At 47.4% G+C, this 131,602-nt stretch overlaps 4 protein-coding genes across 6 annotated transcripts; 3 read left to right on the top strand and 1 right to left on the bottom strand.

Annotated features, from left to right (window-relative positions):
• Nucleotides 1–8,085: 8,085 nt before the first annotated feature.
• On the bottom strand, nucleotides 8,086–23,027 carry ARL16 (ADP ribosylation factor like GTPase 16). Its single transcript, XM_044300219.1, has 5 exons — nucleotides 22,895–23,027; nucleotides 19,824–19,879; nucleotides 14,899–15,015; nucleotides 14,657–14,772; nucleotides 8,086–8,577 (listed from the first exon to the last, which is right to left on the bottom strand). The coding sequence occupies exons 1-5, from the start codon at nucleotides 22,953–22,955 to the stop codon at nucleotides 8,412–8,414; spliced, it is 516 nt and encodes a 171-aa protein (XP_044156154.1). The 5' UTR covers nucleotides 22,956–23,027; the 3' UTR covers nucleotides 8,086–8,411.
• Nucleotides 23,028–23,055: 28 nt separating this feature from the next.
• Nucleotides 23,056–42,046, top strand: HGS (hepatocyte growth factor-regulated tyrosine kinase substrate). Of its 3 annotated transcripts, none has more exons than XM_044300218.1 (21): nucleotides 23,056–23,174; nucleotides 25,086–25,170; nucleotides 26,093–26,168; nucleotides 26,490–26,582; nucleotides 28,452–28,569; nucleotides 30,441–30,493; nucleotides 30,588–30,656; nucleotides 30,763–30,887; nucleotides 30,979–31,057; nucleotides 31,342–31,440; nucleotides 31,840–31,935; nucleotides 32,007–32,045; nucleotides 32,126–32,272; nucleotides 33,864–34,077; nucleotides 34,196–34,368; nucleotides 35,414–35,554; nucleotides 35,642–35,819; nucleotides 35,900–36,027; nucleotides 37,688–37,798; nucleotides 37,899–37,994; nucleotides 39,038–42,046. In XM_044300218.1, exons 1-21 carry the CDS (start codon nucleotides 23,138–23,140, stop codon nucleotides 39,137–39,139), a joined length of 2,259 nt encoding a protein of 752 aa, XP_044156153.1. In that variant the 5' UTR covers nucleotides 23,056–23,137; the 3' UTR covers nucleotides 39,140–42,046. The 3 variants fall into 3 exon arrangements, with proteins under 3 accessions (XP_044156153.1, XP_044156152.1, XP_044156150.1); XM_044300217.1 differs by having other exon boundaries at nucleotides 28,446–28,569; nucleotides 33,867–34,077; XM_044300215.1 differs by having other exon boundaries at nucleotides 28,446–28,569.
• Nucleotides 42,047–50,479: 8,433 nt separating this feature from the next.
• MRPL12 (mitochondrial ribosomal protein L12) lies at nucleotides 50,480–60,849 on the top strand. Its single transcript, XM_044297793.1, has 5 exons — nucleotides 50,480–50,651; nucleotides 55,086–55,263; nucleotides 57,258–57,341; nucleotides 57,433–57,570; nucleotides 60,409–60,849. The coding sequence occupies exons 1-5, from the start codon at nucleotides 50,599–50,601 to the stop codon at nucleotides 60,523–60,525; spliced, it is 570 nt and encodes a 189-aa protein (XP_044153728.1). The 5' UTR covers nucleotides 50,480–50,598; the 3' UTR covers nucleotides 60,526–60,849.
• An 11,219-nt stretch (nucleotides 60,850–72,068) lies between these two features.
• SLC25A10 (solute carrier family 25 member 10) lies at nucleotides 72,069–106,827 on the top strand. Its single transcript, XM_044298657.1, has 11 exons — nucleotides 72,069–72,208; nucleotides 91,176–91,295; nucleotides 92,604–92,718; nucleotides 97,453–97,501; nucleotides 98,793–98,834; nucleotides 99,785–99,828; nucleotides 99,914–99,984; nucleotides 104,506–104,598; nucleotides 105,684–105,761; nucleotides 105,842–105,898; nucleotides 106,001–106,827. The coding sequence occupies exons 1-11, from the start codon at nucleotides 72,119–72,121 to the stop codon at nucleotides 106,100–106,102; spliced, it is 861 nt and encodes a 286-aa protein (XP_044154592.1). The 5' UTR covers nucleotides 72,069–72,118; the 3' UTR covers nucleotides 106,103–106,827.
• The last annotated feature ends 24,775 nt before the right edge of the window (nucleotides 106,828–131,602 follow it).

Below are 131,602 nucleotides of genomic sequence, written 5' to 3'. Positions count from 1 at the left end.
AATCACACCATGCCACGAAGATTCTCATGATCCTAGAGTAGGCCTTCTTTGTAGACTCTGCTCGGGAATGCGACAAAGTTCTCAGGACCGACTCGGAAAGCCCTTCTATGTTGGGAAGGGACTGATCAACCTCCAGGCTGTCAGGTTGAACCTGTGCAGATCTGGGCAGAGGTGAGTGTCCCACGACACCAGGGTCTGCTCCGGGGGGAGTCTCCAATATTGTCCCCGACTCATCTGAATGAGCTGGGTAAACCAGGATCTTCTGGGCCAAAATGGTATGATGGCTTTTACCGAGGCCTGATCCTGACGGATTTTCATCAATACCCTCGGTATCATGGAAAACGGAGGGAAGATGTAAGCCAGCCTGAACCTCCACGGTATCGACAGAGCATCTATCGCCAGGGGGTTGTCTTCCCTGTACAGAGAACAGAACCTCAGCACCTTGGCGTTGAACCTGGTTGCCATGAGGTCCACCTCTGGCATACCCCAACTGTGAACTAGCTGCCTGAAGACCTCCGGATGCAGAGACCACTCCATGGTCGGTAATCCTCGACTTAAGCGGTCCGCTATCATATTGAGGGAACCTCGAATATGAACGGCAGATAAATGGGAAAGGTTCAACTCTGCCCACCGAAGGATCACCCCGATCTCTGATAGAAGGGGTAATGACCTTGTGCCTCCCTGCTTGTTTATATAAAGAACCGCAGTCATATTGTCTGACTGGACTTTCACCGCTTTGCCCCGAATCTGAGGGGCGAAGTGAAGGAGGGCTAGCCGGATAGCTCGCATCTCGCGAAGATTGGAGGAAAGATGCCGCTCCAGGGGGGACCAGGATCCCTGCACTGGGGATCCGTCCAGGTGAGCGCCCCAGCCTACAAGGGACGCGTCTGTAGTCAATATGACCCAACTTGGTTGGGTCATAGACTTCCCTGCTGGCAGTCGAAACCACCATCTGAGGGAATTCCGGGTTTGACCGGACAGGGAGCATAGAGCGTAAATAGGTGGCTACTTCAGTGGCCGCAATTGAAGTTGATGCGGAGGCAGCGGCCGCCGCATAACTCCTCCTAAGGGTGCACTCTGCCCTCCGATCTAGAGGGTCCTGCAGACTAGACCCATCGTCTGCGGGGACTAGAGTGCGCCGGGACAACTTGGCTATAGCCATGTCCACCTTGGGAACGGAACCCCACGATTCCACCAAGGGTTTAGCCATCGGGTACATGAGTTTAAACTTTCTGGTGAGAACTGGACCTTTCTCAGGCTTGCGCCATTCTGTGCGCATCACAGAGAGAAGGGTCTCATCCGCTCTGAAGACACGCTGTGTCCGTACGGCGGGATCGGAGGACTCCCCAATGTCAACATCCTGGTCCCCCAACCTGATGGACTTAAGTAACTTCTGCGTCTTTTCTGGAGGGAAAAAGCAAGAAGTAATTTCTTCTTCCTCAGAAGAAGACCCCACCGAACAGGGGGTAGGTCTTTCGACTGGTGCGACTGGAGCGACCACATCCATGGGAGTCTGAGAGGGTGCTGGTAACCTCTCATTAAGTAAACGCACCACTCCCTTAATGGAATCATCCACGTATGTCTTCGTCCACTGAAACATTTCCTGCATCGTGGGTTCCGTGGATGCCGTGCGACAACTCTCACACCTAGAATAGGGACAGCCGTCGTCTAAGGGCGTGTTGCAATCAAAACACGCCAAATGCTTCCTCTTGGCCCCAGCCTTTCGCTGATCCGGATCCCTGGGGGAAGCCATAGTCTGTAATTGGAAAGAAAAGACAGGTCATAACACCTACAAAAATTGGAGGTGGAGAAACAAGACCTTAAGGGGGCCCACCAGCACTAGAAGAAAAATAGAGCTGCAGAAGAGGAACACACAAACCCACGTCAAGCAATACTACTAAGGATATCACAAGGCACAGGGAACTTTGGAGCTAGCTTGTCAAAGCGATGCAACCAGAGCACTGAATGACAGGCTCTGGGCGCTTAAAAGGAGAAAGCCCCGCCCCCTGGGCGGGTCCCAGATCGTAAATAGCCCAGACATATAAGAGAGCCAATACTGGCTCAGCGTGCTGTAGGTAGCTCCCCTGGTTCATCCCGGATCCCAGGATGTATATAGGGGAGCAACTTTAATCAAGGAGGTGAGGATAGAACCTCAGATCGCGCTGCGAAGAAACCGGAAGTGACGTAGCGCACCAAGTGCACGTCACTTCCGGAAGATGGCGGCGCCCATAGCGCCGCATGCATGTGGCGATGGGAAGGAACGGGACACCAGAAAAGACTGAAAGGAGAGGGGAGGGGGACACCCCACTCCCCGACGGTCCCCAGGTACAAAAAATCGCCACAATCAGCCTAAAATAAAGGCAAAAGAGAGCCAAAAAACGGGGCGATCCTATATAGAAAGAAAGGAGCCCTTGACACTCTCAGCTCCCTGAAAGGGAGCGATACGCCAGTCCAACCTGTCCAGAGGACAGAAAAAAACACGGTGGGCTGGGGGGGTGATCTCCTCCCTTTCAGGGAGCTGAAGATCGTTTATTGGTTCTTGGGCTCATTAAAATTCTGCCGGTCCTACCAGTCCACAGGGGCAGTTAACCCCCATCTGTGCTGCTGGTAGGACGTAAGGGAATGGCCACTATAGTGCAGTCAGCAGTAATAAGGCTCTCTATAGTATTTATATTGTATCGACTGATCAACCATTTTCTCCTCTCATACTGGAAATAGTAAAGCCTCCTGGAGACTACAGAACCAACCTGAAAGGGCATGATTTATATTTAAAAAAAATAAAAAATCTGACATCATATAGTGCAGGACAATCTCCTTCTAACAAAGCTAGAACCAGCCCTGCACCTCACATGAGTCCAGAGATCTCCACATCCACTGCTCCAATGACTCTGCTAGAGCCTGGCAGCTCAAGGGGCATGTCCTTTCTGATACAGCTCTCTTCCTGTAACTGCCACAGCTTCCAACAAAACAAATGACTGGTGGCAGTTAAAGATTTAGGGCTTGTACATGACCAGATCCACAAATCACAGATCCATTCACTTCAGTGGTCTCAGTGCTGTAGTAACCAGCTCCGTTAACTACACAATGGGTTCTCAGGGGAACACCTGATCGGCGGGGGTGCAGGGTGTCAGACTCCCCACTGATCAGATAATAAGAAGAGCCAGAATACCTCTTATTGAATATAGCTGGTTTCTAGTCCTAAATATGTTTTGCTCCAATTTATTTCTTTTTTTACGCCTATAGGTGGCAGCCAGGTCCTTTTTTTATATATATAACGTTTGATCTGATAATCATTGTTTACAGCCGATATTACTTAGAGAGCATCTGGAATAGTCTTATACTAGGACTTTATATTGTTTCTATTAGTTATAATTTGAGATTGGTTGTAATAAAGTGGCAAAAAAAAAAAAAGAAAAGATATTAAAGGGATTCTGTCACCTCCCCTAAGGCAAAAAACGATTTAAAACCAGCCATGCAGCACAGCTTACCTGGATTAGGCTGTGCTGTTCAATCTTGAAATCCGTCCAGCAGTTAGTTCAAAAAACGAGTTTGATCAATGAGGAAATGCGTCCTGAAGGTGCCCAGAGGGGCGTTTTTTTCTTCTGAGAGAGCCCAGTCCCGCCCCTTTTTCAGTGCCCAGCCCGCCTTCCTTTTACTTCCTAACTGCCGCCTCCAGCCTGCCACAGCCTCCCCTTCCTCTCCTCCCCCTCCCTCTTGCCGAACGAAGTCTCGCACAGGCGCAGTACCCACTGAGGGCTGCGCCTGTGCGATCATCAGGAGACTGAGGGCGGCAGCTTCATCTTCGTCACTGGGCATGCGCCGAGCCCAGTGACGTCCGATGCTCGCTCTTCCCTGCTGAGGGAAGAGCGAGCATCGGACGTCACTGGGCTCGGCGCATGCCCAGTGACGAAGATGAAGCTGCCGCCCTCAGTCTCCTGATGATCGCACAGGCGCAGCCCTCAGTGGGTACTGCGCCTGTGCGAGACTTCGTTCGGCAAGAGGGAGGGGGAGGAGAGGAAGGGGAGGCTGTGGCAGGCTGGAGGCGGCAGTTAGGAAGTAAAAGGAAGGCGGGCTGGGCACTGAAAAAGGGGCGGGACTGGGCTCTCTCAGAAGAAAAAAACGCCCCTCTGGGCACCTTCAGGACGCATTTCCTCATTGATCAAACTCGTTTTTTGAACTAACTGCTGGACGGATTTCAAGATTGAACAGCACAGCCTAATCCAGGTAAGCTGTGCTGCATGGCTGGTTTTAAATCGTTTTTTGCCTTAGGGGAGGTGACAGAATCCCTTTAAATTCGGTTGTACCCCCAAAAGAGGACCATAGCTAAAGAGGAGATGAGGAAAAAGAAGAGGCGTCACTTAAGATATTTCTTTACATATATATAAATGGATACCCTCCTTATGAGAAATGATCTGTGCCAAATAGGATAATGGTAAAGTGAAATGGAACAGAGAGTGAGAGAAGGACGCCCAGAATACCATGATCGAAGATGGTAAGGAAATGCAATATAATTGTGGTGGTCGACCACCATCTGGGGCAGATCCGTAGTAGACCCATGTAATTGAATTGTAGGGAATTACCTATTTAGGAATTGCGCTTCTACAGCCAGGCTGGTCAGCAGAATCTTTATCCTTTAACCCCTATACAAGGATCTGGTCTCCATGACTGAGAGCTCCCTGGTTTTATCCGTAGAGTAGTCACTGACTGGTGGAGCGGAATCAGAGAAGCCAGGGGTTGTGCCAGATAATCAGAATACGTCAGAGTAAATCCAAAAGTCACAGCCTGGTCAAATAACCAGGAAGGACCTCAAACGTCAGGCAAGTGGGAAGTCAAATCCAAGGCAGGGGGCAGAGGAGTAGTAAGGGGAGGGGTTTCAGGTAATCAGACGTAAAGAAAGAAAAAGGAATTGGTCTGCTCACTGGACGGAGTACTGTGATTGACCAGGTGGCTTGGACTTATGAGCAGTCGCTGCCTGGCCACAGTGCCAGTGTCATCGGGGCGTCTTAAGCAGTGGGGGGGGGGGGGGGACAGAGACAGCCATTGCTGGAAATTCGATAGGTAGGCTTGTTCCAGTCCAGATATGCTAGGAGTTTGAAGGTCATCTGCAGGAATTCAGAACCTGTCATGCTCCCATTACCATCAAAATTCTGTAAGTCTGCTTTGGTAAGAATGGTGCAGCTCTCAAGTCATTGGAAGAGCTACTAGCTAAAGTAAACCAAAAAGTATTAAAAAAAAACACAGATGGTTCACAGGCATAGGTCGACTGTGCTTCTCTCCTACTCCTAATAATGGCTGACTATCCAACATGCCAAAACAGGGTCAAACTTACATTCCTCCAAGTCGGTTAGCACCGCTCCTGCACTGCTCAACAAGAAGAAAGTGCAAAGAAGAATTCTTGAGAATTCACAGTATTTTTGCCTAAGAACACTGCCATGAATAAGGAATGGGATCAAAACATCCTCCAAGAACAACTTCTCTCAACCATCCAGGAGCAATGTGGTGATGACTAATGCTTTTTCCAGCCTGGAGCACCATGTCACAGATCAAAAGTGATAGCTAAGTGGCTATAAGTAAACAAAACATTAAAATTTTGGGTCCACAGCCAGGAAACTCCCAAGATCACTATGCCATTGAGAACCTGTAGTCAGTCCTCAAAAAGCCAGTGGACAAAACAAAAAAAAAAAAAAAATAAAATTGTGATAAGCTCCAAGTACTGGGTTACCATCAGTCAGGATTCATTTCATAAACTTGATTGATTTGTTATTAAAAGTAAAAAAAAAAAACGTATAAAATGCTTATAATAATACTTCAGTATACCACAGAAACATCTGACTGAGGCCTCATGCACACGACCGTTCCATTTTTTTGCGGTCCGCAAACCGCGGATCCGCAGAAAACGGAAGCCGCCCAAGTGCCTTGCGCAATTTGCGGAACGGGCGGCCCATTGAAGAAATGCCTATTCTTGTCTGCAAAACGGACAAGAATAGGACATGCTATATTTTTTTTGCGGGGCCACGGAACGGAGCAACGTATACGGCTCGGATGCGGACCACAACGGTCGTGAGGCTTAAAACAGACTATAGCAGCAAACTTTGTGAAAACAAAAACTTGTGTCAGACTCAAAACGTTTGGTGACGAATGTATATACACACCCAACTCTGCAGCACACACATTATACTCATAAAACAGCACTGCTGCATGCACAGCTGATACACACACAGCACTGCTGGATGCAAAGCACAATTATACTCATCATCCTACACACCATCATCATTAAAGGGCTTATCCTGTGATTAATGGAAAAAATACATTACAATCTCTTTCTAACAAAGCTACAACCAGCCCTGGACCCATGGATCCAGAGATCTCCCCATTCATTGCTCTGCTAGATTTATATCAAGCTGTCAGCTCAAGGGGAGTGCCTTTTCTTCTACAGCTCTCTCCCAATTGCAGGGGGCAGTTGAAGGATGAAACTGAGCATGTGCGGCATTCTAAGTGAGTCGGACAAAGAAACAAGAAAAAAAAAACAGCAGGTGGCGCTATACAAATACATTTTATTGAACAACTCAGTGGCTATACTAAGTTTTTAATTACATCCAACTACAAAAGTATTCAGATCCAGGTGCTGGTTTGAAAACTGTAGAATATTTGTGGGACAAACCCTTTAATGAAAAGTTTTTTTGTTTTGTTTTTTAAATGTATATATTACATTTCTGTACACTAGCACCCACTGTATAGTTTTCCTTGTCCGGCTCCTCCCGCTGGTGACATCATCAAAGGTCCTCAAGCTGTAGTTAGCCAGCACTTCATCACCTTCCCTGCTACTTGGAGACCTTCAGCATGAAGAGGGCTGTGTTTCTCATAGTGCTCTCCGTGGTAGTTCACCCTCCTCTCCTGTCTGCACCCATCATACAGATTGGTGTCGGGCAGAGACAGACGCACGCACAGCTCTCTCATTGATCAGGCAATGTGCTGTATGAGCACGCTGCCGGATCATTAAGGAAGCAGTCACGGGGGTCTGGCACTGCTGAACCAGCCTGACTGCGGACTATAAGACTCAGACACTGTTGAGCAAGATCTTTTAAGGTAAATGAGCAGCAGCTGTCCTGAAGGAGATTTGTGAAGCAATGGGTATAGGATGGGTACACAAAATTCACTTATACGAGCAGTTAGGTAACATTTAGAAACATACTTATATTTAAAAATATATATAAAATTTATGACAGAATGAGAAAAAAGCAACATTATATATATATAAAAACTATACAGTACATCTGTACACAGCATCTCTTCATACTTATCTCCCTTGGACTTTTTTATTTATTTTATGTTTCAGTCTATGGTCAGCTTTAAATGCATTTTTTAAGTTCATTTGCTTTCTAAAGGCAAAATTAGGCAAATACTTTCATTTCAAAGAGTGTGTGTAGGTCCTTCACCTAGCTGCTGGTGCAGAATCGAACATAAATCCATCAGAGCACTGCTCCTGTTTCTGACAGGTCTCTCTGCTCTTGCCCTCCCTTCTCTCAGTATTAGAGATAACAGCAGGGAGGAGCTTGTAAACGACAGATCAGAGTTTGGAGAATAGGGAAAGCATCAAAGCTCATACAGGCTGCAGACAGGGAGGAAAACACATACAAGGCAGTTTGCGGGGGGAAGGGGGGTTAGGGGGAGACAGCAGCATCCTGGACACACAGACCTCACATCCAGTATGTATTACTAGGCAGGACACGTCCACATGAGAAACCTAGTCAACTGAAAATCTGGGGGTCTCAAAATAAATAAAGACTGTAGACATGGTAACCACTTACATATGTTAAATAATTTTTCCATGTCAAAGGAGTCCATTGTCTAAGTGGCAAGATTAAAGGGCATTTGTCATCAGATTTGTTCCTATGGCTGACATGTTACATGTGCGCTTGGCGGCTGAAGGCATCTGTGTTGGTCCCATGTTCATATGTGTCCGCATTACTGAGAAAACTGAAGTTTTAATATATTCAAATTAGCCTCTAGGAGCAACGGGGGCGTTGTTGTTACTCCTAGAGGCTCTCTGCAACTGCTGCGCCCTCTGCACTTTGATTGACAAACATCATCACACCTGGCCCTGTCAATCAAAGTGGAGAGGGTGCGGCAGGTGCAGAGAAAGCAGAGCCTCTAGGTTTAACAGCAACGCCCCCGTTGCTCTTAGAGGCTCATTTGCATGTATGGAAACTTCCGCAAATGCTGCAGGTCAGCCAGTATCATAGGTACAAATCTGCTGACGAATGCCCTTTAATGAAAAGTACCAGTCAGGGGATGGGTACAAGAAAAGTTCCAGGTCAGTGACTATCCTTCACAATACAAGAATGGATAGAGTCTGATTAGACAAAGGCTGCGTCTAATGTAAAAATGTAAAAATATATTATATCTTCTACTTAGTGACTGGCCGATGAATGCAGCCACTGCAAAACCTCCTGAAGTCCTGTGCCCTCCAGGGCGCTAGTTTCCATGACAGTGATTGGCTGCTTGGCGCAGGCTATGATGTCATCCAACCGGAACAGCGATTTCATCTCCGCCAATGACATACAGCATGGCAGATCCCTACAAGTGAACAGAATATACGCATTAGTCTCCGGCATGCCTTGCTGGTGAAGGTGCACCTCTAGGCTGGGGGCAGCGTTCTCTTTATAAGTGGTTCCCATCATTGCAAAATAGACAAAAGTAATTGCTGTGATTTCCATTAAAGGGATATTTTCATCTAAGGCAATTAGGGCACATTGCTAGGATATGCCCCCATTGTCTGATACATTGAGAACGGACCCCTGAAGGTTGTGAAGGGCACACTGCCTAGTTGCTAAAGGGGTATTCTCACCCAAAAAATTGGTGGCATATCGCTAAAGTATGCCACCAATGTCAGATAGGTAGCTCTGGACAGATACACACCTATCTACAACGGGGCCGCCGAGAGAACAGAGACAGCTGTGTGTGCGCATCCACCCTCCATTCATTTCTACAGAAGTAGTGCAAAATAGCTGAGCGCTGGCTTGGCTATCTCCGGCAGTGCCATAGAGGTGAATGGAGCGGTGACTGTTTGCGCCATGCACTCTCCATTCGTTTCTATGGGACTTCCGAAAAAAGCCGCACATGCTTGGTCAGCTATTTTGGGAACTCCCATAGAAGTGAATAGAGAGCATACCTCGCACTCTCGCTCACTTTGGGGACCCTGTTCTAAATAGAGACAGGTCACAGAGTTGGGACCTGCACCTATCCTAGCGATATGCCACCAGTGTTGGAGGTGACACAACCCCTTTAATTGTTGTTTATGGACGGACTGAACAGTTTATGGACACATGGATTACTGCTACTAGAATAAGTAGTAAACCTTGTGTGGTTACTGAGGCTTGACCGCTTTAGGGCTTAAAGGGGTATTCCACCTGCCATATTTATCATCTACAGATGTAGCAATTATTATCTTAAGGGCTCATTCACACGTCTGTATGGTCGCCATGCCTATGTTGTGGACTGCAAATAGCGGTCTGCAATGCATGGGCACCGGCTGTGTGAATCCCATACTGCGGAGCAGACCCACTGACTTGAATGGGTCTACAATCCGCAAAATACGGCAAAAAGATAGGACATGTCCTACCTTTTGCAGTGCGGAAGAACGGACCCTAAAGCACACTGGAGTGCTTCCAAGTGTTTCCGTGGGCTTCGGATCCGTGCCTCTGCTCCGCAAAAGATAGGACATGTCAATGGATCTGCATCCACAGCACGGAGTTCACGTGGCCAGTGCACGTCTATTGCGGACCACTATTTGTGGTCCGCAATACGGGCACCACGCCCAGTCGTGGGAATGAGCCTTTACAACCAGTGTTCTATGCTATTAATGCAGAGCGCCACAACACACCTTGCCATTACTGTACTGCACCATTCTACGTAGCATGCAACGTTAATAGCGGCGTGCGCTAGCTAGAAGGATGATTAGAGTAGAGATAGTAGTCCAGTGCTCTTAGATCTTCAATATAAAATACAATGAAAAGATGCCTTTACACCACCCTACTAGAATGTTCATTAACGTGTTTCGGATGTCTATATCCCTACTCATAGCCGGTATGATATCTGAAACGTGTAAGTGAACATGCCAGTAGGGCGGTGTAAAGACTTCTTTTCATTGTATTTGTAACGGAACACCTAGCACCCCGACCGGGTACCTCCGTCAATAGATGCTCCTAGTGCTTTCCGAGGACTCCAAGCACTCCACTTGACACCGTACGCACTGCAGACCCCACGAACCGCCGTAGCTTGGTTGGGGTCTCACCGTCCTCCACCCACGCTGGACCTACGACAAGGCTCCAGGCTCCAGTGGGTGAACCTCTCCTACAGCCAGAGAGCAGGAACAGCTCTTACAAGAGCTAGTAGTTATGCCAGGGGAGTATAGCAAATCTTCAGCGTATAGCAATCCCCCAGTTTGATCAGTTATCCAAACACCAGTCTCAGCATGATGAAGGATAAAACAGGAACACTTTATTGAGGGCTACCCGCCCGTATTTATGCAGGTCCCCATCTGGTGGCCACGCCCTTAGGGGACCAGAATGGAGACTGCGACACAGTACAGATATGCAGAAATTCAGGATACACAGACACAACACATCCCCACAATGCATCATGGTTTCCTCCTCTCTGCCTGGCGACACCCGAGGAGCAATCCAATTATGTCTCAGGACAAAGGGGAGATCACCAATACACATGTGGAGACAACAGGACAGACATCACCACCCAAATACACAATGGCACACCCCCACAGCAAACACAGACATTTAACATATCCCCAGATAGCTCAAGTCTGAGTGCATATCATTAGGTGAATGGCACTCAGAATACACGAATACAATAATATTAGCTATCTGGGTGCCCTCACATAACATACAATTTAACTGAACGCATAATAACATAAAACACAATTCCAAAGACAGATTTAAGCTGTGCGGCCGGCCTGTTTTCTTTAAAGTTAGTATGGGCCATAATCCTGAGGCAGGAGGCTAGCAACCAGCCCCCTCCAAAACACCGTGGCGAGGTTGGTTTCGTCACACATCTCCCCCTTCCAGGGAAGACTAACCAGATACCTGACCTCACGGTCAGTACCTGAGTTAGTCTGGCAGTCCAACCACAACCCCATACTGGACCTGTTGAATTTTGGGGCCTGGCTCTGTTCCGTATGTCCCCAGCTGTTGAGTGGGCATCTGCGACTCCTTGCTGCCTTGTGGTTCTCGAGCTTGGAGCTGTAGGTACTTGGTGGGCAGAGGCCGACTGCGCTCTGCCCAGATGCCAGCTCTTCCGCTGGGGTCGCTTGTGGGGAGTCCGGCTCTGAAGAAGAGGATAGGGGAGGGCAGAGGCCGACTGCGCTCTGCCCAGAGGCCAGCTCTTCCGCTGGGGTAGCCTGTGGGAAGTCCGGCTCTGGAGTAGAGGATAGGGGAGGGCAGAGGCCGACTGCGCTCTGCCCAGATGCCAGCACTTCCGCTGGGGTAGCCTGTGGGATGTCCGGCTCTGGAGAAGAGGATAGAGGAGGGCAGAGGCCGACGGCGCTCTGCCCTGATGCCAGCTCTTCCGCTGGGAAGAAATCAGTGGGTAGCACAGGCTCATCCCCTGCCCCCAGAACTCTGTTGGGAAGTAGCTGGGAAGGGGAGGGGTCGCTTACCTCCTCCTCCTGGTATCCCTGCGGAGATGGATGGGGATCTGGACCGACTGTCCAGCATCCCTGTAGGACTGGCACCGAGCCCGCGGTCTCATCTGCGCCCATGCAGAGGGGCTTGTGTTCCCCTTTTCCCGGTATCTCCGGCTGCTGGTGGAAGGTGAGGCCGGTTGCCTCTCCTCCCCAGGACTCTGGTTGCTGTAAGGCAGAGGGACCCCGCATCTCCTCCCCCTGGAACTCAGGTTGCCGCTGGGGAGAGAGACCGGTTGTCTCCTCTCCCTGTGATATGCACTGCCGCTGGAGATCTGGGCAGGCGGCCCAGCATCCCTGTAGGGCCAGTAGAGAGACCTCGGTCCCATCTCCACCTGCCATCTGTGGGTTTTCCCAGGACCAGTCTGTGAGGTCCCTCAACATTTGCGAGTCAGGATCACCTGCGTCCACACCTGGCAACTCCGGCTGCTGCTGAGGGTCTGGGCCAGCATCCCAGCATCCCGGTGGAGAGCCCTCGGTCCCTTCTCCACCTGCCTTTTGTGGTTCCTCACAGGACCAGTCTATGAGGACCCCTACCTCTGTAGCTGGTACTGAAGCAGGGGATACTTCAGTCGGGTCTTCCCAGCTGTAGGGTTGTAGGTCTGGGACTGCCACCCAGCTCTCTGGCAGTGTATATTGGGACCGAATTGAGCTGAAGAAGTATTGGTAGTCCTGCTCCAGCTCCCACTCCTTTGTGACTAGAGATGCCAGGTCTTGTCTCACCTCTCTCGCTGTAGCCCAATCATGCATAGCCTCTCTGTAGTCATAGATATCCCAGAACCGGGACTCTCCAGCATCTCCGAACTCCGGTTCTGCGAAGGCCTCAAACAACAGGCCAGGGCCATCATAATCCTCACCCTCGGGTCTGTCGTGCTCAGCCATCCAGGGAGAGTGCCGAATCACATACCACCAGAGTGCCTGGTAGGCGTCATCTAGCCAAAGCTCCTTCCATACCAGGCTCTCCAGTTCTGTCACCCACTCATTCAGGGGCTCCTCTCCCAGAAGGGGCATTCGCAGGGCCACTCGCATCCGCAACTGCTGCTCCTCACTGGGGAGACACTCGCCCCGCCGACGCTGTACATCTTCCAGGGCCTCGTGCCAGACGCTTTTCCGGACTGCATCCCTCCAGTCCGGGTCATCATCCTCCTCGTAGTGGAACGCTGTTCGAAGACTAGCAGATTCCATCCTGCTGTAGCCAGGGGCGCTGTACGGATACTAGCGTTGCCCTCAATATACTCCACGAACGGTGTCTCCGAGCTGCTTCTCCTCACACTAGGACGCCATCCCACTGCTGCCACCAATGTAACGGAACACCTAGCACCCCGACCGGGTACCTCCGTCAATAGATGCTCCTAGTGCTTTCCGAGGACTCCAAGCACTCCACTTGACACCGTACGCACTGCAGACCCCACGAACCGCCGTAGCTTGGTTGGGGTCTCACCGTCCTCCACCCACGCTGGACCTACGACAAGGCTCCAGGCTCCAGTGGGTGAACCTCTCCTACAGCCAGAGAGCAGGAACAGCTCTTACAAGAGCTAGTAATTATGCCAGGGGAGTATAGCAAATCTTCAGCGTATAGCAATCCCCCAGTTTGATCAGTTATCCAAACACCAGTCTCAGCATGATGAAGGATAAAACAGGAACACTTTATTGAGGGCTACCCGCCCGTATTTATGCAGGTCCCCATCTGGTGGCCACGCCCTTAGGGGACCAGAATGGAGACTGCGACACAGTACAGATATGCAGAAATTCAGGATACACAGACACAACACATCCCCACAATGCATCATGGTTTCCTCCTCTCTGCCTGGCGACACCCGAGGAGCAATCCAATTATGTCTCAGGACAAAGGGGAGATCACCAATACACATGTGGAGACAACAGGACAGACATCACCACCCAAATACACAATGGCACACCCCCACAGCAAACACAGACATTTAACATATCCCCAGATAGCTCAAGTCTGAGTGCATATCATTAGGTGAATGGCACTCAGAATACACGAATACAATAATATTAGCTATCTGGGTGCCCTCACATAACATACAATTTAACTGAACGCATAATAACATAAAACACAATTCCAAAGACAGATTTAAGCTGTGCGGCCGGCCTGTTTTCTTTAAAGTTAGTATGGGCCATAATCCTGAGGCAGGAGGCTAGCAACCAGCCCCCTCCAAAACACCGTGGCGAGGTTGGTTTCGTCACAGTATTTAATAAAGTTGGATTTTATATTGAAGATCCAAGAGCTCTGGGCCACGTCTCTCCTCTGAATCGTCCACTAAAACCCGATCCCCTATCCCTTCGATCAATATGACCAGTATAAAGAGAGGCTTCAATGGAGTCCTGATGCTCCATATAGGCACAATGCTAGTTAAGGAAAGAGCCGAGTGAATGGGTAAAAAATAAAGTGCAACGCAGAGTAAAAACAACAGCAACTTTCTGGTATTCCTTCATTTCATCACCATTTTCAAGAATTTTGCTTGCCGTCAGTAAATGGAAAAATTTTTTTTTACATTTTCTCACAGCTAAAAGGTGACTGCAATGTACTTCGTAATCCTCTGTAAGATCATACGTAGAGACAACATACACGTCCGGGGTGGGGTCTGGGTACTAAAAATGGAAACCGCCTTTAAGGCTTCAGTCACACGTCCACAATTCTGTTCCGCATTTTGCGGAACGGAATTGCGGACCCATTCATTTCTATGGGGCCGCACGATGTGCTGCCCGGATCTGGAAATGCGGACCCGCACTTCCGGGTCCGCAATTCCGATCCCGAAAAAAATAGAACATGTCAACTGCAGACAAGATTAGGCATTTTCTATTAAGTGCCGGTGATGTGCGGTCCGCAAAATGCGGAATGCACATTGCCGGTGTCTATGTTTTGCGCAAAACACACACGGATGTGTGAATGGACCCTAACTCTGGGGCCATGCGCAAAAGGTGAGTGTTCCTTACGTTTTGTTGAAGACGAGGAGAACCGACACTGTGGAGAGAGCCGGGGCAGACAGCAAGGACAGGAGCTGGATACAAGATGCAGATACCTGATACGGGTTAGCAGCGTCCACAATGAACTAGAATTCAGGAAACAAATCAGAAATGTACATTAAATATACAGTGAGCAGATTCAGCAGAAAGTCACCAACGAAGCCAATGACATTGCCAGCCGGCGAGGAGGCGCCACATCAATGCAGTCTTACCACTACGGTCCGACAGTCCTCGTAATAACTGGGCCAGATAGGCACCATGGAGCCCCCCACCTCTCGCACAGTCACACGCGTTCTCTGTATTGTCAGATCTGTCAAGTTGGTGCCAACCTTCAGAACATCGCCCATTATTGAGAAGGTGATAAAAAAATAATAATAATAATATTAAGATGATGTATATTCATTATGTTCAGTGAAAACCTTTGTATCAAACCCAGGTTCGGTACCAAGGTTTTTTACAGTAATAATTAATTCCCGAAGTTATCACACGAAGTCTCAAACGACTTTGCAGTAATAACTTCGGCTCATTGGAGCCAATACATTCTAATACTGTAGCTAGTTGGGGGATTGGGGCAGTTTTTAAGTAGTCTTGCGGGTTGGGTTGCACGGTTAGGAGGAGCAGGGTCGTCCGTGTTACCGGCTTGGGGGGTAGGTGCGGGTTTCAGTGGGGCCGTGGAGGGCTCGCAGCCTTGGGTGGGGTGTGGGGGGGGGGAATCAGTGTCGGTGCAGACCCAGGTTGGGGGTGAAAAGGACAGGCCTAGGGTGGATGATGTGGCAGGTTTACGTGTATTTTGAGGGTCCGTTAGGGGAGCACTTAAAGCAGGAAGTATGTGAGCGTATATGGAAGGGGGGGGGGGGGTACGTTGATATTTTGTCGTTTCTCCCCCTGGAGCTTTTTAACTTAGATAGGTCAAGGATAGTTGAAGGAAAAAAGAAAGAAGATGAAAAGCGCCGGTATAGACTCATCTCGCGCACTTTCGCCAATTGGTTACAGGCGTTTGCTATATTTGCGAGTGTCATTGGGGAAAATACACGAGAGTGTTGCTCGGCTCTTTTTTGTTACCTGGACGCGATTGGGGTGGCGTACAGGGTATACGGGGGTTCAGGGTGGCTCAGGTATGATGAGCAATTCCGGCAGAGAAAGGCGGTTTGCCCTAATATTAGGTGGGGCCATAAAGATATTAGTTTATGGTTAAGGGCGCTGGGGCGGCAGGGGCTGTCCTTTCGGGGGGCAGTTCATTCTTTAAGTGGCGTCCGCCAGAGGATTGTGCTTTCTTTTTAACGAAGGAAGCTGCAAGTTCAGGGCAAAATACAAGTTTAAGCATGAGTGTACAGCTTGCGGGGGTAATCACAGAGCCAATCGTTGCTTCAAAAGGTAACAGACAAAGAGGGTCGGACACCGCTGCAAAAGAGTCTGACTCCAGTACAGGTGGAAAGGATGGAGTGGTACTTAAATAGGTATCCCAATCAGGAGGAGGTGGAATTGTGAAGGAAATTTTTTTTGGGGGGGGTTTAGTATTCTGTCGAACCCATTGCCGGTGGTTTTATCGCGAAAACATTTGCGCTTAGCTATAGTGTATTGGCAAAAGAGGTTTCTTTGGGCAGGATGGATGGGCCTTTTGAGGAACCACCATATGTCAACTTGAGGGTGTCGCCGCTGGGGTTAGTGCCCAAAAAGGAGCAGAACAAGTTTTGGCTTATACACCATCTGTCTTTTCCAAAGGGAGATTCAGTCAATGACGTTATCAATCCTGAACTTGGTTTGGTGGTCTATACGTCATTTGATGCAGCTGTGGCATGGGTTAAGAAATTGGGCCCAGGGACCCTGTTGGATAAGACCGATATTGAGACGGCTTTTCGGTTACTCCCGGTTAACCCTGATAGTTTACATCAGTTGGGTTGTATTGTGGATAGATGTTTACCGATGGGTTGTTCCGTGTCGTGTGCGTATTTTGAAGCGTTTAGTTCTGTCTTGGAATGGGTAGTGGCTGACGTGGCGGGGTGTTCATCCATTATCCATTACTTGGATGATTTTCTGTGTTTAGGACCGGCGGGTTCGAGGGTTTGTTCTCTCTTGTTGTCTACGTTACAGTAAATTTTTGCGTATTTTGGGGTGCCGTTTGCTACAGATAAGACTGTGGGTCCAATGACTGAATTGAGTTTTTTAGGTATAGTGATAAATACGGAAAAAATTGAGTGTCTGCTTCCTGAGGAGAAGGTTTATGATTTGCGAGAGGGTGTCGACAAGGCGAGGAGGTCGTAAAGAATTTGTCTGCGGGACCTACAGTCTCTTTTAGGGAAGTTAAACTTTGCTTGTAGAATTATGCCGATGGGTCGGATTTTTTGTCGACAGTTGGCGGCAGCTACGGCTGTTGCTTCCCATCACTTCATCAGGTTGGGTCGGGAATTGAAGAAAGATTTGGAGGTTTGGGCAGTTTAAAAAAATAATAATTTAATGGTAGAGCGTTGGTGATGGGGAATGTGGTAGTTTTGATTTCGAGTTATTTACGGATGCAGCTGGGGGGGTTGGTTTTGGGGCATATTGTCATGGCCAGTGGTGTGCGGATCGGTGTCCAGAATCCTGGGTTTTAAGGGGGGGGGTCAGGAATTTGGCTCTCTTGGAGCTCTTTCCATTCGTTCTTGCAATGGTGCAGTGGGGCGATAGATTCAGGAACAGGAAGGTGCGTTTTTATTGCAATAACCTGGGAATGGTGCAGGCAATCAATGGTTTGACCGCCTCGTCTCCCCCAGTGGTTCGTTTATTGCAGCACCTGGTGTTGCTTTGTTTATCATTTAATGCATGAGTGGTGGTGGTTCATGTGCCTGGGGTTTCTAATTGCATTGCGGATGCTCTTTCTTGTTTGTAGTGGGAGCGGTTTTGACAGTTGGCTCCGGAAGCGGAATCCGAAGGGCTGGAATGTCCGGGGTCATTGTGGGAGCTCTTGGAGGTACCGTAGAATGGCTTTTGCAGGCTTCTTTGAGTGCAGGCAAGGGTGAAATACCATTGTTGTTATTCCTGGGTCATGGCAAGGAGCAGGGTTAGACAGTGGCACAATTAAATGTGTTGTAGGCTTGGCATTCAGGTTTAAGTTAAGGGGCATGGCTGATGTTACTAAAGCTTTTCTGGTGAGACAGGTTTTGAAGGGTTGGAGGAAGGGTAAGCGAACATGTTGTTCACTTTGCTGTTAAGAATTGGTCGACAGGCCGAATTATTATGTTTTTTGTTAGGGGAAGTTCGGTTGTTTCAGTTGGCTTTTTCTCTGGCCTTTTTTGGGGCGTTTCGTTTGGGCGAGTTGGTGTCCAAGAGTGTTAGCAATGCTGAAGGGGAGGATGTGGACCTGTTCTGTGATGGGGTGGTTATTAGGCTTCGGGCGTCTAAGACTGATACAGAGGGCAGTATGTTACCTTATTTTCGGTGCCGGAGTGTTCGTTGTGTCCCGTGAGGTGTCTGCAGGTTTATAGGGAAGGTGTGAGTTTCGATTGTGGTCTGCTTCTGAGACATGGCAATTGGTTGTTTCTTTCAAGGTTCCAATTTATTTTAAGAAATGTTTATTAGGGGTGGGCCCAATGGACTTTAGGGGTCACTCTTTCAGAATTGGGGCAACAACTGAGGCAGCTAGGTTAGGGATGAGCGACGATTTTATAAAAAGAATTGGAAGATGAGAATCCATCAGGTTTCGTTCCTACGTGCGGCTAGGTAGTTTATAAGGGGTAGTTATGGCAGGATTTATAGTAACGTGTTCTTTTTGTGGTTAAATTGCAGGTTCTTCCCCGGCGTTAGTCTGGATCCTTGGGCACGCTTGTTTTCTGGGGGGCGCTGAGGGAAGATGTTCGGCCGAACGGACGCCAATTGGGTTTTAAGAGAGAAGTCGCGGTTGTGAAGTGGCTGGGGTTGCAAGGTATGTTTTGGGGGAGTGTGTTGAAGGAGGTTCATCGTTTTGTGAGGTTATATAGGTCTCTGGACATTTTAGTGCTTCACGTTGGAGGCAATGATTTGGGAGTTAGACCGGTAAGGGAACTGATCAGAGATATCAAATTTGATCTCTTGAGGCTTTGGTCATTGTTTCCGCAGTTGGTAACAGTGTGGTCTGACATTGTTCTTAGGAAAACCTGGCAGGAGGCAAGGTCAGTACAAGGGGTTAACAGGGCCCGTATAAAGGTGAACAGGGCAATTGGGCGGTTTATGGCCAAGAGCGGTGGCAGTTAGGCATGTGAAACTTGAGTCGGGTGTGGGCGAATTTTGAAGGGCAGACAGTGTTCACCATAATGCGGTGGGGATTGATCTGTGGTTGCTGGGTCTCCAGGGAGGGATCAAGAGGGCCTTAGGGGTTTGGAGGAATGCGCAAGCTTAAGGATTATAGAGTGGTCATGTTGAGCGTTGTTGGCGGCGGGAGGTCCTCGGAGCTGGTGGAATGGGTTGGTGCTCGAGAATGGGAGGGCCTCAATGGTGGGTCTGAACTCTCAGGATTGGGCACTTGGTTAGTCGGTGAGGTGTCTATCAGTTGGTGGCTCTGGGCTGGTGTTCTACGGCTGGAGGCAAGGTGGATTGTCCAGTTTTTGGTTTGTGGATTTATACATGTTGGGGCTTCTAGGACCTCCTTCGTCTGGTTTAAATTATTGTTAAAATAAAATTATTATGTAATTTTGGTTAATAAAATGGCTGCTGTGGCCGATTAAATCCGACTCAAGTCTATGTGTTATTATTGCTGGGGGGGGGGGTAACAAACAAAAAAATAAAAATGGTAAAAAAAGTACAGAACAGGGGTTTAGTTTAATAGGGCCCGAGGATGTCACCAATAATCTCCATCTTGCTTGAAGAGCTCAGCCGAAATCCCATGCGGCGCGAATGGAGGCGGTAAGCTTGATGTAATTATTTTTTTATTGTTAATTTTACACTGTTTTTAAACTCAGATGCCGTGATCATGTATTGTCACGAAGCAAATAAAAAAAAAAAATTATTCGGAGAAGCAGCCAAATCGAATTTTCAAGAAATTTGCTCATCTCTAATCACAACTGATTTCCGCAAGACTGATATTTTAATCAGCAGGATCAGGGTGCCTGGTTTAATGGTGCTGATCCTGCTCTTTAAGTCCATGTCCCTCCCCCCATAATAAATCTGGATGATGCTGGTAACTTACAGTGGGCTGGGTGGGAGGCGCATCTCCTAGATCGGCTGACTCTTTAGCACATAGCTGTACAGGATAAGGTTAAGAAAAGCTCAAAGATAGAAACACATCTAATGCCGCATATTGTGACGGAGGTCAGGTAGTTCTCCTGCTAATTCAGGCATTACCCTTTCACTGCTGGTAGATATGGAAAACATCATGGCTTTCCACCCTACAATATAAAGACTAGAGCTTAGCTCCTGGCATCACATCAAAGCACAGAGACTTAGAGTCTTCAAGCTACACTACAATCTAGGTACAACATTCAGGGGGCAGACGAGGGGGAGGTGGAGGATACGTTTACTTTGTGGTTCTGTGTAAGGGGGGAACCTGCAAGTGACATCAAGAAGAAAAATCACAGCCTGATACTGTCATCTCTCCTCCAGTACAGTCTCCAGTGATCCCAGGAAACATAGAAACATAGAATGTGTCGGCAGATAAGAACCATTTGGCCCATCTAGTCTGCCCAATATACTGAATACTATGGATAGCCCCTGGCCCTATCTTATATGAAGGATAGCCTTATGCCTATCCCATGCATGCTTAAACTCCTTCACTGTATTTGCAGCTACCACTTCTGCAGGAAGGCTATTCCATGCATCCACTACTCTCTCAGTAAAGTAATACTTCCTTATATTACTTTTAAACCTTTGCCCCTCTAATTTAAAACTATGTCCTTTTGTAGTAGTTTTTCTTCTTTTAAATATTTTCTCCTCTCTTACCTTGTTGATTCCCTTTATGCATTTAAACGTTTCTATCATATCCCCTCTGTCTCATCTTTCTTGCAAGCTATACATGTTAAGGTCCTTTAATCTTTCCTGGTAATTTTATCCTGCAATCCATGTACCAGTTTAGTAGCTCTTTTCTGAACTCTCTCCAAGGTATCAATATCCTTCTGGAGATATGGTCTCCAGTACTGAGCACAATACTCCAAATGAGGTCTCACTAGTGCTCTGTAGAGCGGCATGAGCGCCTCCCTCTTTCTACTGGTAATGCCTCTCCCTATACACCCAAGCATTCTGCTAGCATTTCCTGCTGCTCTGTGACATGGTCTGCCTACCTTTATGTCTTCTGAAATAATGACCCCTAAATCCCTTTCCTCAGATACTGAGGTTAGGACTGTATCACTGATTTTATATTCTGCTCTTTGGTTTTTACGTCCCAGGTGCATTATTTTGCACTTATCAACATTAAATTTTAGTTGCCAGATTTTTGACCATTCCTCTAGTTTTCCTAAGTCCTTTTCCATTTGGTGTATCCCTCCAGGAACATCAACCCTGTTACAAATCTTTGTGTCATCAGCAAAAAGACACACCTTACCATCGAGGCCTTCTACAATTTCGCTGATAAAGATATTAAACAATATGGGTCCCAGAACAGATCCCTGGGGTACCCTACTGGTAACAAGATATACAGGAGCTTTTCTTCATGTCATCTCCTCCCGTACAGCCTCCAGTGAGCCCCTCGTCATGTCATCTCCAGCTATACAGCCTCTAGTGATCACACAGAGACACACAGGGGCTTTTCTTCATGTCATCTCCTCCAGTACACCCTTCAGTAACCTCAGGAAGATATACAGCTTTTCTAAATGCTACCTCCTCTCATACAGCCTCCAGTGATCACAGGTAGATATACAGGAGCTTTTCTTAATGTCATCTCATCCAGTGACCCCCACTGAGCTATACAAGAGCTTTTCTTCATGTCATTGCCTCCCATACAGCCCATGCAGTTATAAAGGAGCTTTTCTTCATGTCATCTCATCCAGTGACCCCATGGAGATATGCAGGAGCTTTTCTTCATGTCATCTCATCCAGTGACCCCAGGCAGTTATACAGGAGCTTTTCTTCATGTCATCTCACCCAGCGACCCCAGGCAGTTATACAGGAGCTTTTCTTCATGTCATCTAATTCAGCGACCCCAGGGAGTTATACAGGAGCTTTTCTTCATGTTATCTCATCCAGTGACCCCAGGGAGATATACAGGAGCTTTTCTTCATGTCTTCTCCTCCCGTACAGCCTCCAGTGATCACACAGAGACAAACAGGGGCTTTTCTTCATGTCATCTCCTCCAGTACACCCTCTCTGAGCTATACAGGAGCTTTTCTTCATGTCATCTCATCTAGTGACCCCCACTGAGCTATACAGGAGCTTTTCTTCATGTCATCTCATCTAGTGACCCCCACTGAGCTATACAGGAGCTTTTCTTCATGTCATCGCCTTCTGTACAGCCAGTGATCACAGGACATACAGCTTTTCTAAATGTCGTCTCCTCCCGTACAGCCTTCAGTGACCCCCACAAAAAAAATGAGCCCTCACACATCTCCATACACATAACTACAAAAAAGTTAGAGTGGTCAAAATATGGCGATGAAAAGAAAAAAACAATTTTCAAATTATTATTTTTTTTCAGTATAAAAAATGCAAGAAAAAAAAAATATACATATGTGGTATTGCTGTAATCATACTGAGCTGGAGAATAAATGTAACAGGTCGATTTTACGCATAGAAAATGGTGTGAACCCCCCCCCCCCCAAAAAAAAAAACAATAGAACTGGCGGAATGATTTTTTTTTTATATAATTCCATCCTATTTGGAATTTCCCACAACATTTTAGGCAACTGTATATGGTGCCATTAGAAAGTGCATCTTGTCGCACTTCATACGGCTATGTGAATGGAAAAATAAAATAGTCATGGCTCTGTGAGGGCTGGGAGTAAAAAGGAAAATGAAAAATGGGAAGTTTTCCTGGTTACCAATAAATGTATTTATGGGTCACAGGATTTCGTTGCGACTTCCTATTTGCTTAGAAACGATAGCAGGGGGTATATACAATTTCACAAAATGCACACCTCAGCTGCTGCAGAACCTCTTTTAAAAGCATGGTGCATCCCAGCTCACCAATGATATGAAAGCTACCAAGGGGCATGTTACAAGGCCACTGTATATGCAATGGAACTGCCCTGGACAGACAACACTGAGGATAGTAGTCATGTATGACTGGGGGTAGTAGTCCTCACTACAACCAAGCCATTCTCTGAAGGATATTCTGCAGCCTCTTCATCAGCAGAGTCTTCCCGACGCCGGAGGGCCCGAGAACCAAACACATGACCCAGCAGCTGAGAAATCAGCCTGCCGCCCGCCTCTCCTAGGTAACCATGGAATCGCTCGCCTGCCTCCCGTGACGTCACTTCCGCCCTCCGCCTCTCTCCAAGCTCCGCCCAGTTGTTTCCGGAAGCGGAAGAGTATTTGCTTCTTCGGTGTCAGGCTCTCGTTCTCTCCGGTGTCACGATGGGAAAAGGCGGCGGCACGTTCGAGAGGCTTTTGGGTAAGGAGTCCCCGGGGAGTCAGGAGGAAGCTGGGGGCTCATCTCCGGGTGCGGTGACATTCCGGAGGCCGCCATTGCCTCACCCCTGGCTGTGTATTGTGTATGGACTCTCCGCCTTATGGTCAGTGGGGCTGATCCTGTCAGACATCCTGCGACCTTTGTACATCATGCGACGTCCACAGAAGTGTGATCAGACCATAGTGCATAGCGGATATAAGGGGAAAAAGAGCTTAAAGGGGGTTTCCATTTACCAGGGGGGTCTGATGGCTGAGACCCCCATATCATATTAATGAGGGTCTCCAAGTGCCCTGGGTAGATGAGGGAGCGCACACGTGACCGCTGCTCCAGTCACATAGACGGTGTTGTGACCCTCATATCCACAGGAAATAACTTGGGCAGAATATGGCTTTTGGGAGGGCTGCAGTGTAGAGCATAGGGGTGAAGCAGAGACACCTGGTAGCTGCTCCCTAAGGCGGTACGGATTGTGCCAGGATTAGGCTTGAGCGAACTATGTGTTTCAAGTTTGGCGTACACGGTTATCTAAGAATTCCGTTATGGATTCCGCCATCAGTTATGGAACGTGGTAGCGGAATTCTTAGATAACCCGAAACTTGTACGCCAAACTTGAAACACAAATTTCGCTCAGCCCTAGTCAGGATCTGTTTAGGAAAAAACGGATAGTTTTACCTAAAAAGTTCAGTCCGTTTTCTCTTTCGTTGCGATCAGTGTTCATTCATTGCAGGTGTTTTTCACGCGATTGAAGAACAACAATCTGTATCGCCTGACAACTGTCAGAAAAAACGCATTGCGTCCAGTTGTCTTCCGTTTTTCACACCAGCCCCATTCACTTCTATGGAGCCAGAGCTGCAGGGAAAAACGTACAGTATAGAAAATGCTGCGATTTTATTAAAAAAAATTCTGACCGCGGAGCTGATTTGTGAAAAACAACGCTCGCGTGCACGGACCCATTGTAATGAATGAGTCAGGATTAGTGTTGAGCGAACTTGTGTTTTAAGTTCGGTGTCTAAAGTTCAGGTCATCGAAGAATCGCATTATGGATTCCGCTACCACGGACCATAACGGAATTTAGAATCCATAACGCGATTCTTCAATAACCCGAACTTTAGACGCCGAACTTAAAACACAAGTTCGCTCAACACTAGTCAGGATTCAGCGCGGATGCAATGCGTTTACTACACACTTCGCATCCGGACAGAAAATTTGCTTTAGTGAAAGAGGCCTGTGTGTGAGCCTTTGCCTCATAGAAGCGAATGGGGCTGGCGTGAAAAACGGACGGCATCCGGACGCAACGTGTTTTCGCTGACGGTGGCTAGGAGATGCAGATTGTTATTCTTCTGTTTTTTTTATTTTTATTCACAAACGCTGAGCGCCATCGTAGAAAGAGCGGAACGTGCACAAAACCAATCCGTTTTTTTATGAACAGATCCTGACACAATCCGTATCGCCCGTGTAGAAGAGGCCTCAGGGTTTCTTGCCAAAGCTGAAGAACAGAAAGCCCCGCTGACACATTGGCGCCTGCTTTTATAAGGGTACACTGCGCCTCACCTGCCAAAGGACAGGACCTGAGAGGCACCATTTTGCACCACCATTCTGGCCTAAAATTCTGTCTCAAAATATGCCAACCAATAGTTGGCACAGAGTCGGAGAACAGTGTCTGCCCCTGTGATAGATCTGGTGGAGGTCCAGGCACCGGTCCTTTAGATGAGTAAATGTGGGCCCTTGCTTCTCTCCTCAGTCTGGGGTTCTTCCTTGGGGAGTATTCTCCCATTATACCGTTGGCACACGGTGGGATAGGTCGCCCATTGACCCATGTGAGCAGAAACCCAATGGCGCTCTGAAGACACAATTTCTGGCCCTTTTGTTCTCTGCTGAATTCTTCTTTCTTTCTAGATAAAGCCACCAGCCAGCTTCTCCTGGAGACGGACTGGGAGTCCATTCTGCAGATCTGTGACATGATCCGCCAGGGAGACACTCAGTAAGTCTCATTCACTCTTCACATTTGTGGCGGTGACGCCTATTTTTGACAGTGCCCCCCTTTGCTGACAGCCCCATAGCCTAGACGCAGTTTGAGCTGGATGTCACCCAGTGATGGTCCAGCATGACAAGAATATCCTAAGGTGTGCCACCGGGTTGTCACCTGTCTGTGGTTACTTTGCCCAAAAATGAGCTTATGCCACAGCCAGGACACCTGACAGCATTGCTGGATGACACATCCATTGAAATCCATGGGCTGTCCATGTAAGTAAGTGACAGGTGGGGTTCTTCAGTGCTAGACCTGGAAGAGCGGAGCCCCGAGCAGAGGGGCCCCCTCTATTATTTTCATATCAAAAGTGGTTGTCCAGGATTTAAAAATTGATGGGTCCTCAACTGTTGTCATTGGGGGCATATCGCTATTGTCTGATAGGTGCGGGTCCCACCTCTAGGACCCGAACCTATACTTAGAGCGAAGCCAGCAAAGTCCAGGAGGGCGCACAGCGCCTGCGCGGCCGCTCTCCATTCAGTCCTATAGGAGCGCTGAGAATGGCAAAGCACTGGCTCGGCTATTTCCATCAGCCCCATAGAAGTCAATGGAGCAGTGGCCGCGCTTGTGCGGTGCGCTTCCCATTAATTTCAATTAGACTATTTTCAGCGCTCCCTAGGAATGAATGGAGAGCGGCGGTGCAGCCCTCCGGGACTTTTCAGGCTCCATTCTAAATATAGGTGCGCGTCCTAGAGGTGGGACCAGCACCTGTCTGACATATATGCCCCCAATGTCTGAGATGGGACAACCCCTTTAATTCAGGAAAAACCCCTTTAAACATAAGCTCTGCACGGAGACGGATGCATTTAATGACATTTTCTTATAGTTTAGTTTTACTTTGAATGTGACTGATTCCACGGTTATTTTTCACGTTTAGGGCCAAGTACGCTGTGGGTGCCATCAAGAAGAAAGTCAATGACAAGAACCCACATGTCGCTCTGTTTGCTCTGGAGGTGAGTCGTGGGGCTACGGGTTCTTCCGCCCGTGCGGGTAGAGCGGTCTAAGAACCAGGGCCACCACTGTTGGGTAATACTGGGGTTCTCTGTAGGTGGGATGAAATCGCTAGAAGCTGATGTGGTTCTGCACCCTGGGAATTGTGTGGTTGTTTTTTTATTTTTTTTAACCACTTGAAAACTGCCCGTTGGATTTTGCTGTAAACTTGATAGATTCACTGAGAAAGTAAGAAACCTCCGAGAAAAATGTAGTGTAAAATCTACAGTGGTAGGAAAAGGGTCTGGTTGCATGTTCTCATGGCGTCTGCGTTTTTTCTGCAGGTTTTGGAGTCTGTGATGAAGAACTGTGGCTCCACCGTACACGACGAGGTTGCCAATAAACAGACGATGGAGGAGCTAAAGGAGCTGCAGAAGGTGGTAGCGAATGCCTTGCTTTTATATGGGGTCTATGAGATCAGATGGGTAGGGATGGCGTCATGTTGCTGTGTCTGGGATATTGTAGCTGAGCTCCAGTCCCTTCAATGGAAACAGGATGGAATACCGGACATGGGCGATTAGGGGAAAAACCTGGTATTGGAGAAAAAAGTAAAATGGAGCCTGCTGAACTCACCGGCGCCACCATCTACATGTGGCCCTGCCTGGTAGTGTTCTCTGTGTCACAGGGACAGCTGGAAAGTGTGTGCAATTACACATACTGTATATCCCCGATCAACCTCCTACGCCTTCCATTCCAGTATCTGCTACATTCCTACCCAGAGCTAGCACCTATCCGCATGCACGCTTGCCACGGGTCCCATGATTTCCCATACTTAAGAGGACATCCCTTTTTTTTTTTTTTTTTTCGAAGACTGCCTTTTCATAAACCAACATAGTGTTATCTTTAATCTTAAATTCCTCGATCATTGGGGAAGCCACTTGGATCCGATGTAGAGCAATTAATTTCCTGGTCGCTTATAGTAGTCGACCTATGGCCACCTGAGCCTTGGCTTCAGCCCCTATCATATCCCATAGATGCACGCCTTGGGATCCTGCGGTATCCAAACTGAAAAAGCATTCTGTATCCCTTTCCAGAAGGAATCTAACGCCGCACAGCGCCATAACATATGTAATATATGATACCTATCCAGTGTAAGGATACCGGTGCCTTGTATACTCTATGAGCGATATACAACTGCGAAAGCTTCCCACGTTCACTCACAGAGGATAAAGGCGCCGCTTCCAAAGTATTAGACCATCGCTCCTTGGAGATGTCACCTAAATCTTGTTCCCATTTACGCATCTGGGTCCAGAAATTTGTTAAGCAGCATCTGATATACCATAGATATCCTGAAACTATGAAATGCAAAGTAGCATCCCTCTGGGACGCCACTTCTTAACCCCTTGTCGACTGCCCGCTGGCTATATATGTCCTATCTGCACATACCCCGTGCAGATGGCACGTATGTAAATGGTCAGGTAGGTCAGTCGGTTAGAAAAAAAAAACATGCTACTAAAAAGTCCTGAGTGTCAAGTAACAAACATCGCAAAAATTATTTTGGTGGTCAAACAAATAAAGTTGGGGTCACTAAACCACCACGTGCACAAAATCACGAAAAATTCCCTGGGCATTCTGGCCTTTTTTAGGCCCTGTCATGAAAGGGTTAACCATGGTATTGTAGGCATTTTTTTGGGGGGATCAGTGAAGGCTTCTTTTCATATTTGATATCATTGATTTGCTTTTGTCATTTATTTTTTATATGCTACATGTCCAGTTTCATATAACTTGGTTTTGGCTGTCGTTACAGTGAACAATTTTTATGGCAGAATAGTTTTTTTTTTTTTCCCTTATTTTATACTCTGTCCCTCAGAGGTAAGAAAAGAGGCCCCGACCCTAGTGATCGGGCAGCCGACTAAACCCTGCACTGATGATATACTGGTATCTGGGCTTTAGGGACTTACACTGCGTGCGGTAAATGACAATTGTTCCTTAATCGGTTCCACGCAGTTGATTTTAAACGCGTCACCTATGTACTGTGCTCTCTCTGCCCACTGCGGGCTGTGTACAATGGAGCAGAGTTCCCTATCAGCGCAGTCCTCTATGAAACGCGCCCATGTCATTCACATGACCATGTGTCCCAACTTCCTGCCTGTCAGGTGAGCAGTGACATTGAGCACATGACTCACTCTTACACTTCTCTCTTGTGCTGTACAGACGTATCCACTGCCTCTTTCTGTCCCTGGTGCTTTCTTCTAACCCAGGGTCACATCTACTGTTCCACTAATGGAGCTTTTGTTCAGCGTCAGGTGGAACCAAATGTGCGGAACAAGATTCTGTACCTGATCCAGGCCTGGTCCCACGCGTTCCGTAACGAACCCAAGTATAAAGTTGTGCAGGACACCTACCAGATCATGAAAGTGGAAGGTAAGGTTATATCTGCGATCATCCGTTTTAGTTATGCAGCATTTGCTATTGAATTAATTGTTAGTGATTATTGAAATATGTGCTTCTGTTTTACAGGTTCAGGGTATTTTAGGCCTTTACGACCACAGACTTTTTAAATTAATTTTAGCGCATTAGTTACAGCTGTAAAACTATTAACTTGATCTTTTAATATTTTAAAAAAATATTCAGCTTTATAATTGGAGATATATATGTTTAGCAATTTATTTATTTTTGTAATATAGCTACAATAAAATGTATATTTTTATTTGCCACTATTTAATTTTTATTTTGATATGGGATATGTATAGTTTTAGAGCAGGGATCAGCAACCTCCGGCACTCCAGCTGTTCTCAAACTACAACTCCAAGAATTCTCCATTCACTTCTATGGGAGTTACAAGAGCATGAATGCTGGGAGTTGTAGTTTCACAGCAGCTGGAGTGCCGAAGGTTGCTGATCCCTGGTTTAGAGTCACTGGGCCGGTGCTAGCACCGAGCACTTTATAGGAGCGGCTGTGTTAATTTTATTTACTTCACAAGAGCGGTTTTCCATGACCCATAGGGTCCCACAAAGCCAGAACACACCAGTAGAAGAAGATATGTAATATACTTATGATCTGTATTCCAGGAAGCTGGTCATGTCACGCTCCTTTTCTGAAAATCTTCTGCTAGTGTCACGTCCTTTACCAGGTTTCCAGCTTCCTGACGTATGGGCAGATGAGGTGGATTTAGGAGTCTGCCCATGTGCCAGGGAGGGGGATAGTTCTGGTCCCGTCCATAGCTCAGGCAAGGATGTGACATGGGTGGAAACTGAGGGATCTGGTGTCTATATACTATTTTCGGGGACAAACTGTTATTTCACGTGATTGACTTTGCTGTTTGTTGTCTTACCTGACGTGCATTGAGCAAGTAAAGGGGTTTTCTGGCCTTGTGCCCAGTACATGTGCCCCATGAAAAAGAAAACACAGTTCATCTGTTCCATCATTCAAATTGTTCCAGCACTTCTTACTCCGTCCCTGCCAGACGGCAAGTGGCGAGGTCCAGTCACATGTGCTAGAATAGCATGTTAAAGTAGCCCTAAATTAGAGCATTTGAGATGCACTCTGGTGCTCCAAATCAATGTACCCCCAGGGGGTTAATATCCACGCGTGGTTGAGAGACTGGACACTGACACAGAAGCTGGTCAAAGCAATCTCTAATTTATTACAGAAAGTAAGCGGTATATGTATCTTCAGAAAAGGGCAGTACTTTCTGAGGCCCAGGCATTATTTCATTGGCTCAAAAGGAAGAAGAGATAAGAGAAAGAGAGAGAACATCTGCGCACTGTATCACTTTGGAATGTGAACTAATGTAAACATCTAAGTGTCCGCCATCTTGTAATGGCGTCTATTCTAACAATAATACTGCATACGTCATATGTGACACTTCAAGGAGGTGCTTCTCTATAGGCAGTGAATAATATATATATATCATCGTCATATGATTGGCTTATGCATTCCTCCACAATCTATATACCTCCCTTGGGACACCTGTACAAAGATGAGAAAACAGACCCTTCCCACAGCACAGCTCTTTGCCCCCCCCCCTCTCTTCTCCAGTCTTGAAACAAAGAGGGGGGTGGGAGGCACTTGAAGAAAAAAAAGTTAACTCATTACAGTCCTAGAGATACAAAATATAGAATAAAATTCACACATCTTTAACAAGCACGTTACAGCTAGTGTCTGACATGAGCCCCTGACTGCTCCTGCTGGGGCCTGACTCCAGTCTTAGATGCTACAATGTATTGTTTCTCAATATTTCTAGTCCCTTTTATGCCTATTTTATTTATTTATTTATTTATTTTACATTTCAGGACACAATTTCCCTGAGTTCAAGGAGAGCGATGCCATGTTTGCAGCAGAGCGGGTAAGTATGGTTACGAGTCAGAACCCGAGGGGAAGGAGTGAAGTAAATTGTCGCTTTGGCCCTTGAGGAGTAAATGTGTTTCCTTATTTCATAGGCTCCTGACTGGGTGGATGCTGAGGAGTGTCACCGCTGCCGCGTTCAGTTTGGTGTGGTTACTCGCAAGGTTAGAGGCTGTCCGTTCTCCACTAATTCTTTGTACTTGCACTCTAGTTGGGATAGAACACCAAAGGTAGAGTTTCCCTTTGAAACATGTCTCCCCTCCTTTGCAGCATCACTGCCGAGCCTGTGGACAAATTTTCTGTGGAAAATGCTCCTCTAAATATTCCACCATCCCTAAGTTCGGGATTGAGAAGGAAGTGCGTGTTTGTGAGCCCTGCTTTGAGCAGCTGAACAAGTAAGACTCGGTGCAGGAGACCACCAGGGTCATCAGCCGTACCTGTCCATTTCACTGCCTCTGCTTCTAACGGACGTATTCTCCTTTTCAGGAAAGGCGAAGGTAAACCTGCTGCTACTGGTGAACTGCCTTCCGAGTACCTGACCAGTCCCCTGTCCCAGCAGTCCCAGGTGAGGTGAAAAGGCGTTTGTCCTTGTTTTGTGGTTACTAACGCTGCTTTAGCGGACGTCCCTAAAACGTCCATGAGATTTTTCTGAAACGCTCCACTTTTGACTGAAAACTGTGTTGAGCGTTGCAGCAGACACCCTTTACAGTCTTTTTTCCTTTTATATATCATTGACGGATGTGTACGCAGCATGCGGAAAACTTGTGGGACCTACGGAGCTTGAATCGAAGACATATGGCTCTTGCGCTCTCTGCTCGTCTGTGCTCTGACCTGTGTATTTTCTGCTAGGTGCCTCCTAAGAGAGATGAAGCCGCGCTGCAAGAGGAAGAGGAGCTGCAGCTTGCTATAGCCCTATCACAGTCTGAGGCTGAAGAAAAGGAAAGGATGGTAAGTGAGCCTGTGTCCATGCTTTACATCACACCCTAATAAATGGGGAAGAAAACCTCCTGCCATTGCACATGCGGGATGGTCACCTTGCAGTAAGCAGTCTTGCATTATATTGTCAGGAATCATTAGTTTCTCTCCACCTGGCTGTCCAGGTAACTGCATCAGGCCCATTAGACATTAATGGATCCATTCTGCAGTTGGCTGTTCATCTAGGTGTCCGAAAGCACAGCTGAGCAGGGAAAACACAGAGGGGGTTGTAGTTCTCAGCTAGCACGATGTTCCTTTGATTATACAGATCGTGACCCCCTTTCCCAATCCTATCATGATGGTATATCCTAGTTCATTTGAGTTACCTATTTGGCTAGGTTTAGTGTCTGTAAAATGTATTTTTCTCTTCAGAGGCAGAAAAACACCTATGGCATATATCCAAAAACTGAGCCCACCCCTGTCACCTCCTCCGCTCCACCAGCCAGTACCCTGTACTCTTCTGCTGTGGTGAGTTACGTCCTGAATGCAGATGCAATTCCACAAATACAATTCTCAAGTGTTTGCTTTTTCATTCCCAGAATTCATCTGCTCCGTTTGCTGAAGAAGTAGACCCCGAGGTAGATATGCTGGAAAATGACCGGACGCAGCAGTCCTTGAGGTTTCTGCTTACCACTGACCTCCATTCTTTTCTGTGCAGCTGGCCCGGTATCTGAACCGAAATTACTGGGAGAAGAAACAGGAAGAAGTCAGGAAAAGTCCAACCCCTTCTGCTCCTGTGCCAGTGAGCGAACCTGTAGTGCAGGTGGCTGAGGTGCCTCCTGTCAGCATGGTGAGCGTCATGGAGGTAAGAACCTGATCACTGATCTGTATCCATTTATGCTCTGTCGCTGCATTTAAGGAAAGAGCATTCACGTTCAGGACTGCAGCCCAGCCATAAGACCTCACAGTGTATATTATGGGTGGACTGTATTGTTCCTCATGGTCCTGACAGAGAAGTTACCTCAATGCTGCACCATCCGTCTCAATGAAGGACCTGTTGATATCACATTAGTGAAGTACACTTGGTGTATACAATGGGAAAAGCTCCGTGCGTATCCGCTAGGCCAGGGATGCTCAAACTGCGGCCCTCCAGCTGTTGTAAAACTACAAATCCCACAATGCCCTGCTGTAGGCTGTTCGGGCATGCAGGGAGTTGTAGTTTTGCAACAGCTGGAGGGCCGTAGGTTGACCATGCCTGCGCAAGGCATATCCATGGGGTTCCATTCACCCAGAAAATGCCTGTATCCTCCTAGCTTGTTACATTGTGATGCATGCTGGCTGCAGCCCTTCTGGCAGGGGGATTCGGGACCCCCACACCCTCGCTAATCAGCTTTTCTTCACAAGCTTTGGTGCTAGAACTACACAGCTTCATCCATAGTGTAGTGGACGGAGATGCTTATTTAAGCGCTGCTCCCATTGAATTCAATGGAACTGGGGGTGAGGCAATAACCATCTTTGTCCACTACACTATGGATGGATCTGTTTAATTCTAGCTCCATTGCATAATAGCTGATCAATGTGGCTGTTGGATGTCAGGGCTGGTCAGATCTGGATGGCCTATTCGGAGGATAGCCCATAACTTGTAAAATCCTGAACAACTTCTTAAAGTATTAATGCTGCTTTTTCATGTACCATAACTGAACAGTGTGGCGCTTGAAATAAATTGCTATTGGTTCTCCTGACACTTCAGTCTCCTATTTCTGAAACTTTATCTAATTCTCTGAAGACCTCCGTGCCTCTGTTGCCAGTTTCTTCGCAATTTAGATTTTTCACAATTTTGTCCTGCTTGTAGAGGTATGAGAAGCAAGCTGACTAAAACAATGGGACTGCTAGGTCCGGGAGAGAATCCTTTAGGCAATGCTGGACCCTGAAGCACCTCACATATAGGCATTGAGGCTTCACGGGCTCTGCTCCCATGTTTTAATGCAGAGAAGAAGGGGGTCTGTTTGCTTGCAGGTCTCAAAGGAAAGTGTGGAGCCCACTCTAAGGGGTCATGCACACGAACGTATATTCTTTCCATGTCCATTCCGTCGTTTTTTTTTGAACCATTCATTTCAATGGGTCCGCAAAAAAAAGTTACTCCGTGTGCATTCCATTTCTGTATGTCCGTATTTCCGTTCCGCAAAAAAATAGAACATGTCCTATTATTGTCTGCATTACGGACAAGGATAGGACTGTTCTGTCAGGGGCCAGCTGTTCCGTTCCACAAAATACGGAATCCACACGGACGTCATCTGTATTTTTTGCGGACCGCAAAATACATACGGTCGTGTCCATGAGCCCTAAGTAGAATTTTAGGGTTGGGAGAATAATAATGTTTTGTGTGCAAATGGGTTAAGGGCTGGCACCATGCAGATATGCAATGAGTTCTGGACTGAACTATTACTTTCTTCCAGCAGCAATACCAGAATGGGGAATCGGAGGAGAATCACGAGCAGTTCTTGAAGGCTTTGCAGAACGCAGTCACCACTTTTGTAAACCGGATGAAGAGCAACCACATGCGCGGCAGAAGTATCACAAATGATTCCGCCGTACTGTCGCTCTTCCAGTCTATCAACAACATGCACCCACAGCTCCTGGAGCTGCTCAACCAGCTGGATGAGAGGCGACGTATGTATTACAGAGCATTTATAATTAATGTGTGCGGGGTAGCACAGAGACCGGCTCGAGGTCTCTGTGTGTCACAGACAAAGAATTCGGCCGTGCGTAATGAAACTGTTCTCCGCAGTGTACTATGAAGGTCTGCAGGACAAGCTGGCCCAGATCAGAGATGCTCGCGGGGCGCTGAATGCACTGAGGGAGGAGCACAGAGAAAAGCTGCGGCGAGCAGCAGAGGACGCAGAGCGACAGCGACAGATTCAACTGGCACAGAAGCTAGAGATTATGAGACAGAAGAAACAGGTGCGTGGACAGTGCATTGTAAATCTTCACCTTTATTCTGGCATCCGTTTATCCAGTCGTCCTCTGCTGGATTACCAGTAAAATGACCTGTTTGTCTGGATCCTCTGCAGTGACCACTGTATAAAGAGCTTGGCCACTGTTAACCAGTGTGTACATATATTGACTATATGATTCTTCCAAATATGGCCTTTGTTAAAAGGGTTGCCTCACTTCAGCAAATAGTATTTATTATTTAGAGGAAGTAAATACCAAGGAAGTTACTAATGTATTGTGATTATCGCTATTGCTTCCTTTGCTGGTTGGATTCATTTTTTTCATCACATTATACACTATTTGTTTCCATGGTTACGACCACCCTGCAGTCTATCAGCGGTGGTCGTGCTTGCTCACTATATGAAAAAGCACCAGCCTATGTGCGGTCCCGGCCACGGGAGAGGCCAGCGCTTCTTCCTATAGTGTGCAAGCACGACCACCACTGATGGATTGCAGGGTAGTCGTAACCATGGTAACGAACAATGTATAATGTGATGGAAAAATGAATCCAGCCAGCAAAGAAACCAATATGGATAATCACAATACATTAGTAAGTGCCTTGTATTAACCTCCTCTACATAATAAATGCCATTTGCTGAAGTGAGACAACACTTTAATATTCTATGGCATTTACTTCATGAGCGTTGTCCCATGGCTGGACGAATCTTCTATGATCCTCGTAGAAGTCCTGTCCATAAGATGGTTGCTGCTGGAGGGTTGTGTAACCGGCAAATCAGTCTCCTCTATTCAAATACACTGCACCTACCATCTGAACTTGCCCTATTGGGCATTTAGTGCAGATACAGTGTGTTTAAATGGAAGAGGCTGAGAGATGTCTGGTCTCATGACCCTCCATCAGTGGCCATCTTATGGACAGGACCTCTGCAGACAGCACAGAAAATTTGCCCCAAAAAAGGGACGTGGCTTGTGAAATATGGCAAACTGCACAGAATATCAGCAAAGGCTATATAATCCTCTGAGAGATAACAAATAAGAAAACCTAATCTTGTAGGAATACTTGGAGATGCAGCGTCAACTTGCCATCCAGCGCCTGCAAGAACAAGAAAAGGAGCGACAAATGAGGTTGGAGCAGCAGAAACAGACGATCCAGATGAGAGCCCAGATGCCAGCGTTTCAGCTTCCCTATGCACAGGTTTGCCACCCTTCCCAAAACAGATTTGTGTTTGTCTGAGATGTGATTTCCATAAAGCTTTAACTCCAACTGTCTCTTATCCTGCAGCTGCAGTCCCTGCCATCATCCGGTGGTGTCATGTACCCACCCTCGGGCCCTAATGCTTATACCGGCACATTCAGTCCTTCTGGGTCAGTGGAGGGGTCCCCTATGCATGGGGTATACATGAACCAAGCTGGACAGCCGACATCTGCTCCATACCCTGGCATGCCGGTGCCTGGTACCGGTGAGTACAGTTAATATTCAGTAGGAGTTGTGCATTCATATAGTCCAGCTATCTACAGTGTCTGCATTGTCTTACTACAGATCCCAGCATGGTAAATGCATACATGTATCCAGCAGGATCTGCTCCAGCAGCTCAACAGGGCCAGCCTGTGCCAACCACCAACCCAGCATATACGTCTTACCAGCCCACCCCTACACAGCCCTACCAAGTAAGTAGTTACACCTGTTGAAAGCTTTCCTAAGGCCCCTTCACACAATTCTTTGGAGAGTGCTTGCTCGGCTATTTTTGGAACTCCCATAGCAATGAATGAAGAGCGCGCCACATATGTGCGGTGTGCTCTCCTTCCCTTCAGGGGCCCCGTTCTGGAAATAGGTGTGGACTCCACCTGTGGGACCTGCTTATGGCGTATCCTAATGATGTGCCATCAATGTCTGAGATAAGCCGACCCCTTTAAGAAGTCTTGTGTTTTTGGAGTGACTTTCTTTCTGCACTTTCTATGAGCAGCCGTACGTGTGAAGATTAGGTAAACTAATACATTGGGCTGCTGTAAGCATTGCAGTTCAGAAACAGATTTTTATTAAAGTGTTTTTTTTATTTTTAACCAAGATTGAAAGTACTCAACTATTCATAGGTTAGGGGGATAAGCATCTGGTTAGGGTCTGACCATTTGGGTCACCGATACCAAGAATGGGGATCCCAATTTCCCTAAATGAATGGAGCGCCTGTCGAGTATGCACGTTGCCACACCATTCATTTGATATGAGACTGCTGGAGATAGTGGAGGGCTCTGCTCTTATCACTAGAAGTCCGGGAGTCTTGACCAGCGCTTCATTCATTTTGGAGAATCTGTGGGGGTTCCAACGATCACAGGCTTACCCCGTGGGTAGACAATAAGTTGTAATCTTGGTACAAGGGAGACCCGCTGAGGCGGCTGTGGAGCAATGAAGCCAGAAACCAGTGGTGGGACCAGGTAAGTATAATCTCCACTGCACGAGAAGTCTGCAAAAAAAAAATTATGTTGCACTCCTTTAAAAGGGTTGTCTCATTTCAGCAAATATCATTTATTATTATTTATTATTAAAGCTCCATTCATTCCATAGCGCTGTACATATGATAAGGGGTGCACATACATAATACAGACAATTGCACTAATCCTAAACAAGACGGGTTACAAACTGGTACAGAAGGAGAGAGGGCCCTGCCCGTGAGGGCCCACAATCTACATAATCATGTAGAGAAAGTTAATGCAAGCCACTTACTAATGTATTGTGATTGTCCATATTGCTTCCTTTGGTGGCTGGATTCATTTTTCTATCTCCCTTTCCACTACCTGTTTCCATGGTTACGACCACTCTGCAGTCCAGCAGCAGTAGCCGTGCTCGCACACTATAGGAAAAAGCACTAGCCCATTTGTGCTCCCACAGTCCGTGCCACCCGGGAGGCTGGGACTTTTTCCTATAATATGCAAGCAAGACCACCATTGATGGATTGCAGGGTGTTTGTAACCATGGAAACAAGCAGTGAAGGAAAAATGAATCCAGCCAGCAAAGGAAGCAATATGGTTAATAACAATACATTAGTAAGTGCCTTGTATTAACTTTCTCTACATGATAAATGTCACTTGCTGAAGTGAGACATCTAAAACCCTTCCAAATGAATAATTAAAAAAGTAGACTATGTATGAAAGCCCAGTTAATGTTTTTATAAATGAATGGAAAACTGGGGAATGAAGCCGTAGTGCTGAGAATCCTGGTGTTATCACTGCTCCTAGACCTACAGGCTCAGTCTTATTGGAACTGGATTGCTTCACAGGAGCAGGCTGATGTGCCTTATAATTATACAATTTCTTTTTTCCCTTCCTTTTAAAGAGCGTTACCTCCCAGAGCCACCCTTCCATGTCCCAGAATCCTCCAGCCAGCGGGATGACTTACATGGGTGGACAGTCCGTACCCATGGGTTATCAGCCTTACAATATGCAGGTCAGTTCAAATTATATGTAACATATATATTTCTTACAATTAAAAAAAAATGGCCTTTCCATGGTAGACAAAACCACGTTTGTTTTTTGTTTCTTTGCAGAACCTCATGACGAATCTCCCCGGACAAGACCCAGCGATGAGCAGCATGCCCTCCCAGCAGCCTTTCCACCCTGGACAGCAACCTATGTACCAGCCTGTAAGTACCAGCCTGTCCCACATATATAGTAGAGCAAACGGGATGTCCAGCCTCCGAGGGGCATGAAGAATTACTATTGCTCTCATCCACCAATTTTCTTCCCTTTTTATGGTGTTTGCTTTCACTCAACAGACATGAAATGCCAAAATGGCCGAGTAGGAACAGCAGGGGGCCCCAATCACAGCTAATGGGCACAATATCTTAGAACCCATATATTTTTTTTTAAAGGGTTTCTACCACTTCGGTTTCACATATTTAGCTGTCAGACACTAGCGATCCGCTAGTGTCTGCTCTGCCCAACCATCCTAATATAATTGCTTTTGGGGCGGTGGTTTAAAAAAACTACTTTTATTAATATGCTAATGAGCCTCTAGGTGCTATGGGGGCGTCATTAGCACCTAGAGGCTCCGTCTACCTTCAGAAACTGCCGCCGCCCAGCGCGTCCCTCCAGCTCGCCCATCTCCTCCTGAATGCGATCCTCCTTGTGAGCGCCTGTATTCGGCGCATGCGCAGTGAATGTCTGACAGCTTCCCTGCTCAGACATCTCCACTGCGCCTGTTCCTCGGAGCACTATGGCGTCATCGCGCAGGCGCAGTGGAGATGTCTGAGCAAGGAAGCGGTCAGACATTCACTGCGCATGCGCAGAATACATAAGCTCACAAGGAGGATCGCATTCAGGAGGAGATGGGCGAGCTGGAGGGACGCGCTCGGCGGCGGCAGTTTCTGAAGGTAGACGGAGCCTCTAGGTGCTAATGACGCCCCCATAGCACCTAGAGGGTCATTAGCATATTAATAAAAGTTCTTTTTTTAGCAAAACGGCTGCCCCAAAAGCAATTATATTAGGATGGTTGGGCAGAGCAGACACTAGCGGATCGCTAGTGTCTGACAGCTAAATATGTGAAACCGAAGTGGTAGAAACCCTTTAAGTAGCAGTGCCACTTTGGCTCATGGGACAAGAGGATGCTTCAGGAGGCAGCATGATTCCTCTGTCACCATGTGTCCGCTGGTATATTCCAAGCCGCTGAATGCTGTTTCTCTTGTAGATGCCAGTAGGTGCCGGCCAGCAGCAACCTCCACAGCAGCAGGCAGCGCACGGTCAGCAGGTGCAAGGCGGAAGCGAGGCCCAGTTGATCTGCTTCGATTGATTCCAGAAGACACGCTATTTGTTCACGTAACCTGTCTGTGCCGGCGATTCCTACCGACCTGTGTAGCATGCATACTCTGCCAGTACTGCTGCAGTAAAACACTACATTTCTGTAACTGCCATTCTCCGTATCTGCCTGCCATCCATGATGCCGGAAAACCACCGCTCTCCACTAACATTGCAAAAACTGCTTGTAGCTTATCCGTGTCTTAGAATTGCTTTATGTGGAGGCCAAGTCTTTTACCCTGCACTTGTACCAGTGGCTGCTGATGGGAAAAGGATCTAAACTGTGTCGCTGTTTGATTCAAGGAATTGTCACAATCCCTTTAATATGATGTATAGGGACAAAGAAGGGGGGGGGAGACCTCATTCTGGAGGACCGCTGGCATCCTTGAATTGAACAGATGGCTGCTGATCCGTCAGTGACCGTTCTGTTAGGAATCCTAGGAGAAGGGGTGCCAGGGATCAGCTAGTTGGCAGCCCCTAAAGATCAAGGCTAATAATTCTCTTCTTAAACAGATGCATCTCCCATGTAGAGACAGAAGACATGCCATTTTGTCTTACATCTCATGCTGTTCTTGTACTATAGGACCACTGGAAATGAGGAATACCTACTGGTAAATGTAAAAAGCCTGTGCTCCCGCTCCCTAGGGGTTCTATGAGTTTTAGTATTGATGACCTATCCTCCAGATCGGTCATCAGTATGTGATCTGTGTGTTTCCAACACCTGTCACTCCTGCTGATCAGCTGCCTGAAGGGGCTGTAGTACTAGGACCCCAACACTGAGTGCACAGAGCCTAAGGCGAGATTATCAATATTAAAATCCCAGACAGCCCCTTCCAAGGGAACCTGATACTAGACTTCAGGGCATTGGCTTGTCCCTACACTGCTGGGGTTTAACGTTCTAGACCGATCCCGCTCAGTGCGGTGTCTAAAAATAAGCCATAATCCAACATCCGCTATGTAAATTACAGGAGAGGAGTCCTGGGGTGAGTCCAGCACACTGCACTTTGCCGCGCATGCGCCAGATCCATCTGGACTCTTCTCTGGTAACTTAACAGAGCCCTGAAATGGACACGTATGCCGGCAGTGTAATGACATGCCTTAGAGCCCTGTAGTGGCCTTGTCTTAGCAGTAGGAGAAGGGACCTTCACCGGCGTGTGTGAATCCGTCTCCTCGGCATTTTGTGCTGAACTTTCATTAGAATGAGGCAAGATCAGGAATTAAGAAATAACTAGAAAGGCCGAAGTGTGTTACACCGTTACTTATTAAAGGCCTTGTGTTTGAGGGTCCATTTTTGTTCTTTTCTAACACAGCAGAAGGTTCGGGGCACATTGCATCGGAGCCTTTTGCGGCAGTGTATGTCGGGAAGATTAGCTGGGCACAGACTCAAATAAAAAAAATATAACGATATAAGATATATATTGGCCCAATGAAGGCCAGAAGGAGTGGATATGTGGGGCATATATTATCAAGTTATTGCACTTGGATGGGGCTAGGCTGCAATGTCGGACACAGCCCAATGGAGAGGGCTGCTGTTTCCTGCAAACAATAAAAATACATTTGAAGCTCTGATTAGAGAACATTTTTCATCTCAAGTTTCACTTTTACTATAGAAGATTGTGGCTCATTTTGCTGCTTTTAATATGTTTTAAATAAAAATGTTGCTGCTTGGAAAAAAAAATCGCCAAATAATAGAATGTCCTCAAAGGATTATTCCTGTTAGATTTAAGTTCTCCCCTATCCACAGGATGGGTAACTATTAGAGAGGCGGTGGCCCTTCCGTTGGGACCCCCACCAATCACAAGAACAGGGGCCACATACACTATGCAGCATCTCGACACCCCCCCCCCCCCCCCCATTCATTTCTATGGGAATTGCAGTGATAGCCGAGCGCTGTACTCGCCTATCTCCAGAACTTTCATAGAAATGGATGGAGGGCTCCATTTTTGTGATCGATGGGGTTCCCAGCTGTAGTACCCCTGCCAATATAAAAGCTATCCCCATATCCACAATACTTAATCTAACCAGAACACCCCTTTAACGTGTGAACCTAAAGACTTGAGTGTGTGCAGTAATCAGTGTGGTCCAGTGGAGACGAGAAAGGGTTCGGTGGGGTCATTACACTCTAGGTTCCAGTGGTTTTCACCCAATAACGATCAAAAATTAAGATCACTTAAAGGGGTTGTCCGCAGGATAGGTGACAAGTGTCTGATCACATGAATGGGAGTCCTGTGTCATCCATTTGGAGTGGCAGTACAGCGCTCAGCAATCCCATAGAATTGGAAAGGATGCTTACCTGCTGCTCCATGCAAACGGGGGACACAGGACCCCCAACAATCAGACACGTATTACATATCCTGTAAGTAGATAATTAGAAATCTTGATACGACCACTTTACACCCCCCCCCCCCGCAGAACTTCGACCACCGTATCTCCCCGGTCACAGTCTGCACAGCAGTTTGAGGACCCCATCAAATACCTCTCTCTGCTTCCTGGGGAATATGGGAAGTAATGATCGTTGAGCAGACATCCTACTGGATTTCTTGTCCGTTGTCTCACAGAGGAACACTACGGCCAGAGAAGACTACATGATACATTCACATTAAATGGAGACACCTGCACCTTAGGTTTAGTGTCCCTTTAGGCCGGTGGCTTTTATTGCTCCTGTTGGTTGAGAGTTTAGGCTATCTAAATTTATACGACAAATGTGTGTCCCCTACGTGTTGATTTTGGGCACAGGTATGTTCTCGGGGTGACCTACCATTCCAGGTTTCCCTGTGTGTTTTGCTGCTTTTCATGCTTGTGATCTGTGAAGGTCTGGGCCAGCTGTCGTAGGCCTCGCACCGCCATATTCTCGCTTGATGTAATCTGTTGGATTAGTGACAATAAACATGTATGAAACTTGGCTCATTCTCGCTGGTCGTAGTTAATCACATTTTATATTCACCTGCAAATCAATTTCCATATGAGATGATGGTGCCACCCACACACCGCACTGCAGAACATGAAGGTGGGCAGCTGCCCAGAGAGCCACACCACAGACTGGCCTACGTAGCAGGCAATAGTCTGCAGAACCAAATATCACAGGCCAACACAAAATGCCGCCCAAGCAGAACCAAATACCACAGGGCAACACAAAATACCGCCCAAGCAGAACCAAATACCACAGGGTAACACAAAATACCGCCCCAGCAGAACCAAATACCACAGGGCAGCACAAAATACCGCCCCAGCAGAACCAAATACCACAGGGCAGCACAATATACCGCCCCAGCAGAACCAAATACCACAGGACAGCACAAAATACCGCCCCAGCAGAACCAAATACCACAGTGCAACACAAAATACTGCCTCAGCAGCAGCAAATACCACAGGGCAGGACAAAATACTGCCCCAGCAGAACCAAATACCTCAGGGCAGGACAAAATACTGCCCCAGCAGAACCAAATACCACAGTGCAGCACAAAATACTGCCGCAGCAGCAAATACCACAGGGCAACACTATAGTGCCCCAGCAGAACCAAATACTACAGGGCAGCACAAAATAAGAGCGAAATATCACAGGGCAGCACAAAATACAGCCCCAGCAGAACCAAATACCATACAGTAGGGCAGCACAAAATACTGCCCCAGCAGACCCAAATACCACAGGGCAGCACAAAATACTGCCCCAGCAGACCCAAATACCACAGGGCAGCACAGAATACCACCCCAGCAGAACCAAATACCATAGGGCAGCATAAAATACTGCCCCAGCAGAACCAAATACCACAGTGCAGCACAAATATACTGCCCCAGCAGAACCAAATACAACAGGGCAGCACAAAATACTGCCCCAGCAGAACCAAATACCACAGTGCAGCACAGAATACTGCCCCAGCAGAACCAAATACCATAGGGCAGCATAAAATACAGCTCCAGCAGAACCAAATATCTTGCATTGGACGACTCAGCTACTGCCAGTTCAACAGAATTATTGCCATTGCCAAGGAGCAATTTCCAACAACCAGACAAAATACCAGCCATGGGTGTCCAAGTTTTATTGAAGACAAACAAGAAAGTAAAAACACAACATGCATGCTAACATTGCTAAAAATGCAGATTTCACAAGACTTCTCTTTCAATCTTTCTCAAATTGCACAAAGTTTTGAATTTCCTGTCAATGTTCACCAAAACATCTTGTGAGAAGACATATTGCCTGCCAGATGATGTTGTGGGTGCATCAAGGGAAGCAATGACATGCTCTGGGACCCAGCAAGTGTCTCTTCGGGAAGGCCAGTAAAATGACCTTGTAGGACCATGGGGATGCGAGAAATTGATCAAACCATCACGCTCCTCAATTGAAACTATTGCCAATCCACCAGGAGTTATCATAGGTACGTACTGACCAGGTTAAAGACAGGATACTTTGAGGACAGATTGACATTCAGGTTCCAGAACACTTGCAATAAATGAGGTTGCATCATTCCAAATTTTGCTAACACAAATATTAGTTGTCTCCATGGGTTTCTTCTGGAATTGGTCTGTTTACATCAACATCTTCCTTTGGGACAAAGAAACATTTAAGACCAGGAACATTTTTGCTGCAGAAGTCATACAGATCTTTTGGTGTCAAAATTTGGTTATTGACTGGACGCTGTAAACTAGCCCTGGCGGCCAAACGTTTGGCAGTTCCTCCAATTCCATGACAAGGTGATTTTCCATGTTCCACTCAGCAGTGATGCAAAAGTCATTATTCTGACTGCATAGATTAATCACATTTTTTAAGTTTTTGTACTGAGCAGCAGATCCATCACTAAAATAGAGAATATGCTATTGTGTCATGACGCAGGCAGTCACTGATGATGCAAATGCTGAAGCATCGGAAGTCAGAGTTGCAACAGTAACCCACGACAGGATGAAGTGCTGCCTGGCTACTTTCCCACTGGGACCCCTGCGCTGCATCCTGGACAACAAAGGAGTCGTTTTCAGCACAGTCCGTCAGGACAATTACATGTCCCCCCTCCAGATTTTGTTTCAGCTCATTTAGATAAGCACTTTGGTGCTTAGGCTACTTTCACACTAGCGTTAAAGTTTTCCGGTATTGAGTTCCGTCATAGGGGCTCAATACCGGAAAAAAAACGCTTCAGTTTTGTCCCCTTCATTGTCAACTGAACTGAACAGAATGCTCCAAAATGCATCCCGTTCTGTTTAGTTGGTTCCCAGACCGGAGAGCAAACCGCAACATGTTGTATTTTGCTTTCCGTCCTGGGAAAAACGGATCCCTCATGACCCCCAATGCAAGTCAATGGGGACAGATCCTCTGCCACAATAGAAAACGGATCCATCCTCCATTGACTTTCAATGGAGTTCAAAACGGATCCGTCTTGGCTATGTTACAGATAATGCAACCGGATCCAGTCATAACGGATGCAGACGGTTGTATTATCAGTAACGGGAAGTGTTTTTGCTGAACCCTGCTGGATCCAGCAAAATCACCAGTGTGAAAGTAGCCTTAGAAATAAAATGGTGTCTGGTCAAGTTACACATTTTGTCAATTAGCTCTGAGGTGAAATCCTCTAAGGATAACTGCTGGGTTTCTAAGGTATCCCGATCTGTGTGAATTCACTTCTTAAATTCAACAGTGTCATCAGGGTCACTTTCCTTAAAATAATCAGCAAGATATTCTTCCAGAGCAGCCCTATGGGCACTATTCACATCGTTGCAACATGCGATCTTTTGATTTAATATCACAGACAGCTTTACTTAGAGTGTAACTGTCATTTTATTTTTGCTAGTTTATACATGGTGATGGATCATGTGACGGACCATGTGATGAGCGCAGTGACGTCACCACAGGTCCTTTTCCTCCTGGGCATCAAAGAAGAAGACAGAAGAGAAGCCGGGCTGCGCGAACAAGAGGGTGAGGTGAGTTTAATTAAAAAAATGTATCCCCTCCAGCCCTATTGTACTAAGCATTCTGTATTAGGAACAATGCTATCCGGGCATGCTGGGAGTTGTAGTTTTGCAACAGCTGGAGGCACACTGGTTGGGAAACACTTATCTACACAACACCTAACCGAAACCCGAACTTCTGTGAAGAAATCCGGGTTCGGGTTTGGGTACTAAACATGACGATTTTTCTGACACGCATTCAAAACGCATTAAAATGCTTTGCACTGGCGCGGAAAAATCGTGCTTTTTCCCGCATCTTATCCGGCCGTCTAACGTGACGCCCGTGTGAAAGAGGCCTACGTTTAACATGTTGATGGATTGTGCAGACAGACTGAATGAGTTCCTGATGAGCCAACAGTAAAGCCTCATTCACACGTCAGTGTTTGGTCAGTGATTTCCATCAGTGATTGTGCGCCAAAACCAGGACTGGATCCTCCACAAACATAAGGTATAATGGAAAGATCTGCTCCTGTTCTGTGTTTAGATCTGCACCTGGCTTTGGCTCAAAATCACTGACCACTGACGTGTGAATGAGGCCTCATGCACACAACAGTATTTTTTCACTGTCCTCAAAACGGGGTTCCGCGATCCGTGTCCGTTTTTTCTTCCGTGTGTCTTCCTTGATTTTTGGAGGATCACCAGACCAGAAAAGTGAAAAAAAAATCTAAGTCAAGTTTGCCTTGAAAATGATGGGAAAAAAACGGACGCGGATCACAATCTTGTGTGCCTCCGTGTTTTTTCACGGACCCATTGACTTGAATGGGTCCGCGAACAGTTGTCCGTCAAAAAATTAGGACAGGTCGTATTTTTTTGACGGACAGGAAACACGGATCACGGACACGGATGACAAACGGTGCATTTTCCGAGTTTTCAACTGACCCATTGAAAGTCAATGGGTCCGCAGAAAATCACGGAAAACGGAACAGCGGTCACGGATGCACACAACGGTCGTGTGCATGAGGCCTGAGGCATAACACACCATTTTGGCCGAAACTCACAGAATTTGGAGAACCCAATTTCAGGCCCATGCTTGTCCCGATGGATGTTGTACAATTCCTTCAAGTTGCACAAGATCAACCTTTTCTGCTTCAATAGCTTTTCACCATTTCTCCTCACAGACACACAATCCTTTCTGCCTGGACATACTCTAGAAAAGTCATCATTTTCATAAAAATCCAGAACATTCTGCTTTATGGTCAGACAGCATTTTTCCTTGCTTGGGTTTAAGAACAGCAAGGATGTAAAATGTGTAGCTTGTAGGTCATTTATTCAAGTACATTGAAGTAATATATAGGCCATAGGTGGGAACCAATTAAATTCAAATTAAATTAAATCCAATTAAAAATGGCAACCCACAATTAATTAGAATATGTGTATGGAAATATATGTAAAAGTTCTACTAGGATAACAAGCTCGGCAGCCCTACATGATCTCATGTGTCTGGCTCACCGGCCTGTCAGACAGGAGGCCACCGAGAAAGTTAATGCACACATGCAAAATGGGTACATTCTTGTGAGCTTAGTTCTGGCCAACATAAGGCCGCGTCAAAGATAAAACAGGGTGACTTTTGTGGCAAAAAAAACATGCTCTTTTAGATGAGATTAATAAAAAAAAAAGATAAAAAAATTACACATTTGAGATATTTCCACCCCAATAGTAGCAAAAATTGGCAAAAATATGAAATCTAATTTATTTGTCTAATCATATCTTGTCTTCAAGTTGGTTGGAAAGCTTGTGTATGTGACCTTCAATGCGGCGTGGCATGGAGGCAATCAGCCTGTGGCACTGCTGAGGTGTTATGGAGGCCCAGGATGCTTCGATAGCGGCCTTAAGCTCATCCAGAGTGTTGGGTCTTGCGTCTCTCAACTTTCTCTTCCCAATATCTCACAGATTCTCTATGGGGTTCAGGTCAGGAGAGTTGGCAGGCCAATTGAGCACAGTAATACCATGGTCAGTAAACCATTTACCAGTGGTTTTGGCACTGTGAGCAGGTGCCAGGTCGTGCTGAAAAATGACATCTTCATCTCCATAAAGCTTTTCAGCAGATGGAAGCATGAAGTGCTCCAAAATCTCCTGATAGCTAGCTGCATTGACCCTGCCCTTGATAAAACACAGTGGACCAACACCAGCAGCTGACATGGCACCCCAGACCATCACTGACTGTGGGGACTTGACACTGGACTTCAGGCATTTTGGCATTTCCCTCTCCCCAGTCTTCCTCCAGACTCTGGCACCTTGATTTCCGAATGACATGCAACAGTCCAGTGCTGCTTCTCTGTAGCCCAGGTCAGGCGCTTCTGCCGCTGTTTCTGGTTCAAAAGTGGCTTGACCTGGGTAATGCGGCACCTGTAGCCCATTTCCTGCACACGCCTGTACACGGTGGCTCTGGATGTTTCTACTCCAGACTCAGTCCACTGCTTCCGCAGGTCCCCCAAGGTCTGGAATCGGTCCTTCTCCACAATCTTCCTCAGGGTCCGGTCACCTCTTCTCGTTGTGCAGCGTTTTCTGCCACACTTTTTCCTTCCCACAGACTTCCCACTGAGGTGTCTTGATACAGCACTCTGGGAACAGCCTAATCGTTCAGAAATTTCTTTCTGTGTCTTATCCTCTTGCTTGAGGGTGTCAATGATGGCCTTCTGGACAGCAGTCAGGTCGGCAGTCTTACCCATGATTGCGGTTTTGAGTAATGAACCAGGCTGGGAGTTTTTAAAAGCCTCAGGAATCTTTTGCAGGTGTTTAGAGTTAATTAGTTGATTCAGATGATTAGGTTAATAGTTCGTTTAGAGAACCTTTTCATGATATGCTAATTTTTTTAGATAGGAAATTTGGGTTTTCATGAGCTGTATGCCAAAATCATCAATATTAAATCAATAAAAGGCTTGAACTACTTCAGTTGGTGTGTAATGAATCTACAATATATGAAAGTCTAATGTTTATCAGTACATTACAGAAAATAATGAACTTTATCACAATATGCTAACCTTTTTAGAAGGACCTGTATATCGCATGGGCCATAACTCCTGGCAAAGTTACAGCCTGATGGGACTGCATGTCAAGAGCAGTGGGCAGTCAAAGTAGGCCCTTAACGGTCATTTGTCAATTTTTTGGCGTATTTTGATGGCATGTAAAAACTCAGTCAAGCCTTCATGAGGCACCAAACTTTGCAAGGAGACCTAGGGCTCATGCACACAAACGTTTTTTGCGTTCAGTATACTGGTGTTTTTTTTAGTTCAGTATGCGTTACTTATACTGAACCATTTATTTCAATGGGTCAGCAAAAAAAAAACTGAAGTGTCTCCGGGTGCATTCCGTTTCTGTATTTCAGTTTTTCCGTTCGGTTCAAAGATAGAACATGTACAATTATTGCCCGCAAATCACGTTCCGTGGCTTCATTCAAGGCAATGGGTCAGCAAAAAAAAAACGGAACACATACAGAATGTATTCCGTATGTCTTCCGTATCCGTTCAATTTTTGCGGAAGCATATTTTGGAAATGTTATGCCCAGCCCAATTTTTTCTATGTAATTGCTGTATACTGTATATGCCATACGAAAAAACAAAACAGAACTGAACCGGAAACACTACTGAAACAAAAAAATTGAAAAACTGATCCGTTAAAAACGGCCCGCAAAACACTGAAAAAGCCATACGGTCGTGTACATGAGTCCTTAGACTAAGTAGTTTTACTAACCTGCAAAATATCAGCCTCCTGGCTTAACTACTTAAACTGATGATCTATCCTCTGGATAGATCATCAGCATCTGATCGGCGGGGGTCCGACACCCGGGACCCCCGCCGATCAGCTGTTAGAGAAGGCAGTGGCGCTCCAGCAGCGCCGCGGCCTTCGCACTGTTTACCACCGGCCCAGTGTCGTCACGACTAGTATCAACTGCCTTCTCTAACAGCCGATCAGCGGGGGTCCCAGGTGTCGGACCCCCGCCGATCAGATGCTGACAATCTATCCAGAGGATAGATCATCAGTTAACACAAACTGTAGAACCCCTTTAAGATACTGTGCCTTGACAAAGTTGCCACTTTGGGTCACACAGCAAGCAGCACATTACAGCCGGTCCATCATCAGCTGCCTGAAACTCTGGATCCAACGTAAGATTTCATTTAGGACCCTAGGGAACATCTGTGCAAAATTGTATTCAATTTGGAGAGGGTTGGATTTTTAGGTTGGTCCACTTGACATGGAATGACCCCTTTATAAAAAGAAGCCCATGTTTCTCACCCCAGGGACCAGATGTTTTCTGCTGGGGGAAGCCACGGCTAGTCACAAAGGGGGAAATTCACGATTCTCCCCACACCTGTTTTGGGCATAGAAAACGGTGACTTTCCAATGCATTTGCAGCTTTTGTAGTTGCAATACGCCGCCCTCGCTAGGTCTACGAAAAGGAGGTGGGGTGAGATGTGGGCAGAAACTGGCATAAATAATGACGGAAATCTACAGAAGCTCCGAGCTCGGGGGAGCGGAGAGACAGAGGAGGCTGGTGACCTATGACGAGGCATAACTCTGGGCCATATTTTCCATGTAGTAAGTACAATAAAGGAATTCAAGAGGGGCCTGGATGTATTTCTGGAGCGTAATAATATTACAGGATATAGCTACTAGAGAGAGGTCATTGATCCAGGGATTTATTCTGATTGCCTGATTGGAGTCGGGAAGGAATTCTTTTTTTGCCTTCCTCTGGATCAACTTGCAGGATGACAGGCCGAACTGGATAGACAGATGTCTTTTTTCGGCCTTAATACAAAAAAAAATCATATATTGGAAGGAAATGGCACAAAATTACAAAAGTATAATTGATAGGGGAAAAATGCTGCTGCAGAGGCCAGTACTTGGTTGCAGTGGTTACATTTGTATACAGGAACGCTCTTTCAGCAGCCAAGTGAACAAACACCTGCAGGGACTACCCGAGCGGGATCAGATTTATCAGGTCAATCATTGTTCATGGGTTATTTTATGCCATTTGCCCCCGATTATCTCATAATAATTCCCTTTAATCAAGAAAAAAGTTTAAAAAAAAACATAGAACAGGCAGATTTATGAAGACTGTGTAGAATAAAAATATGTTTGTTTTAGAACCTCCCTCCTCTCTCTGCGGGGAGATTTATTAAAACTGGTGTAAAGGAAAACTGGCTTAGTTGCCCCCAGCAACCAACCAGATTCCACTTTTCATTTTCCAAAAGGGCTCTGAACAATGAAAGGTGGAATCTGGTTGCTAGGGGCAACTAAGCCAGTTTTCATTTGCACCATGCGACTCTAGCATGTCACGTGACCCAGTAACGCCACAAAGTCCTTGCGGCGCATGGGATTTGGACGCTGCCTCACACTATAGACCCGTGACGTCAAATGTTCGCGACACGGAGAACAATAAAGTTTTTGCATGCCGGGCCGCAGGGCGCGGTGCACTTTGGGTAGGTCATAGTGTGGAGGACTCCATGTGTTACAGGCGGTGACAGCAGCGCGGAGCTCGTGTAACCGTGGTGTCCCCGTAGTCAGCCGCCCAGACCTGTAGTCATGTTTCCCGCCGCCCGCTGCTGCTGGAGACTGCGGAGCGCCTCCCTGTGCAGGTAATGGAGGGGAGGTCACGTCACCCACTGTAATCTGATGTGGGGAATGAATGGGAGCGCAAGGAAGGGGGCAGGTCTGCAGCATGTCCACCCAGTGACAGTGGTGCTCTGCGCCCCCAGGCTGCTGCCTCTGAGGCTTGTGTTTATCATTGCACCATGGCCGCTGTTCACACCAGGAGCCTGACCCCCAGCCAAACATCTAAACCGCTCCTGACCGGCCCTATTGGTCCTACCCGACCAGCGCTATAGAACCTGTAGCGTAGATCGGGACGAACAGGCGGCGCGAGGTAGGGGCCCCTTCTCAGGCCTTGGCAGTGCGCCAAAAAAGACCAAATCTGTAGGGTTCTAGTCACTGACAGCAAGCAGAGATTTTGAAAACGGTGATAAACTAAAATGAGAAGTGTTTCGACTTCTAGTCCCTAAAACCGTTTGATGTGTAATGTTTTTTAACCCCTTCTCACCTTGTTCTGGAAATATATGGCGCAGGGGGGGAGTGGCTTACATTTACAGCCCGGCGATCGCTTTAGCGCAGCAGGTACCTGCCTTACCACCCACGGAGGGACTCTACAGCTGCCGTGCTGCCCCCACGGCAATAGCTGGCGCCAGAGAATCATTTTTAAGGGCTTTTATCACTTTGAGGGACTAGTGACAAAGGTCTTCCTCGGCCCCATCACTAGAAGGGAGGTCCTGTCCCCCCCCCCCCCCCCCGCCCATTGCTCCTCGTTTGTATGGAGCTGTGGTCATACAGGCGCTCTGCCGCTCCATTCAATGTCAGTGGGGGATAACAAATACGACGCTCGTTTTTTCGTCAGGTACCTAGTCGTTGAATGTAGTGACAGGGCGCATGTGTTACCACCGCTCCATTCCAATGGAGGGCCCAAAATGGCTCAGTCCTTAAAGGAGCTTTCCAGGATTATCATATTGCTGGCCTATCCTCAGGATAGGACATCAATATGAGATCTGTGGGGGTCCAACTCTCTGCACCCCCTGCCGATCAGTTTGAGGAAGCCTCTCTCGCTGGTGCTCTGATGACTGGCGCGTGGCCTCCTCGCAGCTTACCAAGCACCACCACAGGAGCATCATGAGCCGTACACTGCACAGAGGAGGTGGAAGCCTCTGTCCACAGGAGCACTGTGAGCTGTAAACTGCACAGGGGAGATGGAAGCCTCTGTCCACAGGAGCACTATGAGCCGTACGCTGCACAGAGGAGGAGGAAGCCTCTGTCCACAGGAGCACTATGAGCCGTACGCTGCACAGAGGAGGTGGAAGCCTCTGTCCACAGGAGCACTATGAGCCGTACGCTGCACAGAGGAGGTGGAAGCCTCTGTCCACAGGAGCACTATGAGCCGTACGCTGCACAGAGGAGGTGGAAGCCTCTGTCCACAGGAGCACTATGAGCCGTACACTGCACAGAGGAGGTGGAAGCCTCTGTCCACAGGAGCACTATGAGCCGTACACTGCACAGAGGAGGTGGAAGCCTCTGTCCACAGGAGCACTATGAGCCGTACACTGCACAGAGGAGGTGGAAGCCTCTGTCCACAGGAGCACTATGAGCCGTACACTGCACAGAGGAGGTGGAAGCCTCTGTCCACAGGAGCACTATGAGCCGTACGCTGCACAGAGGAGGTGGAAGCCTCTGTCCACAGGAGCACTATGAGCCGTACACTGCACAGAGGAGGTGGAAGCCTCTGTCCACAGGAGCACTATGAGCCGTACACTGCACAGAGGAGGTGGAAGCCTCTGTCCACAGGAGCACTATGAGCCGTACACTGCACAGAGGAGGTGGAAGCCTCTGTCCACAGGAGCACTGTGAGCCGTACACTGCACAGAGGAGGTGGAAGCCTCTGTCCACAGGAGCACTATGAGCCGTACACTGCACAGAGGAGGTGGAAGCCTCTGTCCACAGGAGCACTATGAGCCGTACACTGCACAGAGGAGGTGGAAGCCTCTGTCCACAGGAGCACTATGAGCCGTACACTGCACAGAGGAGGTGGAAGCCTCTGTCCACAGGAGCACTATGAGCCGTACACTGCACAGAGGAGGTGGAAGCCTCTGTCCACAGGAGCACTATGAGCCGTACACTGCACAGAGGAGGTGGAAGCCTCTGTCCACAGGAGCACTATGAGCCGTACACTGCACAGAGGAGGTGGAAGCCTCTGTCCACAGGAGCACTATGAGCCGTACGCTGCACAGAGGAGGTGGAAGCCTCTGTCCACAGGAGCACTATGAGCCGTACGCTGCACAGAGGAGGTGGAAGCCTCTGTCCACAGGAGCACTATGAGCCGTACACTGCACAGAGGAGGTGGAAGCCTCTGTCCACAGGAGCACTATGAGCCGTACACTGCACAGAGGAGGTGGAAGCCTCTGTCCACAGGAGCACTATGAGCCGTACACTGCACAGAGGAGGTGGAAGCCTCTGTCCACAGGAGCACTGTGAGCCGTACACTGCACAGAGGAGGTGGAAGCCTCTGTCCACAGGAGCACTATGAGCCGTACACTGCACAGAGGAGGTGGAAGCCTCTGTCCACAGGAGCACTATGAGCCGTACGCTGCACAGAGGAGGTGGAAGCCTCTGTCCACAGGAGCACTATGAGCCGTACGCTGCACAGAGGAGGTGGAAGCCTCTGTCCACAGGAGCACTATGAGCCGTACGCTGCACAGAGGAGGTGGAAGCCTCTGTCCACAGGAGCACTATGAGCCGTACGCTGCACAGAGGAGGTGGAAGCCTCTGTCCACAGGAGCACTATGAGCCGTACGCTGCACAGAGGAGGTGGAAGCCTCTGTCCACAGGAGCACTATGAGCCGTACACTGCACAGAGGAGGTGGAAGCCTCTGTCCACAGGAGCACTATGAGCCGTACACTGCACAGAGGAGGTGGAAGCCTCTGTCCACAGGAGCACTATGAGCCGTACACTGCACAGAGGAGGTGGAAGCCTCTGTCCACAGGAGCACTGTGAGCCGTATGCTGCACAGAGGAGGTGGAAGCCTCTGTCCACAGGAGCACTGTGAGCTTTACACTGCACAGAGGAGGTGGAAGCCTCTGTCCACAGGAGCACTATGAGCCGTACACTGCACAGAGTGGTTCTTTATGGAAGAGTGGCCATTCCTACAGTGAAGCATGGTGGTGGTGTCTTCATGGTGCGGAAAAGCTGGTCAGGACTGATGGAAAGCTGGGTGGCAGTAAATACAGGGCGGTTCTTGAGGAACCCCCATTTCAGTCTACCAGCGATTTCAGACTGGGGTGGAGGTTCACCTTCCAACAGGGAAATGACCCTAAACATATGGCTAATGCTACACTGAAGGGGTTTTAAAGGGTTAGCCGAGATGGCCGATCCTCAGGATAGGTCATTAATATCAGATTGGCGGGGGTCTTGTGAGCGCAGCAGTCTCTTCACAGCTTAATCCACCAAAATTCATTTTTATTATTGCTATGCAATGAAACCGGACAAAGGGGAGTTGTATTTAGATGATGCTCTCAATCCCAAAAGTGATGGGCTGAAGTAAAAGTAATTCCTCAGTGTTGTCTCGGTCATGCTGCCATGTGCAGGTTTGGGGGCCCGACTGCAGGAGCCACAGTGTGAAGATCCCGCCCTGAAAAGATGGATTCATAGATTTAAAGGGGTTCTCCAGGCTTTTACTATTGATGACCTATCCTGAGGATAGGTCATCAGTATCAGATCGGCGGGGGTCTGATACCCGGCACCCCCTCGGATCAGCTGTACGAGGAGACGGCGTGTGCACCTGCTGTCTCTCTTCTCTCTTCCTGTCCGCTGCTATGGTCATCAATAGTAAAAGCCCGGACAACCCCCCTTTAAAGCCTGATTGTTGCATGGTCAGCTTTCTTAAAGGGGCTGTGCTAAGTATTTGTTATCCCCTTCCCACAGGATGGGGGATAACTAGGGGTGCGACCGCTGGGACCTCTACCAGTCCCGAGAACGGCGGTCCTATTCTGATGGAGCGGTAGGTGGTATATATGCACCGCTGCCATTCACTCTTCATGAGAGCGCTGTACTCTGCTCTTTCTGGCGCTCACAAATAGAATGAATGGAGCAGTGTTCTTGCTGGTCGCACCCCAAGAAATCAGCTAATTATCCCCAACTTAAAAATTAGCACAAGCCCTGGAGGTCATTCATCACCACTGCACCATGGCCTCAATGATGTGAACATAGCCTTAGCGTATATGGACATCTCTGAGCAGTTCAGTCAAAAATGCAGGAAAAGAGCAAAGGCTGCTGAACTATCCTGTCTGGTAAGATGAGACCCCATTCTAGACACTGTCCTATTACGGATCAAGCACGGCCTCTCTTTACTTTTACTGACAGCGCCAATGTGAACGCAGCCTTGCAGGCAGCTGTGTGGAGAACACGTTTACTAGAACACGGTTGTCACCATTTTAATAACCACTGCTGATAACTGGTTCTCCTGCTTGTACAGGTTAGAGTGGTCTTCGGTGAGGTATCTACGGACGTCCAGCGTGGTTCACACCGAACTCTTGCCCAGCCCGGCCTTGGACAATGCACCCAAAGTATATCCCCCAAAAATCCAGCAACTGGTAGACCAAATAGCAAGCCTCACTCTGCTGGAAGTCTGCGACCTCAATGAACTGCTGAAGGTGGGTACAACCTCTTACCCAGTGATTTATGTAATGCCAACCTAATCCACAGCACAAAGGGTAGATTCTATCCGATTTTAGGGCGTGATATGGGTTTTCATAGACCTTAAAGGAGACATTTTCCAGGGGCCAATGCCCAGGGGGGCATCCAAGCCCTCCTCTCTGCCACTGGCTGGGTACATAATGAGCTCAGCGGTAATTCATGCTGTGAGAATCAGGTACTCATGTACCCGGCCAGCGACCACACATGCCCTCCTGAATTCAACAGCTGTGGCCCGCATTTCACCTCCTAAGCCCCCGTCTCCTTATGTTTATCAGCGATAACTGGAAGAGGACAGGAAATGGCAGCCATTGGTGGCCACCACAGAGGGACAGCTTTTCGTGCTGTATATTGTGCTGCACTGCGGTATATGGTTCTGCGGGGACGGTATTTTGCACTGTGGTATTGCAGGCCCCACCTACTTGTGTCCCCCTTCCTTCTGTCAGTTTGGACCCGCCACTTTGTTTCCAGTCAGTCCCTGATGTCAGCCGAACCCGCTGATTGTCTAATCTGTATGAGGTCCTCCTACCTCTCCTCTAATGTCTGGGGAGATGAGGATTGGGGATGTAGGCATTCCGCTGCCTGACCCTTTTCTTCTTGGGCAGATAAGCCAGGCAGGCATGTGTTTTTAGCAGACGCAAGGGGAAGTAGCTGCTGCCTTAAGCAGATCAGAATGCGATTGTCGGGGCGGAAGTGTTCCCTTCCGGCACTAGCGGAGGAGACCACTGCTACATTACATTACATGCAGCGATTTTCCTCCACAGCATGGGGAGGAGTGATCATTATGCCATCGCTCACCCCCATACTGTCTAGTGATTTGCTGGCAGCAGATGGCTGTTAGAGCGCACGCTCTGCCGCCGGCAAGCACTGATTTGTCAGCATGTCTAAAAATCTGAGTTGCCCAATAGTTTGCTCGTTTATCGGGCAATCGGTGGCAGTATTACATTGCCAGATCATCGTTACTGAGCGTTCACCGCTAATTTGCGAATATCAGCCAGTGTAATGCAGCCTGTACACCTCTGACAGTGGCTTCTTCCCACTTAGAACAAGTGCTGCTCAGCTGAGTGTATGCGGGGCTCAGGGGGGTGGCTGTCTTATGTGTATGGCCAGCCCTACCTTTAGAATTCCTTCAAGTAGCGTAGTATTCTAAATGTCCTGTAGAGGTCACTGTGACTCCTTCTATGGGAGTTCTGAAAAATAGCCAAGCACTGGCTCAGCTATTCCCAGTAGTCCCATAGAGGTGAATGGATAGGTGACCCATACCCATCTGACATCGGTGGCATATCCTAGTGATGACACAACCCCTTTAATACGGAGTTCATTCCCACAAACTAAAATGACTGTTTCCAAGAATTAAAGCAGGATCCCTCCCTGTAGCCATATTTAAAGTTGAAGTAAAACTCGACATTTGTAAATTTCTCAACTCTGCAAATACCTTATTTTTTATATATATATATATATATATATATATATATATATATATATATATATATATATATTTTTTGCAGTCTGCATCATCGCAATAATGCATCTACCTGGTTAATCAGTGTCTAATCTCTGCCAATCAGTCTCTATGCACTGGCAGTGATCGCTGAGATATAGCTGGATTAGCAGGGGCTATGCTTGACCTCCACCCCGTTCAGATACCTCCTCATTGTGCAGGGGCAGGGCTTGGGACCCCCGCTTCCAGTGACTGGTGGCACATCCAGCGATTAGGCATTTATCACCTATCCTGTGTATAGGTGATATTTTTCTGGGATCACCCCTTTAAGAGCTGTCTGCCATTCAGCGCCCTACTCTCTCGCCCAGTAGTGATTTCTTGCATTCAGTGGGTTCTTCAGGTTTCATTTGCTTTCTGTATATTCTTGCCCGCTTACTTCTTCGCACACCTGTGAACCGTAGACACCATTATAACCGTAGACAGCATGATGACATTGCATCCTTTGTCCTCCAGAAAACGCTGAAGATACAGGATGTTGGTATGATGCCAATGGGCGCAATGATGCCAGGTGCAGTTGGTGGCCCAGCGCCCACAGAGGTAATTATGGATGAATAATAGATCACGTCCTGATCATTTTCACGCTGGTAAAGATATAAATATTCTGATTAATCCCTTGGCGTTCACTCAGTCCGCAGAAGAGGAGGCAGCGCCAGTGAAGAAGGAGAAGACGCATTTCACTATAAAACTCACAGAGGTGAACCCGGCGGATAAAGTCAAGGTCATCAAGGAAGTGAAGAACTGCATGCAGGGAGTGAACTTGGTGCAGGTAACATGACGCCCCCATATACAAGGGCATGTGGCCAGAGTTTATTTACGCTCTATTTCATACCTGGAAATGCATGATATCCCCCACCGTCCTGCAGCCAGCCTCATTAGCACATGAATACCCTTTACGTGGATTGCGTGCACATATAGTAGTCATATTAAATGCATGTGCTAATTAGTGTCACATTTTCATGTTATGAAGTGAAGCTGCTTAGAAAATTCCCAGTAGCCTTGTAAGATCAGTGTAGGATCAGTCAACAGCAGTTAGCCTCCAGTCCACAACTGAACTGAAAAGTCTAGGTTACTGTTTATCACTGCGATATTTCATGTCTGTGGATTATACCGCGGAGGTCGTTCAGTGGGTGTTTTTTTTTTTTTTTTTTTTTTTTTTTTTTTTAATGCTCTCCCAAATTTGCATTTTTTTTTGGGGGAATGATGAGCCCTCAATGGGACAACTACCAACGTACAGCACTGCAGAATATGCTGGCACTATAGAGTACTAATAGTGAAGGGGTTTTGCACGTGCACTCTCTGACCCAGTCTGACGTTGGCTGTGGGTATATGCACATGCTGGGTGGTCTGGCTGCTGAGGCCCACCAAGCGTTGTGCATGCATCTTATTATAACACAGTGGGCATGTGCCACGTATGGAGTTGGCTCAGCTCAGGAGCCCGCTCCATATACTCCTTGTGCACCTTGAATGTACAGTTATGTTCAGATATGCAACTGGGTTAGAGTAGGGCACATTCTTAATACTCAGTGGGCATCTTACATTTTTTTAGGCAACTCATACGCCCAGCTTGTAGTAGCGTCTCTCAATGTTTGATGTCAGATTGGTGGGAGCGCCCATACCCTAGGATTGCGTGGGACTTATTCATGGTAAGTCATTAAAGGGATTGTCTCACTTCCGACATTGGTGGCATATCGCTAGGATATGTCACTAATGCCAGATAGGAGCAGGTCCCACAGTTGAGCCCCTTACCTGTCTCCAGAATGGGCCCCAGAAAGTGTACGGAGGGCAGCCGTGTATGTGTGGCCACCCTCCATTCATTTCTAGGGCTCTGCTTTATTTGCAGTAGGTAAGAAATTAATGGAGAGCACGCCAATCATGTATGGTGTGCTCTCCTTCACTTTCGGAGGCCCATTCTGGAAATTGGAGTGGGTACTAGAGGTGGAACCCACAGCTATCTGACTTTGATGGCATATCCTAGAGATATGCCACCAATGTCTGAGATGATAAAATCCCTTTAAAACGTATGACACTGGCTGACCTGTTGCATGTGCTTTTGGCAGCTGAAGACATCTGTGTTGGTCCCATGTTCCTATGTGCCCACATTGCTGATAAAAATGTGTTAATGTATGCAAATGAGCCTCTAGGAGCAATCGGGGTGTTGCCGTTACACCTAGAGGCTCAGCTCTCTCTGCAATTGCCATGCCCTCTGCACTTTGACAGGGCACGACATTAAAAACGCCGTCGTGTGTGGCACTATCAAAGTGTGGAGGGCCTGGCAGTTGCAGAGAGAGCTGAGCTTCTAGGTGGAACGGTAACGCCCCCGTTGCTCCTAGAGGCTCATTTGCATATATGAAAACCTAATTTCTCTCAATGTGGGCACATATGAACATGGCACCAACACAGATGTCTTCAGCTGCCAAGCGCACATGTAGGAAGGAATTTTTTATTCCCCTAAAGTGGGGAAAATTGGCTTCTACCTCCCAGGTTTTTTTTTTTTTTCCGTTTTTTTCCTTTTTCCTTCCTCTGGATCAACTTGCAGGATAACAGGCCGAACTGGATGGACAGATGTCTTTTTTCGGCCTTATGTACTATGTTACTATGTAACAGGTCAGCCAGTGTCATAGGTACAAATCTGCTGACGGATGCCCTTTAATGGGGTCGACTCCTGGGACCACCACCTATCAGCTGTTTGGAGGCCCCTAGCGCTCAGAGGAGCTCTACATCCTCTTTCTTGGCCACTGACATCACTTCCATCAGCCACCTAAAACTACATTAAAAAAAGAGGGGCAGAAGCGCTGCTCTGAGTGCTCTTCGCCTTTGGTTGTCCAAGTGTATAGATCAGGCATCCTCAAACAGCGGCCCTCCAGCTGTTGCAAAACTACAACTACCAGCATGCCTGAACAGCCTACAGGTATCAGCCTACAGCAGGGCACTGTGGGAGTTGTAGTTTTACAACAGCTGGAGGGCCGCAGTTTGCGGATGCCTGGTATAGATAGTATTTGGGATCCATGAGCCGCACGTTCGGACAGCTGAGCAGAGGTGATGAAAGACGAGGCTGCTCAGGGCAGGGCCTCTACCCTTTTGTGTTTTTACAAAGGTCCCCTTTAACTGGTTGAGGGTACTGGATGAGTATGCTGGTCTTTAAGGGGTTAAGATCGACAGGTAGTAATGCAAGTGCTGAGTCACTACTGGTATGCAATTATTACTGGTGCAGAAGTCGTTGAGCAGCTACAAGACTCATAAACTGGCCATATAACCATAATGGCAATTCCCAAAATCAATATATTCAATGTCAGAGTGGGGCAGAGGGCCTGCTGCGATTATTGAGGGGCCAACTTCCTGGGAGAAGCAGGACCTTGTACCCCTGCAGAGGAGGGCGTGCAAGGGCACACTTAGTGTTGAATTTAATGGTGAATCACACACGTGCAGTCCCCTCTCAGACCCAGACCTCCCCAGATGCCCCAGCTACGCAGTCGGTGGTTGGATGCTGCTAGGTTTGTCGGTCGCGTATGAGCAGCAGAGTGTGACGTGTACACGGTACATTGTGTGCACATACCTTGGCGGCCTGGGAAAGTCTCATCCATCTCTTATTTGATTGTCCACACAGGCCAAGAAGCTGGTGGAGTCACTGCCGCAAGAGATCAAGGCGAATGTGGCCAAAGAGGAAGCGGAGAAGATGAAGGCGGCCCTGGAGGCTGCAGGAGGAAAGGTTGTGCTGGAGTGAAGCACTAAGGACTCTTTAAGACAGTTACTATGGGTCATTATATGGGGTTCTACCTCCTCAAGCCTCAGACTCCACAGACCCTCATGCGGCTGGCCAAGGACATCGACGGAATGTGTGTTCTTGTCACCCGAAACAGGAGTGCTGCCTTAAGGTCCTCGGTGATGAAAGTGGGGGCAGTGCCGCGGAGTGCGGTCTGGGTGGGGTTCAGTTTCTGTTTCTTCACCTCCCTCCAAGTACAGTGACCTTTCAAGCACTTCCCCGTTAATCAGCTGTTTGCTCATTATCTAATCTTGTTTTATACATTAAACTCTTACCTTCAGGCTGCTCCCTTTTTCCCCTCCTTCCATTGCGTCTTTCATCAATCAACTACGCAATAAATTGGACTGAGCACTTAAAGGGGAACGCGCAGCTCTCCCAACATGTCTGTTTTAGTAACTGCTTGTATTCTACAGAATATAGCCATTCTAGGGATCCTTTTCTTAGAAATCTGTGTCGTCCCTCTATTATTCCACCTAGACATTTAGGCTAAATGCACACGATCAGGATTGTGTGTGGAATTTCTGTGCAGATTAGCATGTGGAAAATCCGTACCGTAGGTCATGTACATTGTATTCTATGATCATTTTAAATTCTCATGTACACGATGCTGATTTTTTTTTCATTTTTTTTTTTTTTTTCACCCGGATTTTGACCTACGGTGCGGATTTTAAAATCCCCAGCACGTCAATTTATTTTTATTTTTCCTGACCGGATGTTCTCCATTCACTTCAATTGATGCGGGCTGACCGCACAGATTTCCCTGAGAACACCTGCGGATTCCAGTGCTGATTGTCCACACCTAAATCCTGGCATTTACCCTTATGGATAAGTTGACAGCTGGGTGTTAGCAGTTGGGGGGCTCTCCCCACATACCCGTGCACTATCCAATCAGTGCCTTATTATTGTGCTAGGACACACCGCTTGGATAAGAGGAATAGTAACACCCAGTTGTCAATGCAGTCATGCATTTCTGGGAGGAAAAACAGGAATACCATAGTATAAGGCTATAAGAAAATATGTAGCTGTAGTGATCGGTCCTCAAGAAAAGGATCTGCTATGTCCTCCATAAGGTAACATCATCCCTTTGTGCTCCCCTGATTGTTATTACTTCGCCCACAAACTACATTTATCACGTAGATGAAATGCACGATCACCGTCCAGTGTGTGAATGGAGTGGTAGTCCACATTCATGTCAGACTGCTGCAGCGGACAGTCCCATAGACCGTGCAAGGAGTGATGGTCTCACATGTGCACACAGATTGGTGCGGGGCCCTGCGATCATACATTGTACCCCCGCCGATCACTAGAAGGGGCCTTGTTCTCTGAATGGAGCGGCAGAGATGTTTGTCACGCCCATTCAATTGGGGAACATGCCAAGCGCTATCAGGACTCATTGGCATGTGCTGGAGCTGTTGGAAGCTATCTGGCAGTTGCCAGGCCGTTCTGTGCATTGGGGACCACAATTTGCGATCCCCAATGCACAGGCACCATCCGTGCAGCTGCCGTAGACTGATCTAGACCCATTTGACTTGAATGGGTCTGTGATCCGGCTCTGGTGGCACGGAGAGAAACCCCACAGAAGCACTTTGTAGTGCACCGTGCCTCTGTTCCACACAACCTTCTGGATTGCAGAGCCATTCAAGTGAATGGATCCGCATCTGTGATGCGGTGCACAAATGGCCGGGGCCCCTATATTGCGGAACCGCTGTTTGCGGGCCACAATACGACAACGGTCGTGTGCATGAGGCCTAAAACTGTTGACGGATTCCCTTTAAGGAGCGGAGCTGCCAGGCAGCCAGAGGAGATCTGAGGTAGAGCAGAAGCTCCAGGCGTGTGGGGCCGCAGCTTGTGCCCTTTCCTTGGCTGTGTCTGGATCTCCTCTCCTGTCCGGCTGCAGTTGCTACTTGAAAAGTCACTTCAAATTTCCCCTGCATCAGCGCTGCAAAGTGTCCGAAATTTTAACTGATGAGCTATTCTCTAGATATGTCATCAGTATCTGACCGGTGGGGGTCCGACACCCAGGACCACCGACGATCAGCTGTTAGAGAAGGCAGCTGTGCTTGTAGTAACACCGCGGTCTTTTCACATCCTCAGTGAATGGACCTGACAGTGATACCAGGCACAGCCGCTATACAATGCTCACAGGGGTGCCTTCTCAAAACAGCGGATCGGCGCGGGTGTCAGACCCCCACTGATCAAAAATCCTGGAAAACCCTTTTAAAGGTACCTGCACACAAGTGCGGCTTTAAAACAGAAAATCTTCACGGCTTTCTCTGCACCAGATCTGCCCAAAAAAACGCACTTGTTACTTGTGATTTTTAATGAGAATTTAATGCAGTTTTGCCACAGATCTCAGCCCTTCACTGAAAAGGGTGAAATCCGCACCAAAAATCACAAACAATTGACGCGCTATAGATTTCTAAATCTGCACGGCAGGTGAATTTCCGCAGAAAAAAAGCAAAGTGCACATTAAAAACCGCATGTAATCCTCATCGTGCACAGACAGCCTTAGGCCTAATGCACACGACCGTGCCGTTTTTTTGCGGTCCGCAAACCCGCAAAAAACAGAAGCCGTCTGTGTGCCTTCCGCAATTTGCGGAACGGAACGGGTGGCCCATTGTAGAAATGCCTATTCTTGTCTGCAAAACAGATAAGAATAGGACATGTTATATTTTTTTTTGCAATGCTGTCCTCATCTTTTGCGGCCCCATTGAAGTAAATAGGTCCGCACCCGAGCCGCAAAAAATGCGGCTCGGATGCGGACGACAAAAACGGTCGTGTGCATTAGGCCTAAAGGTAACTGCACGTTGTTGAATCTGCATGTTTTTTCTGCGCACATTCCCGCGCGAAAAAACCGCAGTGTAGTACAGCACCAGCAAACTTCTCGGCAGCCTGTCAATTATGTTTGCAGCTTTAGCTGCGGATTTCGCCCTTTTCTAATGAAAGTGAGATCTGCCGCAAAACCGCATCAATTTTGCACCAAAAAGCAATGTTAGAAATTGCAGATTTTGGTGTGGTTTGGGTGAAGAAATGCACGGAAATCTGCGCGGATCTTCTGCACGCTGACCTGCACGGATGTTTTCACTCTATCCTGTTCATCTGAATGGCGCTTGCAGAAATCCATGTACAAAACAACCTCACAGAAATTCCTGCAACAAAATCTGCAATGTGTGAAGGCACCCTAAGGCCTCTTGCACACGAACGTGTGCGCCCCGTGGTCGTGCTGCAGCCCTCAATGCACGAGCACAGTCCGTGGGGCAGCCGCAGCGGATCGCGGACCCATTCGCTTTAATGGGTCCGCGATCCGGCCGTTCCGCAAAAAGATTGGACATGTTCTATCTTTTTGCGTAACGGAAGTACGGGACGATACCCCACGGAAGCACTCCGTAGTGCTTCCGTAGGGTTCCGTTCCGCATCTCCGGATTTGCAGACCCATTGAAGTGAATGGGTCCGCATCCGTGATGCGGAATGCCCATGGAACGGCACCTGTGTATTACGGTCCGCAATACGGCAACAGGGCGCACACGTTCGTTTGCAAGAGGCCTAAAGAAGCATTTTTTTTGTCTTAAAGGGGTATTCCAGGATTTCACTATTGGACCCCCTCTGATCAACAACTTATCAACATGCTATCCGCTGTTCCCAAATAGCCCCAGCGGCGTAGCTAAAGGCTCATGGGCCCTGGTGCAAGAGTTCAGCATGGGCCCCCCTTCTGTTTTTTGGGGGCCAGGGGCAGGGAAACGCACAGCCTTAGTGTTGCCTGAGGCAAAAATTGAAACCATGCCAAATTCTTGACCTAACCCCTTCTCAGAGGTGTAACTTGACCAGCATGCACTTTCTATAATACCGGTGTAACTAGCGACTGCTACCTCTGCACCAACTATAGCTATGCTCCTGGTTGGCTCCAGAGATAGACAGCGCCCCCAGTTATATAATGGGTGGAGCTGGTAACTGCAGCACTCTTCCAGTTGAGGTGAACCATGTACCGCTATGGCACTGCTGAAAAGAGCCGAACCAGCCATACCAGCACTTGGCTATTTTTGGAAATGCCATATAAGTGAATGGAGAGCATGCCGTGTATGTGCGGTGAGGTCCTGTCCTGGGGATAGAAGCGGGTCCCAGAGGTGGGAACGCACCTATCTGACATTGATAGCATATGCCACCAAGGTCTGAGATGACACAACCCCTTTAAGAGAGGTAGCAATAAACAGCTGACCTTACATTCTTAAGCCTCAACTGTGGTTTTTGGCATTTTTGCAGATCGTATGCGGACCCTTCCCTTCAATGGGGCCGCAAAATATGCGGATTACGCACTGTGTCCTGTCCGCAACCTTATGTCTGTTTCCCGTGTCCTATTATTGTCCATTTTGCAGACAATACAGAGTTTTACAGAGGAAAATGTGGAGTGCACATGGCGGGTATCTGCATTTTGCAGACCACAAAAATGGCTACAGCAGTGTACTTACACCCTTAGGGCTCATGCACACCACAGTATTGCTTTTTCAGTGTTTTGCGGTCCGTTTTTAACGGATCCGTTGTTCCGTTTTTTGTTTCCGTTTCCTTTCCGTTTTTCCGTATGCCATATACAGTATACAGCAATTACATAGAAAAAATTGGGCTGGGCATAACATTTTCAATAGATGGTTCAGCAAAAACGGAACGGATACGGAAGACATACGGATGCATTTCTGTATGTGTTCTGTTTTTTTTGCGGACCCATTGACTTGAATGGAGCCAAGCACCGTGATTTGCGGGCAAGAATAGGACATGTTCTATCTTTTTACGGCACGGAAATACTGAAACGGAATGCACACAGAGACACTTCAGTATTTTTTGCTGAACCATTGAAATGAATGGTTCAGTATATGTTCCGCATACTGAACTCAAAAAACGTCCAGTATACTGAACGCAAAATACTGTCGTGTGCATGAGCCCTTACTCTGAGGACATTGTGTAAGTGTCTGTTGGGATGTCTCCGCGTGTGAGAAGCCTTGTGGTGTTCCTCCTTTACAGAACAATTCCCGAAAGCGAAGAAGACAATGTGGCGGCAATAAACACTTGGGTGGCATTTCAGCTCTGCCCACTCCTACATGGCAAGCGGGCACAGTCACAGTGGCTATGTCCAGGACCGCAGCTGACGTGTAGCATACAACTTCCAGATACATTTACATCCATGTGTCTGAATGATAAGAGCAGCTGGCACTTGAAACTAGGGCATTGTTAAGATACCTATACAGGGTTAAAGCGGATCTGTCAACAGCAGAGGCTGCCCTATCTAAAGGCAGCACATTAGGGAGGCAGCTCTGCTCTCCTGTTAGCCAAAATGTTAATATATTGGTCAACGCACCCTCAGCCGTGATGAACGAACTAACAGGGACTCTCATCACATCCATTCAGGCTGGAGCCTATGGTCGATACACTGCCCCCCATACTCCTGGGAACCGTAGAGGGTGCTCTGGGAGTCCACTTGTTTAACTCTTCATAGGCACCTGAAGACAAAAATTCCTTCAATCTCATCAGCGCAGTTTGTCCGCTAGTGCGACTTTTTGTCCGATTATTTACAGAAATTAAAAAAAAGGAATGAATAATTACAGGTTACCTGTGTATCATAAACCTTTTCACACCTTATGGTGCAACGTCTGGAGTTTGGATCGGAGTGGTCTGGGCGCTTAGACCCCCAGCGATGGCTGAAGTTAAAGGGGTTTCCAAGAGTTTTTATTATTTTTTTTTATCCCCCTGCCTCCCCCCATTCCGTTTCACTCTATGGCTTCCGGGCGGTCTACACTGCACCTCCGGTTCCTGCCTGTCAACATCTACAACGACAGGGTCATGTGCGCCGCGGCAGCCAGACCTCCTAAGTGTCCCTCTTTTGGAGGGACAGTCCCTAATTTTGACCCAAGTCCCTCTTTGCTCCTTAATATAGACGTGCATAGATATGCAGGACGAATGGATCTTTCACACCATTAACCATAAGTGTCCCTCTTTGACCATCCCAAAAGTTGGGAGGTATGGCTGCAGCCAATGACTGCAGTATTTGTTTTTCATGGACCTTTGGGGCCCACTATGGTATGGATCCTCTGGTGGGCCAGTCCGGCACTGGACAAGTCGATAAACAGGCAGCTAATATTCATTGATGTTTTTGGACTTAACCGGCTGATAACAGGGAATAATAGATGAAACGCAAAAAATAGATATAGGCACAGCAAAGAGATCAGGGGATTACTTTCTGCATCCCTGACCACAGCAATTCCAGAAACTTCTACCCATGAATTACGGTAAGACTAATTAGGTGAACCGGACGGTAAAAATACCACTGACGGGAGGGGCGGAGAGCGCACATGATGTAGGGATCGTCTTGGGAAATCTGTGACCTTGGCCGAGGTATTCTATACACGTGTACAGAGAAGCCAAGAGACTGAGGAGTCTAGATTGTCAGTCTGGGATCTGAGTGATAATCCAAGACACGAGAATCAGGCCGGAAAATCTCTAGAAATAACCATAAATGAGCAGAGACTTGGGTGATGATGAAGGCACTCCGACTGTGACATTAGTGTGCATTCAGCACTTCTCTTTCTGTCCCCATGTCAAATGATTAGTCGTTCATAGGACACTTTGATTGGCTCTGTTATGAGGAGTACGGGTGGTCATAGGACACTTGGATTGGCTGTATTATGGGGACACTGTGTCTGGACTTGATACAGGTGGCCATGGGACACTTTAGTTGGCTTTGCTGTGGGGACACTGTTCCCAGATCTGATTCAGAAGGTCATAGGACACTTTGATTGGCTCTGTTGTGAGGACACGGTGCCTGGATCTGATATAGAAGATCATAGGACACTTTGGTTGGATCTGATACAGGTGGCCATGGGACACTTTGGTTGGCTTTGCTGTGGGGACACTATTACCACATCTGATACAGAAGGTCATAGGACACTTTGGTTGGCTCTGTTATGGGGATACTGTGTCTGGATCTGATACAGGTGGCCATGGGACACTTTGGTGTTGTCTGGCATGGGCACTGTTCCTGCCATCCTCATTGTGGTCCTGTAGGTTCTGGTATGGGGGGGGGGGGCACTTTTATGGGGCAGTTATAGGGACAATGGAACAGATTTATTAAGATGGTCTCAAATACAGACAGTATGGACCTAGAGAGACAGGCAGAAGATGCCCCAAATTTATCAGCACTCTGTGTAACATCTTCCCAGACGCATGAACCTCTTTTCCACCTCCTACCTCGCGTCATAAATAAACTTAGTTCATTTTAGGCCTCGACCTAACCAGCAAGTGAGGCGCAAAGAACATACAACAAATCTCTCACAAGGCAGGTACACTATTTTTTGGTCACAGTTTGCACCAGAATTGTCTCATTTGCCCTAGTAAATCTACTCCAATATTGTTACGTCATTTATATAGCGCTGACACATATGGCGGCGCTGAACAGAGGATGCATTTTTTTCGTCCACCCTTATGGTGACCATATTGTGGTTTCGGCATGTTCCCCTCCCTTCAAAGGGGTATGATGTCAGTATCAGGCAGGTGAGCATATAGCCGGCTCTACTGGAAAATATCTATAAGTAAAAAACACGAGCTGGGAGGACAGCATGTTCTGTGACCTCCAGGTCAGGCACGTAGGTAGTAAACAAGCCTCAGTATAATGTAGGCCAGAGGTAGGTGGCTGTAGAACAAACCCAGCTTACACAGCAGATGACATGCGTGATGTGCCCCACTGACGCCGTTCGCTTACATGTAAGGTTACTTTCACACTTGCGTTGTTAATTCCGGCATTGAGATCCGGTAGAGGATCTCAATACCGGAATTAAACGGATCCGTTTCGATTTTGCACATCAGGATGAATTATTTTTGTTAGGGCTCATGCACACAACTGTAGGTATTTTGCGGTCCGCATAAAATAGGGATGACATTCGTGTGCATTCCGTAATTTGCTGAACAGAACAACTGGCCCCTAATAGAACAGTCCTATCCTTGTCCGTAATGCGGACAATAATAGGATATGTTCTATTTTTTTTGCAGAACAGAAATACAGACATGCGGAAACGGAATGCACACTTCAGTTTTTTTTTGCAGACCCATTAAAGTGAGTGGTTCTGTATACGGTCCGCAAAAAAAAAAACTGAACGGACACGGAAAGAAAATACGTTCGTGTGCATGAGACCTTAGGATGCGGTTGTGTGAAATCAAAAGGGAAAAAATGGATTGTAAAAAAACAAATCCGTCCCTATTGACTTACATTGTTCTCATGACGGATCTGTTTTTTCTGTTTCTATGACCGGACACAAAACCGCAGCAAAACGGAAAGCTGCCGGAACGGAAGACATCCTAAACATATCTCTTTCCATGAGGACCAAACGGAAACGTTTTTTTTCCGTTACTGAGTTCCTCTGCCGGATCTCAATACCGGAAAAACAACAACGCAACGGTGAAAGTAGCCTAAGTCTTGGGGCTGCACGGGCACACGCGTCGCGCAACATTTTGTGACATCACATCTAATTATTGTCATGTGGGGAGTGATTGTCAATAGGGGAATCTTACCTACCTGCTTTCCGCTTCTCCTCCTCCCGGCCTGCGATGCTCTGCAGGGCTCACTCGCTGTAAACATCCAGTTTGATGCCAATCGTTGGCCGCGGCCAAATCCCCTTACGTCATGACAAACGGTCACATGATGCAAGGGGATCGGCTGAGGCAATGTCAAACCGGATGTTTACACCAAGGGGGCCCAACGGAGATTCACAAGCCTGGAGGAGAAGGAGCGGGGAGCCGGCGCGGGGAGGTAGGTGAGTGAGCTTCCCATTACAGGTCCAGCCAAGTGGAGGGCTTTGCCAAACCTCGCCAATCTTGCACAACCCCTTTAAGCGAGGGGCTGCACCGTGACACGTGTCCATACATGTGCTCCATAGATTTCTTTAAGACACATTCAGATGAAGGGGAGAGTTGCAAAAATCTAAAAAAAATACACATCCCGTTCATACTTGCCAACATTTCAGTTGGTAAAATCGCGCCATATAAGCCCCGCCCAGAAACAACCGCTTATGGGTGGAGTTTTGTTAGCCTCGCCCATTTTTCAGACACAAATTTGCCAGGACTGTCTCTATAAAATCAGGGACAGTTCCAACAAATTCGAGACAGTTGACGAGTACTGTACGCCATGTTACAGCCCATATGAGCCGGACACAGGGCGAGATGAATGAAAATGGGAGACAAACTGTCGTTGTTGCCCCTAGCAACCAATCACAGAGCAGCTTTCATATCGTAGTCTCTGTGATTGGCTGTGAATCCAGCGGGGCTAGTATTCAATACTCTTATAGTACTGACAGGGGGAACCACGCGGAGAGCGCCAGTGCTGCGAGAGAGATGGGTCAGAAGAGACTCGTGGCCCCCATGGTCTCCTCCTGCCCATGACTGACCGCTTTCCTATGCGTAACATGAAAGAAACCTGCCAGTCGTGGGAGGAGAGCGGGGCCACAAGTCTCATCGGTTTGGGTGTAACTATAATTCATAGGGTCCCATTGCAAAATAAGATTGGGCCCCCAACACCTAGTGTAAGAAAATGGAAACAGCAGCATAAGTAAAGGCAAGTATAAAGGCGCCATATACCAGAAAACTAACATTAGAGCAAAGAGCCGCCATAAGCTACAATATTCCTGCACCTGACTGGGCCCCATAGCGAATGCTATGGACGACACGCACTGACACGCACTGACACGCACTGACACGCACTGACACGCACTGACACGCACTGACACGCACTACTAGGCCGCCCTCCATGGAGGCAGCACAGTATAGGTGACAGGTTCCTTTTAAAGTGGTGGTGAGTTTGAACCGTGCACCACCGCCCATTTACCATGTGCTTTTAATCAGATAGATTGTACAGCTGTATCCTACCTTGCCCATATTGCAGGCTGACAGCCTGGGAGAGGCATGTGTAGGATATAGCTGGGTGCTACCTTGCCCATATTGCAGGCTGACAGCCTGGGAGAGGCATGTATAGGATATAGCTGGGTGCTACTTTGCCCAGATTGTAGGCTGTAAGCCTAGGAGAGGCATGTTAGAGTAGGCCCCATCTGATTAGAAGCCACCTTGTCGTCTGGTAGATGGGCTCGACATATGTATGTTCAATTATATGCGCAAAGAGCTTCTAGCTGCCCTTGCAGTAAGTATGGCCACCAAGCAGTTATTTTCTTATATCTTGCAATTGACTAGCAGTGTGCTGTTACCTAGTGGACCACTTTGGGGACATTTTTTTTTTATTATGTATTCTACTTGTTTTGGGCTAAAAATGATTTTTCTGATTGCACTTTATAAAAATGTAGTCTTCCACAGACTTCAGTTTCACTGCATATGCGGACTGTTCCTTCTGCTTCCCTGTGAAATCCATCAGAGAGCTGCTCTGAGGGCCCCATCCGTGGCCCTTGCTCCTGACAGCTCATAAACACTCATTTCAGGTAAATCATGATGACACCTCTAAGGATGGCACGTGGGACAAGGGCTACAGATCGAGCTGTCTGCGTGGACGGGGTGATGTGCCCTGCTGCAGCCAATGCCTGGCCTCAGTGGTAACGTGTCTGCTGGGTCACCACACTCATTGGCTGCAGCGGAGCACGTGACTCGGTCCATGTCAGAAGTTTTCACACAGAAACTGGAAAAGCTGTGAAGACAGCGCAGGATCCACGGAGCTGGAAACCGTGGACAACCCTATTAAGCGTTACATAAGGCTAGAGTCACACACCGCAGAGGTTACAGAAATGACTGCGCCATTTATGTGAACGGAGCTTGCAGAAATCCATACACGTACTGCAGAAATATCCCCATTCACATGTATGGAACTGATTTATAAAAATGTCTGCAATATAAGGGCTCATGCACACTAACTTATTTCGAGTCCGTTTCCGTTCCGTTTTTATTGCTGCTCTTATGTGGAACCATTCATTTGAATCAGCCGCAAAAAAAAACCAAAAAAAACCCCAGAAATGATCCGTGTGCATTCCACATCCGTATCTCCGCAAATAGAACATGTCCTATTCTTGTCCGTTTTTGGACAAGGTCAGGCATTTTGTGGATCCGTGTTTTGTGGACCGCAAAATACATACGGTAGCATGCACGAGCCCTAAATCTGCAACATGTGAACATGCCTTATTGCACACTTGCCGTGCATGAGGCCTGCAATGTTTGCTCACAGGATAACGTGTTTCTCCAGCTGCAGAAACTACTACCCCTGCTAAGGAATGCTGGGAGTTGTAGGCTACATAGGGCACCCTGCAGCAATACACATGGACGGCGCGCACCTCCCGCAGAAGCAGGTGCCCCCCGCACCAGGTGACCTTTCCCGACTTCAACCCCAGAGCCCCGCACACACCACGTGCTCTCCCCGGAGGACCCCACCTCCAGGCAGCGCCGCTTTAACAAGTCTCGAGGTTTGGAAGCGACGTGGGCGGGGCGTCGCACTCCTCTCTATCCGATTGGCTCTGGCGCGGCAGGGCAGGCCCCGCCCCTGGCCCTTGGACTCTCCGGCCGGCCGGATTTTGGGGGAGAAGGCTGAGGGATGGCGGAGCGCAGGGTGTCCCGCTGGTATTTCGGGGGCCTGGCCTCCTGCGGGGCGGCGTGCTGCACCCACCCGCTGGACCTGCTGAAGGTGAGCGCTGTGCATGTGCCTGGCAGATGGCTTCTCATACATGTGTGCAGCGTGTACATGCTACATGTGTGACAGACAGTGCTGGTAATACATGGACATATACATACTACATGTATGACAGACAGTGCTGGTAATACACGGACACAGCGGACGTATACATATTACATGTATGACAGACAGTGCTGGTAATACATGGACACAGCGGACGTATACATACTACATGTATGGCAGACAGTGCTGGTAATACACGGACACAGCGGACGTATACATATTACATGTATGACAGACAGTGCTGGTAATACATGGACACAGCGGATGTATACATACTACATGTGTGACAGACAGTGCTGGTAATATATGGACACAGCGGACGTATACATACTACATGTATGGCAGACAGTGCTGGTAATACACGGACACAGCGGACGTATACATATTACATGTATGACAGACAGTGCTGGTAATACACGGACACAGCGGACGTATACATACTACATGTGTGACAGACAGTGCTGGTAATACACGGACACAGCGGACGTATACATATTACATGTATGACAGACAGTGCTGGTAATACATGGACACAGCAGACGTATACATACTACATGTATGGCAGACAGTGCTGGTAATATATGGACACAGCAGACGTATACATACTACATGTATGGCAGACAGTGCTGGTAATATATGGACACAGCGGACGTATACATACTACATGTATGGCAGACAGTGCTGGTAATACACGGACACAGCGGACGTATACATATTACATGTGTGACAGACAGTGCTGGTAATACACGGACACAGCGGACGTATACATACTACATGTGTGACAGACAGTGCTGGTAATACACGGACACAGCGGACGTATACATACTACATGTGTGACAGACAGTGCTGGTAATACACGGACACAGCGGACGTATACATATTACATGTATGACAGACAGTGCTGGTAATACACGGACACAGCGGACGTATACATACTACATGTATGACAGACAGTGCTGGTAATACACGGACACAGCGGACGTATACATACTACATGTGTGACAGACAGTGCTGGTAATACACGGACACAGTGGACCTATACATACTACATGTATGACAGTGCTGGTAATACACGGACACAGCGGACGTATACATACTACATGTATGACAGACAGTGCTGGTAATACACGGACACAGCGGACGTATACATATTACATGTATGACAGACAGTGCTGGTAATACACGGACACAGCGGACGTATACATACTACATGTATGACAGACAGTGCTGGTAATACACGGACACAGCGGACGTATACATACTACATGTATGACAGACAGTGCTGGTAATACACGGAAACAGCGGACGTATACATACTACATGTATGACAGACAGTGCTGGTAATACACGGACACAGCGGACGTATACATACTACATGTGTGACAGACAGTGCTGGTAATACACGGACACAGTGGACCTATACATACTACATGTATGACAGTGCTGGTAATACACGGACACAGCGGACGTATACATATTACATGTATGACAGACAGTGCTGGTAATACACGGACACAGCGGACGTATACATACTACATGTGTGACAGACAGTGCTGGTAATACACGGACACAGCGGACGTATACATATTACATGTATGACACCTGTTTTCCATATACCATATACATGCCTGACATACTACATGTATTACACGGCTCTACATATATATTACGGCAGATGAGGCTAGGGCTCGTGCACACAAAGTATTTTCTTCCCGTGTCCGTTCATTATTATTTTTTTTTTTTTTGCGGACTGTATGTGGAGCTATTCATGTCAATGGGTCTGTAAAAAAAAAAAAAAACCCCAAAAAACGGAAGTTACTCCGTGTGCATTCCGTTTTCGTATGTCCGTTCTGAAAAAAAACAAAACAGAACATGTCCTATTGTTGTCTGCATTACGGACAAGGATCGGACTGTTCTATTAGGCTCCATTCACACGTCCGTAATAATGAGTCAGCATCTGTTCTGCAGATTGCGCAATGGGTGCGGACCCATTCATTCTCTATGGGGCAGGAATGGATGCGGACAGCACAACGCATCCCCATTTCCGGAGCGCACTGCCGATCTTCCGGTCCATGGGTCCGGAAAAAAATTGAATATGTCCTATTCTTGTCCACAATTGGCACTAGGCAGCTCTATGGGGGTGCCGGCCGGGTGTATTGCGGATCCGCAATGCACTACGGACGTGTGAATGGACCCTTAGGGGTCAGCTGTTCAGTTCTGCAAAATACACAATGCACACGGATGTCAGCCATATTTTTTGGCGCATCCGTTTTTTTGCATACCGCAAAATACATACTGTCGTGTGCATGAGGCCTTATACATATGTCTGGTGTGCACTGCATGTATGACCCCTGCATGTGTCTCCCTTGTAGTATGTGGATGGTCACGCCTGCCGCCTGGTAGTGGTGTGCAGGTCACACTATAGTCATTAGTACACGTCACGTGATCGGATGCTTATTAAGCCGTGTCATCATGTATTTGTACAGGCAGGATATGACCTCCGTGACATCTGTGCCGCTCAGCGAGTTACTGGCGTACACAGCAGCTATGTATGTGTGTGTGTATGTATGTGCGTGTGTGCGCACCTGTCTGTAGTGATTATTTGTATATGCATTGCATCTATTCAGGGTCAAAGTGTTCCTGGGAGTTAAAAAAACCACAAAAACTTTAGGTAAAACTGTTATCTTTACTTTTCTAACACTTTCAGCTCTGCTACATCTCTACATGGAGAGGCACGATGGACATGACGTACCGGGGCTGATGTCATGTACTGTAGTATGTGTCTGGACCAGTCATACACGTGTGTCTGTCTATGGGTAGCAGAGATGTGTATGCAGTATAGAGATGCAGAGCTGTGTGTGTACGGGTAGCAGAGGTGTGTATGCAGTATAGAGATGCAGAGCTGTGTGTGTACGGGTAGCAGAGGTGTGTATGCAGTATAGAGATGCAGAGCTGTGTGTGTACGGGTAGCAGAGGTGTGTATGCAGTATACAGATGCAGAGCTGTGTGTATACGGGTAGCAGAGGTGTGTATGCGGTACACAGAGGCAGAGCTGTGTGTGTATACGGGTAGCAGAGGTGTGTATGCGGTACACAGGCAGAGCTGTGTGTGTATACGGGTAGCAGAGGTGTGTATGCGGTACACAGAGGCAGAGCTGTGTGTGTATACGGGTTGCAGAGGTGTGTATGCAGTATAGAGATGCAGAGCTGTGTGTATACGGGTTGCAGAGGTGTGTATGCAGTATAGAGATGCAGAGCTGTGTGTATACGGGTAGCAGAGGTGTGTATGCAGTATAGAGAGGCAGAGCTGTGTGTGTATACGGGTTGCAGAGGTGTGTATGCGGTACACAGAGGCAGAGCTGTGTGTATACAGGTAGCAGAGGTGTGTATGCAGTATAGAGAGGCAGAGCTGTGTGTGTATACGGGTAGCAGAGGTGTGTATGCAGTATAGAGATGCAGAGCTGTGTGTATACGGGTAGCAGAGATGTGTATGCAGTATAGAGATGCAGAGCTGTGTGTATACGGGTAGCAGAGGTGTGTATGCAGTATAGAGATGCAGAGCTGTGTGTATACGGGTAGCAGAGATGTGTATGCAGTATAGAGATGCAGAGCTGTGTGTGTATACAGGTAGCAGAGGTGTGTATGCAGTATAGAGATGCAGAGCTGTGTGTGTATACAGGTAGCAGAGGTGTGTATGCAGTATAGAGATGCAGAGCTGTGTGTATACGGGTAGCAGAGATGTGTATGCAGTATAGAGATGCAGAGCTGTGTGTATACGGGTAGCAGAGGTCTGTATGCAGTATAGAGATGCAGAGCTGTGTGTATACGGGTAGCAGAGATGTGTATGCAGTATAGAGATGCAGAGCTGTGTGTATACGGGTAGCAGAGGTGTGTATGCGGTACACAGAGGCAGAGCTGTGTGTATACAGGTAGCAGAGGTGTGTATGCAGTATAGAGAGGCAGAGCTGTGTGTGTATACGGGTTGCAGAGGTGTGTATGCGGTACACAGAGGCAGAGCTGTGTGTATACAGGTAGCAGAGGTGTGTATGCAGTATAGAGAGGCAGAGCTGTGTGTGTATACGGGTAGCAGAGGTGTGTATGCAGTATAGAGATGCAGAGCTGTGTGTATACGGGTAGCAGAGGTGTGTATGCTGTACACAGAGGCAGAGCTGTGTGTGTATACGGGTAGCAGAGATGTGTATGCAGTATAGAGAGGCAGAGCTGTGTGTGTATACGGGTAGCAGAGGTGTGTATGCGGCACACAGAGGCAGAGCTGTGTGTGTATACGGGTAGCAGAGGTGTGTATGCGGTACACAGAGGCAGAGGTGTGTATGCGGCACACAGAGGCAGAGCTGTGTGTGTATACGGGTAGCAGAGGTGTGTATGCGGTACACAGAGGCAGAGCTGTGTGTGTATACGGGTTGCAGAGGTGTGTATGCGGCACACAGAGGCAGAGCTGTGTGTGTATACGGGTAGCAGAGGTGTGTATGCAGTATAGAGAGGCAGAGCTGTGTGTGTATACGGGTTGCAGAGGTGTGTATGCGGTACACAGAGGCAGAGCTGTGTGTATACAGGTAGCAGAGGTGTGTATGCAGTATAGAGAGGCAGAGCTGTGTGTGTATACGGGTAGCAGAGGTGTGTATGCGGTACACAGAGGCAGAGCTGTGTGTATACAGGTAGCAGAGGTGTGTATGCAGTATAGAGAGGCAGAGCTGTGTGTGTATACGGGTTGCAGAGGTGTGTATGCGGTACACAGAGGCAGAGCTGTGTGTATACAGGTAGCAGAGGTGTGTATGCAGTATAGAGAGGCAGAGCTGTGTGTGTATACGGGTAGCAGAGGTGTGTATGCAGTACAGTGCTCCCTCAGGATACAATATTTTCACCATACAGCGGTCTGTTCTGGGCAGTTGTAAGTTGAAACCAGACTCCACATACAATGCCTCAGCCTCAGATCCAGATACAACCGATCCAGGCCTCTTCTCTGGTAAAATGTCTGGATTAGTTACTAGTTATCAGCTATTCCTGACTGTTATATGGAAGGACTTGCTTTATTTGTCTAAGGCCTCTTTCACACTAGCGTTGTCAGGATCCGTCGTGTTCTCCATTTGCCGGAAGTGCCCGCCGGATCAGTCTTCAAAATGCGTTCAGTGTTACTATGGCAGCCAGGACGCTATTAAAGTCCTGGTTGCCATAGTAGGAGCGGGGAGCGGTATACTTACAGTCCGTGCGGCTCCCGGGGCGCTCCAGAGTGACGTCCGAGTGCCCCATGCGCATGGATGAAGTGTCCATGTGATCACGTGATCCATGCGCGTGGGGCGCCCTGACGTCACTCTGGAGCGCCCCGGGAGCCGCACGGACGGTAAGTATACTGCTCCCCCGCTCCCCACTACACTTTACCATGGCTGCCAGGACTTTAGTGTCCCGGCAGCCATGGTAACCATTCAGAAAAAGCTAAACGTCAAATCCAGTAATGCGTCGAAACGACGTTTAGCTTAAGGCCGCATCCGGATCAATGCCTTTCAATGGGCATTAATTCCGGATCCGGCCTTGCGGCAAGTGTTCAGGATTTTTGGCTGGAGCAAAGAGCGCAGCATGCTGCGGTATTTTCTCCGGCCAAAAAACGTTCCGGTCCTGAACTGAAGACATCCTGATGCATCCTGAACGGATTTCTCTCCATTCAGAATGCATTAGGATAAAACGGATCAGGATTCTTCCGGCATAGAGCCCCGACGACGGAACTCTATGCCGGAAGAAAAGAACGCAAGTGTGAAAGAGCCCTTAGTTATCTGCTTATTGTTCTTAAATCTTCCTTTTCTCTTATCTTGGATGACATTTTGGGGCTTTGGAACCGATTACTGAACTTACAATGGTCGTCCTGGAACCAATTAATATTGTACCTTGAGGGACCGCTGTATAGAGATGCAGAGCTGTGTGTGTATACGGGTAGCAGAGGTGTGTATGCTGTACACAGAGGCAGAGCTGTGTGTGTATACGGGTAGCAGAGATGTGTATGCAGTATAGAGAGGCAGAGCTGTGTGTGTATACGGGTAGCAGAGGTGTGTATGCGGCACACAGAGGCAGAGCTGTGTGTGTATACGGGTAGCAGAGGTGTGTATGCGGCACACAGAGGCAGAGCTGTGTGTGTATACGGGTAGCAGAGGTGTGTATGCGGCACACAGAGGCAGAGCTGTGTGTGTATACGGGTAGCAGAGGTGTGTATGCGGTACACAGAGGCAGAGATGTGTGTGTATACGGGTAGCAGAGATGTGTATGCGGCACACAGAGGCAGAGCTGTGTGTGTATAACGGTGTAGCAGAGGTGTGTATGCTGGCACACAGAGTCAAGAGCTGTGTGTGTATACGGGTAGCAAGGTGTGTATGCGCACACAGAGCAGAGCTGTGTGTGTATACAGGTAGCAGAGGTGTGTATGCGGTACACAGAGGCAGAGCAGTGTGTGTATACGGTAGCAGAGGTGTGTATGCGGCACACAGAGGCAGAGCTGTGTGTGTATACGGGTAGCAGAGGTGTGTATGCGGCACACAGAGGCAGAGCTGTGTGTGTATACGGGTAGCAGAGGTGTGTATGCGGTACACAGAGGCAGAGATGTGTGTGTATACGGGTAGCAGAGGTGTGTATGCGGCACACAGAGGCAGAGCTGTGTGTGTATGCGGTACACAGAGGCAGAGGTGTGTATGCGGTACACAGAGGCAGAGGTGTGTATGCGGTACACAGAGGCAGAGCTGTGTGTGTATACAGGTAGCAGAGGTGTGTATGCGGTACACAGAGGCAGAGGTGTGTATGCGGTACACAGAGGCAGAGCTGTGTGTGTATACAGGTAGCAGAGGTGTGTATGCTGTACACAGAGGCAGAGGTGTGTATGCTGTACACAGAGGCAGAGGTGTGTATGCGTTACACAGAGCAGAGATGTGTGTGTATACGGGTAGCAGAGGTGTGTATGCGGCACACAGAGGCAGAGCTGTGTGTGTATACGGGTAGCAGAGGTGTGTATGCGGCACACAGAGGCAGAGCTGTGTGTGTATACAGGTAGCAGAGGTGTGTATGCGGTACACAGAGGCAGAGGTGTGGCGGTACACAGAGGCAGAGGTGTGTATGCGGTACACAGAGGCAGAGGTGTGTATGCGGTACACAGAGGCAGAGGTGTGTATGCGGTACACAGAGGCAGAGGTGTGTATGCGGTACACAGAGGCAGAGGTGTGTATGCGGTACACAGAGGCAGAGGTGTGTATGCGGTACACAGAGGCAGAGGTGTGTATGCGGTACACAGAGCAGAGGTGTGTATGCGGTACACAGAGGCAGAGGTGTGTATGCGGTACACAGAGGCAGAGGTGTGTATGCGGTACACAGAGGCAGAGGTGTGTATGCGGTACACAGAGGCAGGGTGTGTATGCGGTACACAGAGGCAGAGGTGTGTATGCGGTACACAGAGGCAGAGGTGTGTATGCGGTACACAGAGGCAGAGGTGTGTATGCGGTACACAGAGGCAGAGTGTGTATGCGGTACACAGAGGCAGAGGTGTGTATGCGGTACACAGAGGCAGAGGTGTGTATGCGGTACACAGAGGCAGAGGTGTGTATGCGGTACACAGAGGCAGAGGTGTGTATGCGGTACACAGAGGCAGAGGTGTGTATGCGGTACACAGAGGCAGAGGTGTGTATGCGGTACACAGAGGCAGAGGTGTGTATGCGGTACACAGAGGCAGAGGTGTGTATGCGGTACACAGAGGCAGAGGTGTGTATGCGGTACACAGAGGCAGAGGTGTGTATGCGGTACACAGAGGCAGAGGTGTGTATGCGGTACACAGAGGCAGAGGTGTGTATGCGGTACACAGAGGCAGAGGTGTGTATGCGGTACACAGAGGCAGAGGTGTGTATGCGGTACACAGAGGCAGAGGTGTGTATGCGGTACACAGAGGCAGAGGTGTGTATGCGGTACACAGAGGCAGAGGTGTGTATGCGGTACACAGAGGCAGAGGTGTGTATGCGGTACACAGAGGCAGAGGTGTGTATGCGGTACACAGAGGCAGAGGTGTGTATGCGGTACACAGAGGCAGAGGTGTGTATGCGGTACACAGAGGCAGAGGTGTGTATGCGGTACACAGAGGCAGAGGTGTGTATGCGGTACACAGAGGCAGAGGTGTGTATGCGGTACACAGAGGCAGAGGTGTGTATGCGGTACACAGAGGCAGAGGTGTGTATGCGGTACACAGAGGCAGAGGTGTGTATGCGGTACACAGAGGCAGAGGTGTGTATGCGGTACACAGAGGCAGAGGTGTGTATGCGGTACACAGAGGCAGAGGTGTGTATGCGGTACACAGAGGCAGAGGTGTGTATGCGGTACACAGAGGCAGAGGTGTGTATGCGGTACACAGAGGCAGAGGTGTGTATGCGGTACACAGAGGCAGAGGTGTGTATGCGGTACACAGAGGCAGAGGTGTGTATGCGGTACACAGAGGCAGAGGTGTGTATGCGGTACACAGAGGCAGAGGTGTGTATGCGGTACACAGAGGCAGAGGTGTGTATGCGGTACACAGAGGCAGAGGTGTGTATGCGGTACACAGAGGCAGAGGTGTGTATGCGGTACACAGAGGCAGAGGTGTGTATGCGGTACACAGAGGCAGAGGTGTGTATGCGGTACACAGAGGCAGAGGTGTGTATGCGGTACACAGAGGCAGAGGTGTGTATGCGGTACACAGAGGCAGAGGTGTGTATGCGGTCACAGAGGCAGAGGTGTGTATGCGGTACACAGAGGCAGAGGTGTGTATGCGGTACACAGAGGCAGAGGTGTGTATGCGGTACACAGAGGCAGAGGTGTGTATGCGGTACACAGAGGCAGAGGTGTGTATGCGGTACACAGAGGCAGAGGTGTGTATGCGGTACACAGAGGCAGAGGTGTGTATGCGGTACACAGAGGCAGAGGTGTGTATGCGGTACACAGAGGCAGAGGTGTGTATGCGGTACACAGAGGCAGAGGTGTGTATGCGGTACACAGAGGCAGAGGTGTGTATGCGGTACACAGAGGCAGAGGTGTGTTATGCGGTACACAGAGGCAGAGGTGTGTATGCGGTACACAGAGGCAGAGGTGTGTATGCGGTACACAGAGGCAGAGGTGTGTATGCGGTAAACAGAGGCAGGTGTGTATGCGGTACACAGAGGCAGAGGTGTGTATGCGGTACACAGAGGCAGAGGTGTGTATGCGGTACACAGAGGCAGAGGTGTGTATGCGGTACACAGAGGCAGAGGTGTGTATGCGGTACACAGAGGCAGAGGTGTGTATGCGGTACACAGAGGCAGAGGTGTGTATGCGGTACACAGAGGCAGAGGTGTGTATGCGGTACACAGAGGCAGAGGTGTGTATGCGGTACACAGAGGCAGAGGTGTGTATGCGGTACACAGAGGCAGAGGTGTGTATGCGGTACACAGAGGCAGAGGTGTGTATGCGGTACACAGAGGCAGAGGTGTGTATGCGGTACACAGAGGCAGAGGTGTGTATGCGGTACACAGAGGCAGAGGTGTGTATGCGGTACACAGAGGCAGAGGTGTGTATGCGGTACACAGAGGCAGAGGTGTGTATGCGGTACACAGAGGCAGAGGTGTGTATGCGGTACACAGAGGCAGAGGTGTGTATGCGGTACACAGAGGCAGAGGTGTGTATGCGGTACACAGAGGCAGAGGTGTGTATGCGGTACACAGAGGCAGAGGTGTGTATGCGGTACACAGAGGCAGAGGTGTGTATGCGGTACACAGAGGCAGAGGTGTGTATGCGGTACACAGAGGCAGAGGTGTGTATGCGGTACACAGAGGCAGAGGTGTGTATGCGGTACACAGAGGCAGAGGTGTGTATGCGGTACACAGAGGCAGAGGTGTGTATGCGGTACACAGAGGCAGAGGTGTGTATGCGGTACACAGAGGCAGAGGTGTGTATGCGGTACACAGAGGCAGAGGTGTGTATGCGGTACACAGAGGCAGAGGTGTGTATGCGGTACACAGAGGCAGAGGTGTGTATGCGGTACCCAGGCAGAGGTGGTATGCGGTACACAGAGGCAGAGGTGTGTATGCGGTACACAGAGGCAGAGGTGTGTATGCGGTACACAGAGGCAGAGGTGTGTATGCGGTACACAGAGGCAGAGGTGTGTATGCGGTACACAGAGGCAGAGGTGTGTATGCGGTACACAGAGGCAGAGGTGTGTATGCGGTACACAGAGGCAGAGGTGTGTATGCGGTACACAGAGGCAGAGGTGTGTATGCGGTACACAGAGGCAGAGGTGTGTATGCGGTACACAGAGGCAGAGGTGTGTATGCGGTACACAGAGGCAGAGGTGTGTATGCGGTACACAGAGGCAGAGGTGTGTATGCGGTACACAGAGGCAGAGGTGTGTATGCGGTACACAGAGGCAGAGGTGTGTATGCGGTACACAGAGGCAGAGGTGTGTATGCGGTACACAGAGGCAGAGGTGTGTATGCGGTACACAGAGGCAGAGGTGTGTATGCGGTACACAGAGGCAGAGGTGTGTATGCGGTACACAGAGGCAGAGGTGTGTATGCGGTACACAGAGGCAGAGGTGTGTATGCGGTACACAGAGGCAGAGGTGTGTATGCGGTACACAGAGGCAGAGGTGTGTATGCGGTACACAGAGGCAGAGGTGTGTATGCGGTACACAGAGGCAGAGGTGTGTATGCGGTACACAGAGGCAGAGGTGTGTATGCGGTAACAGAGGCCGAGGTGTGTATGCGGTACACAGAGGCAGAGGTGTGTATGCGGTACACAGAGGCAGAGGTGTGTATGCGGTACACAGAGGCAGAGGTGTGTATGCGGTACACAGAGGCAGAGGTGTGTATGCGGTACACAGAGGCAGAGGTGGTATGCGGTACACAGAGGCAGAGGTGTGTATGCGGTACACAGAGGCAGAGGTGTGTATGCGGTACACAGAGGCAGAGGTGTGTATGCGGTACACAGAGGCAGAGGTGTGTATGCGGTACACAGAGGCAGAGGTGTGTATGCGGTACACAGAGGCAGAGGTGTGTATGCGGTACACAGAGGCAGAGGTGTGTATGCGGTACACAGAGGCAGAGGTGTGTATGCGGTACACAGAGGCAGAGGTGTGTATGCGGTACACAGAGGCAGAGGTGTGTATGCGGTACACAGAGGCAGAGGTGTGTATGCGGTACACAGAGGCAGAGGTGTGTATGCGGTACACAGAGGCAGAGGTGTGTATGCGGTACACAGAGGCAGAGGTGTGTATGCGGTACACAGAGGCAGAGGTGTGTATGCGGTACACAGAGGCAGAGGTGTGTATGCGGTACACAGAGGCAGAGGTGTGTATGCGGTACACAGAGGCAGAGGGTGTGTATGCGGTACACAGAGGCAGAGGTGTGTATGCGGTACACAGAGGCAGAGGTGTGTATGCGGTACACAGAGGTCAGAGGTGTGTATGCGGTACACAGAGGCAGAGGTGTGTATGCGGTACACAGAGGCAGAGGTGTGTATGCGGTACACAGAGGCAGAGGTGTGTATGCGGTACACAGAGGCAGAGGTGTGTATGCGGTACACAGAGGCAGAGGTGTGTATGCGGTACACAGAGGCAGAGGTGTGTATGCGGTACACAGAGGCAGAGGTGTGTATGCGGTACACAGAGGCAGAGGTGTGTATGCGGTACACAGAGGCAGAGGTGTGTATGCGGTACACAGAGGCAGAGGTGTGTATGCGGTACACAGAGGCAGAGGTGTGTATGCGGTACACAGAGGCAGAGGTGTGTATGCGGTACACAGAGGCAGAGGTGTGTATGCGGTACACAGAGGCAGAGGTGTGTATGCGGTACACAGAGGCAGAGGTGTGTATGCGGTACACAGAGGCAGAGGTGTGTATGCGGTACACAGAGGCAGAGGTGTGTATGCGGTACACAGAGGCAGAGGTGTGTATGCGGTACACAGAGGCAGAGGTGTGTATGCGGTACACAGAGGCAGAGGTGTGTATGCGGTACACAGAGGCAGAGGTGTGTATGCGGTACACAGAGGCAGAGGTGTGTATGCGGTACACAGAGGCAGAGGTGTGTATGCGGTACACAGAGGCAGAGGTGTGTATGCGGTACACAGAGCAGAGGTGTGTATGCGGTACACAGAGGCAGAGGTGTGTATGCGGTACACAGAGGCAGAGGTGTGTATGCGGTACACAGAGGCAGAGGTGTGTATGCGGTACACAGAGGCAGAGGTGTGTATGCGGTACACAGAGGCAGAGGTGTGTATGCGGTACACAGAGGCAGAGGTGTGTATGCGGTACACAGAGGCAGAGGTGTGTATGCGGTACACAGAGGCAGAGGTGTGTATGCGGTACACAGAGGCAGAGGTGTGTATGCGGTACACAGAGGCAGAGGTGTGTATGCGGTACACAGAGGCAGAGGTGTGTATGCGGTACACAGAGGCAGAGGTGTGTATGCGGTACACAGAGGCAGAGGTGTGTATGCGGTACACAGAGGCAGAGGTGTGTATGCGGTACACAGAGGCAGAGGTGTGTATGCGGTACACAGAGGCAGAGGTGGTATGCGGTACACAGAGGCAGAGGTGTGTATGCGGTACACAGAGGCAGAGGTGTGTATGCGGTACACAGAGGCAGAGGTGTGTATGCGGGTACACAGAGGCAGAGGTGTGTATGCGGTACACAGAGGCAGAGGTGTGTCTGCGGTACACAGAGGCAGAGGTGTGTATGCGGTACACAGAGGCGAGGTGTGTATGCGGTACACAGAGGCAGAGGTGTGTATGCGGTACACAGAGGCAGAGGTGTGTATGCGGTACACAGAGGCAGAGGTGTGTATGCGGTACACAGAGGCAGAGGTGTATGCGGTACACAGAGGCAGAGGTGTGTATGCGGTACACAGAGGCAGAGGTGTGTATGCGGTACACAGAGGCAGAGGTGTGTATGCGGTACACAGAGGCAGAGGTGTGTATGCGGTACACAGAGGCAGAGGTGTGTATGCGGTACACAGAGGCAGAGGTGTGTATGCGGTACACAGAGGCAGAGGTGTGTATGCGGTACACAGAGGCAGAGGTGTGTATGCGGTACACAGAGGCAGAGGTGTGTATGCGGTACACAGAGGCAGAGGTGTGTATGCGGTACACAGAGGCAGAGGTGTGTATGCGGTACACAGAGGCAAGAGGTGTGTATGCGGTACACAGAGGCAGAGGTGTGTATGCGGTACACAGAGGCAGAGGTGTGTATGCGGTACACAGAGGCAGAGGTGTGTATGCGGTACACAGAGGCAGAGGTGTGTATGCGGTACACAGAGGCAGAGGTGTGTATGCGGTACACAGAGGCAGAGGTGTGTATGCGGTACACAGAGGCAGAGGTGTGTATGCGGTACACAGAGGCAGAGGTGTGTATGCGGTACACAGAGGCAGAGGGTGTATGCGGTACACAGAGGCAGAGGTGTGTATGCGGTACACAGAGGCAGAGGTGTGTATGCGGTACACAGAGGCAGAGGTGTGTATGCGGTACACAGAGGCAGAGGTGTGTATGCGGTACACAGAGGCAGAGGTGTGTATGCGGTACACAGAGGCAGAGGTGTGTATGCGGTACACAGAGGCAGAGGTTGTGTATGCGGTACACAGAGGCAGAGGTGTGTATGCGGTACACAGAGGCAGAGGTGTGTATGCGGTACACAGAGGCAGAGGTGTGTATGCGGTACACAGAGGCAGAGGTGTGTATGCGGTACACAGAGGCAGAGGTGTGTATGCGGTACACAGAGGCAGAGGTGTGTATGCGGTACACAGAGGCAGAGGTGTGTATGCGGTACACAGAGGCAGAGGTGTGTATGCGGTTACACAGAGGCAGAGGTGTGTATGCGGTACACAGAGGCAGAGGTGTGTATGCGGTACACAGAGGCAGAGGTGTGTATGCGGTACACAGAGGCAGAGGTGTGTATGCGGTACACAGAGGCAGAGGTGTGTATGCGGTACACAGAGGCAGAGGTGTGTATGCGGTACACAGAGGCAGAGGTGTGTATGCGGTACACAGAGGCAGAGGTGTGTATGCGGTAACAGAGGCAGAGGTGTGTATGCGGGTACACAGAGGCAGAGGTGTGTATGCGGTACACAGAGGCAGAGGTGTGTATGCGGTACACAGAGGCAGAGGTGTGTATGCGGTACACCAGAGGCAGAGGTGTGTATGCGGTACACGAGGCAGAGGTGTGTATGCGGTACACAGAGGCAGAGGTGTGTATGCGGTACACAGAGGCAGAGGTGTGTATGCGGTACACAGAGGCAGAGGTGTGTATGCGGTACACAGAGGCAGAGGTGTGTATGCGGTACACAGAGGCAGAGGTGTGTATGCGGTACACAGAGGCAGAGGTGTGTATGCGGTACACAGAGGCAGAGGTGTGTATGCGGTACACAGAGGCAGAGGTGTGTATGCGGTACACAGAGGCAGAGGTGTGTATGCGGTACACAGAGGCAGAGGTGTGTATGCGGTACACAGAGGCAAGAGGTGTGTATGCGGTACACAGAGGCAGAGGTGTGTATGCGGTACACAGAGGCAGAGGTGTGTATGCGGTACACAGAGGCAGAGGTGTGTATGCGGTACACAGAGGCAGAGGTGTGTATGCGGGTACCACAGAGGCAGAGGTGTGTATGCGGTACACAGAGGCAGAGGTGTGTATGCGGTACACAGAGGCAGAGGTGTGTATGCGGTACACAGAGGCAGAGGTGTGTATGCGGTACACAGAGGCAGAGGTGTGTATGCGGTACACAGAGGCAGAGGTGTGTATGCGGTACACAGAGGCAGAGGTGTGTATGCGGTACACAGAGGCAGAGGTGTGTATGCGGTTACACAGAGGCAGAGGTGTGTATGCGGTACACAGAGGCAGAGGTGTGTATGCGGTACACAGAGGCAGAGGTGTGTATGCGGGTACACAGAGGCAGAGGTGTGTATGCGGTACACAGAGGCAGAGGTGTGTATGCGGTACACAGAGGCAGAGGTGTGTATGCGGTACACAGAGGCAGAGGTGTGTATGCGGTACACAGAGGCAGAGGTGTGTATGCGGTACACAGAGGCAGAGGTGTGTATGCGGTACACAGAGGCAGAGGTGTGTATGCGGTACACAGAGGCAGAGGTGTGTATGCGGTACACAGAGGCAGAGGTGTGTATGCGGTACACAGAGGCAGAGGTGTGTATGCGGTACACAGAGGCAGAGGTGTGTATGCGGTACACAGAGGCAGAGGTGTGTATGCGGTACACAGAGGCAGAGGTGTGTATGCGGTACACAGAGGCAGAGGTGTGTATGCGGTACACAGAGGCAGAGGTGTGTATGCGGTACACAGAGGCAGAGGTGTGTATGCGGTACACAGAGGCAGAGGTGTGTATGCGGTACACAGAGGCAGAGGTGTGTATGCGGTACACAGAGGCAGAGGTGTGTATGCGGTACACAGATGGCAGAGGTGTGTATGCGGTACACAGAGGCAGAGGTGTGTATGCGGTACACAGAGGCAGAGGTGTGTATGCGGTACACAGAGGCAGAGGTGTGTATGCGGTACACAGAGGCAGAGGTGTGTATGCGGTACACAGAGGCAGAGGTGTGTATGCGGTACACAGAGGCAGAGGTGTGTATGCGGTACACAGAGGCAGAGGTGTGTATGCGGTACACAGAGGCAGAGGTGTGTATGCGGTACACAGAGGCAGAGGTGTGTATGCGGTACACAGAGGCAGAGGTGTGTATGCGGTACACAGAGGCAGAGGTGTGTATGCGGTACACAGAGGCAGAGGTGTGTATGCGGTACACAGAGGCAGAGGTGTGTATGCGGTACACAGAGGCAGAGGTGTGTATGCGGTACACAGAGGCAGAGGTGTGTATGCGGTACACAGAGGGCAGAGGTGTGTATGCGGTACACAGAGGCAGAGGTGTGTATGCGGTACACAGAGGCAGAGGTGTGTATGCGGTACACAGAGGCAGAGGTGTGTATGCGGTACACAGAGGCAGAGGTGTGTATGCGGTACACAGAGGCAGAGGTGTGTATGCGGTACACAGAGGCAGAGGTGTGTATGCGGTACACAGAGGCAGAGGTGTGTATGCGGTACACAGAGGCAGAGGTGTGTATGCGGTACACAGAGGCAGAGGTGTGTATGCGGTACACAGAGGCAGAGGTGTGTATGCGGTACACAGAGGCAGAGGTGTGTATGCGGTACACAGAGGCAGAGGTGTGTATGCGGTACACAGAGGCAGAGGTGTGTATGCGGTACACAGAGGCAGAGGTGTGTATGCGGTACACAGAGGCAGAGGTGTGTATGCGGTACACAGAGGCAGAGGTGTGTATGCGGTACACAGAGGCAGAGGTGTGTATGCGGTACACAGAGGCAGAGGTGTGTATGCGGTACACAGAGGCAGAGGTGTGTATGCGGTACACAGAGGCAGAGGTGTGTATGCGGTACACAGAGGCAGAGGTGTGTATGCGGTACACAGAGGCAGAGGTGTGTATGCGGTACACAGAGGCAGAGGTGTGTATGCGGTACACAGAGGCAGAGGTGTGTATGCGGTACACAGAGGCAGAGGTGTGTATGCGGTACACAGAGGCAGAGGTGTGTATGCGGTACACAGAGGCAGAGGTGTGTATGCGGTACACAGAGGCAGAGGTGTGTATGCGGTACACAGAGGCAGAGGTGTGTATGCGGTACACAGAGGCAGAGGTGTGTATGCGGTACACAGAGGCAGAGGTGTGTATGCGGTACACAGAGGCAGAGGTGTGTATGCGGTACACAGAGGCAGAGGTGTGTATGCGGTACACAGAGGCAGAGGTGTGTATGCGGTACACAGAGGCAGAGGTGTGTATGCGGTACACAGGTAGCAGAGGTGGTATGCGGTACACAGTAGCAGAGGTGTGTATGCGGTACACAGGTAGCAGAGGTGTGTATGCGGTACACAGGTAGCAGAGGTGTGTATGCGGTACACAGGTAGCAGAGGTGTGTATGCGGTACACAGGTAGCAGAGGTGTGTATGCGGTACACAGGTAGCAGAGGTGTGTATGCGGTACACAGGTAGCAGAGGTGTGTATGCGGTACACAGGTAGCAGAGGTGTGTATGCGGTACACAGGTAGCAGAGGTGTGTATGCGGTACACAGGTAGCAGAGGTGTGTATGCGGTACACAGGTAGCAGAGGTGTGTATGCGGTACACAGAGGCAGAGCTGTGTGTGTATACGGTGTGACACAGTGAGAGGTTTGGTCTAGGAAAACAGGTATTTTCCTCCCAGCATGTGCTGCTGGGCTGATTTACAGACAGGTGAGGTCAAATACCGGACCGAATTTTGGCAGCTCCTGGCTGTCCTTAGGGTACTTTCACACTAGCGTTATTCTTTTCCGGCATAGAGTTCCGTCTTAGGGGCTCAATAGCGGAAAAGAACTGATCAGTTTCATCCCCATACATTCTGAATGGAGAGCAATCTGTTCAGGATGCATCAGGATGTCTTCAGTTCAGTCTCTGCCTTTTCAGGATGGAGATAATACTGCAGCATGCTACGGTTTTATCTCCGTCCAAAATTCCGGAACACTTGCTGGAATGCCTGATCCGGCATTTTTTTCCATTGAAATGCATTAATACCATATGTTCTGGCAAAACGGATCCGGCATTGCGGTCTAAGCATGCTCAGACCGCACAAATGTTTTAAAATAAATAAATGCCGGATCTGTTTTTCCGGATGACACCGGAGAGACGGATCCGGCATTTCAATGCATTTTTCATACGGATTAGGATCCCGATCCATCTGACAAATGCCATCGGTTTGCGAACGTTGTGACGGATCCGGCAGGCAGTTCCGGCGATGGAACTGCCTGGCGGAATCCTCTGCCCCAAGTGTGAAAGTATCCTTAAATAGGCAGCTGGGCTCAGAAGCCGGGTCTCTGTGTTGGCATCTGGGAGCCTGGTGTCTGGATGAAGGCTTGCTGCCTGCTGGTGCTGCTATCAGCAAGGACTCTTTGAGGCAGAATCTCCGCATGGTGTGAATTACCACCAACACCACAAGGTGACTGCTTCTTTGATTGTCACTGCTTGTTTGGTCACTTGCCTAAAGTGTGAATTAAAACACTGAACTGTTTGACCCAAAGAACTTGTTGCCTCTATACTGCGTCCGCTAGTCCTGTCTTCCAGAGCGAGTCCCCACAACGGGTAGCAGAGGTGTGTATGCAGTACAGTATAGACGTGCAGCGCTGTGTGTAGCTTACATCCTGCATGTACGTGTCAGCGTCTCGCCCTCACATGTCACGCGCTGAGGTGATAGGACTGGTATGGCAGGTTCGTGCCAATGAGAGAAGATGCCGCGCTGCAGTGACTTTTGAGTTTTCTAAGGCTGCTTTCACACTCTCATTTAGTGCAGATCCGTCATAGATCTGCACAGACAGATCCGTTCAGATAATACAGCCGTCTGCATCTGTTCAGAACGGATCAGTTTGTATTATCTTTAACATAGCCAAGACGGATCCATCTTGAACACCAGTGAAAGTCAATGGAGGACGGATCTGTTTTATATTGTGCCAGATTGTGTCATAGAAAATGGATCCGTTCTGACACACAATGTAAGTCAATGGGGACGGATCCGTTTTCTCTGGCACAATATCAAACGGATCCGTCCCGTTTAGCTCCATTTCGTCAGACGGACAAGCAGCGTTTTGGTGTCCACCTCCAAAGTGGAATGGAGACAGAACGGAGGCGAACTGATGTATTCTGAGCGGATCTTTTTCCATTCAGAATGCATTAGGGCAAAACTGATCCGTTTTGGACCTCTTGTGAGTGCCCTGAACGGATCTCACAAACGGAAACCAAAACGCCAGTGTGAAAGTAGCGCTAGCTGTAAGGAGGTAGTCGCCGCTTGTGTTATGTTTTTTTTGCACCTGTCATGTGACTGCCTCCATTGTCTTGGTATCTAGGTCCATCTGCAGACTCAGCAGGAGGTGAAGATGAGGATGACGGGCATGGCCATCACTGTCATCAAGAACGATGGCTTCTTCGCCCTGTACAACGGCCTGAGCGCGTCGCTGTTCAGACAGGTGAGCAGCTCCCACCGGGGTTGGTCTATTGATCACATGACCCACTTCAGGCAGTTGTCAGAGACCACCCGTTTGTAAAATGTTGTCCCCCCCGAGTAATAAACTGATTGCTCCAGGCCCCGAACCCTAGAGAACAAGTCTCCTTTAGTACTAGTTGCCGTTATCCAGATCTCTGCTTGCTATCAGTAAATGGAATCCTTCATGGCTAAATTGATGGGCACATGTGGGACCCTCCTGATAATTAAGATTAAGTAGTGTGATGCCTTTAGATCCTCACCAGATGCTGCGCAGGCTCGCTTGCATGGCGCCGCGCTGTAGTTCTCTGCACCGTGGTCTGATCACCACTTATCTCTAAGTCATGGCATATCCCGTTCATGTAGGAAAACCCACTGACGTGTATCGGAGATCTCTGATCCCAGGCACTGCACCAGTGTCACTTTGAGACAATCGGGACACATTTTCGACCTGTGGGTGTGAACCAGAATTTTTGCATTCACTGACAGCAAGCAGAGCTCTTGAAAACATCTTTAAAGAGGACCTGTCGCCTCTGCTGACTTCTTTGTTTCAGTAACTGCTTGCACTCCCCATGTAGTAACAATTCTGCAGCATCTTTTTATATAGCTATGTTGTGTCATTCCTAGAAGTTCATGAATGAATAGCCAGCAGTATTTAGTCTCATTCCTCTGTTACTCCTACTAGAAGTTTATGAATGAATTACCAGCAGTAGGCACTAAAGGTCCATCTTACCAGTTTACCTCACAACACAATCTACCACTGTCCCTTTAGTTCTGCCTGTGCCAGATTGTAGGGAGAAGACCCAGTTGGATTTTTATTGCAGACGGCTGGCACGTTATACATAAACTTCTAGTAGGAGTAAAAGAGGAATGGTACAGCATACAGTTTCGTGAACAGATGCTCCAGAATTATTATATGGAGAGTGCAAGTAGCTGGAACTATTATCCCATCGTGTGCGTCTATGCCCGCTTTGATGTATCCCCCTATCTTATTTGCCTTGGCAGCTGCTGCCCGACGCTGGTAACCAGTGTTCAGTTACTGTTGATTAGTAAACCCAATGATTAGCCATTTACTATGTAATAGGTATCCACTATCCACAGCACTAGGTGATCACTGGGTGTTTGACCACTGAACCCCCCCCCCAGGACTCCCGTTCTCGGGATCGGTGGGGGGTCTCGCCGGTCAGACCCCCAGCGATCACCTAGCCTTGGATACAGGATAACTTATAAACTTGGCACAAAGCCTTTTAAGCTGGTGCATGTGAATGATCACCGCTCGTCTCTACTCCTACAGATCACTTATTCCCTCACCCGTTTTGCCATCTATGAGACTGTGAGAGACCGCCTGGCACAGGATAACAAGGGCCCCCTCCCATTCTACCAGAAGGTGATGCTGGGGGCGTTCGGGGGTAAGTCCATGCAGATACAGGCCAGGTCATCGGCATCTGCTGCAACGGTCTACCGTTGCTAGTTGTTGTATGTAATAATCCTGTACCAGCTAGGTTTGTCACGATGCCCAAATTTTTATTTGATTTTGATACCATAAATAAGTATTGCAATACTCGATACTATTCGATACCACGCAAAAAAAAAAAAAGCCGCGTGCATGCCGCATTTTATGGAACGTCCGGCCCATAATCGAACAGTCCGATTCTATTTTTTGGGGGGGCAAGGTGACTAAAAAAAAATGGTGAGTCGCACAGTTTTTTTTATGTATTTTATGTACTCCACGTAGGATTTTTGGTAATTTTTTAATAGTTTGGACTTTTCGGACGTGTGCACCCCGCATCACGGATGTGGACCCATTCACTTAAATGGGTCCGGAGTTGCAGAACAGAGTCACGAAACAGAACACCGGAAGCACTACGGAGTGCTTCCGTGGTGTTTCTTTCCGTTGTTCCGCACCACAAATAAATATGACATTTATTTGCAGTGAGGTCCACTGCACGGATGTTGCCGGTGCATTAGGGACCGCAATTGCCGTGTTCATTCGCCGTGTTCATGCGGCCTAAATCTGTGTTGGTGAGCACTTCTCCTTTGCCGAGATAATCCATCCCACCTCACAGGTGTGGTATATCAAGGTGCTGATTAGACAGCATGAATATTGCACAGGTGTGCCTTAGACTGCCCACAATAAAAGGCCACTCTGAAATGTGCACAGAAAACCAGTCAGTATCTGGTGTGGCCACCATTTGCCTCACGCAGTGCAACACATCTCCGTCGCATAGAGTTAATCAGGTTGTTGATTGTGGCCTGTGAAATGTTGGTCCACTCCTCTTCAATAGCTGTGCGAAGTTGCTGGATATTGGAAGGAACTGGAACACACTGTCGTATACGCCGATCCAGAGCATCCCAAACATGCTCAATGGGTGACATATCCGGTGAGTATGCTGGCCATGCAGGAACTGGGATGTTTTTAGCTTCCAGAAATTGTATAGAGATCCTTGCAATATGGGGCCGTTCATTATCATGCTGCAACGTGAGGTGATGGTCGTGGATGAATGGCACAACAATGGGCCTCAGGATCTCGTTGCAGTATCTCTGTGCATTCAAAATGCCATCAATAAAATGCACCTCGATCCACAACGTTGACGTCAGCAAACCGCTCACCCACACAACGCCACACACGGTGTCTGCCATCTGCCCTGAACAGTAAAAACCGGGACTCATCCGTCAACAGAACGCCTCTCCAATGTGCCAGCCGCCATCGAATGTGAGCATTTTCCCACTCAAGTCGGTTACGACAACAAACTGCAGTCAGGTCCAGACCCCGATGAGGACGACGAGCATGCAGATGAGCTTCCCTGAGACGGTTTCTGACAGTTTGTGCAGAAATTCTTTGGTTATGCAAACCGATTGGGGACGGCTTATGGTAGAGAAAAGAACATTTATTGCAGGGCAACAGCTCTGGTAGACATTCCTGCAGTTAGCATGCCAATTGCACGCTCCCTCAAACGTTGTGACATCTGTGGCATTGTGCTGTGTGATCAACCTGCACATTTCAGTGTGTCCTTTTATTGTGGGCAGACTACGGCACACCTGTGCAATATTCATGCTGTCTAATCAGCACCTTGATATGCCACACCTGTGAGGTGGGATGGGTTATCTCGGCAAAGGAGAAGTGCTCACTAACACAGATTTAGACAAATTTGTGAACAATATTTGAGCGTAATGGGTCTTTTGTGTAGGTGGAAAATGTTTCAGATCTTTGAGTTCAGCTCAAGATGGGAGCAAAACCGAAAGTGCTGCGTTTATATTTTTGTTCAGTGTAGTTATTAAAACAAAAGTTAAAAAAAAGTTATTTTTTTTTGTTCAGTGTATTTCCCCCCTTAGGGCTTAGAACCTGGGATCTTTTCATCCCTTGTCCAATTCACCCTGATAGAGCTCTATTAGGTTGAATAGGACTTCACACTGTCACTGCTGCCCTGGGATTTGTGCACACGGCAGCAGGGAGCTGACCGTGGCAGCTAACGCTTCAGTAGCGTCCTGGCTGTAACCAATCGGAGCCACGCTATTTCACTGCTGGGGCTCCGATTACAACTGCCACTGCATCACCAAAGGTGAGGAGGGGACCCTGTGGCCACTGCCACCAATGATTATAATTAGGGATGAGTGAATCGACTTCGGATGAAACATGCTCTGTAACCTGTGCAGAGGTCATTGTGCGGGGAGGAGGCGTAGATGAGCAGTAACCATCAGCTATTGTGAATGGGGAGTCCTGCTTTAAGCTTTTAGGCTAAATGCACGCGGATCCGCAAAAAACGGAAGCCACCCGTGTATTTTTTTTTTTGCGGGGCCACGGAACGGAGCAATGGATGCAGATAGCACACGGAGTGCTGTCTGCATCTTTTGCAGCCCCATTGAAGTTAATGGGTCTGCATCCGAGCCGCAAAAAAACTGCGGCTCGAATGCGGACCCGAATAACGGTCGTGTGCATGATGCCTTATTCACAACATCAGTGTTTTGGTCAGTGATTTCCATCAGTGATGGTGAGCCAAAACCAGGATTGGAGCCTCCACGGACATAAGGTATAAGGGAAAGGTCTGCACCTGCTCTGTGTTTAGAGCCACACCTGGTTTGGCTCAAAATCACTGTTAGAAATCGCTGACATGTGAATAAGGCATAACCTGTATATAGGTGATATGTCATTGTTATCCTGCCTGTGATTATAATAAGATGACTACTAAGAAGAACAGGTAGTTGGAAAAAATAAAATAAAATGCCCCCCCCCCCCCAAAAAAAATAGAGGTTCCTGTTTGTAAAGGAAATGTTCGACAGAATTGCAAGCGCTGACTTGCAGAAATAGCATTTCTGTGCAGGAGCCCTGCGGGCGTACGGCACATTATCACATGGGTGTGTGCGATGTTCTCTGCGTTATCCTTCAATCTTCTGTGTCGGAGTCAGTGACGCACAATACTGAGGATTAGCTTTGTTACACTGATTTCCTGATGGACTGTGAGATGTTCTCCTCAGTCTGTCCATGGAGCAGATCTTAGCTTCCTCCAAAAGCTGGTGGGTTTGTCATATTTGTAGAACCTATCCCTCAGCTCTACCTCACCAGTCTCACCATCTACATGACTGGTCTGACACATGACTGAACCCAACAAACCCCATTATTAGCCTTTAGATTCTGTCGGGCCTTGTTGGTGTCCATCGTATGACAGATCCATCACCACGGCTTGGGTTGTAAATGTAGCCTTAGCGGTAAAGGTGGAAGCTGTCTCATCATTATTCTGTTAAGGTACCACTGTCGTATCTAATCTGCAGAATCCTGATATCTGTAGGGTCATTCTTTCAAAAATGTCACTCAAAATGCTTATTGGAACCGGCTGATCTGCTTCACATGATGTACCACTGGCAGAGATTAGACTAGTATTGGGTGTGTATATTAGAGATTATACAGCAAGTACTTTCCATAAGAGTAGATAGAGACCCCAAAATATGTATTGGGTTAGGTCTCGAAGGTAGGGACGGACGAGGCTATAAAGGTCGCGTTGGGAAGGCTCTTGGATGTAGCCAGGAAACTGATAGCCTTACACTGGATACAGGCGAGTCCTCCGACACTTGAGGAATTCCTCTTAAAGGTTAATAACATGCTAGTGTATGAAAAAGCTATATTCCTAAAAAGAGCTTTTTTTTTTTTTTTTTTTTTTTTTTTTCAATGGAAAAAAAATGTTCTTTTTAATTGGAATTTTTTTTATTTACTGACTGGTAAATAAAAAAAATTAAAAGTTTTAAATAAAAAATTTCCAATTAAAAAGAACCATTTTTTTTTTCCATTGAAAAAAAAACAACTCTTTTTAGGAAGGGGAATTTAACAGGTGATCTTTTGATTGCTTCTATAATACACCGTAATAATTGTGCAGTACAATGTATTATACTGTCAGTGCTATACTGATAGTCACCAGCAGGCCACGCCAGAGAGACGCAGGCTGCTAGGCATACACTGCAAGCAGGCCTGAGACCCAATCTCATTCACGGGTGCCAGTGGGAGACAGAGACTACTTGCAGCTATTTACGTAGGCTGCCATAGAAAGGAGACGCTCTAGCCTAAGGCCCCTTTGTGACCACCCATACACCTTTTTACGGCAGTCACTAAGAGGTTATAGAATTTTTTTTTTATGTTAATTTTAATATCCGACATCACTATCTGTATATAAAAAAAATATATAATTGTCCTAAAATACTGCAATTTTCACTCTGGCCACTAAGCCTAATAACAGGCTGACGCTTTCTGTTCAGATCATTTCTCTCCTCATTATCATCACAGGCACGATTACAATGAAAGGTAACCTATATTAGGCTAACACAGGATCCACCGTTCACAATAGATGATGTCACAGTTCATGTCCTTCCCCTCCCGACACAGTGACCTCTGCACAGGTCACAAAGCATGCCCACAACACTGCCATAAAAGGCAATGAATTTCTTAGTAAAAAAAATATATAAATATAATATATATATATATATCATTCCCATAAAGCCGCTGCAGGGGTATCGGTCCTGTCCTGTGCCTTCTGTATGTTCAGTGTCACCTTTTAGCAGATGTCTTGTCTCGGGATCACACGACGGAATGTCTTGTGTGAAACGTTGCTACTTTCTTATGACATTTTCATGTTTGTTTTGTTTTTTTTGTGTTTTAGGTTTTACAGGAGGATTTGTGGGGACCCCAGCAGATATGGTTAATGTCAGGTTAGTGTCACCCTCCTCCCCTTTAATTATCACAGAGGTGTCACGTGTATCTAGACAGTTGAATCGCATTATTCTGACCAGCAGCTAATATCCAGAGTGACCGCCGTGTTCAGCCCGGACAGCAGCTAGACAGGCTGTGAGTGAACCTATAAGGTCCTGGTAGGTTGTCACGGGTGTCTGGAGCCATGATGACTGCAGTGCATCCCACAGCTGCTGGAGGAGGATCCATACACTAAACACGACCATCAAGGTGGTTCCACAGATGTTCAGTTGGGTTCAAATCTGGGGAATTAGGGGGCCAGGGTAGTACATTGAAGTCTTGGTCATGCTCCTCCAATCCAATGTCGGACATCTCTAACCATGTGACAATTGGAATTGTCTTGCTGGAAAATCCCATCCGCCACAGAGAAGACAATCTGCATATATGGGAGTACGTGATCTGCAAGGATGGACTCGTACCCAAATCGGTGGAGAGTGCCTTCCACCGGGATCAGCAGGTCGAGAGAATGCCACAAAAACCTTCCCCAGACCATGACGCTGCCCCCACCAGCTTGTATTCTTCTATCAATGGCTGCAGAGTTTGTTTGTTCTCCGATATTTCTCACCTTACACGCCAACGTTCATCCGTTCCATGAAACAGAAAATGTGACTCATCGGAGAAGGCAAACCTTTGCCGATCAGCGGAGGTCCAATCCGATACTGCAGAGAGAACTCAAACCTTTTCTGCCCATGCAGCTTCATTAGCAGAGGAGCAGTGTCCATCCGTCTGCTTTGGAGCCCCATACGTAGTAGAGTTCACTGAGGGGTTGTATTAGACACACATCTGGTCGCCCCTGGTTCATATTGGATCTGAGCTACTCCACTGTAGCGGGTCGGTCTGTCCTGGTGCACCTTCGTAGCTGATATTCACTTCTCACTGCAGGGTGTCGGACCCACCAATCGGATATTGATGGCCTATCTTCAGGCTAGGTCATCAGTTTAAAAGGGGTCGGACAACCTCTTTAAATATATTCAGTCTGATCTCTAGAGGAAAGGCTTCTTTACTGTAAGAGCAGTGAGTCGATGGGACTGTCTGTCACAAGATGTCCTAGTGGTTTGCACAAGTTATCTGCATTAGATTACTAGAGGGGAGTCATTTCTCCCCTTACATGAGAGAAGTGGCCAGTACCTCACAGAGCTTTGTGTTTGCGTCTTCGGTAGAATATATTGAACTAGACAGACTCATAATTACAAATTTCCTATATATTTTTCTTTTATCCATTCATTTCCTTCTGTTCGTCTTCACTCTTAGGATGCAGAATGATATGAAGCTCCCGGCACATCTCAGACGCAAGTAAGATGCAGTTCAAGAAAAGTTGGGCAGCTGCAGACCATGGCCGCCTTGCTCGGCCTGCCTTCTGATATCTGTTGTCCCAATCATTTCAATGTAGAGATATGAAAGCTGGGAACAAAAATGGCCGACCTGTCCTTTCCACCTGCCTGTCATGTTGTCCCTTTAACTTCAATGTAAAGAAACAGACGTGTTTTGCATCACGCAGGAAATCCACGACCGCCGTGTAATCCTGTCTGTTCCAAGTGACGTCCTGCTCCACAGCAGATGACAGTAGACGCTTTGCAGACTGTGTGCGAAGTGAATCCCATTCAAATCAATGGGTCTTCAAGTGTCTTTTTGGACAGATAAATGGACTGGTGTGACCCCCTCAGGCGACGTTCACACCACGTTGGTGAACACGTTCACCGTATGCATGGGGAAATCTCCAGCACGTGCCACGTTTAGCCATAATTACCCCACAGAGGCCAAAAGAGTGCTGTCCATCGCCATATTGCCTCCTTTGCTGGCTTGATACATTTTTCCATCACATTATACACTGCTTATATCAATTGCTGCTGCGGTGGCTGTGACCGGAGGCTGCTGCGCATGTGTATGCCTGACTATGCGTGCTCCAGTGGTCCCGGCCGGCACTCTTTTCTACAGTGTGCTAGCAGGACCAGCGCTGATAGATTACATGGTGGTCGTAACCATGGATACAAGCAGCATATAATGTGATGGAAAAAGGAATCCAGCCAGCAAAGGAAGCAATATGGACAATAACAATACATTAGTAAGTGCCTTGTAATAACCTTCTCTACATGATGCATGCCCTTTGCTGAAGTCAGACAACCCCTTTAAGCGCTGTTTTTATGATTCAACCCCCTCTAGGCACATGCTCCCAGTGTGATTTGCTTTGTATGTGCCATCTATGACTTGGATCCTCACCCTCCTGTTTCTTCTTGTTTCACCAGTTACGCCCATGCACTAGACGGCATGTACCGAGTCATCCGAGAAGGTAATTACTACTGGACTTGCTGTATTCATGGTGGGCACAGAATGCCCCCCGCGCTGTGGATGACACTTTGTTATTCTTTATTTAGAGGGGTTCAGGAAGCTTTTCTCAGGGGCAACCATGGCGTCCAGCAGAGGAGCCCTAGTAACGGTCGGACAGGTGAGGCCTCCTAATGTCTGTGTGCAGTACTTTTTAATGTAAGGTTAGTTGTCCTCTAATGGAGCAGAGGACAGTCGCTCAGCCCTGTGCCCCTCTGCTCTGATCAGCTCTTTATGGGCTCTTCAATAGTCTATAGCCTGGACGTTGCTAACCCTGGAAGTGGGGAAAAAAGCTGATTCCAAGGGCTCCTCCAGACGACCGTATGAATGGGTCCGCATCTCTTCTGCAATTTTGCATCACTGATGCGGACTCCTTCATTTCAATGACAGTGTGCTGTCCGCATCCGTAGTTCCGTTCCACGGCCCCTTAAAAAAGATAGAGCATGTCCTGTTCTGGTCCTGGGCATTTTCTATCATAGTGCTGGCCATGTGCGGTCCGCAAAATGAGGAATGCACACGGGCCGGTACGGTCACCTGAATGACCCCATACTGAACGGGACCCAGCTGAGGATTATTACTCAGTGTAGTGGTCTCGGCAGCCAGACCCTCACAGAACAGAATTCTCCTTTGCAAAATGAGTATTACCTTACACTCCTCTATCAGACTGCAGGCACCTGTATGTACTGTTTCATCGGCGTTACTCTTCCGCCCTTTGCCTTGACACCTGTTATATATATATATATATATATATATATATATATATATATATATATATATATATATATATATATATACCCTGGTATATGGCCTATAACCTGGGTCTGGACGCCCTTTACCCTGGTATGCGGTGTGTATCTTCTGGTCATTCAGTGTCCTGGTATGCCATATGGGTCCTGGTCTCCTGGGTCTCTCATACTTCCCTTTTATTCCTCACCTTATTGCCCCAATTCCATTTCTTCGCAGCTATGGGTATGATGACGTTTTGCTGTCACGGATTTTCATGCAGCAGATCCTCAGAGTTGTACAGTGCCAGCGAAGTTTCATCCACGCGCTGTGTAAAAAATCCACATCGGACATTAACCTGTAGTGCGGTTTGGAAATCTGCAGCAGGTCCGTTCTTTCCACGGCAAAAACCCCAGCCCAATCAAGTGTGGACGCACCCTCAGGAAAGTTACTCTGTGCGCACTCGTGAGATGTAACTACGGCCAGTACTGATGCCACTCTGCTGCCGGGGCCTCCATTCAGTGATGTGTGTGATGGGGATTGGATTACTGCCACCCAATGTGTCACGGTTTCAAGTGCAGTGTGTATTTTAAACCCCATTCACTCGAACATAAGACATCCATGCCCGTTTTGCGGACAGCGGGTTTGCAATACGCGGGCACCTGCCGCACTCTAGGTCCACGATCTGAATGATACGGCAAAAGATAGGACATGTCTTATCTTGAGTGGAGGCACAGATCGGAAGCTTACGGAAACACTACACCGCTAAAGATAGGACATTTCCTATCTTTTGTGGATCGCGTACCCAGTCAAGTCAGTGGGTCCGCACCGCAATACAGGATTCACACGGCCGGTGCCTGTACATTGCAGACTGCTATTTGCGGTCCGCAGCACGGGCACGGTGACTATAAAGTCGTGGGAATGAGCTCCTAAGGGAGGATTTTCATCAGATCGCCCTGCCAGCCCACATCATCCGCTCATAGTCCGAGTTAGCCGGTGATCATTCTTTCTTGGATTATTGGGTCAACTGTTGATATCTGATGCACCAGAGGCAGATCTTTCAGGATCTCGTCATATCCTAGTGATGAACCTGGGGAAACACAGTAGGACGCATTAAAGGGGTATTTCATCGCCAAACACCATTTTAATTTGGCCGGACAGTATCATATCTAAAGTAAATGGTGCACTCCTTGCTGCTCTGTTCCAGCGATGAGGCTCCAGTGCACACCCAGCATGAGAACATCCAGATGGGGTCATGTTCACCGGTGATGTGACCCACCAATGAATTGCTGCTTGGGGACACTTTGCTTCTGAGGCCAGTGAATGGCTGTATTAGCGCACGTGACCCCGTTCAGAAGTTTACACACCAGGAATCGGAACGGAGTGCGCACCGGAGCAGCGGGGAGTGCGTTTTCTTTTACTTGGGGTACAACCCTGTCTGGGGCCAAGTTACAATGGAGTGTGGGGCTGGAATACCCTTTTAAGAGATTTAGCAGGGTGTAATAGGAGTCGGTTGTAGTACTGGCTCGCCCTTGTCAGGGCGGTTGTGTCTGCCAGGGCAGCTAGGGTGCAAGTAAGGACATCACCACCCTCTGCTAATCATTAACCCCTACTCCCCCGTGTGCGCTACTGCTTGATACAATTTTTGTATGTACTGTTTAAGTCATTCTTTATCTTGCTAAAATCATATTAATCTGGCCACAAGGTTAAGTTTCCATTTTGATAGGCTGGTTAATGTAACGTAGTAATGGATGACTACGCACAGTGGGTTTGATCTGCACTCAGGGCAGTCACCTTATTTGCCCAGCGTTTCTTCTTACTTAGGCGTTACTCTGCAGACGCCTTCATCGATCTGATATATATCAGGGTGCAACGTTGGACTGGCACACCCAGGTTCCAGAGGACCCAGGCTAGTGGGCCCTAAAAGGTCCGGGAGAAAAATAAAATTTGGAGCCAATAATTTGCCACTAGGGTTTATTTCTATAAATCAAAACCTATTGAACTTTTATTGATGGTATGGGGGTGGGACCACGAGAATAATTAACTCTGGTGGGCCCAAGGAATCCTAGTCCGACCCTGGCTGGGAGCCTCGGGGGTCCCTGATTTCCCTCTCTGAGTAGAGCATTAGTGCACATGTCAGTCCACTGCTCCATTCACTTCTATCGGGCCGGCCTAGGCTGTTGGATTTCAACATCCTTGTATTCTTGAGGAGATAAGCCACCAGTAGAGGCTTTCTTCCCTCTACTATTCCCAACACATGCATGCTCAGCCTCAGTGGGGCGCAGGAGATACAGCCATGCATGCTCAGCCGACGGGTAGTGGGAGAGATGGCTGTCGTCCACAGGAGCTATTTGCCGAGAGTAACTCCCGTTTATGGCCGGTTTAACAGCCAAGAAATGTCTGGTTATTGCTACAGTCACTGAAATCTTATCAGTAGTGACAAATAATTTTTGGTTTCCTACTAAGTCCTGATAAGATTTCACTACTAAACAAACATTTCCTGGCCTGGCGTGCACTCTATCTTATCTGCCACTAGATAGCGCTGTAACACAGGGATTCCGCTGTACTGGATGTGGCCACTGGGAGGAGGCAGGGAGGACATGCCCAATCCCTCCCTTTCTCCAGGAACCAGTCAAATTGAAACGTCTTCAGCGTCTCACCGCGCTGGATATGGAGACCCCTACAAGGGCACAGGGGTAACACGGCAGGAAAACAAAATGCATGGCGGGTTCATAGCAATGGGGAACGTTGTCCAGCCTGAGTAAATAGTGAAAAAAGATGGTCTTTGGAGCAAAACTTAAAGGGGTTGTGCATGGGAAAAAAATGTTTAAAGCCGCTCAGCTTGGTGTAAATACCGAGGCTGTCCAGTTTCCTGCTGTTCCCCACTCCCTGCTGCAGCGATGACACAGGGACATGATGCAGCCATCGTCTGATGGAAGACTGGGGGAGAGACTATCTCAAAAGTGACTGAAATTCAGAAAAAAAACATAAATGCATTAGTGGTCGGCATACAAAGAAGACACGTTCTGCATCATGTCCCACCCTGTGACTTCATTAAAGGGCTAATCTGGGACACGTATGGCATATCGACAGGACGAGCCATAAATGTCAGATGGGTGCAGGTCCCACCTCTCGGACCCACTCCTACCTCCTGAACGAAGGTAGAGAAGGTTGCGGCGCCTTCTGCTGATCGGCAGGGGTCCCAGGTGTTGGACCCCCACTAATCAGAAACTGATGGCTTATCCCAAAGATAAAATTTCAGAGAACCCTGGGGACACTTATGGCATATTGACAAGATCAGCCAAAAATGTCACATAGGTTTGGTTTCTACCTTTGGGATCCACTCCTATCTCAAAGCGAAGGGAGAGGAAGCCGTGCATCTTCCAAATCACTGCTATGGGACTTCTACAAATAGTCAAGTGTTGGCTCAGCTTTTTTCAGAAGTCCTGTAGTGGTGAATGGAGAGCATGCTGCGCATGCGCAGTGTGTTCTCCATTCACTTCAGGGCCCCATGCTTGGCATCACTCTCTGCCCCATTCACTTCAATGGAGCTGAGCTGCGTCTAGTCCACGTGACCCATGAACGCGACGTCACTCAGCCTAGGAAAAGCGGAGAGAAGGCCATAGCGCTACTGCGAGCACCAATGTCTTCTCGAACAGCTGATCAGCGGGATAGGTCATCAGTATTTAAATCTCAGAAAACCCCTTTAATGATGTCACAGGGTTCCCTAGTAATTGCCCGAATACAGAAGTGGTGGTTTCCGCGTTTGGGGACACAGCGCCCAATGTGAGCGCTGTGTTATGTGGGGTGGAAGGGGTTAACATCTATCCAGCTCTTCTTAGGACTCCTTTTAGTTTTTGCTCCCATACTCCTTGTCCTATGTCTTAGTCGTCCTCCTTCTCTCCTTTGTGTCTTGCAGCTGGCCTGCTATGATCAAGCCAAGCAGTTGGTGCTGAACACGGGGTACCTGTCGGACAACATTTTCACACACTTTTTGGCCAGCTCCATCGCAGTAAGTATTTTTTTTACACCTTGTGTAAATATTAGTGGTACCCAAAGTGTATATGTCCACCATGAGTCAAGGAATGATCCAGTTCTATCAGAGACAGCAAAAGGGGTTTCCCGGGATTTAAAGGGGTATTCCGGTCATAAGCAATTATCACCTATCCACTGGATAGGTAATAAATACTCAGTCATCTCTGGGAGCCCCACCAGTCAGCAGAAGAGGAGACCACGGTGCACCATTTTCCCTGAGCATGCGCCCATCTGCTCCATACAAAGTCTATGACAATAATGAAAGTAGTCCAGCCTGGTGCCCAGTGGTCCCTGCGTTCTGCTGATCAGGACCCCACCGATCTAGTCAGGGGTGCACCACCAATGAGGCCAGGTGAGGTAAACACCTCGGGCAGCAGAATGGTCATGGGGAATGAGCGCTTTCATTGTGGCAAATGGGTTAGGTTAAGAAATTGGAATGGGGGGGTGGGGCGTTTTAGTTTTTGCCTCGGGCAGCAGAAAGGCTAGGTGCACCCCTGGATCTAGTATGAAGTTGGTGATAATTGCTTCTTCTGGTAATACCCCATTAATATCAAAGTGGGGTTCCAAAAATGAAGGGGATCAGTGGGGTCCCATGGGTCCCCACCTAAGGATAAGCCATCATCATTTAACTCCTGGAAGACCCTTTAATAGGAGACACACCAGCTGATATGTATAACCAGTCCCTTACGGCAAGTAGCTGGGTGTTACCAGTTGGAGATGTCCTTACACAGTCTGACATTGGCAGCATTGAATGGCAGCACCCCCCCCCCCCCCCAAGCTGGTAACACCCATCTGGACCTTCATGGCAAACTTCCAGTAATTCATTAATAACTTCTAGCAGGAATAATAAAGGAATGTCCCATCACAGAGTCAAAACAATAGATGCCCCAGAATTGTTATTACATGGAGAATGCAAGTAGTTACTAAAACAGAAGGACAAGTCAGGAGAGGCGACGGGTCCTCACTTCTGTGGTATGCAGTCCCAGCCCCCACCCTGTAGAATCCGTGGAACAATTATGCAGTTATATGCCAAGAAGCTAATCAGCCTTTTGTCCCATGCAGGGCGGGTGTGCTACATTCCTTTGTCAGCCCCTGGACGTCCTGAAAACACGACTTATGAATTCCAAGGGGGAGTACAAGGTAAGATCCGTGTCTCCGCACAGGCGACCGCTCCATACGTTGCGTTGTAACCTCTTGTTTTTACCTCCTTTGTCCTCTAGGGGGTTGTACACTGCACAATGGAGACTGCAAAGCTGGGACCTCTGGCCTTTTATAAGGTAATTGCACCTGAAAACTGGGGTGATAAAACTGGGTTGGGGTGAAATGGTCTTGATGATTTTTTCCATCCTTCTAACCATCTTACTCTTTTTGGTTCTCAGGGTCTTGTTCCAGCCGGCATCAGACTCGTCCCTCACACCGTCCTGACCTTTGTGTTCCTGGAGCAGCTGCGGAAATATTTTGGCATCCGTGTTCCGGCATAGTATTGGTTGTGGGGGTCATGGCTGATCCTTCTTACGATCCATCCTGCGGCCACTATTGAGCAGGACATATGGACTATCAGTGTCCCCCGTATCATTTGTGGACAGACGGGATCTGCTTCAGTGAAGTCGATCCTGGAGAACGGAACGGACTGTCCGTGTAGAGGAGAAGACTTCTCCAACCAACTAGACCTTAGATTATGATCATAACTGTAGATCTTCTAATTAACATGGGGCATACATGACTCCTTGCTAGATACCACTACCAAAAGAACTTTCCCGTAAACCTTCTATGTGAAACAAGGTTGATCTGAGCCATAGCCGACTGGTTACTAGTGGTGTCAAAGTGGCATGAAGCCGCAGCGGCCAACCATTAGTTCCTCCTTGTGCCTGTCTGCAGGAAGTGAAGCAATGGAAGCAGATGTGTGCTATGTCTCCCTGGATTAATTCAGTATTACTCCTGCCCAACGCTAGCCAATAACGCGCCGTGATTCGTAACGCATGTGATGTCGTCCTGACCTGCTGATCGGGTTCTCCGGATACCTACCTTGGCTGTTTAATTAGTAATTTTATGTCTTGTAATTCATGGGAATGATGAATTTTAATAGGAAGCACTTGTGATTTGGTAAAAATATGTTTAATGTGCCAAGGATCAAAACAATAGTGTTATTTAAATGAGTCTAATGTATTTTACTGTAAACTGATGAATAAAATGAATAGTTTTATTACTAGCGGTGAATAGTGTGATACTTATAATGATAACAAGGTGTCTGGTTTTGTACCTTTTTTTTTTTTTTGAAGAAATACTTCACATTAGAAAATGACTGTATACGAGAAGTCTTTTTTATTTTATTTTTTTGTTTTTTAGAAAAATTGGAACATTTAACATAGTACATAAGGCCGAAAAAAGACATTTGTCCATCCAGTTCGGCCTGTCATCCTGCAAGTTGATCCAGAGGAAGGCAAAAAAAAAATTGGTGGAACCCAATTTTCCCCACTTTAGGGGAATAAAATATTATTTCCCGACTCCAATCAGGCAATCAGAATAACTCCCTGGATCAGCGACCCCTCTCTAGTAGCTATAGCCTGTAATATTATTACGCTCCAGAAATACATCCAGACCCCTCTTGAATTCCTTTATTGTACTCACCATCACCACCTCCTCAGGCAGAGAGCTCCATAGTCTCACTGCTCTTACCGTAAAGAATCCTCCTCTGTTTGTGTACAAACCTTCTTTCCTCCAGACGCAGAGGATGTCCCCTCGTCACAGTCACAGTCCTGGGGATAAATAGATGATGGGAGAGATCTCTGTACTGACCCCTGATATATTTATACATAGTAATTAGATCTCCCCTCAGTCGTCTTTTTTCTAAAGTGAATAACCCTAATTTTGATAATCTTTCAGGGTCCTGTAGTTGCCTCATTCCAGTTATTACTTTAGTTGCCCTCCTCTGGACCTTCTCCAGCTCTGCTATGTCTGCCTTGTTCACAGGAGCCCAGAACTGTACACAGTACTCCATGTGTGGTCTGACTAGTGATTTGTAAAGTGGTAGGACTATGTTCTCATCACGGGCATCTATGCCCCTTCTGATGCAACTCATTATCTTGTTGGCCTTGGCAGCAGCTGCCTGACACTGGTTTTTACTGCTTAGTTTGCTGTTTATTAAAATTCCTAGATCCTTTTCCATGTCAGTGTTACTGAGTGTTTTACCATTTAGTATGTACAGGTGATTTGTTGGCCCATATTGATAGGATAGCATCTTGCAGTTGATGGAGATTTGAGGGATGCACATCCAGGGCACGAAGCTCCCGTTCCACCACATCCCAAAGATGCTCTATTGGGTTGAGATCTGGTGACTGTGGGGGCCATTTTAGTACAGTGAACTCATTGTCATGTTCAAGAAACCAATTTGAAATGATTCGAGCTTTGTGACATGGTGCATTATCCTGCTGGAAGTAGCCATCAGAGGATGGGTACATGGTGGTTATGAAGGGATGGACATGGTCAGAAACAATGCTCAGGTAGCCCGTGGCATTTAAACGATGGCTAATTGGCACTAAGGGGCCTAAAGTGTGCCCAGAAAACATCCCCCACACCATTACACCACCACCACCACCAGCCTGCACAGTGGTAACAAGGCATGATGGATACATGTTCTCATTCTGTTTACGCCAAATTCGGACTCTACCATTTGAATGTCTCAACAGAAATCGAGACTCATCAGACCAGGCAACATTTTTCCAGTCTTCAACAGTCCAATTTTGGTAAGCTCGTGCAAATTGTAGCCTCTTTTTCCTATTTGTAGTGGAGATGAGTGGTATCTGGTGGGGTCTTCTGCTGTTGTAGCCCATCCGCCTCAAGGTTGTGCGTGTTGTGGCTTCACAAATGCTTTGCTGCATACCTCGGTTGTAACGAGTGGTTATTTCAGTCAACGTTGCTCTTCTATCAGCTTGAATCAGTCGGCCCATTCTCCTCTGACCTCTAGCATCAACAAGTCATTTTCGCCCACAGGACTGCCGCATAGTGGATGTTTTTCCCTTTTCACACCATTCTTTGTAAACCCTAGAAATGGTTGTGCGTGAAAATCCCAGTAACTGAGCAGATTGTGAAATACTCAGACCGGCCCCTCTGGCACCAACAACCATGCCACGCTCAAAATTGCTTAAATCGCCTTTCTTTCCCATTCTGACATTCAGTTTGGAGTTCAGGAGATTGTCTTGACCAGGACCACAACCCTACATGCATTGAAGCAACTGCCATGTGATTGGTTGACTAGATAATCGCATTAATGAGAAATAGAACAGGTGTTCCTAATAATTCTTTAGGTGAGTGTATATTGAAGAGAATGGGGCCCAATACTGACCCCTGAGGTACCCCACTAGAGACAGTGACCCAATCTGAGTGTTTACCATTAATAACCACCCTCTGTTTTCTATCCCTCAGCCAGTTACTTACCCACATACAGACATTTTCTCCCAGTCCGAGCTTTCTCATTATATACTAACCTTTTATGTGGTACAGTGTCAAATGCTTTGGAGAAGTCCAGATACACGACTTTCATTGATTCGCCGCTGTCAAGTCTAGAACTTACCTCCTCATAGAAACTGATTAAATTAGTTTGGCATGACCGATCCCTCACGAAGCCATGCTGATATGGCGTTATTTGCTTATTTCCGTTGAGATGCTCTAAGATAGCATCTCAGAAAACAGTTTACCCACGACAGATGTTAAACTTACCGGCCTATAGTTTCCAGGCTCTGTTTTTGGACCCTTTTTGAATATTGGCACCACATTTGCTATGCGCCAATCCTGTGGGACATTCCCTGTCAATATAAGGTCTGCAAATATCAGAAATAAGGGTCTGGCTATGACATTACTTAATTCCCTTAGGATACGGATGTGAATGCCACCTGGTCCTGGCGATTTGTCTATTTTAATCTTTTTAAGTTGCTGTTCTTCCTGGGTCAGACAGGACACTTTTAATGGGAAATGTATTTTTACATTCTGCATGTCATCTGACAGTTTATTTTCCTCAATAAATACATTGGAGAAAAAAATATTTAACAGCTTTGCTTTCTACTCGTCGCTCTCTGCGACTCCCCCCTCACTACTCTTTAAGGGGCCGACGCCTTCAGATTTATACTTTTTAACATTTATATAATTGAAGAACATTTTAGGGTTAGTTTTACTCTCTTTAGCAATTAATCTCTCGGTCTCTAGTTTGGCTGCTTTTATTTGTTTTTTACATGTTCTATTTTTTTCCTTTATAGTTTTTCAGTGCTTCCTCGCTACCCTCCTGTTTTAGTGATTTTATATACCGGTACTTTCTTTTTGTCATTTATTGCTTTCTATTTATCGACATTGTTTATTTCTTGTTCCTTAACCTTTTATTACCATACGGTATGTACCTCTCACAATGAGATTTTAGGATGCTTTTAAAGATCTCATTTTGTGGCTGTATTTTTATTTTTGAGAACCTTGTCCCAGTTAGTTAGGCCTATGGCCTCTCTTGGCTAAATTTAGCTTTTTTGAAGTTTGGTATTTTTGTTCCTCCCTGTAGAAACGCTCTTTTGAATGATAATTGAAAGGTTATTACTTTATGGTCACTATTTCCCAGGTGTCCCCCAACCTGCACATTTTCTGTCAGGCCTATTGGTTAATACTGTATTTTTTTGTATTTTTTTTTAAAGAATTCTGTTGTAGAAAACAAATTAAATACTTCACAATGGAAAATTACTGTATACGAGGTCCTTTTTTTTCTCTAAAAAGGGAAATGTTATGAAAAGCTTCACATTGGAAAATATGACTGTATACACGCTTTTTTTCCTTTTAATTTTTTTTCCTTTTATTTTGGTTAATATGGTATATGCTGAAAAAAATGCTAAATGCTAAATTCATTTTGGGTTAGAAGGTAACTATAACCCCATGCTCTAAAATATATCATAGTCCTGAACCTACTAAGTCTCATTACAGGGATTGGCCCAAGATTAAAACTTATCATCTACAAACAGAAGATTAGTGCCTGATCGGTGGTCATGAGACTAGGGGTCCCTGTCCCCAATTTGAACGGATCATGTGCATTGCATCTCCATTCAAAATCTATGGGACTGGCAGAGATAATCAAGTACAATGCTCTGTTATCTATACCAATCCCATAGAGTTTGAATGGAGCAGCATTCCTAACCCTAAGGGTTCTTTCACACGAGCAGATCCCGTGCGTGTAATCCGCTGCGTGAAAGAGAGCCAAGCCCCATTTCGGACAGCTGAGAGACAGCATTGACATGAATGATAATGCTCCGTGTCTCTCTGATCTTTTTACTATAAAATCACAGTGAGATAAAAGTTGTCACTGTGATTTTGTAGCAATGAGATTACAGAGAGGATCAATCGTGTTAATGCTCTGTGTCTCTGCTGTCCGGAACGGGGCTTGGCTCTTTCACGCAGTGGATTACCTTCACGGGATCCGCTCGTGTGAGAGAGCCCTAAGGGCTCTTTCAGACGGGCGTGTCCTGTGCGGAAATCAGTCTGTGTGTGAATGTGATTCCCTGTTACGGACACTGTTTTGCAGGAGCACACTGCATTAGGTCTCGTTCACATTTCCGTTTTTCGCTGACGTGTGCTGTCCGCATTTTCCACGTACCCATTAATTTTAAATGTGTCTTTACATTTGTCACCGCCAGATATCTGAGAAGCTCTGACAGATGTTCTTCAGAACCTCTTGCTTGAGGTTCTTTTGTTTTGCTTTTGTCATCTCGTTTCCCTCTCTCAGCTGTCATCTAGTTGCACTGATTGCTTCCCTTTAAATCCCCTCCCATACTACATCACTTTGCGGTTTATACTACCTCCTGGATTGTGCTCATGCTGGATGCTGCAACTGATGCTTCTACAGATAAGTCTGTTCCTTTATTTGTGTTTTCCTGTTGGCTTGATCCTAGATGATCCTGACTCCCTCTGTAATAAGTGTAGGGAGCTAGTGGTCGTGTCCCCTCACTATTATAGGGTGTTCAAGTGTTCGAGGCACGAGGGCATGCAATTATCTATCATAGAGATCTTTGCATGGGCTGAGAAGTCAGGGAGAGCGCTAGGGCTTTTACAGGGCTCACCCTTATGTTCCTTAGTTTGGGATCAAGTCAGTCGGATCTTCATTTGTTGTTTTCTAGTTTTCTGCAACACCGTCCGTGACAACATTTCAGTATTTTCTTACTGACCGTGGGTCGGTAAAAAAATCACGGGAAATGCAGTACTTTGATCCGTGATGCGGACCAAGCACGCCCATAGAAGTGTATGGGTCCGTTAAAATCACTGAAACACATCAGTGTTGTGTCTGTTTTTCACTGAAGACTAATAGGAGATTCCTTGAAAATTGATTTTCACATAGATGGTAAAAACTGACACACGGATGAAACACGTACGCTTTTTATCACGGATATAACACTGACATCAAAATGTGAACGAGACCTTAGAGTTCATGCACACAAAAGTATTGTCTTTCCATGTCCGTTCTGTCTTTTTTTGCGGACCGTATGCGGAACCATTCATTTCAATGGGTCCGCAAAAAAAAGGTAGTAAGGCCCCATTCACACGTCTGCAATTCTGTTCCACATTTTGCGGAACGGAATTGCAGACCCATTAATTTTCATGGGTCGCACGATGTGCTGCCCGGATACAGAATTGCTGACTCGCACGCCGGGTCCACAATTCCGTTCCCGAAAAAAGTAGAACATGTCCTATTGCAATTGCAGACAAGAATAGGCATATTCTATTAGTGCCTGCGATGTGCGGTCCACAAAATTCTCAACGCACATTGCAGGTGTCCGTGTTTTGTGGATCCGCAAAACACACTACGGACGTGTGAATGGAGCCTTACTCCGTGTGCATTTCCGTATTTCCGTTCCGCAAAAACAGAACATGTTCTATTGTCCGCATTACGGACAAGGATAGGACTGTTCTGTTAGGGGCCAGCTGTTCCGTAAAATACGGAATGAACATGGACGTCATCCGTGTTTTTTGCGCACTGCAAAATACATATGGTCGTGTGCATGAGACCTTTTACCGATTTATAATGCTGTGTGTCTCTGCATTACTTTACTGCTACAGAATTATACTGACATAATGCTATCAGTATAATTCAGTAGATACAGGTCATGCAGAGATAAACAGCATTATTATCTGCAACCAATTACCTTCAGAAGTCACATAATTAGTGAAATTATGTCGCCTGTGTGCAATCTAAGTGTCACACAATCTGTCATTACGTATACACACCTTTTTAAAAGGCCCCAGAGGCTGCAACACCTAAGCAGGAGGCATCACTAACCAAACACTGCCATGAAGACCAAGGAACTCTCCAAACAAGTAAGGGACAATGTTGTTGAGAAGTACAAGTCAGGCTTAGGTTAGAAAAAAAAAATCCAAATCTTTGATGATCCCCAGGAGCACAATCAAATCTATCATAACCAAATGAGAAGAACATGGCACAACAGCAAACCTGCCAAGAGATGGCCACCCACCAAAACTCACGGACCGGGCAAGGAGGACATTAATCAGAGAGGCAGCACAGAGACCTAAGGTAACCCTGGAGGAGCCGCAGAGGTCTACAGCAGAGACTGGAGTATCTGTACATAGGACAACAATAAGCCGTACGCTCCATAGAGGTGGGCTTTATATCAGAGTGGCCAGAAGAAAGCCATTACTTTCAGCTAAAGACAAAAAGGTTTGTTGTGAGTTTGCAAAAAGGCATGTGGGAGACTCCCAAAATGTATGGAGGAAGATGCTCTGGTCTGATGGGACTAACATTGAACTTTTCGGCCATCAAAGAAAACGCTATGTCTGATGCAAACCCAACACATCACATCACCCAAAGAACACCATCCCCACAGTGAAACATGGTGGTGGCAGCATCATGCTGGGAGGACTGGGAAACTGGTCAGAGTTGAGGGAAAGATGGCTGGTGCTAAATACGGGGATGTTCTTGAGCAAAACCTGTCCCACTCTGTGTGTGATTTGAGGCTAGGACGGAGGTTCACCTTCCAGCAGGACAATGACCCCAAACACTCTCCTAAAGCAACAATTGAGTGGTTTAGGGGAAACATGTAAATGTGTTGGAATGGCCTAGTCACAGCCCAGATCTCAATCCAATAGGAAATCTGTGTTCAGACTTAAAGATTGCTGTTCACAAGCACAAACCATCCAACTTGAAGGAGCTGAAGCAGTTTTGCAAGGAGGAATGGGCAAAAATCCCAGTGGTAAGATGTTGCAAGCTCATAGAGACTTATCCAAAGCGACTTGGAGCTGTGATTGCCGCAAAAGGTGGCTCTACAAAGTACTGACTTTAGGGGGTGAATAGTTATGCACATTGACTTTTTCTGTTATTTTGTCCTATTTGCTGTTTGCTTCACAATAAAAAAAAAAAAAAAAAACATCTTCAAAGTTGCGGGCATGTTCTGTAAATGACATGATGCAAATCGTCAAACAATCCATGTTAATTCCAGGTTGTGAGGCACCAAAACACGAAAAAAGTCAAGGGGGGGGGTGAATACTTTTGCAAGGCACTGTAGGTCTTTCGTCTGCAATCTGGACGTTAAAATACAACTGCCTGAACCAAACCTGATGACGCTAATACTAGGGAAATGCACCTTTATTCTTCGCTCAATCTGTCACCTCAAGATGCCAGGAGTTCTGTAAAGTATCTTAACCCCTCCGGCTGTGTGGAGAACTCTACTAGAAATTCATTTCTGAGGCACCATCCTGGAAATGTCACACTTTTGCCAAAGATGTAAATTATTTTCAAACGTAATGAGGTGAATGTACATATTACATTTTCTCTGACACTTGGGAACGTGTTTGATAAAAAAAATAATGGCTGCACACACATACAAACAATAAAGCCTTATACCTACTATAAATGGATCAATGGAAGCTCTTTGCGCACATTTTTGATCAAACTTGTGTCGGGCCCAGGCGTCAAGGTGGCTTTAGCAGACGGGTCCCTAACACTAATATTTTTTTATCAACCATGTTTGCTTGATGGATATGCACCTATGAATAAGAATGTGCCAGTCTAAATCTTCCTGTAACACTTGGGAACATGTCATCAGAAAATGACCTAGGGACGCATTTTATTACATTTTTACTTAAAGGGTTAACAGACTGGAGAACGAGCCATTAGATTTAACTGTGAATGGCATTCCGCAGCCTGCAATGTACTGTGAAGCCTAGAAGCTACAGAATCTAAATGAAGCAACATTTTTCCTATTACAAAATTGATTTTTAAATGGTTACTGAGTTTTCGTAAAACTTTTGATATGTCGTAGAGATGGCTTGTTCTCCAGCCTGTCTCCATCAATCCAAAGGAGAGAGGGGGGACGGAGGGCGAGTCATCAGACTGACTGTCTGATAAATTTATCACAGAGCAGTATTCTACAGCTGCCATGTACTGTAATACATAAAAGCTACAGATGGCAAACAAAACAGTTTAAAGAAAAAAAAAACTACAAAAATCTTAATGGGATTATCCGTGAATTTTTATATTGATGCCCTCAAGAGTCTAAATGAATGGGACCGATGTACGATGACATCACTGGCTAAGGCCTAAACGCTAACTGAGTCCCGAGGCCTCTTCAAATAGCTGAGCGTCAGATAACCCCTTTAAGTAAAAATATATAAATTTAAGTAAAAAAAAAAAGGTGTCAATATTTTTAAAGAATTTTCTGTGATCTTTTTCTTTTAATTATCCATGTCATTATATATTTAAACAAGAATTCTGAAATCCTGCCGTTTTCACACTAGCCACTCAACTGCAAAATAGACTGATACTTGCTGTTCTGTGTGGATCACTTCTCAGCAGTCATCTCATTATCATTACAGGCAGGAGTGCAATGACAAATACCACCTACATATAGATAACAGAAGATCCACCATTCACAGTAGTGCATGATCACAGCTCCCCTTCCCTGCACTGGTTACAGCGCAAGCCCACAGTACTCTCTTATAGAAGTCCATTAACATTTCCTGTCCATTGACTCCCATGGTCCATGGGGTTCCTGTCAATCAGATCTGTGAATGCTGTTAGCAGTTCCGTTAAGATGATTGATGTACTGGAGTTCTGTTCTAATTCCAAATCATTTCTTTGCACTATATACATAAGTACAGATGCAGTATCTGAACTGTGCCAGCAGGTGGCACTGTGTGACAAGATATGATCACATCCCACATACCCGCCACTGTACTCCTATAATAGACCGCCACCTCCCACCACACTGTACTTTACCTTACTGTATAAAAATGAGACCCACTTTATTTCAATGTTTTCTCAAACCTAACATGATTAACAACGGCTCTGAAAACAACAACATCTAGCATTTTAGTAATATATCCTTACTACTTTCAGGGGTGTCGCTATAGGTGGTGGAGGGGAACCAGTTATACCCAGGTCCGGGTACCTGAGAGGGCTCAAAGGCTCCTAAATCATGTAAGGAAACCGTATTATAAGGGGCCTGTAACAAATTTTGCATTAGAGGGCCCTGATTACTTGCGGTTTTCATTAAGGGCTCATGCACCTAAAAGTATTTTCTGTTCTTGTCCCTTCCGGGTTTTTCTTTTTTTTGCGGTCCGTAAGCGGAACCATTTATTTCAATGGATCTGCAAAAAAACAAAAACTGAAGGTACTCCGTGTGCATTCTGTTTCCGTATGTCCCTTCCGCAAAAAAATAAAACGTCCAATTATTGTCCGCATAACAGACAAGGATAGGACTGTTTTATTAGGGGCCAGCTGTTCCATTTTTACAAAATACGGAATGCACACAGACCTATTCCGTATTTTTTGCGGACTGCAAACTACATACGGTCGTATGCATGAGCCCTAATTGTGTTTGTTTGTTTTTTGAACATAGAGCTTGAATGCTGTGGTAGTGCAGATGCTCAGCTACTCCATTCCAATAGGGGGCACACGACCGCCGTTCACGTGATTGGTGGGGATCCATACTTATCACCTGTCCAGAGCATAGACTATAAATTGTCATTATGGGACAAACACTTTAAGCTCATGCAAAATGGGTACAGGTCCCCTGTTGGTCATCTGCTAATAAAGCTTTGGCCACATGGGGGAGAATTTTGACTATGATTTTTGCTATGACCTGTCTGCAGTAAAAGCTGCATGTCTTACATGCAAAGAGTTAGGCCTCTTTCACACGGGTGTCATGTTTTTTGCCCGGATAAGATGCAGGTGCGTTGCGGGATAATGCACGATTTTTCTGCGCAAGTGCAAAATATTGTAATGCGTTTTGCACGAGCGTGAGAAAAATCGGCATGTTTGGTACCCAAACCCGAACTTCTTCACAGAAGTTTGGGTTTGGGTTAGGTGTTCTGTAGATTGTATTATTTTCCCTTATAACATGGTTATAAGGGGAAATAATAGCATTCTTAATACAGAATGCTTAGTACAATAGGACTGGAGGGGTTAAAAAAATAAATAAAAATTACTCACCTTAATCCACTTGTTTGCGCAGCCCGGCTTCTCTTCTGTCTTCTTTCTTCAGGACCTGGGTAAAGGACCTGTGATGACGTCACTGCACTCATCACATGGCCTGTCATATGATCTTTTACCATGGTGATGGATCATGATGGATCATGTTATGAGCGCAGTGCCGTCATCATAGGTCCTTTACCCAGGTCCTGAAGAAAGAAGACAGAAGAGAAGCCGGGCTGCGCAAACAAGTGGATTGAGGTGAGTAAAAAATTATTATTATTTTTTTTAACCCCTCCAGCCCTATTGTACTATGCATTCTGTATTCAGAATGCTATTATTTTCCCTTATAACCATGCTATAAGGGAAAATAATAATGATCGGGTCCCCATCCTGATCGTCTCCTAGCAAGCGTGCGTGAAAATCGCACCGCATCCGCACTTGCTTGCGAATGCTTGCGATTTTCACGCAGTCCCATTCACTTCTATGGGGCCTGCGTTGCAGTTGCAGAGAGAGCTGAGCCTCTAGGTGTAACGTAAACGCCCCGTTGCTCCTGGAGGCTCATTTGCATATAATAAAACATCATATTTCTCAGCAATGCGGGCACATATGAACATGGGACCAACACAGACGCTTTCAGCTGCCAAGCGCACATGTAACAGGTCAGCCAGTGTCGTAGGTACAAAAATGGCTGCGCTAAGAAGTGGGTCAGAATGATTACAAGGGGTGACTCCATATTTAAATGCCATGGAATCACGCTCGTTCTTGGCTGGATTTGCACGCCCATGCCCGCTTTTCCATCATCATTTATACGAGCTCTTCTGATCCTTGCCCATCTCGGTTTTGGGCCAGGTATGTGACTGAGTCATGTCTGCAGTGTTGTAAGAACAAGGTGACTCCTGTCATTTTATCGCACCGTAGTCTGAGCAAAGCACGAACACCTAATCCCCATGTTTATACCAATAACAGGGGGCGTGCCTCCAGACAAATCGAATGCCAACCTCCAAGTCTGGTCTACGTATGATAGACACCCCGAAAGGGCACCCCCTTGTCCATGTGTTTAGTGGGTGATGCTGCCCGCAGGAAGGTGTACGGGGGCCATCTTTGCTATAAATGCCACATACACCTCAGTTCTCACCCCAGTGTATGAGTTCTGGAAGGAACCAGCTCGTGCAGGAGTGAAGCAAGGGCATGGGGCCAGCGATATCTTCTGAAGTACCCAGGCAAGAGTCCGCTGGCATGGACAGAAGGGAAGGGGATGGTGCCAGCCTAAATATTTACCGCTGCTTACATTAACAAACAATAACTCACTGGCTCGATTTGTCAGTCCTAAGAAGAATATCTTGGCAAAGAATCAGGTTTTTTTTCAGTAGAGCAATTTGTCCTATGGACCCGAGGCCAAAATGACCTTTTACTCTAAACAAGATGATGTACCATGAACTATCTAGGATACTGCCAGAAACCGGGCGCAGCCTGCGCTCTCCAGGAGAACGGAGGGCCGCAGCTTTATGGTTGTCCCACAAATAATATTCTACCATTTTGAAACCAGCACCTGGATCTTACTTTTCTTATTGCATGTAATTAAAAACTTTTTATAGCCACTGAGCTATTCAATGAAATCTCTCCGTACAGCGCCACCTGCTGTTTGCTCTTTTATGTAATCTCTCTGTCCTGAGATGGAAGCACATGCTCAGTTCCAGCGGAGTAGCTACAGGGGAAGCAGCTGCTTCGGGGCCGAGTGGAAAAGGGGCCCGGGAGCAGTGTCTTTTCTAATACAATTCAGGTCAGGCCGGGCCCCTAGTGTGACTGTATCTGAAGGGGCCCGGCCTGAAATGTACTAGAAAATGTGTACATACTAGAATAAAGGACCTTTAGAATGCAGTAATGGTAGGCTAAAGGACCTTTGATGATGTCATCATGTCACATGATCAAAGGTCCTTTAGCCTACCATTACTGCATTCCGACCGTTCTTTAGGATCTAAGAGATATGAGAGGTGAAAGAGGAGATACATATATATATATATATATATATATATATATATATATATACGGTATGTGTTTATCTGTGTGTGTGCATATGTATGTGTATATGTTTACCTGTGTGTATGTGTTTATCTGTGTGTGTATATGTGTGTGTTTATATATTTGTATATGTATGTGTATGTGCATAACATAGTACATAAGGCCGAAAAAAGACATTTGTCCATCCAGTTCGGCCTGTTATCCTGCAAGTTGATCCAGAGGAAGGCAAAAAAAATCCCTGTGAGGTAGAAGCCATTTTTCCCCACTTTAGGGGAATAAAAAATTCCTTCCCGACTCCAATCAGGCAATCAGAATAACTCCCTGGATCAACGACCCCTCTCTAGTAGCTATAGCCTGTAATATTATTACGCTCCAGAAATACATCCAGGCCCCTCTTGAATTCCTTTATTGTACTCACCATCACCACCTCCTCAGGCAAAGAGTTCCATAGTCTCACTGCTCTTACCGTAAAGAATCCTCTTCTATGTTTGTGTACAAACCTTCTTTCCTCCAGACGCAGAGGATGTCCCCTCGTCACAGTCCTGGGAATAAATAGATGATGGGAGAGATCTCTGTACTGACCCCTGATATATTTATACATAGTAATTAGATCTCCCCTCAGTCATCTTTTTTCTGAAGTGAATAACCCTAATGTTGATAATCTTTCAGGGTACTGTAGTTGCCCCTATTCCAGTTATTACTTTAGTTGCCCTCCTCTGGACACTCTCCAGCTCTGCTATGTCTGCCTTGTTCACAGGAGCCCAGAACTGTACACAGTACTCCATGTGTGGTCTGACTAGCGATTTGTAAAGTAGTAGGACTATGTTCTCATCACGGGCATCTATGCCCCTTTTGATGCAACCCATTATCTTATTGGCCTTGGCAGCAGCTGCCTGACACTGGTTTTTGCAGCTTAGTTAGCTGTTTATTAAAATTCCTAGAACCTTTTCCATGTCAGTGTTACAGAGTGTTTTACCATTTAGTATGTACGGGTGACTTGCATTATTCCTTCCCATGTGTATAACTTTACATTTGTCAGTGTTAGGCCCCATGCACACGGCCGTGTTTCACGGCCGTGTGCGGGTCGTGGAACCGCGGCCTGGATCCCTCCTGAGAGCAGGAGCGCACGGCGTCACTGGTTGCTATGACGCCGTGCGCTCCCTGCTGCCGGCACAGTACAGTAATACACTGGTATAGATCATACCAGTGTATTACTGTATTGCGGCGGCAGCAGGGAGCGCACGGCATCATAGCAACCAGTGACGCCGTGCGCTCCTGCTCTCAGGAGGGATCCAGGCCGCGGTTCCACGGCCCGCACACGGCCGTGAAACACGGCCGTGTGCATGGGGCCTTAAACCTCATCTGCCACTTATCTGCCCAAGCCTCCAATCTATCCAGATCCCTCTGTAGCAGTATACTGTCTTCTTTTTACATCAGTACTGGCATAAGCCCTTTAAAGCATTTATGCCCCTGGGAGGATCTTACGATAACTTAGACAACCCCTCTAAGCTGGCCACACACATTACATGAATGTTCAATGAATCGAACACTTTTTACATCACCAAAAGTGAAATACCAAGCGATCAAAAAGTCGTATGTACCCCAAAATAGTACCAATAAAACCGTCACCTCATCCCACAAAAAATGAGCCCCTGCATAAGACCACCCAAGTCACCCAAAAAATAAAAAAAATATGGCTTTTAGAAAATGGAGACACAAAAACATGATTGTTTTTCTCACAAAAATGCTTTTATTATGTAAAACCAAAATAAATATAAAAAATAGACAAATTAGGTATCGCCACATCCGTAACAACCTGCTATATAAAAATATCACATGATCTACCCCGTCAGATGAACACTGTGGAAAAAAAAATTAAAACTGCCAAAAACCAATTTTCCCCGGCGCCTCCCCAATGGCACTGACAGGAGGGTATCCCCGCCCCCTGGACAGGAAACAACACTGGAGATTTAGATTAAAAAGGCCTCCTCTCCTTACCTAAGCCAGTGTTTCCTGTCAATGGACAGTGCGGATACTCCTGCCAGTACTATGAAGATTCCGCACGGCCTTGTTGTTTCCCCTGCATTGGGAGGGCCGCTGCAGAGGTCGGAGGCTCCGGGGATGCGGTGGCTCCCTTCTCCAATCTTTGGCATAAGCCCTTCTGTGGAAGGCAGCCTTAGGCTTCTTACCCCTTCTTAGGGGTTGTGGATCCGACGCAATGGGCGTCGATGCAGGTGGGGCCTTCTCTGGGGAGGAGGAGGTTCCGGGAGCGGAGATGACGTCGCAACGAGGCATGCGTCGTGGGGGGGTTTAAATATGAATGGCCCCTGCCTTGTTGGTGGTGTGTTTCCCGGCTCCAGCATGTCGACTCCTCAGGAGAATGCAGCCCACAAGCCTGTGGATCCTGGTTCCAGCTCCCTCAGATATATAGGTGCAGATATTATCTTGGATGTGGCGCTCTACTCTTTTTACAAAATGCACTTATAGGTATCTGGTGGTGGAGGTAAATATATATAAAATTCCTAGCCCTTTTTTTAAATCTGATTGTTTTAGGGCAGAGAAATCTCCACTACCAAGACACAAGGAGGAGACTCAGGATGCAAAAAGTGTGCTCTATGAAGGAAGTCCTTTGTCTCAAAATCCAAGAAGTCACTATGTGTAAAATGCACAGAAAAAGTAGTATCAGAAGAGTCTCCCTCTTTTCTGGACTCCATGAGGAATATGATTAGAGAGGAAGTAAATGTGGTGGTGGAATCAAGGCTATCTCCCTTATCTCCACAAGTTTCCACCTCTCAGGAATCCCATAGTTCCCAATTATATGAATTTTAGGTTGATGAAGAGGAGATCCTTGATGACAGCTCTGTCTCCTCTGAAGACGGTTATGGAAGACCGTTATTCCTTTCAGAAGAATCACAGAGTTTTCTAAAAACAATCAGGGCTACTACGAATATAGAAGACCCTAAAGAGAGCCAGTTGGTACAGGATCAAATGTTTCAGGGTCTGGGAGAGAGAAGAAAACGCGTCTTCCCAGTACATAATAGTATTAAGATCTAATCTCTAAGGAATGGAGAGATCCGGAAAAAAATAAACGGTTACAAGCTCTTTTAAAAGGAAGTATCCTTTTGCGGATTCTGATGCGACTCTTTGGAATAAAACTCCTAAGATTGACGCATCGGTAGCCCGTATATCAAAGAAGTCCTCCCTTCCGTTTGAGGATATGGGCTTACTACGTGACCACATGGAGCAAAAATGTGAAAAAAAGCATGGGAGATCAATACTGCAATGTTTAGACCCAGTATTTCTTCCACCTGCACGGCTAGATCATTGTCAGTATGGCTAGGTAAATTAGAAGATCACCTGGCAGCTGGAACTCCTAGAGAGGAGATCTTAGCATCTCTACCGGAGTTGAAACAAGCAACACATTTTTTAGCCGATGCTTCAGCTGATTTGGTGAGACTGTCGGCTAGATCAGCCTCCGTCTCCAATGCAACAAGAAGGGCCATCTGGCTCCGTTCCTGCTCAGGGGATACGGCATAAAAAAATCTCCTATGTTCTATCCCCTGTGAAAGAGACCGTCTTTTTGGGTCAGTCCTTGACGATATCCTTGAAAAGGCCTCTGATAGGAAGAAAGTATTCCCGACAGAGAGTAGATTTTTTCAGCAGAGGCGGTCCTTTCGTAACCAGAGGAACAGGCAGGAGACGGATCGGAAGAGAAAGGATTACTCAGGGAATTGGCAAAAGGGTGAGGGAGGGGATTCCTCTTTAATCCAGACAAGCTGGCAAAATCCACTCAATGACGCCAGATGCCCGGGTGAAGCAAGGTTAAAAACTTTTGATCTAGAGTGGGGAAAAATAGGAACCTCCCCTTGGATTCTAAATTCCATCCAAAGAGGGTCCAGCCTAGAGTTTTATACCTGTCCAGAAGATTACTATGTAATCAACAAACCACTGCCTCAGAGGGAGAAACAACTATCCCTGGAGGCAGAAATATCTGTTCTTCTCCAGAAGCAAGTAATGATTCGGGTTCCAGACCACCAACAAAAAAAGGGCATTCTACTCTCCAGTATTTCTGATAAAAAAAACGGAGGGTTCATTCAGAGTTGCTATATGGTAACTATGGATTTACAAAAGGCCTATTATCACATGCCAATCCTCAGAAATCACCAGAAATACCTGAGAATCGGGAAACCCACCTGTGTCATTTTCATTTCCAGGCCCTTCCCTTTGGGCTATCCTCTGCTCCGAGGATCTTCTCAAAGATAATATCCGAGGTGACAAGTTACCTCCATCTACAGGGTATTCTCATAATACCCCATCTAGATGACTTCCTAATTGCAGCCAAAAAAGAACACAATCTGCTACTTCATCTAGACCAAGTAAAGGAAGTCTTCCTTTCTTTAGGATGGATTATAAATCACAAAAAATCTGATTTCATCCCAAGTCAACAAAAAATCTTCTTAGGAGTTCTACTGGATTCATGCCTTCAGATGTCCTTCCTCCCAGAAGAAAATCAGTTGACCATATATCAAAAGATCTCTTTTGCAAGTTAAAAGCTTCCACCATCAGAAACATCATGATTGTTTTACGTTAGCTAACATCCTCTATACCCGCAGTCAGATAGGTGCAGAGCCATACAAGGCTTCTACAATCTTTTCCTCTAGATTCCTGGGACGGTGCTCAAACCTCCTTAGAAAGAAAGGTAGGCCTTCCATGAAGAGTATTACAGTCCCTAGCCTGGTGAAAAATAAAAAGAAATTTGCAGACAGGAGTCTGCTGGCGTCAGAAAAATCTGCTAGTAGTCACTACAGATGCCAGCAACAGAGGCTGGAGTGGTCATGCGGCAGACCTGATGGTTCAAGGAGTTTGGAACAACTCCATGGCAACTGCCTCATCAAATCAAAAGGAACTTTTGGCAGTTTTCAAGGTTCTTCTAGCACTTCATTCTAAGATGCCTCTACGCCATGTAAAAATGTTATCCGACAACAAAACCACAGTTACATTCATAAACAGACAGGGGGCACTCGGAACAAGTTTCTAGCCGCAATCGCAAAGAGGATTTTTCTATGGGCAGAAAAACATCTGACATACTTATCAGCGGTCCATTTAAAGGGAAGCAAAAATCTTGTGGAAGATTTCTTAAACAGACAGACAATAAAGGAAGGAGATTGGGCCCTGAGTCCTGACGTATTCCAACTGATCACAACAAAATGGGGCGTTCCATTCCTGGACTTTTTTGCAGATCGGGGCAAAAGAAACAGGACCATCCACAGATTCTAGATGTCCTATCTCGTCCATGGCCAAAGGGGCTGCTATATGCGTTCCCCCCCTTTCAGCTTAATTCCGAGAACCCTAAGGGAAGTGGTGGAAGAACAGGCGCAGGTAATTATGATCGCTCCTTATTGGCCAAAAAGAGCCTGGTTTTCCCTGCTTCTCAATCTGTCACAAGGGGAATACTGGACTCTCCCAGCACTTCCAGATCTTTTATTTCAGGGTCCGATTCATTACCCCAGAGTCTCTCAACTCAAATTGATGGCTTGGAGATTGAACGCCTAGCTTTATAAGGAAAGGGCCTCTCGGATCCAGTAATCTCCACTATACTAAAAGGTAGGAAAGCCGTGACATCAAAAATTAATCTTAGGACCCGGAAGGCCTTTCTTGCCTTTACAAAGAGCAAAAACTCTCAAAATTTCCTTCAGAATATTCCCATTATTTTGGATTTCCTAAAGTCAGGGTCTCAAACCCTCTACCCTCAAAGTGCAGATATCGGCCTTGAGTATTTTTCTGGATGCAAAATTGGCAGAACAACCTTTAGTCAAGCAATTTTTTAAAGGTGCAGTCAGAATCTCACCAACCATACACTCTTCTTGCAGTCTTAATGGAGTGTCGCCATTCGAACCCATTGATAGCCTCTCCATGAAGTTTTTATCACTTAAGACCATCTTTCTTCTAGCTCTAACAACTGCTAGAAGGGTGGGTGAGATCCAGGCATTTTCTTGTCATGCACCGTATCTTTAAATTTTAGATGACCATATAGTACTTAAAGGGCTTCTGTCACCCATTAAACCGTTTTTTTTTTTTCTTTACTAATAATCCCTACACTGCGGTCTCATCATACATAAGCTAATTAATGATTTTCGTTCAGTAGAATTTGTTAAAAATCGATTTTTGAAATATGTAAATTACCTTGCTACCAGCAAGTAGGGCGGCTACTTGCTGGTAGCAGCCGCGTCCTCCGATGGTAATGACGCCCCCTCTGCTTGTTGATTGACAGATCCCGTCCGCTGGCCCTTTCTCTGCTGGCCCTGCCTGTTTTGATTCAATATCTGGCGCCTGCGCCGCGGCCGTACCTCTCTTCAATCTGCGCAGGCGCACTGAGAGGCGGCTCCTCAATGCGCCTGCGTCGGGTGTAGATGTGACGTCATCGGCGCAGCCGAATTGAGGATGGAGCGGCCGAGCGAGTGGCCGCCTCTCAGTGCGCCTGCGCAGATTAAAGAGAGGTACGGCCGCGGCGCAGGTGCCAGATATTGAATCAAAACAGGCAGGGCCAGAAGAGAAAGGGCCAGCGGACGGGATCTGTCAATCAACAAGCAGAGGGGGCGTCATTACCATCGGAGGACGCGGCTGCTACCAGCAAGTAGCCGCCCTACTTGCTAGTAGCAAGGTAATTTACATATTTCAAAAATCGATTTTTAACAAATTCTACTGAACGAAAATCATTAATTAGCTTATGTATGATGAGATCGCAGTGTAGGGATTATTAGTAAAGAAAAAAAAAAAAAAAGGTTTAATGGGGTGACAGAAGCCCTTTAAGCATTGCCCAGCGTTCCTTCCAAAAGTAGTTTCAAAATTCTATTGTAATCTGGAAGTTGTTCTGTTCTCCTACCACGGACCATAAGAGGAAGTTCCACAATCTGGATGTAAGACGTTGCCTACTATGTTATCTGGAGAGAACAAAGCACATCAGACAGTCGGACCACCTCTTTATCCAGTTCCAGGATCCTAATAAGGGCCTAGCAGCCAGGAAGCCTACGATCAGTGGATAAGAGACGCTATCTCTCTTTGTTATACCAACAAGAATCTTGTTTCCCCAGCAGGACTCAAGGCCCACTCGATTCCTGCACAGAAAACGACACTATATCAATTGAACAGATCTGCAAAGCGGCTGCCTGGGCTAAATCCTATGACTTTTTTTTTTAAACTTTTATTAACAGATAAGACATAGCAATGATAACGTACATTTCTGTTACATGTCATAATATGAACAGATAAAAAGAGACCTTTGTTCTATTATTTCAAACATCCACTGCACTGTTGTGAGTTCCTTAACTCCTTAAGAGACCTTACAATGTAGAGTATCTTCATGTGACCCCATCAAACCAACTGAGCCATGGATCCTCGAGCTGCTGACAATGCTTGCCACAGTCTCGAGGTTGAGTACATCGTGCGTGCAGAACCACACCACAGGCCCCAAACCTTGTCAAATTAATGAGGTTTATTGCGGTGTTTAAATACCAACACTATATACGGTAGAATCTGATTTATCTGTAATTTCCACATAGATAAGTTCGGTGTACTGGGGCTGTACCACCTTAAAGCAATACATTTACGTGCCATAGTGACTCCTTCAAGAATGTTATCGTGTGGTGATCCCAGTCATCCTCGTCCAATATTCCCAGCAGGCAAATCTCGGGGGTCCAAGCCACCCGGAACGGCAGCAAGTTGTAAAGAAAAGCCGTCACTTCCCCCCAGAATGTAGCCATCGGGCTGCAACTCCACATCATGTGCCAGAAATCCGTCTCCAATTCCCCACACCGTGGACATGCTGTGGATGATGCTCTACCCATTCTATATTACCTATATTCCTCTGTAAGTGTGGGTATCCGTCTTTTCCATTTGTCTATGATCATGAGGGTTGTACTAGATGTGAGTAAATTACTGATACTAGTCCTCTGGGTCCCTGGGTTTTAACAATTCCTATGAGTCGGTACTTGGAGACCGTAGTGTTGGTGATCGGAAATGTATTTTGTATGGCGGATCTAAGTTGTAGATATGAAAAGAAGTGGGTACGAGAGATGTTATATTTCTGGGATAGTGCCTCAAACGTCATTAACCCTCCCTGGTCATATATATCTCCAAGGGTTTTCACCTCTGCCGATTCTCATCTATCTGCCCCTATTACCACCTGCAAATGCGGCAACGATCCCACAGAGGTATGTCGGATTTAGTACCTCCGTAAATTGTGTCAAATATTTAGCCTCTTTCCAATTATGCCAATTTATGTAGCGGCAGCAGCAGTTTCTGGAATTTAGGGGGTATCTCCAGGACTGACCATAGTGTATGACAGTTCAGGTAACATTTAAAAAAATACTCCGATGTGGGTAAGTCTTCAGATGTATACCAGGTATTAATGAGTCCGGTAGAGCCATCCCTCCCCTCTGTTTTTGGGCGTTTTAATGAATCTAGGCTTAGTTTAGCGCGGGATCTGCCCCATATAAAAACTCTAGTGATGGAGTCAATTTCTCTAAACACCGATTTAGGTACTGTATATGTACCTCTGAGTGCTGAAAGGCACAGAGCCTTGGGGAGTTTAATCATTTTAATTAAGTTGATTGTCCTGTTACTGAAATGGGCAATGTGTTCCAGCTTTGGAGCTTGCTCCTTATATGGTTCATTAAAAGGAGAAATATTTAGTGACAGGGCCCGAGAGTATTTTTAACTCCCAGATACTTGAATCTATCCACCACCTTTAGTTGTTTTACATGGGCCTGTCCAATCTGCCCTGCCCAGAGGCATGTATACTGATTTCTCCCAGTTGATTCTGAGGCCCGAGAGCTCCCCAAACTCGTCTATTAGAGACACTGCATTGCTAAGGTGATGATAAGTATAAGATCATACCATAAGATCATACCATCTGCATATAATCCTATGCGGACTTCTCTCTCTCCTATAGTTACTCCATTTATATTGTTGCTACATCTCACTCTAATTGCCAGTGTCTCAACCACGAGTGCAAACAAGAGCGGTGACAAGAGGCAGCCCTGTCTTGTTCCTCTGTAGAGAGGAAAGCTTTCTGATAATTCCCCATTTATCAATAGTCTGCTTACCGGGCTACTGTACAGGATAGTAATCCATCTGAGGAACTGTGGACCAAACCCAAATCCTCTCAGGCAGTTAGTCAAGTAGGCCCACTCTATAGAATTAAACACCTTGGCTGTGTCTAGTGAGGCCAAGGCCCAATCTGCATTCAGAAAATATCCTATCTGTGTAACTACCTGGACCAGTGTGATGTTCTCAGTAGTGGACTTCCCGGCATAAATCCTGTTTGGTCCTGGTGGACCAATAACAGAATCACCTGATTTAAGTGGGTAGCCAGAATTCTGGTCAGAATTTTGTAATCCACATTTAGCAGTGCTATGGGTCTATAGGAGCTACGTTCTAAAGGATCTTTATCAGGTTTAAGTAAAAGTATGTCAGTGGCTTCCATAAATGATTCAGGCAGGCATCCCAGCTCCAGGGCCGAGTGGAGGGTAGATAATAGTTGGGGGGTTAGTAGCTCTGCATATTTGGCATATACTTCTTTGGGGAGCCCTTCTGGGCCAGGGGATTTCCCACTGTTAAGATCTAATATGGCTTGCTTTATTTCCTCCACGCGAATTGGCAAGTCCAATTGGGCTCTTTGTGCTATAGTGAGTTTGGGAAGGGATATGCCCTCCAAGTATGTGACTATCTCTGTTTCAGATGTTATTATGCTAGATCTATATAAATCTTGGTAAAATTGTGTAAAAGTGTGAAGGATTTCTTCTTGCATGCAGAGTTCTTGTCCTGCAGAGTTCCTGACTGCTAAAATTGTTGAAGATGGTGAATTATGATGGATTAATTGAGCTAGTAGTTTAGCTGACTGGTTGCCCAGCTCAAAGGCTGTCTGTTTCATAAAAAATAATTTCCTATCTGCTTTGTCCTTAAGTATTGTTAGGTATTGTCTGCACGTTTGGAGCCAAGCATTCCTATTATTGTCCGTCGGTTGATGGATGTATTGCTGTTCCAGTGCAGTACACTGTTTCCAGCTCCATCTCCAAGCTTTTAGTATCTTTTTTTATATAAGAAATACTGGAGTGTAGGGACCCGCGAAGAAATGCCTCTCAGGTATCCCACACCAGGACTAGATTAGGCTCATCTGCATGTTTTTCCAAGAACTCGTTTAGCTGGTAAGAAATCCCATCTACATTACTGAAAAAGTACTTTGTATTAGAGTACCTAGTATCAGTGAATGATCTGATATCCCCCTAGGTAAATATAATATAGAGCGAAGATTTAACATCGCAATTTTATTACCTAACATATAGTCTATTCGAAAATTTCAGAGATCCGCTCACCGCTATTCCCCCAGGGTAGGTGCACCAACCACAATTTGAGTACACCCCTCAAAGACAAGTTAAATCGTAAAATAATATGGGTGGGCACTCATATATGGAGATATTTAGGACACAATTTATTATTAAAATATACAATAAAATACAATCACAATATAAAATCTATAAATGATGTGGTACAGTAAATTATACTACTTTCTAGAGCTGGGGCTGATAACCCAATAAAGTCTCCACCTAATAATCTCAGGGCTGTAAGTCCCGGAAGTTGGTTTGCTGTATTGTAGGTGGGATATTGCGGTAATCAGACTCTGCTCAAATTCTATGGTATTTCTCTATATTACCATTGGTGTCAGAATACCTATAAAAACACATTTCACCTGTGGTGATATAATTGGTCCCAAAAAAGTATTTGCCGCTCAGTTGTCCTATATTGCTGATTCCTGGCTTTAAAGATATGTTTGCACGTATGAACAAAGTTCCATTATAATCCTTATGCGTAATCAGTCTCTTTATATATCCGCAGAGAAATGTTGCAATGTGTAGCCAGTCTTTTTGTATCAATGTGAGGCTGTTGTATCCGGATTAAGTCACTATGATAGAAGTCCTTAGTATATGTTTCTAGTATAATTCATTCCGATCCCATAGTTATTTAATAACTCGAATCATTACCCACTATGTGGGCTTACCTTAGCCTGCAGCCTGCTGGGACTTGCGACTAAGTCCGCACTCCACACTGTATACCGGCGTCCCGGCATTGGAGTTAGATCGCGTCTCACGTGTCTCTCACTGCTGGTTTTGGAGTTTGATTCAGTGTGAGGATCACGTACCTTCCAGGCGCGGGCCGATGACGTCTTCAGGTCTTTTTTAGATGAAATAGAGAAAGCTCCTGTTTCTTCAAAAGTGCACTTGGATTTCTATAAACGGGGTATTTGTTCAAAGTCTTACGCCAGACGCGTTTAGGGGAGACGCTGTCCCCTTCCTCAGTGGCATACCCCGATTCTCTAAATGACTGTGTTTTATACTAAAAAGTGTAGAAGCAGCACCTTGTGGTCTCAAGATAATGCGTTGGTCGATGCAGCAGCCTAGCCGTAGGCCCTTGATCCATCAGGCCTTGGAATACGTATGTAGAAAGGCTTCGGCAGCATGTAGCAGTATCAAAATTTCTTTATTCGTACCTCCAGACACAAATGGCAACGTTTCGACTGTTCACCAGTCTTTATCAAGCCTAATGACACCAATGCTGGTAGGCATATATATACCCCCCCACATTAAAAAACACACCCCACATTACATCACCATAGCCAATTAATACATAATGGAGAGTGTCTGTGCAAGTTGCTACTTACTGCAGCTGACCTGGCCACCATCTCCGTCATGTGCGCCACGGCGTGCTGTCACCTCCAATGCGCAGTCTTCAGTATAGGGACATCATAATTTTTTATATGTGATACACATCCCTAGCATAGGGATTTTTAGATTTATATGTTAAAATGCCCTTCATAGCATTCGATGTTTGATATTTTGGAGAATGTATTCTGTATATGATGATCTTGCATGATTGCTTGATGCTGCGCTGTACATTGTCTCCATCTCCGTAGATATGTGCATGTACATACTCTGATTATCTATTGATAGTGTGGCGATCACTATTGTGGTCTGTGATCTAATAATATCGATCTATCCATTCTTGTATATGGACTATGTACATTTTATCCATTTTTCTATATGGATTATGCACATCTCTCTATGATAAGTTGCGCTGATCACGGCGTCGCCGTTACCATGACTCCGGTGTTTGCACTGTGCCTCCATTGGTTGTGCTGTCCATGTGACCCACGAGATTGACGCACTGGATGTGCGCACCGTACTGGATGTCACGTGATAGTCGCGCATGCGATGACGACAGTGATTGCTCCTAGTAGCTCATTGGTTGAAGGCGCCAGTGCCGGCCGGAGTCATGGCGACGGATGACACTTCCGGTATGCAAAGCCGGTGAGCTGCGACTGCGCATTGGAGGTGACAGCACGCCGTGGCGCACATGACGGAGATGGTGGCCAGGTCAGCTACAGTAAGTAGCAACTTGCACAGACACTCTCCATTATGTATTAATTGGCTATGGTGATGTAATGTGGGGTGTGTTTTTTAAT

The sequence above is a fragment of the Bufo gargarizans genome, chromosome 6 (assembly GCF_014858855.1).
Source record: "Bufo gargarizans isolate SCDJY-AF-19 chromosome 6, ASM1485885v1, whole genome shotgun sequence".
Taxonomy (NCBI): domain Eukaryota; kingdom Metazoa; phylum Chordata; class Amphibia; order Anura; family Bufonidae; genus Bufo; species Bufo gargarizans.
This window is presented reverse-complemented; position numbering and strand designations above follow the sequence as displayed.

What these genes read in the sequence shown, in the direction of transcription:
- ARL16 (XM_044300219.1), bottom strand. Translation starts at nt 22,955, where the DNA reads ATGTGTTTGGTTCTCGGGCCCTCCGGCGTCGGGAAGACTCTGCTGATG. An exon ending in GCTGATGAAGAGGCTGCAGA is followed by an intron (nt 19,880 to 22,894) that starts ATATCCTTCAGA and finishes CTTATCCTGTAC; the next exon opens with AGCTATGTGCTAAAGAGTCA. An exon ending in AGGACTGTCGGACCGTAGTG is followed by an intron (nt 14,773 to 14,898) that starts GTAAGACTGCAT and finishes CCTGAATTCTAG; the next exon opens with TTCATTGTGGACGCTGCTAA.
- HGS (XM_044300215.1), top strand. Translation starts at nt 23,138, where the DNA reads ATGGGAAAAGGCGGCGGCACGTTCGAGAGGCTTTTGG. An exon ending in CCAGATCATGAAAGTGGAAG is followed by an intron (nt 28,570 to 30,440) that starts GTAAGGTTATAT and finishes TTTACATTTCAG; the next exon opens with GACACAATTTCCCTGAGTTC. An exon ending in CCCCTACACAGCCCTACCAA is followed by an intron (nt 36,028 to 37,687) that starts GTAAGTAGTTAC and finishes TTCCTTTTAAAG; the next exon opens with AGCGTTACCTCCCAGAGCCA.
- MRPL12 (XM_044297793.1), top strand. Translation starts at nt 50,599, where the DNA reads ATGTTTCCCGCCGCCCGCTGCTGCTGGAGACTGCGGAGCGCCTCCCTG. An exon ending in CGGAGCGCCTCCCTGTGCAG is followed by an intron (nt 50,652 to 55,085) that starts GTAATGGAGGGG and finishes CTGCTTGTACAG; the next exon opens with GTTAGAGTGGTCTTCGGTGA. An exon ending in AGGGAGTGAACTTGGTGCAG is followed by an intron (nt 57,571 to 60,408) that starts GTAACATGACGC and finishes TTGTCCACACAG; the next exon opens with GCCAAGAAGCTGGTGGAGTC.
- SLC25A10 (XM_044298657.1), top strand. Translation starts at nt 72,119, where the DNA reads ATGGCGGAGCGCAGGGTGTCCCGCTGGTATTTCGGGGGCCTGGCCTCC. An exon ending in ACCCGCTGGACCTGCTGAAG is followed by an intron (nt 72,209 to 91,175) that starts GTGAGCGCTGTG and finishes CTTGGTATCTAG; the next exon opens with GTCCATCTGCAGACTCAGCA. An exon ending in GCGCGTCGCTGTTCAGACAG is followed by an intron (nt 91,296 to 92,603) that starts GTGAGCAGCTCC and finishes CTACTCCTACAG; the next exon opens with ATCACTTATTCCCTCACCCG.